We start from the raw sequence: 144,179 nt of genomic DNA on the forward strand, positions 1-144,179 counted from the left end.
TTAATAATACTATCAGTTTGAAGAAATATTCACAAATCATTCATGAACTGACATTATTGGTGAGAGAGCCCAGACCCAATATATTAACCCAGACTTGGGCAAGCATGCACCTGAAAAGCAAGATAAAAAGTCAGCCCCTTTACAAGCATCCCTTAATAATTTCACAGTTTACAAAAACTGAGTTCTTTTGTGGCATATTAGTCAAGAAATTATGGTGCAAGAAAAAAAAGGTAGAGATGTGGTTAACCGGTGAATGTTAGTGCATGCAAAGAATTCAATGTTGTACTCAATTAAACCAAATGGCATGCGGTCAAATGGCATCAATGGCTGCTTTGTTCCAGGGCGATCTTTCCCCAAACAGGCACAGAAATTGTAAACCAGATTGGGCTTTCCTTTGTCTTTAAGGCGCCTCATTGCCTCCAAAGACAGTGGCACAAAGTCTGCTGGATTTGTATCAGTGCGTATTTCAGTGGCTAGATTCATGTATATGGCATTCCAAGCAGCAACACGGCTATCCCTGTTTGTTAGCCACAGCAGTTCCAGGGCCAAAGAAAGCAATGCCTCTTTTGTCAGATGCTTCCCACATACTTCCTCAAGAAATGAGGTCCTTGCTTCCTGGGGCTGTTTTGCAAAGATCTTATGAAGAACATCCTTACTCTGCTGAAGAGTGAGATGCTCAATTGCCTCTGACAAGTCTGGGCAGTGAAGACTTGTGCCTGACGTAACTGCGGGTCGTTCATCTGCGAGATATGCCTCTACAGTGAGCCCCATCGCATCTTCAGCTTCGTCAACAGTGTCGTACACTTTGGCTAAAGTACATAACACTTGCTGTCTCACAGATAAGCCTGCAATAAATTTATTAACCATTAATTAATAAAATTATTGGACTAAAATACTAGGAGCTTGGGAACATGAGTCCCAAGCAATAAATACAGGTCGAATCATGACACAAATCGCGCCAAAAATACCTCACATTCAACTTTAAATTTTTTGTTGAAAACGTGGAGTCAATAGGAGTCGATCAGTGCCCAGTGAAACTTTGAAATATAAAAGCTAATATTTGAATATCATAATCCTATGGACTCGTCGTTTAAGTTCCGAAATAACGCATTCAAAATAGGTCATGCATATTCAATAACAACAGTCATGGTTGACAAGCTACGAACAATACGCAAAGTATTGCTGTTTTGAAGAATATCTCTCTCTGAAAAATATTCTTTTTTGAATGTTAATGTAATAAAAAAAGATAAATTACTCACCATGGATCATTTGTGATACGAAGAAATCCAGCTCAAACTTGGCCTCAAACATGCACATTCCTCTCACTGACCGGAAGCCATTTTACCGAAATTGGCGCAAGGTACGATGGGAAGATAGTAATATCCTCCTTTATTGCTCTCTGAACTTGAACAATGCATCGTTTAAGACGGTTGAACAAGGAGAAATGATTGAAGCAATCAGGTTCCAATATTTTCTGTCTGGTATAAAGGGTCTTTGTGGCTAGTGTCGATGCTGAATCCTTTCTGATTTCAATGTCTGATGGTAGTAGAGGACAAGGAGGCTGTGGGTGAAGTGGAAGTGGATCTCATTGCCATAGAAACTTTGGTCCGTCGAACCAGCGGTCGTTCTGAAGTAAGTCCTTTGGGGTTAAAGTGTGAGAAGCTTCATCGACTGGATTTTCCTTCCTGGGGACATGGAACCACTCTCTTGGGGAGCCTCAGTCTCTGATATGCTGTACGCGGTTGCCAACGTACACATGGAAGGGACGTGCGTCATTGTTGATGTATCCTATAACGATCTCAGAGTCGGTGTAGTAATAACGGATGTCTTCAATGTCACGTTCACTGTTGAGCATTGTAGCTACGTTGACTGAGATAATGGCTGCTGTTAGCTCTAAGCGTGGTATAGATATAGGCTTGAGTGGTGCGACTCTGGATTTCGCCATGAGGAAGCTAACATGAACCTCATTCTTCTGGTTGATTATGCGTAGATATGAGACTTGGCCCACACCGGTGTCGCTTGCATCTGAGAAGCTATGGATCTCGGCACGAACAGGTTGGCCAAAACCTGGCAGTTTAAGACAGCATGGGAACATGAGCGTCTGAAGGAGGGGCAGTTCTGTCCGCCATTTCTCCCATAGTGGTAGAATATTCTCTGGTACTGGCTCGTCCCAGTTGACGTTCTGATGACAGAGTGCTTGTAGTATCTGTTTGCTGACTAATATGACGGGCGATACAGCTCCCAGGGGGTCGTAAACTGAACTTATGGTAGACAGGATCCCACGTCGGGTTACAGGTTTGTCTCTCAATTCAGTACAAAATCCAAAGGTGTCTGATTCAATGCACCAGTACGTACTAAGACCTCTGGACTCGCATAGAGTCGTGTCTAAGGTCTATGTCGTTAAGATCTTTTGCGCGGTCATCAGCAGGTAGAGCCTCAAGAACTTCCTTGCGGTTACTTGCGAACTTGTGGAGGCGCAGATTGTCGCTTGCACACAAGGCTTGTGTATCTTTGATCAGACTTAGGGCTTGTTCTACTGTAGGTGCAGATTTAAGACCATCATCTACGTAGAAATCTCTGCGGAGAAAATCTGACGCCTGGTCTCCAAGCTCTTTCTTGTGAGTTTCCGCTGTTTGATGTAGACAGAAGTTTGCTACTCTGGGGGATGAGGCTGCACCGAAGAGGTTTACGTTCATTCGGTATTCAACGATTGCGCTTGAAAGGTCATTATTTTCAAACCACAGAAACCAGAGAAAGTCCTTATTGTCACAATTGACGTAGAAGCTGTGGAACATTTGTTCAATGTCACAGGTGAAGGCCACTTCTTCTTTACGGAATCGCGTTAGTACTCCAATAAGGGAGTTGAGTTGGTCTGGTCCTTGGAGAAGATGTTTGTTTAGCGACTCGTTTTCGAAGACAGCACTGCAGTCAAACACGACTCGAATTTGAAACGGCTTTCGCGGATGGTAAACATTGAAGTGAGGAAGGTACCAAACTTTACCTCCTGCTGTGTTCAGTTGATCTGCGGGGACTCGGCTAGCGTGACCATTTCCAAGTGTCTTCTTCATAAAGGCTAAGTAATCCGACTTTAACTTGACGTCGTTCAAGAGCTTTCTCTTGAGAGACAAGAGTCTTCTCAGACAGTGTTTACGGTTGTTTGGTAGGGTGATGGCATCTGTTTTGAAAGGTAGCGGTGCCTCTCAGTTTCCATTTGTATTCTTGTGTAGGCCTTTGGTAAGTATTTCTCTGAAGCGTTTGTCTTCTATAGACTGGGCTTGCTCAGTTGCACGAATCCAGGCTTTCACCTTGTTCCATAAACGGGTTTCCAAGTTCTTCATATGAAGATACAGTATTCAGAACGTTGTTGGAGAATGCATTCTGGACAGCTGGTTGCTGCTCATGATGGGTCACATTTTCCTCTGTCAAAGAGTTACTGCCTTCAAATTCTTGAACCATTCTGGATAGTTCAGGACCTGCCACCATCCATCTTCTTAGAGCCACTGGATTCTCAGTAATTCCAACTGCGCCTCCTCCTTTAACGACGGCATTAACCTGCTCATGACAATGATTTAGCGCTATGGACAAGAACAGTTTGGTGGTCTTGTGTACTACAAAAGAGCCATTACTGAAATCTTTGTACATACTTGGATGAGTGGATCAAAGGACACATGTGTCTGTAGTGCAAAAGCCACTTGGCATAGTTAGAACGGGCCATCACAAACATCCATGGCAGTATCTGTCATAAGGCATCGATGTACAAAGAAAAGTTACCTTCTCTGAGAGCTCTCATCAGCTGTAGACAGACCAGCTCCAGATTGAGCACTGGAGACCAGTAATAAAACTGCGGTGACTTTTTCGACATTTCATTTTTCCATTTTTCTTTTGACAACAGGTTTTTCTTGCTCAGTTTCTCTCGACTTGGCTTGATATTTACTGTAGGCTTTACTCATCAGAATATGCTGACTTGTAGCCGTCACCTGGTGTGCGCGTCGTGTACAGGTTACATGGCTTGCCGAAAGAAATGACTCTGCTATTCCTTGCGTTGCTACTTCGATGTTGCACATGACCTCTGCCCACCCGCTTCCACTCAGCCACTTACCAAACCTTTTGAAGGACACCATCTCTATGTGCAGTCCCCCAAGCATGATGGCAAATTCTGCTTTACTAAACTCGGGAAGTGTCCATTGAATTTGCTTTAATAAGGCAAACAGTGGCTGATCTAATGCGATGACTAGAGCCTGTAAGAGGTTGACATGCTGCAGAGCAGACTTGATCACACACATACTGTGCGCTATCATGGTCAAGGAATGAGCATTCTCTACAAACATCGACAGCAGAGAAATAATTGCAGGCTTATTGCTAGACAGTGAGGATTGAGAAGCTCTGTATGAGTCTTGTGGAGTAGTGTTTGTTCGAATCTTTTGTTTTCTTCTACTGGCAACTCACAGCTAGTCACATTAATTCCAAGCTTCTTGAATTCCTGGGTATTTCTAATAAAGGAAAGGTAACCAGCGCCAACATCTTTTCTTTTCGAGTTTGCTGGACACTGTAGGCTTTCCCCTGTGGTTTTCTGGCAGATAACGCATCGCCTCCAGTCCATGATTAGCTGAAAATTGAAATTCCTTTCTACTTTTCAATTTCAATACGAATAAAAAAACACGATGAAAGTATGAATTTTTGCGCCAACATCTTGTGCCTAGGGAAAAAAAAATCTTGTGCTTAGGGTAAAATAATCTATTTCTTACTGATAGTGCAAAAAAAACTAATATTGTACGTAGAAATCATAAATAGTTCTCGCCTGAAATCACTGTAAGTGAAGGTGGCTGTCATCTTGAAAACCGTGCAAGTCCTGGACTCTAGTGCTGAAACAAAACCTTACAACCTCTAAGCGGGATTCCTGCGGCCATGCTACTTTGTGTTGCTAGAATTTTTTTTTATTTTTTGACAACACCCCGTTATATTTTCCCAAGAAAACACTGGGAACATATATATTCTAACATTTCATGACAGGGTATCCAAATACTATGATCAATATAAAGGAAGATAGTCACGTGAACACAAACAAAGTTGGTGCCTTCCAAGGGGCGGACAATCGGAAATCAATGGGGCGGGACAACTCCCAAAAACTACTTCTGCAAGTAAAACAAAAACAAAAAACAGTTCTGCGCAAAATCGAACAGCCTAACGAGGTATTTAGCGTGGAATTGGGACTGTTGCTATGTTATTACAAATGGCTATGCAGTTCAAGGAAAATTCATTTCCTGAGAATATTGCACTCATCGCTATACCAGTTTTTCGCGTGAAACTTAACGTGGAATTTCCTTGTCAAGTAATGAATTTTCCTATAGAATTTAGGCTCTAAGCTGACTTGACTCTTATACCCTTACCTATGCACAGCTGTCCGACTGTTTGTTTTGAAATGCTCTAGCTTCCAAGGTAGAGCTGGTCATGCAACACATGCAGTTCTTACCTGATACGAGTTGGTGATAGTCCTTGCTGTCGCTATTAACCCCTCAAAATCTGAACACAATATTGCAAATAAATCAAATGACACATTCTTTTAGGGTTAAGGTTTAGCCTGAAATGTCTAAGCATCACTAACATAGGTTTCACCAAACGAGCAAAAACTACCTCAAAAGACTCCTAGGCATCACTAGACAGAAATCAGACCATTTCATCATATTGCCTGCATCCCCTTTGACCATGCTATTACAGCACTCAGCTACATTTTGAGTATAAAACTCTGGGGGTTGGTTCATCACTGTGCTGAGTTGATTCCAGTTTGCACCAATTGGAGTTAACATCCTGCAACATGGGGTTGAAGTCATCGGCACTACTGGCATCAGCAAGGTCTTTCTCCCGCGTATCTCCACTTCTCCCAAAAATTGGAGTTCAAGATGCCTTGCCTGTCATTCTTTTCAAAGGACAGTGTGCTTAATTTCCTCTCGATGTTGTCTGCTAGTTAGATCTTGCTCCTCAAGTGGACTGCTTCTGGAAGCTCGCATATGAATGCATTGGCGAGATTGATCTTGCCATCTGTTGCATCTTTTCTGTTTCATAAGTAATAGTTTATACGAAGGCGTGAAGCTTTAGCTTCTTTAACTCACCCTTGCATACTTTTCGATTTGTTAGTTTTCTGTGCAAATAGCGTTTTGAAATGTACTGGGTCATCAACCTGAAACTTTCCTCTACAGCGTGCATTATTTTGGTGCACAAGCCAGACAAATATGTCAGGTGGCCAATGCGCGCATGCATTCGCACAGGTAAGGTATAAAAGCCTTACACAGGACACTTGACTTAAGGAAGAGCTAGTGTGTCAGAAGTGAGCATTTGTGTATGTATGTATTTAACTCATAATGAACAGTCTGGGAATTTCTGTCATACATGTGGTTGTGAGTTTTTGGATAAAAAGAGAAAGAAGAATATTATTGGCAAATTTGCCAAGATTTTCGAGGCTGTATTCAATGAAAATGTGAGTGAAAATGATGCACTGCCTCGTGCAGTTTGTGATCCTGCAAATGCCAAATTGAAAAGGCATGACGACAGTCTGAACAAGCCAAAGAACACTTGTCAGTGTTAAAAAGAAAACACCCAGTGTCTCCTTTGACATCAAGTTGTGGCGATGACCAAACAGTGACTCGCACAGAATGTAAGAAGAAGGGTCAGAGACTAAAACCGAAGAAAGTGTTCCTGTGTATATTCTACCCAATTTACCCACACCATCTGCACTAATGGTTTCTGCCTGTGTCAGTGGAGTGTCATAAACCTTACCACAGGTCGGAAAAATGCACAATGTTGAAACGCAGACTGCAAAAGTACCACTATGGTACATGGACACCATTCAGTTTGAAGACTTTTTCTCAGCACCATTTGGGTAGTATGTTTTGTCCAACAAACTACTCATGAAAAAGTGGTAGAGCTCCACACAAGTTTTGTTATCACTTACATAAATAAGTGTTCGAGGGCATCCAATGCTCCTTTCCTTTAACTCCCTTGCAAGCCATGTAAAATTAACAGAAATGTCACTGGTCCCTTTTAAAACAAAAAGCTTGATATTCTTTCTGTCAGGACTAACTGTTATTTCTAAACATTTGTTTAAACTCAAACTTTAATAATATCATTTCTTATTGAAGACGAAGCAGTTGCTCTAAGGCATAAAAATGGAAGTTGCTTTGGCAATAAAGACCTGACCTCACCAACAAGACCACACCACTTCCTACATGGCTCATTTGCATCCTTCTCACCCCTAAAAAGACCAGACAAGTGAATTTGTGACAAAGGTTAAAGAATAACATTCTACGTATTTAGTATAACAAATACAGAAAATAACATGCTAGCATCATTGTATATAGTAAAAATAAATACAATTATGCCATAATACAAATTATTAAAAACTGAATCATTGTATAATGCAATTCCAGGGATTTGATTGGCTTAGTGGCCATGGTATAAGAGCCTTTATACCATGGCCGAGAAATGACGTCCATTAAATTTTCTGCTGGTTATTCTTGCAGAGCCAAATCAGTAAGATCTATAAATATTTATTGATTGTTTTTAATAAAACAATTATTCCACTTGCTCTTGTTGGACATGAGATGATTATAGCCAACTCGGCACTACCCGCCTCATTGGCTATCTATCATCTCATATCCTATGCATGCTGGTGGAATAATTGTTAAATACAAAAATAATTTTTTTTGTACGTTGTATCCTGGCTTTTCCTGACCACCTGAAAGAATTAAGTAATTGCAATATCTTCATTTAGCATAGAAAACCTTACCATCCCTAGTTTACTTGTACATTTAATAACAATGTCCTTGGACGTCAGCATACAGCCGAACACAAATTTCTGTCAGGGTTGTAATTCATTCACTAATGTCTTAAGCTATCTATTTTATTGTACAGCTGTTAAACGCTTAAGCTTAAGTTTCTTACCAGTGGATAACAGTGTGAACTTCATCACAGACAACAGCAACAACATTGTGCCTGTAATGCAGCTGTGAAAACGTTTCTCTGAACTTTGTGTCCCCAACAACTGATTCTGGACTTCCATATAAGAACTGCGATTTAACCTTTCCCTCAATTATGTCTTTGTCTTGTTTCTCACTTTCTCTAATGAAGGCAGCTTCAAAGCCAAGAGACGTCAAGTAACTGACCTGATCTTTAACAATCGAACTTAAAGGGGAAACCACAATTACCACTGTAGATGAAGGCCCATCGAAACCGTGGACTTATAAAGCTTTTTAAACGCTTGGTAAGAGCTGAAATCTCAGGCTTTTACTGAATCCAGTGGGTGGTGCCGCAAACACATCCTTTCTATAAGCCACATGCTCAACAATTATCTTCTGTTCAGGCTTTAGATAATCAACGTCTGGAATAGACTTGAGCCCTTTGGCAATTGCTTTTTTCATTACTGTGCTAGTCAGAGTTGTTCAGGCGATTTCCTGAACATAGAGTTCCATAAAGTCCCAGCTATCAGAATTTTAGTTCTGTAGTTCCTACACTGGGTGGAAAACACAAAAATTGAGGCGTTGTACATTAAGGGGTTAAATGGGAACTGTTTTTTTTTCCTCAGGGAAAATGGGATTCGGGTCACTGGAAGTTGTTATCACTGACAAAAACAATGAAAAATGGGAATGGGACTGGGATTTAGAGTAATATTAAACTCGAAAGATGGGATTTGGGCAAAATCTGGGCTAGGAACTGGGATTTAAAACCGAACCCCCCTTTACGACCCACTATACTCTCCAGTCTTTTGCATTCCATTACAGCCACCCTGATTGTGTAGCTGTGAATATTTTTAAAAAAGTAAACCTTTTATCCATAAAAAAAGTGCAATCCAAGTGACATCAAGATTTAATGTCGTGGTTACACACGGACAGGTCAAAAATACCATAAATGTGATTCGTAGCCCCCCTTTTTTAAACAGGTGAATTTTTATTTTCATGGCATTTGTAATATATTGTTCTCTGTTGGGCTGGTGTACAACCAGTGATGATTGTGTTTAACTGTGATACCTTTTTAACTGTGTTACACTGGGATGGGGGTGGGGGTGCTACTATATGGGTGTCAAACGGGGGCAATTGGCCTTATAACGAAGATTTCAATGTTTTAATATTATTCATTATATCTAGTTTGGCAAACTTACTTCTTCTACAACCCCACCGAAGGAAAGAAGTGTATCATGTAATGTGATGCCATGGTCGTCTCACTTATTACTCTAGGAATAGGAGCTGTTAATTGCTTCAGGGCGATGTCCAAACGGTGCCACAAGATATGCATATAAAGCGCTAACCTGATAGCATTCTTAGCTTTCCCATTGCATTCACGATTTTTGTTTTTTTTTTCCTTGAAGTATTTACAATACAACTTTCTTGCTCCAACACTTAATGTTTACTCGATGGCATTCTCTTGATGACGTTCAATGTATATCTGTTCACACAAAGTTCCCAAGCTCTTGACTGCACTTTCTTGCACGAGCTGTGTCGAGAACATTTCAATTTCTTCTATTTCCCTCTGCACCTGTTCTTGGCACAGGACGAGGATTCTGTCGGCTAGGCCATTTCTACAGGCAACGACTCTGGGCCGGATTTCTCTCAGAAAACCCAGTGGCATAGTATGCGTTGACATGCTCGTCCTTGCACTTTGCACCCTACCAGTTTTCCCTTACCCTTGACTGTGTACCAGTAGTCACTGTTGTACAAATTACACATTCGCTCCATAGTGAGAGTGGTTTGAGAGGCAGACTGGGAAGTACTGATCAGTTTCTGCAAAAAAATATAGCCTTTGTCAGTGCAGAGAAGGGGTACATGCGCTCTGTCAGTCCCTGTGTGACAGTTCAAAAAAATGGTTGAACAGACCATTTGAAGACGTCTTGTCAACTTTTTTTTTTATAAATAAAAAATAAAAAAAAATACTTACAAATGAACACCGCCTGCAAATAGCGAGACATACATAAACGAATTACTATTTGAAGGCGTTGAAAAAGTCAGTTTTGAATACATTATTTGTCAAAAGAGTAAAAAGTAATGTAAAGTGAAGAAAAAAATTATGATGTATGATTGAATTATAATTAAGATGACTTTCTTATTTGAGAAATAAGAGCGCTAATGTCAGCATAACTGTCTAGAGTTTCTAAATTTTTAATAGTAATGCTTGAATTTTCTTTTTGAATATGTGCTTTGGTAGTCTCCGATAGCTTTCGGGAATGCTATTCCAAATTTTAGCCCCAACGATGGAAAAAGAGTTTTTATGATGATTGAGCCTAGAATAATTAATATAGTAGTTACCAGAAGATGCTGAGCGAGTATTATACTGATGTATGTCTTGTGTAGAAGTAAAAAGATTGCAGATATTTTGAGGTGCAGAATTAGTAGTTATATCAAGCATTAAGGTTGATGAAAGTTTAAAGGAGAGCATTGTGATTGGCAGAATGTTAGAATGAGCAAAATATGGAATCGCATGCGTTCTTAAAGTCAGAGAATTGATCAAGCGAACAGCTCTCTTTTGGAGTATGAGAATTTTTTCTAGATGAGATTTGGAAGTTTGGCCCCAGGCAATGAGGCCGTAAGATATATAGGGAGAGATTAACGAGTTGTAAATACTTAGAAGCAACTTAAATGCTTCACTGGATGCACAGCTTCAAGTGAGAAGTGAGTGGGTTGACACAGGCGATATTACATGCTGGAGTTTTGCCCACTCCAGATGGAGCAAGGCCAACAAAAAACAAATTACCATTTTCTTTCCATCAATCGAAAAGTTTTAGCGTTGTGTCCCCAATAAGTACTCCAGTAGACTGCAACATTCCAGTAAGCAGCAAATCGCGGGTTGTGCCATGGGTTGTTTCACAACTTGATCCTCTTCAGAAATAGGCGCCCCAATCGCCGCAAGTTTATCAGTAATATCCTTCATGTGCTTTAACCCTTTCACTCCTGGGGGGCCTTAACACCTTAAATGCCTGTTATTCCTAGAGCTAATTAGAGCAGTCACAAATATTTACGAAAATCCAAAACATGCATGCTTAGTAGAATTTGGAGCGATTTTAGACCCCTCTATATAAAAGAAAATTATTTTGAAACATTGTTCTTTTTCATGGAAAGTTAAAATTTAGAACAAACAAAGTTGTTGAAGATCAGTTGCTACAAACTTCATGATCATAAAAAATTTTTAATTTTCCACCATTACCGCAGTCTGAGTTTTAAGTTCCCAATAGGTTGCAAGACCAAATTATTACAAGTTTATCACTTCAAATTGTACAATATAATCAAATAAATAACGTATTTAGTTTCTGCGGGTATATTAGAGTAATCTGCTTATTGAATAAGTAGGAAATTAAGAATTGTAAAGTCGATTTATATGTTCATAGCTGTGGTAGTCAGCAAAGCACCGCTCTTTGCATAACGCAACACCACACTGATTGCATTTGTTCTTCGTTTCGTGAATCTCCCCTACGCTTCCTAAATAAACAGAGAAATTGACAACATAGCCGTTTGAAGAATCAGCTGCCATCCACCCTTTAATTCCATATTTTGTAGGTTTAGCCGGTAAATATTGGCGAAATGATAATCTGCCTTTAAACGCTATCATTCCGTCGTCAACCGAAATGTTTTTAGTGGGTAATAGCAGCGCTGAGCGTCTCTTAGAATGGCGTTAAAGGCAGGACGACATTTGTAAAGCCTGTCAAAATTTGCTTCTCCTCGTGCGGGTTCCTGACTCGTATCATTGAAATGCAAAAATTGGCTGATTTCTTCGAATCGGTTCTTCGATATTACTTTCTTTATTCCTTCATTGCCCAGTAGTCGGCAACTTTGGGAAGAATATTTATGGCCATGATGGTACACATGCCAAAGTAAGATTTGACGTCTGGTTTGTGCCATCTACCAAGACGTTGCTCATTGTCGGCTAACTTTTGGCGAGCTTAGTATTTATTCTCCTCCACAATTTCATCAAAGAGACCCTCATCAAACAACAGCGTGAAAAAATCATATGCTCTAGGGTCGATTTCAACGTCCACAACGATTCCAGATCGAGCCGAAAAATCGTCAACAACAATGTTGCTGGGTTCAGCTGTCCATTGTTGTGGCCGTTGTTGTTGTTCTTCCTTGTTACCGTCAGTGTCTCCTTCGTTGCCACTTTTGTCGTTTTCTTCTTCATTGCTTTCCTCACGATTCTCTTCAATGCCTGAGAAATCTATATCGGAACTATCTCCCCCAATATCTTCAATGTCTTCTTCGTCTGAATTTCGAAAAATTGCCCTGTATTCGTCTAAACTAACATTTAAAGGATCGACTCACCTCGCCATTTCACTTAGGTTATGATAAATTTGGAGCTGATAAAGCAAATAGCTCTCACAAAGGAAGTTTCTCCGTTTTATCGAGTCCAAGTTAATCATAATCTAAGTGTTGCAACACGCTTGCAGGTGAAATTTCACAATCGTTTTTTTCCCAGAAACTGGTTGTGACTATCGCTATGTTTGTGAATGCGTTCATGATGCAAGACAAATTTCACATTCCTATATATCCTGCCCAAGAGGCCTTTGTTATGCGCAGTTACTGCAATCTGATTGGTCAATATCCTTATTACAATAGGCGAATGTTTATAAAGGATTTATTCACTGTTTGGGGAGGGGAGAGAAGTGAAAAACAATGACGGTCTTTTTGGCCGGTTTTTGAGGAAAACTCGGGCGTTTCAGATCGACCGGTTTTGGCCGGTCCAGGAGTTAAAGGGTTAAATGTTGATCAACCCATGTGCCTTCTTTCATCTTGGAGCAAAAATACTGTTTTTTTCAGAAGCAATTTGTTTGCGAGAGTCTCTCGCTTGAAGTGGTTTTTCAAGGCATTCAACGGTTTCTGTGATTCTTCGCACGAAGTAACCAAGTAAAGCTGAGCACTGTCAATCGCCAATACAATAATATTATTGTCGAGAACACTTTGTGTAACTGCGACTGGAAAAGTGCCGCCACCGCTGCTGACGCGTCACTTGCAAGGACTTCTGAACCATCTACAAGATTCCATAATTCTTTCGCCATAAGCAAATGTTTCATCTGAAATTTCCAAGTGTTCCAGTTATTCCCGTCATGTTTCTTGATCGACCAGTTCTCGTCCATGACTCACTCAAATGGCAAACTTGAAATCGAAGTTGTCATAAATTCAAAATCCTTCTTGTAAATAAAAAAAAAACTACAGGCGTTGTTCAGCTCAAGCACGACTTAACTAAACCAGTTGACAACATCGTCCTGGGCCCATGACCTATTAATTTTCGCTAAGGTAAACAACCCTTTTCGTCTATCACCAAGGGTTACAGTTACACACTAAACAAAAATACAACAGCATAAGCTATTTAAACTTAACTTCAAACGAAAATACAATAGTTTCAATAACAAAAGAAAATTCACCATCACCAATGGGAAGCTTAATTAAATATTCCTGAGAAGTAATGTCAGTGTGCATACATTAGAGTTCGAATTAACAACCGTCAAATCACGTTCATTTTCACAATAACAACAATTGCTTCAGATTTGTTCAGACGATCTGGGAATTGTGAGTTGTGTGGCTTGAGTACTTTTCCACTTTACTTTTCAGATACACTGTTAAGAGCGAATGCCCACAGGAATCAAACAAAATCGGAAAATAGCGGCAAAAGTGTAAAACCTCAAAATCGCTCAAACTTTGGCTATCAGTAGCCCACTTTGAGTTATTTATCGCAATGTAATTAATTTGTCAAATAACTTTGTTTTGGCGGAAAATGACTATAATAAATGTCGGTGCTAGCCACGAGAAATTTCGACTTGAAAATTAACGGTTTTTAAGCAAGTCGCTCGCCTTAACTGTAGAGCAAGAAGACATCCTCTTATTATCAGCTTATTCTACATCTCTTCCCGATTTGATTTTATTATTTCTATGAAGTTTGAAAAAAACCAAGACATCGAGAGGGACCTGAACGAAATCCCACTGTTACTCTATGGAAGTGACGAGCTAAATTTAAAAGATTATTTACTATACTACCTTTATCACGAATGAGGTGAAATTTCAAGAGTAAAGTAAGGAAGAAATGGGCTCTTAATTGATGTAACGTTTGTTCTGGGGAAATTAAATTGTTGTCTATAACAGAGCACTAAAAACCACTGAAATACAGTCAAATAAGAGATTGCGTGACAGATTGTGACAGAGGTTACAGTTGTGTTTTATGGATATTTAAGCCCGAACTCGATATTAATGCTGTTAAAAAACAACAGCATTCTCTTTTGAGAATGTAATGGTTTTCTCAAATTATATGAAACATCGTTCGTACCTTGTGTAAACAAATTCATAACTCTGACGAAAAAAAAGTTATGACATCGCGAGACATCGGGAGGTGTTCTTGTCTCCGACCCCTCAATCCTTTAACTGTAGTTTCCTTTCGAAGTTATCTATTTCTTTGTTGCGTATGAGATAATTTGTCTTTATTCTATTTGGTTGTGAGAACTACTAACTCGTTTCATTTAGCATGAGATCTAATCGTGACAATAAATGCTATTATTGCCGACTTCTGACATCATTGATTGGCAACAAAATTTCAGCTAGTTGTGTATAAATGCCGTATTTCCTCGAACAATAGCCGGGGCAATTTTTTTCCACACTAAAAGAAGGCAATTATTTGAGCGTCCAACTGGGACAAACTTTCCCGTTGTATTAACAATTCGTTCTGATACTACTTTGGAAATACCCCGATCTGCTTGTCTATTTATTCCATGTTTGGATAGGATTTGAGGTGCACAGCACTTAACGCCTGTGATATGGGCAAACGGTGTCCAATTTCCGTGCTGAAGTCTCTTTCTCCTTGAAAACACCCACTCTAGCAAGTAGCGGTTCCCTCTCCTTGTTTACCTGAAAATGACCAGTAAGAGCAATGATCCGTAATATTCTTGGAGCAATTGCGTAAAGTTATTATTTCAAGACTCCTTCTTTTATCTAACCTGTCATACGAGTAGGCTGTTTCAGTTATACTCTGAAAAGAGCACGAAAACTGCGAAAACGCCATTGCAGTGCTGCACAATACAAGAAAACTAGCTAGCTTTACAAAGCGCGTCACTCTGAGTAAGAAAGTTCTGTGGGAAAATTTCAAACCTTTTGCGTGGAACTAGTTTATAATTGGCTATCAGCATAGCAACTCGCTCAAATAGTCAATTTCAAGAGTCAACAAAATAATTCTTTCCAAGGGTCCGGACGCACAGGACTGACAAAATTTGTTTGGCCCTTCCAAAAATCTCAACAAAAGTTGTCTCTGCTAAATTTTCAATTTGTCAAGCGTGGGCGCACTGAGACTCAGCAAAATATTTGTTAACCACAAATGTCAATCACACGGAAATAAACAGCATCGCTTGCGCGCTGTGCGCGGGAAAGGTTACATGAGATCGCAGGAGTCATGGGCTTATGGTGATCTTTATCCGCTTCGATCGAATATGTTGCCTCAGCATATTATTGCTTGTATTCTAGTTTTTTTTCTTCCTTGAATTCGTTCAACTCCAGCAGAGGCATTTGCTACTTGTACTATGCCAGTAGAGGCTTCACCTTGTTCGACTGCAACTGGTTCAGTGATTTGTCCTTAGAAGCCAGCGAAAGCCTCATCCTTATTATTGGAACCTACCTAGGCCTTTGCAATTCTTGGTTTGAAATTCATTTTCATAGGCGTAATATCCCCGAAGAATTCTTTTAGTGATAATAATAGAAATGACAGGCCTGCAAGACTCACTGCGTTTTGTTGTGTACATTTTTTATGAACGCTGCCTTATATTTTTGCAATTTTTTATATTTTCTGAAATACTCCCACTAAAAATAGAGATCAAATTTTCTTGATTGACACTTTCCTTCAAATCATGGCGTGTAAATTAACAAATCTGTCAGATTTCACGCCTGACAAAAATTTGTCCTGCTCCGAGGCAGGATGACGGCGTCTTTGAAGTTTGGTAAGCCTTGACAAAATTTGGTAGATCTAAAAATCACCGGGCGCACTTGTCTCAGGGAATTGGTGACAGATTTTTTCGCAAAATTAACAAAAATTTGCCCAGTGCGTCCGGGCCCTTGCAAGTCTAATATTAAACAGAAACTAGGGACCTTAAATTTTGAAGTCTCTGTTTTGCCAGCTTTCTATAATTTGTGATCATCCGCATTCGTTTTTTTTTTTAAACTAGTAAAGAAACTCGTAATCATCCAAGTAAAGAGACAAGTATGTGCACTACTGGCTGCGTGAAAATTGGCGAGGGAGTGAGGGAAAGCTTGAATGATCAAACAAAATGATGAATAATAAAAATCAGCAACAATAACAAGGTCATCAATGTATTTTCATCCGGTTAGGTCTGAATGTTTCCCAAAATACGTTTGTAATATCTGTCACGGTGCGTCACGCAATCTCGGTTTGATTTTGCGATTTTGTCAGATTTTGAGCGGTCTTCCACAGAGCACAATTAAGTTTCCCCGGAAAATTTTTTATTTTAGTTGAAAGCCCATATCCTCCTTAATTCACTCTTACATTTTCATTTGATTTGTGATAAAGGTAGTAGGATAAATTATGTTTTCAATTTAGCAAGCGATTTCTATAGAGTAACGGGTCCCTTTTTTTCTGGTCGGTGTCAGTGATGGGAATTAAAAGATAAAACCCGAAAAGGTTGTAGAACAAGCTGATAACAGATAGATGTCTTCTAGCTTTATCAGTAGGGTAAGTGGGTTGCTTCAAAATGACTGATTTTTCAACCCGAATTTTCTCGTGTCTGGCTATGAAATCAATCCTCGTCATTTTCTGCCAAATCAAAAAGTTATTTCACAAATGAACCACACAGCAATGAATAACTTAATATGGACTACTAATAGCCAAAGTTTCAGCTATTTTCAAAATTTGAAAGTTTGCCGCACAATGTTCGATTTTTGTGTGCACGCGCTCTTAAGCTCTTCACTACTCAGGTTTAGAATAACGTTTCAGATTTCATCAACATGCCCTATTCAGAAAAAAAGAAAAGATTGCACTCAAAATGATACTAATAATAATTGAAAATTGTCGCTCCCTTTTTTCAGAAGATTGTTTTAAAATTCTCGACTTTGCTTCCACAGGCTTCCAATTGAAAATCAAGTAGGCCATGTACATTCTTTGGAAGCAGCCTTCTTTTAATTCCCAAGTCAAACTTCTTAATTTGTCTCTTTCATACTAATAATTATTAGTCTCCTTTCTTAGCTTAAATAGTTTACCCCTTTTTTTGGGTTGCGGCTTCATTCTTAATTATTAATTTTAATATCTCACTTTGCTATACTATTTATTGCATATTTTAATTTTATTTCTCACTGTACAACTGACGATCGATGATGTCTCATCTGAAACATGTATTGTCTTTATTATAAAAGAAATCAACCTCAAAAACAGTGTGGTTCATTGAAACGATATCTTTGTGCTGCTATGAAGCCTTAATAATAGTAATAATAATAATGATAATAATAATAATAATAATAATAATAATAATAATAACTTTATTAAAGTTTCTAACTTGAAGCTGTATATGGCTGGAAATTTTGCGTGGTGTTCTACCATTTCTAAATTTTTAATAACGTCTCTGGAGTTTGCATTTTTGTGGCAAACCTAAGCATTGATACTAAGAAACATTTTTTTTGTTCATATACCTCTTGTAATTGTTGTAATTGTTTATTTATATCCATACCAAGCACAAAATCTGTTCATTACATAAACAAAATTTGTTGAAGCCCAGTTGATTTTTTGCTCAATTCAGTTGTTACTGTACGTAATGAAATGGCTTACCATAGGTGGGCGAAACAGGAACTTCCTTCACAACTTCCTCACCAAGTTTAAACTTAAGGTTTGATACGTTAAAGTAGTCCTCTCTCTTGTCAGATTTTTTAGTTTGTGTCTGAAGATTCTCACATTAAAGTGCAGAGAAGCCAAAATATGCCTAACATATAAAGACGAAAAATAGCAATAAGCTGACTGTGCAATTGTCATAACTTTTCTCACAGTGTATCTCCTGCTGATTGACTTCTGTTTATCTTTACCTGCAGAACGTTCCCAACCAAGAGAAGCACACCATCTTTGGGTGCCGATGGTTAAGGGCAGAATGAAACCCCTCCAGGCAACTAGTTTGTCCTTCTGGAGAAAGCTTCTTTATGTCACTTATCAGCCTTGTACTCATTAGCAGCTTGTGTAACTTGTTGTATGCATTTATCCCTATCTAGAAAAAATCGCACTCAAAATGGTTGGCAAAGGAAAGGTACAATTTACAATGTAGCATAGTTTCCTGTGAATTAAGGTCGTGGAAAATCAACACAGTAATAGGTGGAAGGGTTTGGGGATTCATGTTTGCTTTTAGGAACATAGTGCAAACACCATATTTTGCTCTGTGGCCCATTGAATCGAACCTTCCATCCCCACTCCAGACTACATCCTTTAGGTCCTTGATCTTCTGAAGTAGTGCTGCCTGATAACCTTCCCAATAGTTAAGAACTGCTGGAAACAAGAAGTTCTTCTGATTTAAGAAAAGGGTCCTTGCAGTAAACACCGACAGACCAAAGTTTTTAAACACCAACAAGATTTTGCTTATGGATGCTCCAGCCATGAGTATACTGAAGCTGAGAAGGACATTCCCAGCTGCGTACCTTCCGTTGAACATCATGGGCTGAGACCTCCATGTGTTTGGCTCTTTGTTGCAGCTCTGGCAGTACTGCTTCACAATGACCGGTAATTTTGAAGAAGAGCTCCCTAAACCGACTGTCGACCGACAATCGGCCAACAGTCGGCCGACAAACGGCCAACAGGCGGCCGACAGTCAGCCGACAAACGGCTAACAGTCGGCCGACAGTTTATCAACCGACTGTTGGCCGTTTGTCGGCCGACTCTTGGTAATCTGTCGGTGAGTTGTCGGTAGGATTTAGGTTGAAAATGCATTAAAATAAATGCATTATCAAAGAAATAAAAGATTCGCTTAATTTACTTGTGTTTCTGCTTGTGTGTGATCATTGCTGGGACGCCATATTGTATTTTTGATGTAACTGTTTACTAATACCCAATCCCCCTCATTTGTCGTTATTAGTCATTTTATTGTTGGTCATTTACTTTCGCAAACTTGGTGACTCCTAAAAGAGCCGTTTTGTAGTTTTACTTGTAGAAACGCTCATCAATCTTTTTTTTATTTTTTTATTTTATTTTATTATTATTCCAAACAAAACACTACTTACAAACAAAGTACATTACTTTTAACATTAGTTACAAATCACTTACACTACAATACTCTTTTACTTTCACTTTTTTAACAGATGTAAGGGAAAAAAAAGAAAAGAGGCGAAAGTTTCATTAAAACAAAAACAAAGAACAATGTATTACTGGTCATTGAAAAAAAAAAGGTATATAAAAAACTTGAAAATGAGCATGAAATAAGACATAAATAAACAAGTGCGAAAAGGACAATTATTAAGTGTACTCTTATTTGATCTAGCTTGAGAAGGTCTCCGACGTTTTATTAGATTAGATTTGCAAAATAAGTAGCAAAAGACACGCACCTTACCCGTATTTAGAATTGTCATATATCTTAAGTTAAAGGTGATCAAGGAGAGGTTTCCATTTTTCAGGAGGGTCGTTGGAACCGTTTTTCTCAATTTCATAGGTTTTCTTTAGAAAACGTAGAAATTGTGGAAAGTTGGGAATTTCATTTTTCATTTTGCAAAGCCAAATGTGATATCTGCTCATCAAACAGCAAAAATTAATTTGGAGCTTAGCATCTGAGGTGTCAGGGCTAAGGCCTAAGGCAGTGATCATGTCAAGGTTTTCGTTCTGAATTAGTGAGCAAGCACGTAGCCAGTTGAATATACTTTTCCAAAAAAGAGAAGTTAACGTGCAATTCCAGAAAATATGAAGCAAAGTTTCGGTTTCTCCTCCACAGAAAGTGCAACGATCGTTATCTCTAGCTGAAATTTTAAATAGAAAGGAGTTTGTTGCAAGACGTCGATGGAGAAGTTTAAATTGGAAAATAATAATCTTGGTGCTTTTTGTGCACGTTCTTGCCAGTTGAAAAGTTTTTTTCCAATCAATTTCATCTTCTAGTTTACAATCGTTCTGCCATTTCGCTTGAGAACTTAGCGGCTTCTCACTCTTAAGTGCTACAAGGTTTCTATAAACTAAGTTGCTGGGTTTTTTCGTCACCGAGAATGATTTGTTGAAAGGCTTGATATCTTCTTTTTCAATATTGATTGTATTGTTTTTGAATCGTTCCCTCAGGGATTTCAGTGTTGAGATGATTCCGTTAAAAGCAAGAAAGCAGGGTTTAAGTGAATACTTAGTTTGGAACTCTTTATAGGAAAGGAATGTGGTTGGGTTTTTCTTAAGGTGCTCTATCGACAAAATTCCTTCCTTTAGCCATTGTCGAATAAAAGCAGGTTTGCGATCAATTCTAATCAGAGAATTATTCCAGAGAGGTTGCTCATTGTAATGTTGCAAGGAGAGTATATTGTCGGTATGATTAACCTCAGCCCAGATCTGCAATATCTCATTGATGAATGTATCGGAAGTTTGGAAAGAGCGCTTAGTATCTGTCTTGTCCAGCTTGCCTAGGAACACCGCCTCTCCACCATATCTACTGAGTTCCAAATCGAAGAAAAGTTTCCCTTTTCCTAAATTTGTTTTATCAAGATATTTTTTGATCCAAATAGTTTTCAAGGATTTATTAAACGAGAAAAGATCAATCATTTTCAGGCCGCCGTTATTGTACTCATTGATCATAATATTTCTTTTGATCTTATCTGGTTTCCCATCCCAGAGGAAAAGATAGAAAGCATTGTTTATTTTTCTAACAGCTTGGTCATTTGTTTGGAGGGGAGAAAGGATATGAACCAGCTGTGAAGCGATTAGACTTTTTAATATCGTGATTTTCCCGAGTAGGCTTAGTCTTCGGTATTGCCAGTTTCTTAGTAAATTCAGAACTTTTTCCGTTTTTTCTTGGAAATTCAAATTCGCAGTTTCTTCAGGGTCTATTGAAAGCCAAACTCCAAGTGCTTTGATTTTTATTTGCTGCCATTTAGAACCTTTCTCTGGACATAAAACCTCTGGACTTCTCGCCTTTGAACCTATCCATAACGCTTCAGTCTTTTTGCTATTGAGTTTAAGAGCAGATATTTTACTAAATTTTCCAATAACATCGAGTGAACTTTCTAGTGCACTCTTTGTGCCATCGAGAATTAGAGTGGTATCATCTGCATATTGGCTTAATTTGATTTCTTTTTGGCCGACTGACACGCCTTTTATATTCGGGTCTCTTCGGATTGCGCTAGCTAAAACTTCTATCGAAAGAAGAAATAAATATGGGGAGAGGGGGCAGCCTTGCCTTACGCCTCTTTCTATTTTAAAGCAGTTGCTCGTCCACCCGTTGTTTATTATGCAGCTTTCAATATCATTATAGAGAGTTTTAATCCATTTCTGGATTGAAGGACCAAAGCCATAGTGTTGTAAGGTTTTTTCAATGAAAGGCCATTCTAGTGTGTCAAATGCTTTTTCAAAATCTAAAAGCAAAATCAGACCAGGAATGTTTTTGTTTGCGGTGTAATTTATGACACTGTCAATCAGTCGTATGTTTTCACCAATGAACCTTCCTTTAATAAATCCTGTTTGATCGTTATTGACAAGTTTCGGAAGAATTGACTGGATTCTGTTTGCAATTGACTTCGCAGCTATTTTATAGTGGCAATTTAGTAAAGATAAAGGGCGCCAATTTTTAAGGGTTTTTAGGTCTGCTTCTTTCTTTGGGATAAATTTTATAATCCCTCGTCTCTGAGTAATTGCCAGGTGACCGTTCTCGTATGCGAAGTTAAGGGCAGTGATCCGAGCATCCGAAATATCATGCCAAAAAGTTTTGTAGAACTCCACCGGTAGCCCGTCTGTTCCGGGAGTTTTGCCGTTCACCATTTGCTTCAAGGACGAAAAGCATTCTTTCTCTGTTAGCAGTCCCTCGCACGAAAATTGTTCTTCCTGCGATAGGTGTACATTATTCTGTTTTGAAAAAAACTGGTTGGCTATGTGTGGATCCTGCACGCCAGTTAACTGCGTCGAGTACAAATTTTTATAAAAGGAGAAGCATTCATGTAAGATTTTATTGTCCGTTGTAATTACGTCGCCATTATCTGTTTTGAGCTGGTTTATTGTTCCTTGTTTATAGTGTCGTTTCTCAAGATTGAGAAAATATTTGTTATTTTTCTCACCCTCATTGTACCATCGGCACTGTGATCTTAAAATGGCGCCTTTTGTGCGATATTCTAAAAAATTTTTCTTGTTGCTCTTTTTTGATTTTCAGCATATCTAAGACCTTTCCTCGTTGTAATTCACTAATGTTTTCACCCTCCAGTTCCATTTCTAGCGAAGCTATATTCTTTTCAATTTTCTCTTCTTGATGGGTCCTTTCTTTTTTCCTTTGTCGTGCATAAATTAGTGATGTTTCTCTCACTTTTAATTTTATCATCTCCCATAGGAGAGAGGGACCAACATAAGGATCATTCGCATATTCATCTTTTGTTTGTTGAATAATATCCTTAATTTTGCTAACATAATTGTCTTCGGACAGGAAAGATGTGTTTAATTTCTAGAGACCTGGGCCCCTGGGGTTAAAATTGGTTTTGATTTCCATAGTTATCATTGAATGATCGGTTTTATATCCAGGGACAATGTCTGCAGTGTTGATAGTGCCCATTAAACTCTGGCTCGCTAGGAAAAAATCAAGCCTGCATTGAATATTAGGGTTCTTTTGACGCCAAGTGAATCTTCCTTCCTCTGGGTTTAGTGTTCTCCATATATCAATAACATCCCAGGTCTCGCAAATTTCTTTAACCTCTTTAAGAGAATTCTTATGTGTGGTGGGACGGCCTCCCCTCTTATCCTTCATAGTATCCAGTACTAAATTAAAATATCCGCCTATAATTATCTCGTCGCATTGAAACTCGCGTAGATAAGTAGATATATCTCTGAAGAAATCAGGTTTGTCGTCATTTGGTGCGTAAAGGTTACAAAGAGTGATCATTTTACCGTTTGCTTTGATGTCGCAGATAATGAAGCGCCCATTAGGATCTGAGCGTGTTTTCATGATTTCTAAATCAAAATTGTTATTAAAAAGGATGCATGCGCCTGCTTTGTTGCTTGTGCAACAGCTGAAAAGGGCTTTATATCCCCATTCAGCGGTCCACAAATGAATATTGTTTTCCGTGCAATGTACTTCTTGTAGCATACATATCGAGAGCTTTTTGCTTCAATGCCAGTTGAAAATTTCTTTTCGTTTCAAAACCTCTCCAAGACCCCTTACGTTTAAAGAGCTAAGTTTTAAAGCTTCCATTTAGTGCACAAATTTGGAGAAATGTAGTATAGATCAAGATGCGTGACCCATGCAAGAGACCAAGAGCTTAAATAAGCGCACAATTCAATATGCAAAATATCATGCGGAATAAATTTTCGAGACCAGTGGCTAAAATAAAAAATCACAGTCACATATAAACACACACAAAACAAAATAGTTTTTGCAGTGAGGCTTGGCGTTTTAGCTAAGAAAATCGACAAAAGAACGCCTTAAACAGAGAAAAAAAGAAAAACAACAACAACAAAGACTTATAGCTTACTAAAGTGCAATAAAACTTCGCTTTTAGGATGCGCGGCGTCGGTGCCTGTTGTTTATAATCAGGACGTCGTCCGCATAAGCCGTTATTAAAACTGAATATTTTGAAAGAAAACACGAAGCAATATAATAAAGAAAATTTATGCACTTAAAATAAACAAGTGTTTTCCTAAGTCGGCTGACATTGACCGAAATAACAATGCTTATTACTGATTACTTTAGAGTTCTAAGGCTTTTCCTACTGGCCACAGCTTACCTCTAACGAAAAGTTTATCTGGTTGCGCCTTACTGAAAGCCGCGGGAATTTTATTTTCCTTCGCTTTCTTGAAAATGGGCATTTGCTTTTTCCTCCTCTGGACGATTTCGCGTGGTAGGTCTTGGTACATCTTGTAGTTGCTGTCTTTCAGACGCCTTCCCAGTGATAGAATCTTTTCGCAGTCTTTGAACCTCAAAAATCTGGCAAGGATAGGTCTTGGCTCATTCTCTTTCTTTTTTCCCAGTCGGTGAACTCTTTGGAATTCCACTGTCATCGCGTCCATGTAACCCAACTCGGTATCCATAAAGTTACGGAGGACCTGCTCGGCGTCCTCTTTATCGCTGCCATCTTCGAATTCGTGAATGTTTTCAAACTTAATGTTCTCCCGCCGGGAGTACGCCTCAAGGTACAGGTTCTTGGTTTCCAGCTCTTTTATTGTACTGGTTAGCGTCTGGTTCTCTGTCTCCAGGTTTAGAAGCTTCGCGTATATGTTGTCGTACTGTTTATTGATGCCTTGGAGTTTTGTCTTGTACATTTCTTCGGCGAAATTCGTACTCTCTTTCAGGTCAGAGATATCTTTTGTAGCACCCGCTTGGAAACTTTCTAGAGCTTGGGTTCTCGTTTCTAGATTCAACAGAGTAGCTTGAAGATTTTTTACCGCCCGCTCAATGGTGTCGAGTTTCTCGAGCTTTTGAAGTATTTCTTGTAGCGTATCTTGAAACTTTTTCGCCATGCTTGGTGCCACTACGGTGAATTCGTCGATACCTCCGTCGTGATCTTCTTCGCTTCAGGGTTTCTTTGTATCTGGTGAATTGGTGGATGAATTGGAAGACCTATTTCTTCTCTTCTGTGTCAAAACCTCGGGTGATTCAGCCATAAAGTGTTCAGAAACTAAAGGCTTAGGCGGACAGTTTGTCCACGCTGTCTACTCGGCTGCCTCGTGCATGCTCTCCCCCTCATCAAACTTGAGTGGCAACAGCTTCCCCTCTCTCCGCATGTTGGCCATCACGGGTATGTACCGCCTGAGGCGCCTGCTGCAGACAGCTTCAAGGTCTTTAACTGACGTGGACTGGTCGCGGATGATGAGATCGTGTTCTCTAGAGTCGACGATCTTTAACTCTGCTATGGCCACAAAGTCTCGTAGGGTACTTCTGGGGGAGTCGGCTAGCCGAAAAGCATTCGCCATGCTGCAGTCATTTTCTTTTAGGATGTGCAGGACTTTCTGGTAGCGCTGATGGATTTCCGCGAGGCTGTGCGTACTGACTCGATTTGCACCCCTCTGTTGTTGCTGGTGCTGCGGTTGGTCCGTTTGGCTTCTGCGAAGCGTCTCCAGCTCTGTCTTCAGAGCGGCGATGGTCTTTTTGGCATCCGCCAACTTGTTTTGGAGGGTCTTTATTGCTTCCTCTCTCGTCCTCACCAGGTAAGCCAGCTCTTCAGCGTCAGCAGTAGACTCTTCTAACTCCCTCTCTTTGTCTGCCAGCTCGCCTGGGAGTTCTTGGTTCTGCTACTGCAGGTCCCTGAGGGACTCCCCTTGTTGTTCGTGTTTTTTTTTTCAACTTATCGTAGAGTCGCTGTAGCTCTTTGTTGGAGGCGGTCTGAGAGGACTGTGATGACTGCGCTGCTGATGTGGATGGCTCAAGTCCCTTGCACTGTGTTTCTCCTTTTCTTTTCTTTTTCTGTGGAGCCTGGGCAGTGCATAAACACTGGCGAACGTCACCATGGCATACACCGCACTTGTGATTGCAATGAAATATGGAGTAGTCACCACCACAGATAATATATTTTAGAACTCGCTGAGACATTATTTTCGGGTGGATTCTCGTGCTATGCCTTAACGACACTAATGAAATTTCGAGTTGTAATGCCTTTAAACACTTCGATGGATCGAAATCACAGAGATGTGATTGGTTAGTAGTTACAGAAAGGAATGCTAATGAATAATTGTGTCATTGTTTATTAGCCAAACCAATTACTTTTGGAAAAAATTTTGCATATGAATACTGTGCTATTACCATAACTTAGGTTCCATTGGTCGATTTCGATCTGACCGATGTTATAAAAGGATCACTCAAAATTGAATTTGACTGATTTCACTATGAATCATCACTAGCTACTCACCTTAATCCAGAGTTATCAGACTATTTTCACGTTCCTTGTCGATCGTGGCTTACTCGCTGCAAGGCGTGAATGTGATTGCGAACAAGAGATGGTGTTGAGAGAAAGGCCGTACACGCAAGATGAATACCACTGGGAATGTTTGGCGTGTCGATGTAGAAAACGGCGATCCATCAGAGCTGGTTCCTTTTTCGAAAATTCAAAGATCCCGCTGGCACATTGGCTGTATGTCATTTTCCTGTGGTCCATTGAAGTTCAAAGCAAAAAAGTGGTAATGCTGACAGGGTTATTACTGCGGACAGTAACAACAGCACTGCAGGCACTCAGAAACATCTGCTCCCTAAAGATCCTACACGGTCACATTAAGTTAGGCGTGCACGGAGAGACAGTGGAGATCGATGAATCGATGTTCGGCCACAAACGGAAATACAATAGGGGGCGCATTTCCAAAGGCACCTGGGTGTTCGGTTCGGTTTGGGGAGCTCTTCAAAATTACCCAATTACCATTGATCCTCTCCTGGTCATGGTCACTCTCGGATTGCTTTTTACACTTGAAGCAGAACATGGAAGAGAGTCCAAGGAGATTTGTGAAAAACAATAAATTTGAGTTCCCCATAACACAAGGTACCAGGATCAACGCTGAAATATATATCGTACATAATTTGTCATTTTAATTTAATATAACATTATTACCTGTTCTTCTTACTGTTTAGACCAAATGTAAACCATTTATGCGAACTCAAAACTGTTACGCAATGAGAAGGAACTTACAACAAGTGATCCATACACTGTAGCAGTTTCCCTAATATATCACTAAAATCTCTGGAATGACTTATTTGGATTGTTTCAAAATATATTTGTACTTATCTTTGCCCCTAAGAGGCAAAAAATACATGAATGCCTTCTGACAAATGTATAGTTCACGTCATATTATTTCACCCATACACCTTAAAAAAGAAAAAGCTTCCGAAGCATCTACCTGGGTATATAATTGATTGCCGCACCTTACAGTGTTGCTTGAATCAATGCCATCACACTCTTCCCCACTTTGTGAAGAATAATCTTCTGTTGATGGTGCACTGTCTTCATGTGGGGCCCAGTCAGTCTCCTCTGTTTCCACCACATCATCCTTGAGATAGCGACATAGCGTGCGATTCTGTGACAATGACGTGATCGAGAGTTTCACGGTAACTCTGATCTAAATTGGACATTGCCTTGAATTCAGTTGCACAGGAATTTTTACCTGTTTCAGAAAAAAAGGTATCCCATGTAAAAAACAACCCATATAGAAAGGAACTTTAATAATCTCACAGGCAAGCTTACATTTAATGCTTATGCCTGGTTTCCTTTGTTCACTATTATTGCTGCGATCGCCGAAAAAACGTGTTCAGCAATTGCAGTGATCATAATAGTTTAAGACCCAAATCATAGCAATCGCTTGTCCCTTTTTTGCACGTTCGCAGAAACTGTAGCGATCTTTAATGTCACAGCAATCATAAGGAAACCAAACATTAAGCTTATATGCATGATGAATTGCACTTACTCTTCGTCACTTTCTATCAGTTAGGGAAGACGTGTATGACACCAGTGTATCTTGGATGGTATAGAGGTTCTGATGAATTCGTTGTTCATTTCAATCGCACTGTCACCATCCTTTGTGACAAGGGGCTTGTTTATAAAACAGCTCTCATCAAAATGAGCCAAACACAAACATGAGGACTTCTTCAGAATGAAATATTTCCAATGAATGTGCACAAAACGTGTCCACTTTGCAAGTAATTTCTCGTCCTACGGAAAGTAATGCATGGTGATGTTTGTTTGTTGGGGTGCCCAGGGGGCAAAAACAACTGAAGCGAAACATATATATCTTGGTTGTTGCACAGTTTATCATGGACGCTTTTCGCAGCAAGTTCTCATAAATTCGCAGCAATAGATATTCAAATGGGGAAAGGAGATCGTTGTACTGTATTTGGGTGTAATAACGATTGTTGATATCCCGAAAATTATGTGATGAAAGACCATACGAGTTTCTTCGGAGGAAAACCATAAATACGTTTCTGGTCCTGCAAGGACCAGACGACTAAACAGGAAAAGTTTTAAGGTGAACAAACACAGTAAAGTTTGCCTTAATCATTTTGAACTTGGAAGACCAATAGACAGTCATCTGAATCCAACACTTTTTTTTTTAAAGGGCTACGATCACAGCGATCAGGTTGAATCTAAGAGAAAGGCTCCTTTGGTAAGGTCACCAGAAGAGCCAAAGGGTAAGAAGAAGAGACAACCATCTGATGAAAACAACAAAGTGGGAAATGTTAAAACCAATTTTTTGGACACTGAACAAGAAGTGGAAAATAGTATTGTTGATATTTCAGACAATGAAACAATCAACACTGCTAAACAGGAACCACTGAAATATGAAGGGAACGATAAAGAAGATAAAGAAGGAAAATGTTCAAATGGGATAGAAGGCTCACAGACTAATTGGGAAGCTAAACGAAGCCCTCAGTCTACTAAGAAAGCTTACCCTGCATTTAACATAGAGAAAATTAAGCATTCAAACAACCTTATGAAACTCTATTCTGGTTGTCCTAACTACGAGATATTTTCATTTATTTTTAACAAAGTAAAACCTAAAGTTGCAAAGCTACAGTTCCACAAAAGGGAAGGTTACAAAAGAGGACTTAAAAACAACAAAAAATTACCAGAAAAGCCCCTCCAAACCTGGTAGTAGAGGTAAAGCTGGGCCACGTAGTGAACTGGAACCTGAAAATCAGTTGCTGATGACGATTGGATTTACATATTGAGGATTTAGCTTTTAGGTTTGGTGTTAGTGCAGCATCTGTTTCCCGTACTATTTCAACCTGGATGGAATTTCTTGGTAGGGAACTTAAACCCCTTATTTACTGGCCTACTGTGGAAGAAACACTTTCTTACAATCCATAGTGTTTTCTGTGAAATTTGAAAAAAAGTTGTAGGTATCATTGACTGCACAGAGCAACATATTGCAAAGCCCTCAAATGCAAAACTACAATATCAGACTTACAGCCAATACAGAAGTACAAATACACTTAAATAATAAATTGTTTGCACTAAGTCTGGCTCAATAAGTTATATATCAGATGCATATGGAGTGGAAACTTCAGATCGTTTTATTACAGAAGATTGTGGTGTAGTAAGCAAATTCAACAGGGGAATGGTAGCTTAAGGATCTATTTTTTCAAGGAACATGTAACAGTGGCTATGCCTCCCTTTACAAAGGGCAGAAAACAGTTTACAAAACTGCAAGTTGAAGGGCAAAAACAATTTCAAGGGCAGGCATTCACATTTAGAGGGCCATTGGTTGCGTTAAAGAGTTTGAGTTATTAAAACATGAGCTTCCGTTGAACATGCTGGACTTAGCTGACAACATCTGGGTGATTGCAGGAGCTATTACAAACCTGCAGCCACTCCTTGTCACTGAATGAGTGGAACAGTCTTTTATTCTGAATGCCACGTTGAATGACCTTGTCTTGTCAACAATGATTTCTCACTGAATGTAAATGTGAGTTAAAAAGAACAAGTGGAAGCATCAACTATGTCCTTAAGAATTGATCTAGCAATTACTGTGGACAATATCTTCTTTGTGAAAAGCTCTGGACGTATGTAGTTTTTGAAGAAATGTTCAAAGTTTTCAACATGCCGTGTAGTTTGGATTAAAGGTAATATTTTCTGTGAATGCGTCCTTTGTTGTATACACATAGAAGTACTCTTCTTGTTTTTCACATACAAACATCTGATGTTGCACCTGTGTGAAATATCTATGTTTATTATTGATAGATAAGTTAATCGTTTGTCTCACGATTGAGTCACAAAGATGTGGATCGCGACGTTTCGACCACTATACTGCTGGTCTTCATCAGGCGATGGTGTCGACTGATTGCGTGACAGTATAAGTAGCACCTTGGTTTTTGTTGATTGGTGCGTTTAAATCCTCTTTTAGGCTGTTGTTGATTGGAGGATTTCGATCCTCGTCGTTCAGACTAGAAATTGTTCCCTCGGCTGTCCGCCTTGGTACCGATCGGCTGCTGTGTTGTTTGATCGTGGGCATCCACGCTTCCGGAATTTCAATTCCATTATCCCTATTGATGTTGTCAGGGTGAAGTCTTATGTGAATAGCCTCTTGAACCCTACGGGTGTACTAATGTGGGTCTTGGTCAATAAACTTAACCTCATCCCAGAGCGGATAGTGGCCCGTCGCATTGCTGTGTCCTGAAACGGCGGAGGATTGGGTTCGAGCAAGCCGTATGTCTCTATCGTGTTCCTTAACCCTTTGCTGCATAGATCTTCCCGTCTCTCCAATATAAACCTTGCCACACTCACAGGGAATCTTGTAGACTACTCCGTCTTGTTTTGCAGGGTCGACAGTGTCCTTAGGTTGGACCCCTGTAAGACTTGTTTCCTGTCCCTTGTCACTGGAACTAACTAAGCAGCTCCCTTTTTCCTGGGCATACTCTGACGCTTACTTGCCTCTGTGTGTCCAGGGGCATTTGCACTCAAAGAGGGTGTCTGGGCAGCAATCACATTTGCAGTCACCGTCAGGATTTGCTGCTATGTGAGGGTGTTTCACTGAGATTACTAGCCCTGACTCTGTGCAACTAAAGTTTTTGAGTTTTTTTTTTTTTCATTTGTTTGTGTGCCCCACTGGACTGATTTGCTCTTCACCTCCGGAAGATAGCCATAGATCTCAGGACAAAGATTTTCTGCAGCAGTTTCATTTTTCCCTGTCATGTCCAAGTCATACTACACAATTTCATCATGTGCTTTTGAGGCTGTAATTCTCCCAACTCTATATTCCTTCCATTTTGAGTCCTTAGATTGCTCTCTTGTTGACTTGTTAACAAGAGCTGCCTCCTCTATTGTTATTTTCATTGCCTCTTTCAGAGCAATAGATTTCTCCTGAAGACTGCCAAATGGATTCTTCCTATTTATCTCATCAACCATTTCTGGAATTGTTGGTGGCAAACTGACAGATCAAGCAGACTTTGCAACTTGCATTTTATGGTCTACATAATCAGTTTTGATGAAGCAAAGCAATGCAGATGTACCACTCGAAGCCACAGCTATTTTCTCCCAGTCCTCATTTTTAAAGTTTGAAAACCTGTCAGCAGGTGCTCTTGGGTCAAATACACTTCTGGCTAGACACTCCTCGTCTTCTGGACTGTGGAGCCCGGATTTGGTCTTCTTAATTTTCATATTTTTAGTCTTATCAGGTGAATTTTTTCGTTTGTTACTTGTCTTTTTCCTCCATTGCTGTGGAATGAAAGTACAGGTCTTCTTGTTTCCCACTCTTAGTTCATATTCTATGTAATGTAATAACGCAGATACATATTTACAGCTCTCTCCATACCTAGCGATGCACCCACACTCCCCCATAAGAATGTCTCCATTCCCGGTACTTTGGCAGACCCACAGATTCTCGTTTGCGGGACAACTTTTCCACGTACATAACAAAACTTAAGACAGTCTGATATGTTATTGTACTCAACCTCAGTGACATGTCCTCTTTCATATAGATTTTTTCCCTCCTTCGCGGATTTCCTGTTATTGTTTTTCGACAAGTATGCTGCCATGTCACTCATCATCATGTCAGGAAAATGATAGCTTCTCTTCAGCCAATTGTCCAGTTTCTCTGGGAAAGGAAGCGAAATTCCATCAATAAAGAGCTTTTCCTTTCTTCTTGCTGAAATTTGGACATCGTCTTGTTCTTTAGTGCTACACAATGGCAAATGTAGCCGAGAAGCATGGTAAACTTTCAACAACAAGTTGGGCTTACGAGTATCATTTGCGATAGCAATGCCACAATTTCTCAAATATTTTCGCAGTTTCTCGACATTCCATACATTTACCTCTTCCATACTGAACTCTTTCGTGTTTTTATTCGGTTGATCAGCCATGACTAAACGGTGATTAGAAAGTACAAACAGCACTGTCAAATGACAACAATAAGCGCGTTCAGTCATGCAAGCATTCTTTGCCCCCTGGGCATCCCATAAGATACTGTTAAATTAAGTTATTCAAAATGGCTGCAGTATCGATAAAAAGATTTGTAGTTCTTTCCCCCTTTCTTTGCCTTCTTCTCCACCATAAAACTCGTGCTTTCTAACTTCTTTTTTATTTTATATGCACTTTAAAGCCATGACAATGAGAATAGATCCCTCAGACACATGTTTAAAATTTGGTACTTTCATGGTACCGTATCACCTATAATTGTCTGTACTCTATCAATAAGACTTAAAATAAAATAAAATTAGATAAATTGGTAGGATTGTTCTTAGTTAGTTTACACCGCTTTGGTGCTGGGCTAGAATCATGCTGGTTTTCGATTTCAGATGTTGGTTTTTGGCTTTGCTCAGTTTCCACATTCATATCTTTATTGGCTTTGACAACCTTGATAACATCAGGGACAGGTCATTTCTTTGGTTTCTCTTGCGTTTTGCCAGTTTCCTCCTCCAGGCTTCGTTCCTCCTCCAATGCAGGTTTAATCTGCAAATTCCAATACAGAAAGTGGAATGCCTTGATGGAATCTGTGTCCAGTGATCTTCGTTTGTTGTCACGCATTACATTGTATGCGGAAAATGAGCTCTCCAGGTCGTAGGAGCCGATGGTAGTGGTGCAGTAGCACGAGGATTTCCCAAAAGAGCTTTAAGTCCATTTTGTCACCATCTCTTAAATTTTTCACAGCTTGAGGGCCTGTCTGCTTGATGTAAAGTTCCCACTTGTCCTTTGAGATGGATTTGATTCCTGGAATGCTGTTGATACTGTTATAGTTGCAATTGTAGTCAGTAAGCTTAGTAAGGTAGGAGCCTTAACTTTCGCCAATTTCAGTTGAGCGTGTATCTTTGTAACAAGCTCTTGACCGGAGTACATCTCTTCTAGGCTGAGGAGGGAGTTGCTGGCAGTGTTGCGCCCATGCCTGACTTCTTCTTTAATAAAATCACTAAGCACAAAAAAATTCTGCATAGTAAATCGTGGAGTGGAACCACATACTCCAGCTTTTTGTGGTGGGGTTCGGTGGCGCTCTCGCTTTTTTTCCAGTTGGGCTTTCCAGAAAGTTCAAGAGCCTACTTTTCCTTCCACTTGGAACATAAAGTAAGTTGTGGAAACATTTCATGAACTCACTGAGCTCGACCAAGCTTTTCTTAAAGTCCCAGGCAACAAGATTAATAATGTGACTGTTGCATGGGATGAAAACAGCTAATGGAAAAAGATAAGATAACGTGTTGTTAAATGCTTGCTTCACATAGGAAACATTCCTTTATTATACTTGTTCGTTTATCTTTCTGTATCATGTAATAGGCGAAGCTAATAAAATAAAATAAATAAATACACATCGTCGCTATGAAGACGTGAACACTGTCAAAATATATGTTAAACCCATGGATGATTTGCACTACTGTCTGAGAAACTGTTTCTTTGTTTTTTTTTGTTTTTTTCGCTCAAAAAAGATGTGTCAAGCAGATATGTGACAGATGTTCCACTCTGGGATAAATGATCAAAGCTTTGAGAAACAAGAGAGCTTTTTCGGGAGCTTTACAGGTCACTTCTCGGGCCAAGGAGTTTTCCAATTTTGAGACTTTTGACAAATGCATGCCTGGTTTACCGAGGATGCCGAGCACGCAAGAGAACACAGATCCTAGGCTAAGAAATAAATTCTAAATTATTATGCATGCGGCTTGAGTATCACAGTAGACTTAATATTCACTTGATTACAAAAAACGGCGCAAGGTCTTATTTTGCTTGCATTATGTTTGCCCCTTGTCTAGCCTTTGTAATCATGCGAAAATATTATTCCTTTGTCGGATACTGGATGAATAGCATAGATCTCTCTATTGATGTAATAATTTTGTCTGGAAATCACGTCACATTTCGTCTCCTCAACTTAACTACAAAGAATTGTTATTCTTTTGCCTGAAGGTGTGGGGCAAACATATTTGTAGAACTGATTGTAAAGATAAGTTTTAGTTTTGCATTCTATTTTCGCGAGGGACGTTTGTGTAAGGTACAAAACCTTCGGCAATTACTGTAGTTTACCGATCCGTTCATTTTTTAGCTCCGAGACTTAGACCAGTCGAGATACAACAATCAATCAGTTCCTAACAGGTCCAGGTCCAGAAGATGAATCAAGAACAATCAACAACTGATCATATCGAATCGTTACATGGAGTGAAAAGCCGTGAACATGAACGCTTTGCTAAACAACAAACATCGCAGCCATTACAAATGTACAAGAAGTCACGTGATCCAAAATGGCGAGAAAACAAACACATGGAACCCAGCCGCAACACCCCACCCCATGCGCCACTTAGTGAAGCATTACGACAGTGACTAGGCATGGGTTCCTGTACAGCTTGGTTATGCAATTAATTGTCAATATCAATGTCAATAGTGTTCACAGAGTGTCTCAATCATGACTGAGGTTTCCTGCCTCCTCCAATAGGCATAGCTTCTGAACAGGCCACACTAACGACGTGGTTGGTCCGGTCTTCGCATCGACAGTCCGCACTAGTTCGTCTCGTCCAGGAGTGGCCTTGATTACTCGGCCCAAGCGCCACCATCCTCTGGGCGCACTTTCATCCACAAAGAGTACAAGGTCTCCGACTTCTGCATTTTGACAGGGTTCGTATCATTTCTGTCTCTCCTGTAAGGCTGGGATGTACTCTTAAAGCCACCGCTTCCAGAAATGATCTGCCAAAATCTGGGTTTGCCTCCACTTCCTTTTAAACATGTCTTCCTTCACAAACGATCCAGGTGACAGGGCGTGGGCCATTCTCTGCAGCAACAAATGATTAGGTGTTAACGGTTCCCAATCATTAGGGTCATCAGAAGCAGCACAAAGTGGTCTGGAGTTTAGGATAGCCTCTACTTCAGTGAAGACGGTCGCTACAACTTCCTCCTCAACTAGGCTTTCCCGCCCGGAGTATTGCATTCAGAGCTGCATGGATGCTGCGTATTAGTCTCTCTTAGACTCCACTAGCATGCGAAGCTTTCGGCGGTTGGAAAACCCACTGGCATCCCTTCTGCAGGACTTCATCCTGAATTTGCTACTGGTTCCAGCCCTCAATGGCCTCTCTAATCTCTCTCTCAGCACCAACAAAGTTTGTTCCGTTGTCAGAGTAGATGGACTTGGTTGGGCCTCTTCGGTTCGTAAACCTTCTCAGAACGTTGATGAATCAATCAGATTCCAGAGAACTGGCCAACTCCAGTGTACTGCTCTAGAGTTCAGGCAGGTAAATATTGCACTCCATGGCTCTTCCCCTTTTGACGTTTAAAGGGCCGAATTTGGCTCCAAATGCAACCGGTGCTTCAGAAATGCGCCCTCCGATTCTCATCACTCCATCAATCAACACTGGTCGGAGCTTAGCAATCTTGCTCAAGGGTTTGACATTCCCATGATTCTCCAAATTTTTGATCTCTACGGCATACACTTCTCTTTGCACCAGTTTCACTATGGCGATATTCGCCTTTTCCAAATTTGCTGTCATTAGGTACTTGTGGCTGGTGGCGCTGACTGTGCCCTTCTGTTTAAGATGCTGCAGGTACACTTTGAATTTCAACAGCCATGCTATCTTTCTTTGTAGCACGTTCTGGGAAGAGTACTTCTTGAGTAATTCATGCAACTTGTCTGGAACTGTCAATGTAAATATAGCCTCATTCTTCACCCCCGGGTCCTCTTCTCGCAGTGCGGCAATTTCAATATGTGGCCAATCCTCCTCAGGCTTTGACAGAAAGGCTGGGCCCTTGAACCATCTTTCATTGTGCAGGAGGTGGTTTACTGAAAGTCCACGCGATGCATCATCGGCTGGGTTGAGGGTCCCTGGACAGTGTCTCCACTCGCACTGCAATAATAGCAGCTTCCGACTCAAGTCTTGGCACAGAGACATACTGGAGAGGAGCGGTGTAGCTCTTGGCCATGACGAATGAACAATCTACAGTTCCATTCTTTGCATCCTTCCTCAAAAGCGAGACAGTTCCGTAACCAAATTTTGATGCATCACTGAAGTGGTGAAGTTAAAATGTTGCATCAGTGCAACATCCGCCTGGGAAATAACATCGAAGGATGCTTACATTGTTGAGGAGGGTCAAATCTTCCTTCCATTTCTTCCAGCCATTCAACAGGTCTTCAGGCAATGTCTCATCTCAATGAAGCTTTAATTGCCATGTCTTCTGCATGACCCTCTTTGCTGTCAGCAGGACTGGATCAACCATTCTGATTGGATCAAATGTGGAGCTTATCATTGACAAACATCCCTGCCTCGTATTGTCATCAAGCTTTTTCGGTGTAAGCGATACTTTCACTCCAAAGGTGTCTGTTTCAGTGCACTCCTAGCGCTCTCTCAATGGGAAGTTTATCAAAGTCGAGATTCTTAATTGGTCTTTTTTCTGCTGGGATGGCAGCCAGCACTTTCTTGTCGTTAGAAAGAGACTTGGTAAGATGTAAGTTCCCTTTGCGCAATAACTGAACCAAATGTAATGCTGCCTTAATTGCCCGTTCAGTAGCAGGCACTGAGAACAGGCAATCGTCCATGTAAAAATTTTTGCGAATGATTTCTCTCACTTGTTCCTCACAGGCATTGTCACTGTCAGTTGCTGTTCGTTTCAATGCATAGGCGGCAATACAAGTTGAATCCGCCTTTCCGAACAAGTGAAGAGTCATCTTGTGATCACTTGGTGGTTCATTCATGCCTTCACTCCATTACTGGAACCAGAGCGCATCCATATCCTCCCCCAAGAAAGCTACCCTGTGAAACTTACTCTCGATATCAAAAGCCACTGCTACTTGATCCTTTTTGAACTGGAACAGTACTCCAATGAGTGAGTTGTTGAGTTGCATTCCTTGCAACAGTTCCTTATTAAGTGACATTCCACCCTATTCTGCAGCAGCATCATAAACAACTTAAACTTTAGGTTTGTTCAAGTTGACTAGTCCGTGATGTGGGAGATACCACGTGCGGTTAGATGTACGAGCTGCTTCCTCTTCAGACAATTTGACAGCATATTCTCTTGTCGATGTGGTCATTCATCACTGCTTTGTACTGTTCTGCAAATGCAGGGTCACGTTGGAAACCCTTCTTGAGTTGCTGCAATCTTTTCTCAGCTTATGCCCGATTGTTTGGAAGTATGGGGTCTTCGTTTCGCCACAACAGGCTAACTTTGTATCTTCCATTCTTTAGTCTGGTCATGCCTTCCAAGATTTCTAGTGCTGTTTCATCTTTAACACTGTTAGAGCTGTCGCCTGTGTTGCCAAAACCAATGTCATTCCGAAGCCCAGAACTTCTCAACTTGTTGGTGTAGTTTCAGGGACGACTTGTCTTCGGCCCAATCAAATTCGAAGACAGAAAGCGCAACTGGTTTACTTTCATCCTCCATCATGTTTGTTGGCCCAGCTACACACCAACCAAATGGGCTCTTCATTGCATACAGCTGATTCTGCAGACTGTCCCCCCAACGATAGTTGAACACCATATGTGCCTGAGGTACACCTTGAACAATGAGGACAGAGACTTTATTCACGTCCACAGCAACATCAGGCAACTCTAAATTCTTTAGGTGTGGCCATTCAGACAAATCCAGCTGGCTTGGGCAATACCTGTCAGACACATTTAGGCTTTCAATTGCTAAACCATGAGAAACTGCAAAACGTGGACCATCCTGGCTTGTTGGGCTGACAAGGAATATCACCTTGGACAGCTCACAGTCATGATTCCTACTGGTTACAGTGTTAATGCTAACTTTCTCTAGAACTCCTTGAAGTTGCAGTCTTTTGGCAAGGTGAGAAGTAATCATGGAAATAAAAGCGGCTGAGTCAAGCCAGCCATATGTGGTAACAGCTGCTCCATTGTCCGCGATCACACACAAAGGCACCACCCTTAGCAGTACAAAACTTCTTTTCTAATTCCCCGTAGTTGCACTGTTCACAGTTAGGTCCGTCACCAGAGGAATGCTTGGATTAGCATCCTGACTGTCGCTATTGTCAACCTCAGCAGTCGTTGACACATGTAACAAAGAATGATGATTCAAAGGGTGAGCACAGTCCCTTTCCATACAACTGTTACTTTCTGGACACCCCCTCTGCAAATGTGACTCTGAAAGACACCGGTAACGCAGCTTGTTGAACCCTGCAACTCGTCTCCGCCAAGCCACACTCTTAGACAAGAAGACTGGACACTTTAGAACCATGTGCGTTCCCTTGCAGACCTTACAAACATCAGATCGACGGCCAACACTTCTGCTACCTCGGTCTTCTCTTCCAGGTGAGGTCTTTCCTGATCATCGATCAGCTTCGTTTCACAGGACTTCTGTTGCTATTGTAGTAATTCTTGCACCAGAAGTGGGTCTAGAAGTAAAGACTGATTTCTTGGGGCTGTTCACACTGTTAAATTTAACGGAGGTGCTGTTGGCTCTTCCATAGACAGGATCAGTCTCAGTTCGCGACTCTGCGGTGATAAACTTAGATAGCTCTTTCAGAGTTGGCTTTCTTCCATCTGTCTTCTCGCCATACAACTTGGCTGTCTTTCTCCATTTCGCTTGTAAATGGTCTGGTAATGATCATAGATTTGTCTCAAGTTAGTGGTACAATCAAGTTCATTTGATTGCAGTTCAAACATTGCCCAGCAACAGTTCTCAACTTTCTCAGATAGAGCAAGCAGGGATGCACTGTCTCCAGCTCTAATCCATGGACTACCAACAACTGAAGATTTAAGAGCCTGCACAATCATAGCATTTTGTCCAAATCTTTGCTTCACCACACTCAGAGCTAGTTCACAACCATTTGGTAGACCTTGATAGTTCTCGGTTACCTTCTTTGCCCTTCCAGTCGTGTATGAGATCAAATAACTCATCTTCTTACTGTCCGTCAATGATGCTTTGTTTTCTACTTCATCTTTAAAATTTGCTTGAAATCTTAGGTACCTAGCTGGATCACCATCAAACGGAGTAGGTTCAGGCGGTGGCTGCGACATTCTTAGCTCCATCTTTTTCCAAAAGGGTGCCTGAGGTTTATGCTCAGTCCTTGTCACAGTACTTTCTTTACTCAGCAGATTCATGATTCATGGTATCTCCACCACTATTAACACTGTGCATCTTCAAACGTGCGGTCGGCAAGGCAAATTCCTTTGCATCACGGTTCAAGGTACCCTGCGGCCTCTCAGCTGCTAGATTGGTTGATTGTTTCAATTCTACATCAGCCACTCTTGAACTGCTAAGCTCCCTTTCCTCAATGAATGACTCTGGAAGGCTGTTTTTCTGTCACTGCCTCTTTATACTGGTCGAGGGATGTGCACCTATGCCATCATCATCTGGTCATCCGAGCCCAGATGTATGGAAGTTAGGTCATGCCACCTGTTCTGGTTGCAACATTCATCAAAATTTTCCACAAAAATTGAGTCACTTTTTATTTCATCTTGGAAGTTGCCCTTAGGTTAAGAGTTTTGCGGGTATTAGACACTTCATTTGTGTGTGCCAGGTTTTTAAAATGTTTCAATGTTGACTGATAAATGGGTATTTTCACAAGTGTTGAGTCCCTTGGAAGTAAGCTATTATTTTAAAAGACCCATGCATAGAAATGGAGTGTCTAATAGTTGCAAAGTCGTTGGAAAGTAGAGGCAGTTTGCAAGGGGAATAAAAAGTAGTGCCATTTTGGCTGCGGAAATCTTTAGTGGAATGTTAGGGCTGTAACAGTTTATGTGACCTAATGGACATATTTCTCATATTTTAATATGTTGACATTTGTAAGCATGTTCTGCCGCAAGACTCTCACAAGGTAAGAGCTAACTGTTCAGAAAAGAGACTACGTTTTTCAGTAAATAACTATAGGGTCTTGCGTTAATTTTCATGAGTCGAATATGACTGAGATGTAAATGTTATTTTTCTTTGTCTGCAATCAGCTATTTGTTGTAATATTGAAAAAGAAACTTTAAACAACAGTTTGTGCGCGAAATAATTCCAAATGTTAACAAGTCTAGATGTAAATGATATAACCTTTGGAATAAATAGTGAATAAAATATATTGATAGTTTGAATGATCTGTTTGTAGCAGAGAAGCCAGTTGTTTAAAGGGCTATTAAGTTGATCGTGGGTTAAGCTGAATTGGGTTGATCAAATTTTTGGGAAAAGAGATTTTTTATCCTTGAGTTTTGAGTTAGTCTTTGTTTGCAATGATCTGAAATTAGGTTTTAAAGGTATTTTTGGGGAGGAGAATGAAATGCTTGTTATATTTTGAGCAGGGTTTTGAACATTTTAACAAGAATTCAATAGTTGCAAAAAAAACGACGCCTATAGTTGCAACTTGAATAAGGGTGGTGGTAAAAAACAACTCAAATGATATGATGCAAAATTAACTTTAATAATATAATGGGCAAAAAACAACTTGAATAATACAGTGGTCAAAATCAACTTGATTAATAGTGCAAAAAACAACTTAAATAATAAAGTACGAAAGTAACTGCGAAGAATATCCTGCAGTACACAATATTTAAGTCAACAACCAGGAAGTAGATTTATAGAAATGTAATATTTCGGTTTAAAGTGCCCCTAACCCTTCAGTTTGTTTTCTTTTGGTAGATTTCCATACCTGTGAGGAACTCATTTTCGAAATTTTTTTTTAGAAATATTGAATCCTTTCTATTTTACGAGGGCTTAAAGTTACTGAAATTTTTAAAAATGCCCGCTTTAAGCCCCGCTGGACAAATTTTTGTCTCGTGGGTTCATTAGGAACGAGCCAATGAGAAGCGTCCGATATTTGACACTTTCTTAGCTGTGACGTAAGAAAAGGACACCATTCCAAAGCACGAAGGAAGGAAGGACAGAAGGAAGAAATCTTATGCATGCTGATTCCTTTCTCTACATTTCGAGAGTTGCTGCATTCAAAAGCCACACATTTTTCAACCATCTTCATCGAATCTTCGGATATTTTTGCACGATGTCCTTTTCTTACGTCACGCTCCATATTTGGCCTAGTGGGGGACTAATGCGAACGATAGGTGAAAATATCGACAAGACTGCCTTCACCTCTAGCGCTCGTAAAAAAAAAGGATTCAATATTTCTCAAAAATTTTTTCGAAAATGAGTTCTTGAAAGATATGGAAATCTACCAAAAGAAAACAAAATGAAGGGTTAGGGGCACTTTAATTCAAACCCATTATCAAACGATGGATAATTTTACAAACACGCGTAGCTTATGTATATATTACTAGAATATACAAATATCTCACATAATTTTGTAAAGAAATAAACAAAGCAAAGAATCCTAACAAAGTTCTATGCAAACAATGCCAATTCCCTAGTGGCTTTGATCCTGGTGTTCAGGCAGGGTTTTTCAGTATTAATATAAAGGGATTTCAAGAAAAAGACCTGATAGAAATCACCGTTGGTACCCCTCTATATTAACTCATTTCTTACGGGGCAATTTGAGAGAAAAATGCGTTTTTTAGACTGCCGTTAATTAGAGGTCGTTTCCTTGAAAAGCACTACTGCAAAGCATACAAACCTACACATATTCTGAAACCTTATTAAATTTTCTTGCTCATGAGGTTAATAATTAATTTATCTGCATCAATTATTTCAGTAATAATTCACTTAAAATAGATAAAATTCATAAATTTTGACATTTTTGCAATTTGAAAGACCTTATTACAAAAATACAAATAGCACTTACTTCAAAACGGTAGCATAAAACTTGAATGACTATTATGCAACATATGAACATGAAAAAATATTCCTGCTGTGTTATTTGCACAATTTGAAAGCATCATTTTAGAAGCTGCATAAATTAGCATTAATCTGCATATTGTACCATTAGTAAGTAATAAGCTTACTTTGAACCTTTTCTCTACCAATTCTTTGTCATCTATCAGAAGCTTCGGCTGTAAATGTAATTGCTAAGTATTTTAAATATATATAACAGCTTTCTGTGAGCAAAACAGAGACAATGATTACTTCTAGTTGTCTTTTCTTCATAATGTATATGAAAATGAAGAGGTGAGTATTATATTTTACTGTACTGGATAGCATAGCAAAGTCCACATTGTTCAGCAAATTTCGTATCAAAAACTGTATTGAACAAAAACTCCATTTCAGCAATTAAATATTACTCTTGGTGTGCCAGAATAGCCAGCAATTACTGTTGGAATTGAGACAGAGATGGACATTACACTGTTCACAGATTACTGTTGAGCGTGGTGGTCTGGGTCGTTTTGCTGGTCCTTCATTTGCTCTTTGTGCTGCTTTGTGCTGGGCTGAATAAACATGGGAACAGAGGGCACATACTCTGGGGGGACCAATGAGAGGCATATGTGATCCAACATTTTGAAGCCTTGGAACAACTTCAGCCTGTGCTTTGTCTGTGCACAGTGGGAACCTCCCTAGAGAAGCTTGACATCAGTTGTGTTGCCAAAGTCATCCTGTACTCTCTTGATTTCAGCCTGTTCAATGGTGAATAAGCTCTGTATATAAGAAATGAGTTATTGATGGAAGTTTCTAACTGGTGAAAAGCAATTCTGATAGGCCACTGCTTACAGTTTCTCCCTGAGCTATAATATGTGACCTTCTTTGGGAAAACGGACACTAACGCTTTTCCGTTTAAATGGCAAAACCGTTTACCATCCGTTTATATCCGTTTAAACGGTTCATTGAAGCGTTTAAACGGTTTGCTCATCCGTTTAAAAAAAATTCTATCCGTTTAACGCTTTTCCGAAAACGTTTAAACGGTTACAGGTTCTCCCTGAGCTATAATATGTGACCTTCTTTGGGAAAACAGACACTAACGCTTTTCCGTTTAAATGGCAAAACCGTTTACCATCCGTTTATATCCGTTTAAACGGTTTGCTCATCCGTTTAAAAAAAATTCTATTCGTTTAACGCTTTTCCGAAAACGTTTAAACGGTTACAGTTTCTCCCTGAGCTATAATATGTGACCTTCTTTGGGAAAACGGACACTAACGCTTTTCCGTTTAAATGGCAAAACCGTTTACCATCCGTTTATATCCGTTTAAACGGTTCATTGAAGCGTTTAAACGGTTTGCTCATCCGTTTAAAAAAAATTCCATCCGTTTAACGCTTTTCCGAAAACATTTAAACGGTTACAGGTTCTCCCTGAGCTATAATATGTGACCTTCTTTGGGAAAACGGACACTAACGCTTTTCCGTTTAAATGGCAAAACCGTTTACCATCCGTTTATATCCGTTTAAACGGTTTGCTCATCCGTTTAAAAAAAATTCTATCCGTTTAACGCTTTTCCGAAAACGTTTAAACGGTTTGCTCATCCGTTTTAAAAAATTTGCATCCGTTTTACACTCTAAGAAAAACGTTTAAACGAATTGCTTATCCGTTTAAAAAAATTTCCATCCGTTTAACGTTCTAGGGAAAACGGTTTGCTTATCCGTTTAAAAAGAAAGCCAGCAGCTGTTTAAACTTAACCCTGGAGCAGAACTATCAAGCTAACAATCGCTCGATACTCGCCGGAACGTGCACTGCAGAACAATGATTTTTTGTCCGTGTTTATTGAAAGCGAGTAGCCGAGAAATCGTCGCATCCCTTGGACAAACGACAAAATAATTAAAGTATCGGTTTGGATAAACATATAGCATCGAGAGCCGATGAAGCCATTCATTCGGCGACCGTGATTCTGCTATTGAGAAAATTGAATGACTTGAAGAACGAAAAAAAATACGCCGAGGCAACATTTTCACATGTAAACTTGCTTTCCCGCGAACGGAAGCTAAAGGAAGGTGTTCGATTTTAATGTGATTGACACTGTGTAATTATCAAATATTTTGATGTTTTCAAGTGCGTAGGCGATTACCAAATTCAAAATTTAGTGGAGACAAAATTTGTCGAGATTTTTGGCAGAGCCAAACAAATTTTGTCAACCTAGTGCGTACGGTACCTTACGGGAAATGCCCTTTGAAGGTGGCATGCTATTTTTAGATTTCTATGGGAAATGGAATTTTTTCTGAGAATAGTCGCAAGGACGCCGATGCTGCCGTCAAGTTTTCATTGTAGCGCATTATCTTTCAATAGTGATGGGACACGAAGCTATGTTTTGAAACAAAAAGGTCCGAAATGTGTAATCTTGAAACTCAAACTTCTTTAGAAAGCGAATCACTTCTGGCGTTATTTGACCCAGACGAGTCGGCTTCTGACAAGGTCATGTTCATTGCAAATGCAAAGTTGTTTCCTGCAACTTCAAAACAAAACAACAATAAACAAAGAAGAAGATGATGGATAATTTGCGATGGCTATGGTTTCTTGACAGTGTAAAGAGTTTTAGTTGCGCTTGTTGTACTCGTGTATTGAAAAATTTCTTGTCATCGTATAATTATTCACTGGTTGTTTGTTTCCAGAGGTTACGGCTTTTGTAATTGAAGCGTTTCTTGCAGTAGCTGTTCAGGTTGAGATATCGGCAGCGAAACTGTCCTTTATAAACTGTGCTTATTTCAACAAACTGCAGGGAAGAGAATAAACGTAATGTCACACGAAAATAGCAATAGTTTACCCAGAAATAGAATACAAAGCGCACAAATAAATTTTGAAGAAACCCAACTAAAGTTCGTCAAATGCGACAGTACTTTTTTCGTTCGCAGAATGTATCAGTTATTATCTACCAAGTTATTATGCTCCATGCTTACGCTCAAAGATATCTGTAAACATTGTAGGACTGTTAATTTTTTCCTCAAGCGATCTTGGCGAGTCAATCGTTTAACGGTTCAAGCTGTCCGTTTTTATAGACTTCGATCAACTGTTTAACGGTGTGAGCTATCCGTTTTTGGACTTTGGTCAACCGTTTAACGTTTCAAGCTAACCGTTTATTTTTTTTGCTGTACCGTTTAACGCTTTAAGCTATCCGTTTTTGGACTTTGGTCAACCGTTTAAATTTTTTGCTATCTGTTTAAACGGTTATGGAAACCGTTTAAATGCTTGAGTTAACTGTTTAGTATCCATTTACAACCGTTTATCTTGACCGTTTAACGGAAAAGCGTTGGTGTCCGTTTTTCCAAAGAGGGTCACATATCGATTATTTTGGTCTGCCCTGTCAATGCCGCACATATCTTTGTTATAATCCTCTAGTAAAGGTGGGCAGGAAACCTGAATAGTTCCCTCCTCACTCCTTCTTCTCACTTCCCTTTTTTCTTGTGGTGCATCTGCATGATGGGTGGGTTGATGCACTGTGCTCAAAAAGTAAACTGCCTTGTTGTCAAACCAGGAAACAGCAAGAATTTTCCCACAATTTCTCCAAGAGCCAGATCCTCTAGCAGGTTTTGGCTTTTGAGGGAATACCAGTTCTTTTGGGAAACCTCTGGTGTTCCCTTTCACTGTGCCCAGGCATTCTATGCCCCTATTTTGCAGTTTTTGTGCTAGAATAGGGCTTGTGTAAAAGTTGTCAATCACAACAATATGACCCTTCTGGTCATACCCCTGGGTGAGGTCAAGGACCACCCTAGTACCTAAGCCCACCTCAGGGTTTGTTTGTTCAAATGTTTTGCCAGTGTATATTTTTTCTTGCAGGATGTAGCCATTTGTTGCATCCGCGATGGCCCACACCTTTATACCAAATCTATGTGAAAACCCACGCGTCCCCAGAAATCAATCTCAGGAATTTTTAATATTCCCATGGCAACACAAACACCAAAGAATGTTTTCAGTTCAGCAATGTTCTCTATGGCTTTCCAGTCCAGCTTGTGTTTGTCTGGATTTGCTGCTCTCTTCAAATTTGCATTTTTGTTTGTCATTGTTTTTATGAATTCAAATAATTCGTCATCCCAGAAGAGCTGAAAAAACGATAAGGGCTCACACTTACCTCCCCAAACACGAACTGGCCCAGGTATCGCTGTAAAATCAGGGATTGTGTTATTCAACAACTCCTGTCTCGAAACAAACTGCGCCTGCTGTCTTGCTGGTTGCCGTGAGTTAGATGACACCGCCACTCGAGCACGCTTGGCTTGTTTTGGCGGCGCCCCTGTTCTGTCTCGTTCTTCTGCGGTGTTTACTTTGTTGATTCTGTTGAACTCGCGTCCTACGTTTACAACAATATTTTCCTCGTTCAGAAAAGTCAAAGTTGCAGAATCGGAAACAGTAAGGCCTTGATTGTTAATCGAATCAGTAGAATTGTTTACAAATGTTTCCACGGCTTCGTCCTCTGAATCCTGTGAAATCTCACTGAAACCTCTTCCACGGCTATCATGTGGATACCCATAAACATTGTCATCGTCTGCTTCGCTTTCACCCGAGTCAGAATCGTCTGAACTGCTTATACCTGCATCATTTTCCTCCAAAACCCGATCAGGTAATTCCTCCACAGGCAAACTGTCAGCCATTTTTAAAAAGATGCAAAATTGCGGCGTAAATTCTGAAGTAAAATCCCTCAAAAACCATAAAATTTCGTAATTTTTCCGAGCAAGTTGATTAGAAACACTTTTCGTTGTGTTTATATGAAGTATTTAGAACCTATTCCCTTTGGAGAGTTATTTTGCCGAGCTAAAACTAGGAAAGACTAGACCGAGGTTGAAGGAGCCACTATTTTGGCTTCTCGTAAGAAATGAAATGTCAAAACTGCAAACAAAAGACCTAAAATGGCGATCGAATCATTCAGTTGTATCTATCCACATGCTACAAGCTACACCTGCTAAAGCATCCGTGAAAACTATGTGTATGGTGCATTAGAATAATAATATTAACAAGAAAACCTGTTTAATACTATGGATAGCAAGCTATCACCAAATCACACGTATGGAGGGGCGTTTACGAGCCGCAAATTTGACAAAATCAAAAGACTCTGTGAAATTTAACTTGCTCCCCTGACTGCCGTGCTCTACTATCTAAACGTCTGGAACAGGCTACTTTTTAGCAAACCTGGTGATTAAAAATTTTCCCACTTATTTAAAATGGCTGAAAAGGTTCTGAAAGCCAAAAAAAAAAAACTTTCAAACAACATATAGAAAATACATGAAAACTACAACTATATCTTCATGAAGATTGTCACTAGCTCTCACGGGGGGTTTCTTTTATGTCCGTTTTCCATTCTATCATCAGATCAAATCAAATTATTAAATTTGGCTGGATTTTTAATAATTTTCTTTCACTACTTCGCAAGGCACCACCATTTTATTAGTCAACAAACCTAGTAAACACTTCTTTTTACAGAAAAATAACCACAACCAAAAACAGTTGTATTACCCTGATTTTTTTCTTGTTTCTTGCCTGATATTGTATTTGATTTGTCGAGGTGCAACAAATTGTCTGGAATTAATTTTTTTAGTGTTCATGGAGTTTGTTGGTTCTCTGTCCATTAAACTGAGCTGACACATTGAAACTTGAAGAAATGGTAACGTTCACAATAAAACTATTCTGCAGTAAGCTAAGGTATCTACAGATTGTAAAATAGATTTATAAAATTACCCTGCCACCAAGGCATTTTTCTATGATATCTTTTGACTACAACTCCCATAAATCAATTGTTGTAGCAACAAGACAGCATGAGAATGACCTATTGGTCAAGAATTATAATAAAAATTCTCGTCCAGACAATTCTGTAAATCACAAGTGAATGAGGTTGAAAAAAGTCATGAAGTGGAGTTTTTAGGGTTGTAAGGACAATCTTTATGTGATCTTTGGCTGTGGGTTTTGCTACCACACCACTTGCACGCTTTCCCACTGATGGATACAATTGCATTTTTAGGGGCAGCAACTACTTCTATTGGAATGTTAGGTATTTCTGTGGGTGTCTCCATTCTGAATAGCCCTTTCTGCATGTCACATTGCCTCCTCCTCGAGCATCTCAGTTTCATCCTCTCCTCCATTGGTGTGCCATATTCTTAGGCTCTTCACATACCTTTTTCTATTTGCAAAGATAATAACCAAAGAACATTTCACACACCAACTTCCGCATCTGGGTTCATGTCCAGTACAGTAACATACTGGTACTTTCCAGTATGAGTGAGTATACGATTGGGTATGGGTATGTCCATGTGTAGCTGTGAAAAATATATTCCTGACTTTTTACCATTTTTTTCAGACTTTTCTTATCCAGGTTTTTTCCAGGTCTGGAGAAATTGCTTTTTCAAGAATTCAGGACTCTGTACAAATCCTGGAATAATTGTTTTTTACAGATTTTACCATAGATGGGAGAATCTTGCTAGCAAAAGACGGTACCTTAATTCTTGCTCTTCAGCTCGACTGACATTCCTTTTCACCCGCTTTTTCTTGGCATCATCTGTTTGGTGCCTTTTGAGTCCCTTCATTCGTTCTTCATTATCATGTCTGCACTTAAAAAACAAGGAGAGAGAGTGAGAAACATATTAGTTTTATGGAGCACAAAGAGGAAACTATGAAAAGCTGTAGTTAAAGGGGAAGTATCATGGGGTTTTTGACCTCTTTTGTTAAAAATGGTGAAATAAGACTTTCACTTTCCTACAAAATAATTCAAGAACAATGAGAGGAGAGAAATCAACTTAATTCCTGACAGGAACAACACGTACTCTGTTCTAGCGCATTTTGGAAACAAAAATACGAAAACTTGAAAAACGTTAGCCTAATATTTTTCAAGTTTCAATCCATACCGGCCTACTCTGTCTCTGGCCAGAGGCACTAATCGACACTTTTATTGCACTGTTGTGATAATTTATAACAAAACTAGACAATAATTTTTTGTTTTTGTTCTCAGACAAACATTCCTGGGTTTTGAAATGACATCAAATTTTTGTGATACTTTCCCTTTAAGGCATGCCTTTTCTATAAAAGAATAAATAAAGAAAAACTGTGAAAACAATATACACGTCTTTGGAATGTAAAATTTTAACGGGCAAAACAAATGAAAAACAGTATCTTTTTCTCTGAAATTACAAAGGAAACCTTTATCCTCGCACCCTCACAACAACAAACAACAGCATTCATATCAAAAACATTTTTACGCCACTAACATTATTTTTATCACACAAAGACATACCATCTCTTGGATTCCGTCAAATATTCGAAGGCCCATCTTTAAATAGAGTTTAATGATCCAGTGATAATGTGGTCCTTTATTCTTGAAGCACCACGTCATGCTTGCTTGGAGAAGGCCAAGATTTGTGGATGCCTGATATTGCTTTTGATGCAAGTTGGTGTCCTTGGCCCGAAATTCAGTTAGGACACTGAATGTTGATTCAGGAAGATTTGAATGACCCTTTCCTAACTCAGGATCTATTACTTTTTCTGCATTTTTTGCCCTCTCAGCACATTCTATGCCATCTGCAAGTCCATGAAGTTCACATTTTCGAGGCATGAGTAGAGTGATATGGCTGGCTTTGGCATTTCAGGTCTGGGTAAAAGCCATTTTCATCTGCCTTGCACTCAGTGTGACTTTCCAAACTTGTCGAGCAGCGGGAAATTAGACAAGACGTTCAATCAAGGGACGATTCACAAACAAAGTCCTTCCTTTCTGAAGAAAACAGCACGACGTTTCAACTCGTCGAGCGGCGGGAAATTAATACGACGTTCAGTCGAGCAATCACAAGCAAACAAAGTCTTTCCTCCTTGAGGAAAACGGCACGACGTTCCAAATTCGTTGAGCGGCGACAAACAATACAAACAGAAGAAAATTTTCCTTTGAGGAAACAGCACAAAGTTCCAATTCATCTAGCGGCGGGAAGTCAAACAAGACGTCCAGTTGAGCAATATAAACAAACAAAGCTTTCCTCCCTAAGGAAAACGGCATGATGTTCCAAATTCGTCGAGCGGCGACAAACAATACAAACAGAAGACTTTCTCCCTGAGGAAAACAGCGCAACGTTCCAATTCGTTGAGCGGCAGCGAACAATACAAATATAAGACTTTCCTCCATGAGGAAAACAGCGATGCAACTTCTCCAAGCGAAGTGATCCAAATTCCAACACCGGCAAATCAACAGTCAATGTTCTCCCTGAGAACCAAATGCTCCAAATCGTTGATTGAAAAAAAGCACAAATAAAAGATTATTATTATTATGATTATTATGATTATTATTATTATTATTATTATTATTATTATTATTATTATTATTATTATTGAGCTGAGGAAAACTTTCGTAAACAGTTCTTTAACTGTAGGTTTATAGCTCATTTTTTTATCAAAACGTGTGTTAAGCACGTTAAAGAACTGTTTAGACTCTAACTGTTTGGGAATACAAACCTAAACTACCAAAAGCCCGCTCACAAGCCCAATCTTGGAGTAAATCTCAAGCATGTGACATGACGTCACGTGATACACAAAACAAAACCGGAATTGAAACTAACGGAAATAAAACAGTAGCCACAGTTGGGTATGACCAGGGGTGTACTGGACGTCTATGTCGTAGGCCAGGCTTCTGAGGAGCATACCTTGTAGGCGTTTTGGTGCCCGATCAAGTGGTTTCTTGGCAATACACTCTAGAGGCTTGTGGTCTGTTTTGATGACAGCGTGACGCTTATAGACAAACTGATGCCATTTCTCCAGTGCAAAGACAGTTGCTAACATTTCTTTTGCGATGGTTGCATAACGGGTGTCTGGATCCGTTAAAGCTCTACTAGCATAAGCAAGGAGACAACCTTCTTGCATAAGGACCGCACCAAGTCCTAGGCTACTGGCATCGCAGTGTATGACAAGTTTCTTGTCTGGGCTGTAGTAAGCAAGAACTGGAGCTTGAGTGACTAGTTGCTTCACCTCATCAAAAGCTTTGTCTTCCGAATATCCCCAGTACCACTCAACTCCTGACTGGGTCAGTTTCCTAAGTGGCTCCAAGACTTGGGAAAGTCTTCGCAAGAATTTAGCAAGGTAGTTAACAGTGCCATTCAGTCTCTCAATTTCTTCCTTGGTCCCAGGCGTTTCTAGTTTCAAGATGGCTTCCACTTTGTTTGGGTCAGGTTTCAAACCCTGTGCAGTCGGCAGATGTCCCATGAAATCCACCTGTTGTACCCTCAGCACCACTTTGTTCCTGTTGAGCTTGATGGACTTCTGCTGGCAAAGTTCCAATAGCAATGAGAGATTCTTATCATGATCGTGCCTGGCTTCATCAAGAGTGTCGCCAACACCATAAATTAAAATTTCATCTGCTATGCAGGCAACACCCACAAGTCCTTCCAGAGTTTGGACCAGACGTTTCTGGTATATTTCCATGCTTACACAAAGTCCAAAGGGTAGGCGTGTCCACCTATACCTCCCAAAAGGGGTCGAAAATGTGGGTAGGCATGCTAGAGTCTTCTTGTAAAGTACAGTGCCAATATCCATGACTAATGTTAACTTTGCTGAAGGTTTTGGCCTTAGCATGGTCAGGAAGGATGTCATCAAGCACTAGTAGTTGATAGTGTTCCCGCTTTAGCGCGAGGTTCAAAGAACGTGGGTCTATGCTGGCAGATACGTAGGCTTCCGTTCTTTGTGGTGGCAATTGCCGTCTGATTCACCCAGTCAGTGGGTTCATCCACTGGAGTGAGAACTCCTGCAGTGACTAGCCTGTCAAGTTCTAGTTTCACTGATTCTTTTAACTCAATAGGCAGTCTCTTTGGTGGGCAAAGTATCAGTTCCACATCAGAGTTCAGTGTGAGACGCACAGAGCCAGGCAGGGTTCCAATGTCCCCGTTGAAAATGTCAGGAAATTCATCTAAGATATCTGTGCTATCTACTACTCCATTGACGTGCTCAAACTGGTCATAGTTGACTGTGATGAGGTTCATCTTTTCAGCAGCCTTGCGGCTAAGCTGGGGGGTGAGCTGTTCATCAACAACGGCAAACTTTACCATGTACTTCATCAGTGTTTTTTGGTTTTCAACGAGCAGCTTGCAGGTTCCAAATGCTTTCATCTTCACTTTGTTCCACATTTCCAGGGAGACATTGGAAGGTTTAATAGGGCTGTTACCGGTGTGGCTTTTAGGGATGATACAGACAGTAGCTTCACAGTCCACTTGCAGACTGACTGGCTTGGTGTTAATGAGCATTTCACAATGAATGGGCTTGTCTTGTTTGGATCGAACACCATAACAACGACATTAAGAGTCTTAACTGAAGTGACGTCCAAATCAGAGTCAGAACGGTCAGAGTCTTGACTTACCGAGCAAACTTTGTCTTTTCGCTCACAGGGCAACAATCTTTTGCTTTTAGAGGAGCCAAACTCTGGAAAATTGTGGAATAATAATATTAAGTCCTTAAAATGCCCCAAGAATTTTAGCCGTCATTTCGCAAATGTTTTATTAGGTTAACCGCTTCACTGCCAGCCCCCAAGTATTGCCCAGTGCCACGGGAGAGTTAATTATTTTTGTGGTAATTTGACAGAATGGTAGAAAAACAATAATAATGCTAAAACCTGGAGATATAACAAAAAGCAAATACACATGGTTTGAAAGTGCAATTGAAATATTTACTTAGAGCTCATTTTGACATTGTTACCTTCACATTTGATGCCAGAAACAGAAATTGGACATGATACATTGCTTCAAAAAGCACGACACGAACGCTCAGTCTTCTCAACATTTTTCCCAAAGTCGCCAACACTGAATGATTCTTCTCCTCTACGACAAATCTATTTCATGTCCTTTACCTTCTCTGTATTACAACCTCTTACTTTTGGCATGATTATTCCATGTAGAAGAAGGAATTTTCCGACCCGTGAAGAACCCAAGATGGCCGACACATTATTTGTGAACATTATGAGAAAACTGAGCAGACACCTGTTAGAGACTGAAACCTAGTTGGTACCAGGCTCCGGAAGGATTTTCTGGGTCAAATATGCCAGGTGCTTTTGTATTTTAGGTGCCAGGGTTCCAACGGAGGTGTTCATTTTCTTGAAGTACTCAGTACGTCATAAAGGCACACGAAGTAAGAAAAATATGACGTACTCAGTACGTCATACAGGCACTAAAGGGGTTAATATATACTTGTAATACTCTTGATACATTTATTACTTAATTTAGATTTTTAACTGTAATTGTATTGAGCTGAAAATCCACTTAGGGAGCATCAATAAAGTTTGTATGTAGTTTAGTTTTGTATGTATATGTCCAGCTTGGTTTGAAGCCGTTGTGTGTACAGAAACGGTTGCGGAGGTTCCAGAGGAAGATTCCTCGTCGCTCATCATTGAAACAGTGAACAGACTAAAAATCCCACCGCTGCCATCACATATCAAGACGTCCTCTCGAAAATACAGAGTAAAAGAATGCAGAGTTCACAACAACAAGCTACATATTTTTTAATGGTGAGCACGTGCTCTCGCTTCATTTTACATACGAGAAATCAGTGACTGACGTAATACATGTCACACCACATGTCACATTATTGATCTAATGAATGTATCTCTAACACATCAACATCATTGGCAAATGAAGCCTAATCATTTCCTAGTGTAACAGAGTGTTTATTTTAGAGACTGATGATGTTGATATTGCAAATTAAGTGTTCTGGTAAGTTGAAGATTTGTGTGCTTTTCTGTTCCTGGGTAAATAAATAAAATTATGTAATAGTCTTTGAAAGGCCCCCTGCCTCTTACCGAAAAAGAAATATATATATATATTTATTTGTCATAATGAAAATGAACCATCTTTCATTTCAAGGAAATGTGGGGTTTTTTTAACTGCCATCAATAGCATCACATTCTAATTTAGAGATAAGAGATGCAACAGGATCAGAAATTGATGACATCAATCAGGAAGATGAATTCTTGCAGATTATGCAAAGCTATGGACAGAGTAGACTGTTGACAGTAAGTGACAGAAATGACTTCGAAAATGTCTATTTCTTAGATTTGGGGTTGTACACTCATTTTATGTAAACTGAACATGTGTTCATACTTATTGTTATGCTGTTTGCCAGGAAGGTTTTGTTGGGTCTTTTTTTTTTTAGAAATTGGCATTTTTTTTTGATGATTTCCAACGAATAAATCCCCAGATTACTGCATTGAGAGGCTAGTTGACTTTTCCTTATCCAATCTAGAAATAAAATACGAATGTTCCTAAACATTTCTTGTAGAACTGAAGCACAGGCTAGGCCTCTCTCGATCACCAAAGTAATGACTTGTTGAAGAGCAAGAACGGCCGACTCAAGGCAAATGTTTTCTTGTACCATACTATCTGACGAGTCACAAAAACGTTGACAATCACCCATTAAGTTCATTAATTCCTCAAAGGAATTCTCCCATTCTGTCGTTGTTGTTGACGCCATGATGGTAGCCATCTTGTTTCTTTTGTCGGGAAATAGTCATTCAGTGCATTATGGGGTATGATGCTTATTGACAGCGTTCAGAGTAGTTGTTGACAACGCATCTCGTTTGTTGATTTAATTTGGATTTATTGAGCGTGGCTGCGAGGCTTGATCTTGCCAGGGCAAGGTGTGGGTTTGATGTTGAATAAAAATTTGCTTGGTGATTAATTTGCAATGTCTTGACCCTGAATTTATTTTGTTGAGCTTGAAGTTATACCTCTTGAGGTTGAAGGGAATTTGTTTGAATCTGAGTTAATTTCAGTTGTTGAGCTTGACTCAACTATCTCTTGACCTTGGAAGGAAATTTGTTGAGGGTGAATTAATTTTGTTAAGCTTGATTAGAAAAATCTTGACCTTTTCAGATAACGTGTTGAAGGTGACTTAATTTTGTTGAGCTTGGTCGAAATATTTCTTGACCTTGACAGGAAGTTTGTTGAACTTGAAGCCATTTTTGTTTCTAGAATTTTGCACCATTCGGCTTTCCATAACCCAGTGCCTTATCACCTCTGTTTCTTTTGGGATGGGTGTAAACTGCAGAAAGGTGAGGAGAATTTATCACATAGGTCCTGCAAAAAAAATATTGAATGCTATGTCCAAGGGAGTGGAAGAGGAGGAAGGGATGGTTTACCAGCTGTCTTTGTTCTTCTGCACAATGGCATACCAGCTAACCACTGTGTGCAAGACATCAGAGACCACTGTAAGACAGAAATGTGCGGAAGAGAGATATTGTTTGCACCATTTGATGGACAGCTGATACAAGTTACTCCAAAGCATGACTGTTGCGATAACTGTGCAGTGAATTGCTCCTGTGGTTTGGGTGATTGTGAAGGTTCATTTAGCTTGAATATGTCAGATGCAGCAGAACTACCTTGTTATTTCCATTTCAAAGAGAGATAAGTGCACTCAAAACAAAGTCTTTTTTTAAATAGTGCTTTAAAACAGTACAGGAAAGATGGGATTTCACAAGCAAATGAACAAACTGGAAGAGTTGGTTAGTTGTCCAAATGTTCTGCTTGAGCTTGGTGACTTTTATAGATCAAGTGTCAAACAACTGCTATAATATTTTTGATTTACAAGATGTGTTTAATAATGTTGAAGTGTGGCGCAAAGAGCATGCAATTGCTATTGTTAACATTAGTCAATGTTTTGGTGTCATTGAGAAGGTGGCACAACTTGATATTGGACTATTTGATGACCTTGATGTTGATTTTGACTGGGAAGAAGTCAGGCATGATTCCTTGTTAATGGACATGGTTCAAAGTCTTGAAGAAGACAGTTTTTTACTGATTTTGATGACACACTTACAGCAGCTACAAGTCTAAACAGTACTAGTTTTCGGGGGAGTATAATTTACCCTAATCCATGTATTGTAACTGTAAGACAGTAAACTGACGTTGAAATCAAGCATAAAAATCTGTCAAAAGGAGGTAGACTCTAAACTGCTTCATTTACCCTTGATTGGATAGTTCGCTGTTACGTGCAAAGTGCAACTGCAATCATTTGCACTCACATTACACTGTGACCTGAAAAAGCCTTAATTTATTTTAGAAGTAATAAATCAAAAACGAGTGCGAGTGTTTGACCAAGGTTTCCAGACACAGAGAAACAAATGAAATTGGCGAGTGCTTTTATTGTTTCGAGATGAGTTTTTGATGTGGCTTCTAAAACTATTCACACTTCTTTAGTAATTAGGGGGTATTGTTTCAGTGTTTTAATTTCCCATGAGATTATGTATTTTAGTAATAATCAAAACGTGGGAATTTTGTTGTTGTTCGTTGTAAGTCATGTGGTGGTGAAAATGGCAGTCTTTTGCAGCGAATACCGAAAGCCGTTTTCGTTTTCCAAAAACTGGGGAAGAAGAATCAAAGTTGCTGCCCTAAGTCAACTGCCTACAGAACCAAATGGGCGATAAAAATTTTTCGCTAATGGCAGATAAATAGAAAAGTTCAAGTTCCTGTACTTGATGCTGGTGGCACTTTTAAAGATAGCCGTTTTCGTTTTCCAAAAACTGGGGAAGAAGAATCAAAGTTGCTGCCCTAAGTCAACTGCCTACAAAACCAAATGTGCAATAAAAATTTTTCGCTAATGGCAGATAAATAGAAAAGTTAAAGTTCCTGTACTTGATGCTGGTGGCACTTTTAAAGATAGCCCTTTTCGTTTTCCAAAAACTGGGGAAGAAGAATCAAAGTTGCTGCCCTAAGTCAACTGCCTACAAAACCAAATGGGCGATAAAAATTTTTCGCTAATGGCAGATAAATAGAAAAGTTAAAGTTCCTGTACTTGATGCTGGTGGCACTTTTAAAGATAGCCTGCGAGCAAGCTCTCTTAGGCGCGAGAGGGGAAAAGAGGAGAGAGCTTGCAACAATGTCTCAGGAATTTCAATCCCGCTCCCGATACTCCCCGCAGCTCCCTGCTGTCCAAGCTGTCAGAATTTGGCCAATCAGCGCAAACCGGAAACGATAGTGAATGTAAACAAACATTTGAAAGGTACAATGTTATCAGATACACTTCTAAAGACTGCAATCCTTGCTGACAAAAACTATAGTTTCTCTCATCGAGTATGCCTACCGAATGCCACAAAAATCAGAAAATTTAGTGAAGGATTTTACTTAATTGTGAGCACATTGATAACCGATTGACGAAAAAGGTTGAGGTCACAAATGTCATCCCAAGGGTCAAGCGAATCTTGCCGACTGCAGTGTCAACGCCACACAACTACTGGACATAAAAAATGTCGAAAACTAGCCACAGTCCGGCCAGGGAAAAAAGAAAGAGTGCAAGGAAATCGGAAGGATCTCAATTTTGCAGCCGGTTCTCCAAGAATGAGAATGCAATTCTCATTGTCGACAATGAGGTTTCATTGGAACACTTAACTCGTGTGAAATTTGTGATGTTGTGAACGAGTAGCAATGCAGATGTGAGAGTGCCAGATCAAAAGGAAATCATTGCGCTTCTAAAAAGCGTTGCCTTAAAAAGCCGGCAGTTCACTGCCAACGCCGTACCGAAGCACTCGGAATTGAGTCATTATATTCAGAAAGCTTTAATTTGTGCTGTAAGCTGAAAGATGTTCATGTTTTTTTCGGCTGAGCCAAACACCAAACAAAAGCTTAAATTTGGCCGACCTTGACTCCCCATCTGAAATGTCGGCAATCGAAGTGGCAGGCATCCCCATTCTTCTTGCTTCTTCAATCAAGTAATCGATAATGATACTTTGCAATGGGCAAACAACTAACATTGTTTGATGTTAGACTTTAGACTTTCAATTGCTGCAAAAGGTTGAAATATCAAATTTGTCCCAAATCTCGTAGGTAAAACTGCAAGAACATCGCTACTTTGAAGTAAAGCATTGGCAGATTAACTTTGGTCAGGTTTTAATCTCAGAGTAATGACGTAAGCACCAAATTCAATATCCACCAATTAGCAGTTGCAAGCTCTCTCCTCTTTCCCCCTTCTGCCCCCCATCCTCAAGAGAGCTTGCTCGCAGGCTATTTTAAAGATTATGGAGATTTGTCCAAAATTCAGTCGTTGATTACAGATTTGGCAAATATGGATGCCAACTCTTTAAACTTCTGGCTGAGTAAATTTGTCCAGGAGGTTGCGAATAGTGAAGGGAAGGTGTATCCAGCAAGGACCTTTTATGGAATTATCTATGGTATCCAAAGGCATTTAGATGAAACTGTGGGAAGCGAAGCATTAAATCCTTTAGATGCTTCAGATAAAAGGCAGAAGAGGATATAGAATTAATGTTCAATGCAAGATACTCTTTTCATCGAAGAGTACAGTTAGAATATAGATTGACCTTTTTTAAACTTTCTATATTTTATTGCAGATTTGCTATTTTCCATCGTTGTCGTGATGCCAAGATGAAGGATAACATGCAGCAAGGTGTGTGTTTGCAAACAAAGAACTGACAGTGTGGCTGATTAATTATGATTATTAATTAAACTGAAGTATTCTTTTTGTGTTCAATTTGTTTCGTTTTGATCCATAAATCTTGATGTCCAATGAGAAGACCGATGAAAACCAAGCGTGGTTTTGATATGTGATCCAAAGTACGTGTGGTTTTCATCTGTGTTTTCATTGGGTATCAAAACTCATGCACGTGACGAATTTAGCCATTTTTTATTGGCTGTCAAACTTATGACTTATTAACGAGTTTTAGAAGATATTTTCAAGAACCTTGAACTTAAATTTCTCTCCTGAAAATTCTAATTATTGCGTTCGACAAAGGAAGAACGCTTCCTAATCTTTTGGGTACCCTGTGCACACAAGCGAAAGCTGACCCGTGTTTTTTCGTTCCATGGTTCACCTTTTTGGCACCATTTTAAATGATGTCACAATTTGGTTGCGCAAAGCATTGTGCCTCGTGCTTCGCTGGAGTTTGTGTAAAGCGGCCCGCAGACTGTGTTCGTCTCACAACTCAAGTTTAGAGATTTTGTTTCTTTCACTCTTCAATGAACAAGGACATATACGGGATTATTTGCGATGAACAATACGGTGGCACACAGTTTTTCTCTCTCTGAATTCATGAGGTTTCTATAATAATTTCTTATGCTCGTACAAGGCTTTCAATATGCTGTTTAAATCGGAACATTCAAAAGGTTTAATCGCCTCATAGCGGTGGGATTTTCGCATAGAGTAAGCTTACATCCAAAATGTTTATTGCTTCATAGCAGAGAAATTTTCGTGTAGAGTATCAAAAATATCTTTCTTGTTGCAAGTAAAGAGTAGTAGCAAGTAAAAGCAAATAGTGTACTTTCTCAGTAACATTTTCATCTCTCTGAATTCTTGAGGTTTCGAGCAATAGATTTTTATAGTTGTGTCTGAGATCAAGACTGTCAATATGCTAATTAGACCCCTACCTGAAAAATGTTTATCGCTTCCTAGAGGCAGAAATTTTGCGTAAAGTATAAAAAATACCTTTCTAGTTGCTAATAAATAGTAAAATTTAGTAGCAAATGGAAATATATAGTCGATCGCCTGCGGTAGTATTTTTATTTCTGTTAGATTTTTATGCTTGTACACGCGCATTTGGTTATCTGAGATCAAGACTTTCATATGCTAATTAGATCTCAACATTCAAAATGTTTATCGCTTCTTAGCAGCAGGATTCTTGCGTAGCGTATAAGAAAAATGCAAATGCAAATGTCGTGCAACCTTAATTGTAATTTTTCCCTGTCAGATCTGTCACGTACTTGGGTTTGCCCCTAATCTCAAAGCCTCAGGGTGAAAGAGTGAAATAGCCCCTCATGCTCCAGATGTTTCTTCACCCTCAAAGTTAAGATTTTTATTTGCCCATTAACTTTGCTTTATTCAGGCTGGGTAACCAGCAGTAAAACTGTGGTTATTAATTTGGAAAGGAAACTTCAAATATTCTGTGAAGATGATGGTTATAGCAATAAAGAAAAGTTGTATAAAGAGTGAAACGAACGAAATAAGTCAAATTAAAACGAACAGGAAAGCGCCCACCGTACCTAACTTTTGTCCTATGTAAGGAATTGAACGCACTCCAATAATCTGTGATTACTACTAGTTAATATTGGTTAACTGATCTCCACAAATTGTGCTTTCATTGCACTTCATGCTGAGTATTGGTATTATTTTTAGAACATAATTTGAAGTTGGTATATTTTATGCTATCTTGTATGGCAAAAACGAGGTGTGTTTCATCAGATATCCAAATACTGAGAAGTAGGTTGAAAAAATAAGGCGCTTTTTTAAAATGACTTTGAGGTGTTACGATATCTGATGAAACACACGTTCAATTGTTTGATATGACTTCTCAAATGATCAATAATTCTTGCAGAAATTCAGGCAAAATTTGGCAAAAGTTTATGCTAATTAGGAACATATATCCAAATCATGATCATGGTAGTTGTGGTGATGGCCCATCATCAATGAAGATAAACACGGATAACTTAAGAGCTTTTTTATTCACACGACAGCAAGCACGCCATTTTACAAGACCATAATTCCTAGTGAACCTAACCATCATATAATAAATACGAAATGTCTCAACACTGCATGTAAACATCACATTCCCTTTTGTGAAAAAGCTAACTTACATGTGCAACTAGCAAATAAAGAAATTTCAAAATAAAGGAATTTCAAAATTTAAGTCTCTCAGCAAGTAAACAATCTTAACACTCTAACATTGAATTGTCTTTTGAAACTGATCACTAATCCAGAACAAAGTCTTTAAACCTAGCTGGCATCCGTACAGATCGGGAAGGTCTGCTCCTTGTCTCCATACTAACTGTTGCATCTGCAGCAGTAGCCGATACTACTGGATCTCCTGAGGTTTCAGCTGTGGTGGAGCTTTCAGGCTCTTCTGGAGTTCTGTACGGTTTGACAAATGAACTGTTTCTTCATTGCACTACACCATCGGACGATTTGAGGGTTAATTCTTTCCCTTCCTTTGTCTGAACAATGTTAGGCTTGGGCTCAAACTTGGGAGCTAACTCTCCAGCTAGCTTGGTGTTCTTGACCAGAACTGTCTCCAGGAGCCACTGGGTTGTCAGCAGCATGACGTCGCCCTTCAGCATACATTTTGCCTGTAAGCTTCCGACTCCAGTCACGGTCTCTAATGCATTCTTCCGGAATACTTTTGTTGGGACGTAGTCAGGTAGCTTGGTCCTCAGTTCTCTTCCAAACATCATAAACGCTGGGGTTACTCCTGTGCTACTGTGAGGAGTTGTCCTATATGCCAACAAGAATTTGATTTTAGCAATGTTCTGTTCTGTTGTTCCACTTCTTCATTAGCTTGAGGCCAGACAGGTAGAGATGTTCGGTGTTGGACCCCATGACTAGCTAGGAAACTTTCAAATTCCTCTGATACAAACTGAGATGCTTTGTCCGACTTAGACTGAATGGGTAACCATACGGTGTAAAGATTGGCATTAGCGCTTCAATCATCTTCTGAGACGTGGTTGAATGCATGATAACTACTTCAAAGAATCGGCTGTAGTAATCCACTACTACCAGTAAGTTCTCTCCAGAGAGAAGTGGTCCTAGGACATCAATAGCCACATCATGCCAAGGTACTGATGGTGGTTCTACTCGTTGCATGACCTCAGGTGCAAGAAATTCTCCCACCACTTGACATCCATGGCAATTTTTGCAAAGTTGTTCAGCATCACGGTCGATTTTGGGCCACCAGATTTTTCATCTTCACAACTCCTTGATGGTCTTCATGAGCTAAGCGCAGCACTCTACTTCTAAGGCATTGGGGAATAACCATTCTCATTCCCATGTCACTAACTTTCTCAGTATGCAAAGTTCATTTTTCACACTAGTGTAATGAGGCATTTTGCACTGTGACCAATCTCCGGTTTGTGTGTAGTGTCTAACACTACACAGTTCAGGTTACCCTATACCTTCAGAGGTGTCTCGTGTTTAAGCGATGTAGCACGTCCAGCTTAAACTGTAGATACGTAAACCCCTATATCAAATTAAAGCTTATAGAGCTGGCTATCAAACTATACCAAGAATTTTGAAATGAAATGATTTGCCGAATTTTTCACGACCTGTAAATGCGAGCGTCCAAGCTACCTATTTAAAGCTATAAGTCAAAGCGAATTTTGTTTTTTGCGCATTTAATTTGCTCTCCACAAAAGCGCTAAAAAACGTGTTTGCGTTTTGCCATATTTAATTGCAATGAAAAGTTATAGAGCATTTTCGAAATAGGATGAAAAAAATGTGGAGTGATCGTACAAAAATCTCTCAGAGAAAAAATATTTCGAAAGAAAAAATTCGCAGACAAGTTTTTATTTTTTATATGTTAAACTAGCTACTGTCCATATTTGAAGGCAAACGAACAAATTCCTTTTGAGTTTTAGCTCTTTGAAGTGGCTCCTCCAAGTGAAAAAATTGATTCGAGAAAACAGCGCTAAAAAATCGGCAATTCATTTTATTTCAAAATTCTTGGTATAGCCAAAATTCTTGATAGCCAGCTCTATAAGCTTTAATTCGATGAAGGGGTTCAGGTACCTACAGTTTAAACCAGACGCGGTACATTGCTTGGACGCGAGACACCTCTGAAGACACCTCTGTAGGTATAAGGTAACCTTCAGGATCATTTTCAGATTCCCTTTCCACTTCCTTGGCAGTCATAGCTTCTGGTGTGCTTTCTTGCGCTACATTTTTAACAAAGTCAGCTTCCTCGCCACTGGAATCTTTCTGATCCATAGAGTTCAATCTCAATTCAATTCAATTCAATTCAATTTATTAAAGCACATTTTTCACGAAGGTAAGGCAAGAATGCACTAGCCCGCAAATAGCATAGGCTAATCTAGGCGGGTGGTGCAGTTGATTAGTATATATTTACAGAATATAATTTAAAGATATACCAATAATTAATGTGTAATAAGTTAAGTAAAAAATAATGACTGTCTAAATTAAAATTAAGAAAGTTTCATATTAGCTAATCATACCACTGATATTTGAAGTTTTTAATCAGAGTGTTGACGTCAACATAAATATCCTCTTGATCAAGAAGTTTTAGTAATCTGGTCTGAAGGCATTTCTTAAAGGAGGCTTTAGTTTTTGCACGGAAAGATTCCGGTAATTCATTCCAGATTTTACAACCTAATCTCGAAGATGAGTGGCTCAGTTGTGTCAGCTTTAAGCATTTTATATGAAATTTGCCCGTGGATGCAGACCTGGTTCTATACGAGTGCACAGAATCTACTCGATCAAAAAGATTTATTAGGTTCAGGGGAGCACTTTGGTTATTGATATCATGCATAAGACTGGCTATAGATTTGAAATAAAGCATGTCAACTGGAAGGATATTAGAACATACGAATAACGGGATGGCATGCTCTCTGTTATTGCGGAAATAAATTAGACGTAAGGCTCTTTTTTGGAGGATTAAGATTTTCTCCAGATTTGATTTTGAAGTTTGGCCCCATACTGAAAGACCGTAAGAAACGTAAGGATGGATTAGAGAACGGTAAATATGAAGAAGAATAGAAGTGGGTAGAACGTATCTCAACCGTGATATAATACCAATTGTTTTACTTATCTTAAGCGAAATATAATTAATGTGATATTGCCAAGAGAGGTTGCTGTCGATCAACACACCCAGATACTTAACACAATCTTTTTGTTCAAGGTGTTCGAACACATTGTGTTCGCAGTCGAATACTTTTATGTGAAGGCGATTTGCTGTCGCTCTTTGGCGAGGGTGAAATAATACGTAATTAGATTTTTTAGTATTTAAAGTCAACTTGTTAGCTAGTAACCAATCACAAACATTTTCCAATTCTTTGTTTATTATAAGCTCCAGGGTCTTTAAGCATTTGTCAGCAAATAGCAGATTCGTGTCATCAGCGAATAAAAAGAAATCTTAAAAGGGCATCTGCAATATTTGTCTTGCCAAGCTTGCAGGCGAAGGACCGATCGCTCCACTCTAGGAGAAGGTTTAGAGGACTTGTTGTAGATGTACTGTAGAGATTTATGGTCAGTTTCCAACTCAAACTCTCGGCCAAAAACATGCAGCTGGAATCTCTCGCAAGCCAATGTAAGACTTTCTTTCTCTGTTTGTGAATATCTTCTTTTCACATCAGTAAAATTCCTTGACGCCTATGAAACAACTCTCCACATGCCATCTTGCAGCTGAGTTAGGACAGCTCCTATACTGGTGGGACCAGCATCAGCAACGATCTGTGTTCTGCATTCATTTCTGAAGTTAGCAAGTGTTTCTGTTCGGATTAGTAGATCTTTCAATTTCTGAAAAGACTTCTGCTGGACATCTCCCCAGACAAACTGCTGATCCTTTCTTGTAAGCTCAGCAACGTGGGCAAAATCTGGTAAAAACATGGCACAATACTGCACTAGCCCCAGGAAAGATCTAACTTCTGTGGTAGTTTGTGGAACCTTGGCATTTTGAATTGCAGCTACCTTCTCTTCATTGGGTGAAATTCCTTTACTGTTTAGATCATGCAGGGCACGAAATTAATTTTTTTCTTAAGGAGACATTTGGCTCCTAAATATTCCAAAGTGGTCGCCAAGTCCAAAAAGTTAGTAGCCATTTTTTTCCGAAACGAAAACAAAAAATATTGAAAATGCGTTATCATGGATGACAATATCAAATCGTAAGCTTTCCTAGCATTAGGAATGCGTTGACGGTTTTCTTGATGTCTAAAGAATAGCAAACAACAATTCTGGTCACAGTAAAAAATGAAGATCACCAACATTTCATCACATGGTAAGTTTTTTTTATTTTTGGAAATTATTCAAAATTCACAGTTCAAAATGAGCTGAACAACCACGAGCAAACGCAAGACTCATTTTCGTCTCATCGCCTACCAAAACCAACGAAACAACATTGAAAAGACAGTTTCCATCAGCAGAAGTGATAGTGGCTGCTATTTCTTGTCGTAAAGGAATATCCTCTAGTACCAGGGACATTGCCAATTTGTCTTTCGGTAATCCCACGTGGCCATGGAGCGGCAACGTGCGAAAAAACTTCTTGTCGGCATATTTTTCTTCCACGACCCATGCGAATTCCAAAACCTCATCCTTGGTCCCGGTTGTACGCGCACCAATATTTGAAATAAATTTTCCTAATCCTCGTCAACGCTCATTTTAAATTTAAATCACTCGGTGACATGAATATTAATGAAAGTCCGAGTAACGGAATCCGCCATCTTGGATTTTCAGAGGTCTCATGTGGTCATGTTCTGAGCCCGCAATATGTACTGGTAGCAAAAGGGACATTTGACTGCACAATATACAACGTAGCATCTAAATTCTCCAAGATGGCAGATGTTGACGGAGAGTTCGTGATGGTTTTGCTACAAATAAACCTCGCCATTCGCACCGATTTTTTTTCAAGCTTTATTTTATTGCACAATACATAAAAGTAGGATAAAGCAAAGGGCTCTGGTCGCCAATGTGGCGACTAACTTTCAAATCTTGGTCGCCAACACCGATAACTCAGGTGCATTGGCGACTGTATCAGGCGCAATTTCATGCCCTGTCATGTTCAAAGAATGTTAACCTTGGAAGCCTAAACGACACTTCTTCTCATTCAGGGTCAAGCCACATTCCATGAGATAGTGAAGGACAGCTTTACAGATTCTCGTCATGCTCCTGAATGCTACATCCATGGATTGCTAGATCATCTGCAATATTTGCAACTCCCTTACAGCCCACCAGTGTGTCCTTGACAATCTTCTGGTACTTATCCGTAGCCGAGGTAATTCCAAACATTAACCTCTTATATTGATAAAGACCTCTGTGAGTAATGAACGTAGTAATTTGACGTGATTCTGCATCAACTTCTACCTGGAAGGGAAGCCCCACTTCGAATGTAATTTATTGCACACCATAGAACCATTCAATTCGTGCAGAACTTCTTCAACCGTGGGGATCGGGTGCCATTCTCTTTCAGTTGCTTCATTGGCTTTTCTCATGTCCACGCAGATGCGGATACCTCTGTCTGGCTTTGGTACTACCACAAGTGGTGAGACCCACTGGGTTGGACCACTCGGTACCTTGTTAATGATGTCCTCTTTTACAAGTTCAACCAGCTTCTTGTCGACTTTATTCCTCAAACCAAAGGGTAGTCTTCTGACTGGTTGTGCGACAGGCTTAACATCTTTATTCATATGCAGTTTCAACTGATGATCTTTTAATTTATCCACTCCAGTAAACACATAGCAAACTTCTTGACAATGTCCACAGAATTCCCTTCACTTGTGATTGAGTATGCCTCAGGCAAGTTTGGCGGTCCAGCCCTTAACACGAGCAGTTTTTCAGCTGCGTCCTTTCCCAGCAGAGCTTTACCTTGACCTTCAACAACAGTAAACTCCTCCACACAAGTTTCTCCAGACTCCTCACAATAAATTTCACTTTGAAATGTTTTAACCACTTCCATTGGTTCTGTTTGGCCATATGCAAACAGCTTCCTTTCACATTTTCGGGACTGGCACTGCACCCTTTTTGCTTCAAAATCTCCCATTGAGCACGATCCACAATGTTACATGTTGCACCAGAGTCAATAAGAACATTGAACGCTTTTTGGACTTCCTTGGACTTAAAACAAACAGCAAAATGACCGAGAAAACCACACATACGGTTACCTTATACCTTTAGAGGTTTCTTCACAGGTGTCTCGCGTTCAGGCGATGTAGCGCATCCGGTTTAAACTGTAGATACCTACACCCTTATATCAAATTAAAGCTTATAGAGCTGGCTATCAAACTAAACCAAGAATTTTGAAATAAAATGAAATATCGAATTTTTCACGACCTCTAAATTCACATGATATAGCCTTCTGATGCAAACGGCAAACAAACTGATCGATAGTCTCGCCATCCAGTCGTTGCATTTGACGAAATTGATGACGCTCAAAAGGAACATTGACTTTAGGCATGAAATAACCATCAAGGGCTGTTAAACAATCATTGAAAGTGGTTCCTTGGTCTTCAGGTACCAAAGTGTAGAAGACTTCTTGTAATGCCATATCTCCTGAGTGTGACAACAATGCCACTTTCTCTCTATCGTTTGTCATGCCTTTCAATGCCACGTAGAGGTTGAAAACTCGCTTCCATCGAACTGAAAGTGAATTTGGCTCACCTTTGGGGTCGAAGCAAGTTAGGCCACAGACTTCTAACACTTGTTTCACAGTCGCCCCACCGGGTGTTAGTGGACGATGTGTTCAACTCACTCGCTTGCTCCTTAGTCACTGACATTTAGATTATCTTGGCAAAACTTCTTTACGTATCTAATCATACACCACTTTGGAATATTATTCTCGTCGCCAAATGTGGTGATGGCCCATTATCAATGAAGATAAACACGGATAAACTGAAGAGCTTGTTTAATCACATTACAGCAAGCACGCCATGTTACAAGACCATAATTCCTAGCAAGCCCAAACCGTCATATCATAAACATGAAATGTCTCTTAACACAAACTACAGGAAATTCATTTTTCTGCTCTAACTATTTGGCAATGGTCACAACTATGAGTAAATCCTTTGAATTATCCTTTTTTGGGTCTTAAGATGCAATGTTGTATGTCACCTAAACACAAGTCTGCAAGCAATAGTAAAACATCTTTTCTGCACTAAGCCCTTCTTTCAGAACACCATACTAAAGTGGATGCAATAAGTAGGGCTGGCTTAATTACCCAGCAACCATCTAACTCTTTTAGGACTGGTAAAAGCAGTGAGGGTGGCTGGCTACTAACAAAATAAATAAAAAGAGTCTGAACACATGTGGATATCGGGTATGTAACCATAAACTTTACTTGGTTGCTACAAGGCTTAATAACAAGTGATTTCGAGAATGCACTAACGTGCCCTTCTTTTTACTTCAATGTACTCTTTATGGTTATCAATCCATCTGTGCATGTCTTGGATTTCAAAATTTGACAGGAAAGATGACTTCATGCCACCATAGTGTCGATACACTCTGCCAGGTGTGTACCGCATGGCTTTGTGTTCTACAAGATCCTGAACTATCTTCTTGAGATGTTCATCTCCAGACTTTGCCAAATGCCTACCAGAGCGCGGTAGAATGTGCAATTCTGTATCAAACTATGAGTTCCTTTGTTATGGTGATGGTCTCTCAAATTCTTTCTATGGACTTCTGAGAGGCATTTGGCCCAAGTTTCGTAACTGCATCCTTGAACAGTTGAACATTCGACTTTTCCTATCATTTCTGAGGTGAAGGAGGAAAAATTTCCAGCGGCGATCTCATTCGCCATCTCTTTTTTGGTAAGACGGTATGTAATCAGATTCATTTGAATTGCTAGATTCTCAACTGACCCCTTGCACCCCCACAATCTTGTCTGCAAGTTCTTAATTTTTGGAAATGTACAGCATATAATTATTGACAAGTTGGACTGCCAATTTGTCAAGGTATTCCTTTTTGGAAGTCTTGGAAGCATCTGGCTTTGGGACATCCTCACAAACATGATCAACCGATTTAAGCTTCATAATTTCCAAAGCAGCAGCAACAACTCTTGCTTTTAGGCACAGGTAAAAAAACTGAGCAGGTTTGACTGCAGCGTCAACACAGGCCTTCACATTCTTTCTGTTGATTAAGTTCTGGTCGCTGTACAGTGTGCATTTGTCCCTTGAAAAAGCAGTAGAGTATAAGCGATCAAAAGCAACCTACAAAACAAACTGAAGTAAAATGTGTGATTATTAATTTACGTAATTTGTTTTCCGTTGTCTCCAGCACAGCATAAAAACAACAGAGACCAGTCTTGGAGAAATAGGCATTTTGCAGGCATTTAAAACGAAACAAAAAATATTTTACTTCAAGACAAAAGAATCAGGCACTTTCTCGGCAACCTCAGAGCACCAAGAAACCAGTGCTCAGAGGCAAAATGAAGAGCACAAAATATGGGTACAGCCTATGGCTACATGAAGGCTACCCCTCCCCCCCTCCCACAAAAATATTTTTAATAGTCAAACTTCTCCTTGAAATGCAGATAATTTTGATGTCTCCTAACCTATACTGATAGGCTACAGGCTAAAATCCTGAAAGTGAAGACCTAGTGAAATGACAATAGATGACAAACATTTCTTATAAACAACTTCTGAAAAACACCTTGGTATGTGAACACACTAGACTGAGATTATTATTATTATTATTATTATTATTATTATTATTATTATTAAAAACAGTACAGAGAATGTGGATAGTGAGGCTTCTAGACGATTAAGATACATAGATACATACATACATACATACATACATACATACATACATACGTTTATTGAAGCTCCCTTTACAGGGCTTTTCAGCCACAATATATTAAAATTACAAGATAAGGCGAAAGAATAAAATGTAATAACTAATGAAATTAACTACTAAGGGAAACAGCATATTTACAAGTCTCTTCTTAAAAGTACCAGAGTTCACTACTTCTTTGAGGTTTGTTCCAGCAAGTAGCCCCTCTATAAGCAAAGGATCGCTGCCCAGTTTTTAATCTGCATCTCGGCAGACTTAAATCTTTGTTATATCGTGTATTTCTGTCATGAAGTTCTGATCTTCGTGTAAATTTGTTAATAAGATAGCCAGGGGCTCTTCCATTCATGCACTTATGGACCATAATAGAATCATACATGAATAATTTATCAGAAACAGAAAGCCATTTAAGTGACTTTAAGCCTTCAGAAATGTGATCATACTTTCTAAGACCAAGAACTATCCTGCCAGCAAAGTTCCGAACCAATTGTAGCTTTTTCACATTAGTTTTAGAAGTGTTACTCCAAACAGTCGAACATTAAAACAATTTACTGAAAACTGAAAGCTTCGAGAAGAGTCAATCATTACACCCAGATCCTTGGCCACAGTAACAGGTTTAATTTCTTTCCCCAAGAAATGAATTGGCGAAATTGATGGCAAGGGTCTCATTAGGTGCGGGACTCTGATGACAAAGAGCTTGGTCTTATCAGGATTGATGAGAAGGGAGTTCATACAACACCATCTTGCTATGTCCGAAAGATCCTTATTTAATGCAGTCACTGCATCTGCAATTTGACTATGGGGGAGGCCGAGAAAAATTTTAGTTTCATCTGCATACCCCATGGCTTGGCAGTGTCTAGGTACAGACAAGAGATCATTTACATATAGTGTAAATAAAACTGGTCCAAGTATTGAACCTTGCGGTGAACCAACAGACAGGGGAAGGGGATCAGAGATACAGTTGGCTATGTTGACAACTTGATTTCGTTGTGAAAGGTAGCTTCTAAACCAGTTACACGCAGGATTGGACACACCAATGCTACGAAGTTCTGACAGCATCAGATCGTAACGTATGCTCTCAAACGCTTTAGACATGTCTAGAAGAATGATCACAGATACCTTTTTGTCGTCCATATTCTTAAGAATTTCATCAGTGAAATAAAGTAGAGCTGTTTCAGTTGAATGAAATTTCCTATTTCCATTTTGTTGTTTGGAAATTTTATCATTTTGATCCAAAAAGCTAACAAACTGCGAATGCGCTGCCCTTTCGCAGACTTTGGACATAATAGGAAGAAGAGATCTTGGACCTGTGTTGGAAGGTTCGTCAGCATCACCTGATTTAACAAGAGGAATAACTTCAGCCAATTTCCAGACTTGTGCAAATGTGTTTGAAGAAAAAGAGGTATTAACAAGGTTTGTAATCGCAGAGAGTATTGTTGGTAAGCTTTCTTTCAGTACTCTTGCTGTGACTTTATGCAGGCCGGGAGCTTTGTTTGACGGTAAAGATCTGATTATCTTTCCAACTTCTTCGGTAACTGATTGAAATTCAAATAATGGGCACTGGACATCCTGAAGGCTGCCATTTATTGGACAACAGTTTGATTCTTGATTGAAGGGGTGAAAGCTGTGTTCTTCCGCAACAGTTTTCGCCCTTGACGCCGCAGTTAGGCTGACAGAGGTGCAAAACTTATTAAATTTGTTCGCTTGAGAAAACGGGTCTTCTGTTGTACTTAATGGTTGATCTTTTCTGAGAAGACAACGATTTAACACTTTTCAAATGGAGTTTGAATTTTCATTGCTGTTCTCAAGTTCAGTGCGGACGTGCTCCACTTCGGCAAGTCTAATTTCCCTCTTGACTTCTCGACGAAAGAAACGATAGGTGTTCCAGTGAAGCCGATCTTTTGTTTTAATTGCCATTTTGTGCCAATTATCTCGAGTTCTCATGAGCTGTCAAATCTCTGGGGTAATAAATGGGTTGGGTCTTGATTTTATTTTTACACGCTTGACAGGTGCGTGATCGTTGAGTACATCCAGAAATAAAGAATTGAACACATAAACGTGGTCATCCAAGTCATCAAAAATGTTAGCTGTATAAAACGGAACACTAGGCAAGTCCTCAATGAATTTAGTATGAGTATAATTCTTATAGCTTCTTACGGTGATATATGTGCAATGCGGCTTGGGTGCTTTCAATTTAAGTGTTACACAAACCAGGCTGTGATCGCTGATTGTTGATGACATTACCTGGCAGGCATTTACGATGTTCTCATTCGTAGTTAAGACTACATCAATAAGCGGCAAATTTTTAAATCTTGCATACTCAGAGATGCATTCTGGTTGTGATATCCGCCTTTTCATCTGTGATAGCAATATGACTGTCTTGAAGGAAGTGATGTACGAACTCAAATGTACGGACTGCACTCGCAAGTGCCACGGATACAATTCGCCTACCAGCAAGATGAGAAGGCTAAAAGCGGGCGTCAAATGACAGAAACTTCGCGGAACCTCAAATACTTTCTGGTTCATGTTAAATGTCGTTGAAACAACCCAAAGACAACGCTGGATAGTAGTTAATGAACATGAAGAACATGTATATAACTATTAATTATAACAATTGGAATTAAAATCTGGGCAAAAATATCCACGTCCTTAATCAGCTACGTTTTTGACATAAATTCATACTTTGGAGACAAAAAGTACCCGGCACAAACGCTAAAAGTAGCCGGTGACTTGCGTCGGGTGTCGGGTGCTTTTGAAAACCCTGTATGAGGTCCAGGCTGGGGATGGACATCACCACATTGCAGAATTGTATCCACTCTTTGTCGCTTGGTTAATCTCCGGTAAAGCGATGACTATACAACCATGTTTAGACCACTTCACAATTGAGAACCTCACTCAATTGGCGCAAGATTGGCCTTTAATGGCCCAAGAACAGCACTATATGAGCATTAGCTTTGGAGTGACTTTGATTTTTATCAATGCCTCCGGAACCCAGCACGAACATAGAGAAAACCATACGAAACAGGAGCCGTACTTGAACATGACCGCCCGCCATCATGCATAAATTAGATACTGGTTTACCTGAAGAAATTTATTGCTGGGATGCTAATCAGTTATTTTAAAGTTAAGGCCATCTAAATGCTCTTCAGGTGTAAACCCATTACTGAGATGCATGGCCATTCACTGCTCACTCTACTGTCAATTGCTCACCAAAGGCTCCTTGGTCAGAATATGTCCTCTGCTCATCTTCACCAGTGAAAGGTACATACTTGTGTAGCTATTTCAGAATTTCTAGAATCCCATCGGCGCTATTTTCATTGTGGTAAAGGACACCAAGAAAAGTCTGCGAAAAATACTAAGAACAGTATTCAGTAAATCTTATAGTGGGTCGATTATTATGTAACGTTATCAAATGAATAACTAGTAAAAGAATTTTTAATAATCTTGCTAGAGAATTTGTCAAGTACAGAAGTATCCCACTGTTTTATTTCTGGACATCAAGTTTGGAGAATTTGTACACACAAGAAAAAATGATAATAGCACACACCCTGTCAGTTGCTTGAGTTGTTCCGTTTTGGTAGGGGTGTGGGATGTGCTTGGTTACCACTTCCTCAAGATGTTTAAGACAATGGATATTTGCCGTAATGATTCTTGACACCAACACAACATAATTTTCTTTCTGTTTTTGGTGTTTTGCATGGTTTAGTACACACTTTTCATTCTCTAAAGCTGCAATGTCACCAACAGGCCCATCTTGCCTGAGATGTGTTCCAGTTATCCTGTTCTCTGTTCTCATGACCGTCACATAGTGTTTTGATTTTGTTCAGTCATGTGGTAGACTGGGACAACTTGCAAAAGTAAACTTCTCTCGGCAAATTCAAGGAAAAGTTGGTAAACACACTTTTTTAGGTAAAAATTATGCGTAGAAAACCAATATTTTGTTTACCAAGTTGAATTTGGCCATTTTGAACTTCAAATCAGTCATTTTCATTAGCATATAGGCAATTAAGACATGAAAGCAAGGCCACTTGTTGTATCTCCTTACAAACACTTTAAAACGGTTAAAATTTCACACAAATCACCAGAGGATATGTACAATATGTTTTTAGAAAGATTTTGTGTTTACGACACGCAGTTCACATGGTCTTCTTCGTCTTGCGCACGCTTCATTGCAGCTGTCTGCGTCAGTTACACTATACATTCTACAAAGGAACTTCTCAACGGACTTCACTGTTGAATAATCCAGATTACCATTTCCTAGGTTTGTCGACAGCCTGTGGTGTTCTGTGAATGTATGTCGTCTTCAAGATCATCAAACGTGTTGCACTCCGAAGGTTTTCCTAGAGTCATAACTAATGCTTGTCCATCTACTACTAATGTCGATTGTCCTGCGATTGGTGTGACCCAAGCACGTTCCGTCCCACTCGACAGCAGCTCTATCATCACTGACTTATTTCCAGTGCGTAGCTGACCATTGGTATCCTCGATAGCAAGAGAAACTGCCATCTATTCATGGCTGAGGATTCGAGGTAAATCTACAGTTCTACCAGCATCAAACGCTGTAATGATCCATTGAAGGATATTTCTATCGGCTTTGATGGTGGCAGACTTCTCACTCTCTTTCTTTTCGACTTCATGAAAAGAGAAGAAGATGTTGGAGCTTTATTTTTGTGTAGAGGATCCCTAAGCTTCTTGTGTTGTCCATAAGCCTTTCCTTCACAAAGTTCACCAGTTTCTTTTTTTCAAGGCTGTTTGCTTTAAGTAGGGACTCTTCTATACTTGTTGCCACGTATTTGGTGATAATGTTTTGCAACCTTTCAGGTACTGTTGGCTGTTGTTTGATATTGAAAACGTTTGCTAGATGTAACAACTCGACCACTTTCTTCTCATCGACATGATCAGGGCAGTTTCCTTGATGGGTTAGACTCATTGCATGTTATCTCGTCATCATCTTTAATGTGGTACGTCTTCCTTATTAATGCAGCAATATGCGCGCAAAAGGTTAAATGACAGAGTCCATCTACACAGTGCGGCTGTCGTCCTTGTAATGCCAATTATCCCTTTGCCTCTCTTTCCTGTACCATTGAGCCACTCCTGACTTTGATTGGGATCGACCTGATTAAATCGTCGAGAGGAACCTTCCACGATCCTGTTGCCCTTGTCAAACTAGGTTTGTACCTCTTGTGGGAGCTGCTTCATTTAAGCAAGGTGCACAGGACCCCATCGTGCGTAATCTGTGTGATCATAATGATGGAAAAATGGCAGCATCTTGCAAAAGGCATACAGATGTAGGTCCCAAATTCCCTCTCTTTGAGCTCTGATAAACAGCAGAAGGATACAGACCATGTCCGTGTACTGCAACCAGCACTGGAGATTAGGATTCTTTTCCTTCTTCACTGCGATCAATGATACTAGTAGTTTGCGGTATCTACCAGTTGACAGAAGGTCAAGAACTTTTAAAAAACTCTCCTTCCGAAATGTCTGAAGAGACTTCTGAAGACTTTGTAGATCGTTATCTTGCTGTTCTATATGGGCCAAAAGTTGCGACAGAAGCAATTGCCTTGTCTACCGGCTATTTGTTTTTGTGTTCAACAAAACATTTTCGCTGTCTAGATCACCCTCTGCTTAATAGTCACCATCACTGTCATCATCATCATAATCACGACCAATGATGTCACTGTTGTCTACCTTGTCATCGTCATCACAATCACTCAGCCCATTCTCAAGGAGAGACTTTCTCCTAATCACAAGCCTTCTGAACATGTACAAACTGCCATAGCATTTTCCTTAAGATGTTCAGGCCTTGGTGCAAAGGCTTCGCTAATATATCAGAGCGAAGCTTCACTGCCATATGTACCATCGAGAGAAAATCATCTCTTTCATCAAGTGGATAGACGGGGATGACAGGCTGTGACCAAGTTGTTGATTCAAAACTTCTGAGACAGGAATATGGCTAAATTTAATAGGCACTAACACTGTTTGGGGCTTCTGTGTTGGCAGTGTCCCTCACTTTTCGTTTTCCTCGGATGATCCTTTTAGCGAACACAAACCTTACACTGTTGCGCTGAACAGGATATCCTTTTTTGCATCCTTTCAGATAATACATTCACTTAAGCAAATAACAGACGCAGATCATTTTAAACTTGCCCCAACCACAATCATATTATATTATAGAGAATTAGACAAGTGTAGTATTGCTCTTTTGGAAAAAAAATCGATTACAAACAAGCTTTTAAAAAAGGGAAACAATTTTGCCTCGTTTCCATGACCGGTATTTGGTTCCGTTTTTAAAAAGCCAGATTTCGAGAGTAAAAACTCACAATCCAGCTTGGTAAACAATTTTTTCATATTCAGCACCTAATTATGACTTTAAAAACTGTATTTAACAACTTTTCCTCGAGTTTTCCGGTAGAATTTTTAAAAACAGCCTTTTTCAGAATTTATCCCAGTCCATGGTGCACTTTTTGATGAAAGTCAAAATTATCAAATGCTATCTTGCGTCCTTTATCAGGTTGGAGCACAATTAGAATGTTATGGTGATCTGAAGAAGTACAAGTGGTAGTGCTTTGTTCCGCAGAAGTCCCCATTGGGGTGTGGAGCCCTGAACTTTGCTCTTTAGAAGACCCTGAATAAGTCATGGTGTGGTGCCCTGGACGTTGCTCTAAGGAAGCCCCATTTGTGATGTGGAATATGGCACTTTGCTCTGCAGAAGTCCCAATTGTGGTGAGATTCCCAATGCTTTGCTCTGCATAAACCCCAGTTGTGGTGTGGTGCGTGATATTTTGCCCTGAAGAAGTGCAAGTGGCAGTGCTTTGCTCCACAGACATCCCCATTGGGGTGTGGTGCCCTGCACTTTGCGTTATAGAAGGTTCTATATCTCGCTCTTAAGAAGGACAAGTGGCAGTGTGGTGTGTGATACCTTGCTCTGCAATCGCAGTGTAGTGCCCTAGACTCTACTCTGAAGTTGTAGTTTTATGCTGGGATAACACATCAAGATACATGAACTCATTGCTCACTCGCTTCTTTATTGCTGCATTGAAATCCTTCTTTTTTGTTTTAGAAACCAATCCATACAGTCATCGTCAACGAGAATCAGTCCCCAATTGATTGATGTCAATAATGATAATAGGAAAATTTATTGATCTCACAGACAAAATTAGGATAGATGGTATAAACCATTTCCGAGTTGTTTTGAACCTCATTATGAAAGTGAGGCTAAGTGCAAAGTTTTTTTTATGAAAATGCATTCAAATACAAACAAAATTAATTTTCAAATGAAACGTTTTGCACCTAGCATCACTTTCATAGTGAGGTCCACAGCATCTTGATTGGAAAGAAAAATAAAATATACATTAAGCATTCAATAGTAATGTTAATCAATGATTGTTGGTTTCCATTGATCAATAATCAATATCAATCGCACTTAAAACTTCTTTTCTTCATCGATTTCTATTGACTGTCCATAGATATCAATATTATTTTTATTTTCACCGATTACTAACGATATTATTATTATTTATCTATCAAAAATGCCTGGTGTATCATGGGGCCAGTATTATTTAAATAGGAGACAAGTAGCTCCACGTTGAGATAAGAAATTTATGGAAACAATTTAGAAAAAAAGATAATGATCAAAACATCAAACGTACCATCCAATTGGAGTGATATCCAAATATGCTAATAAGTAGCTGCACACCATTCATGAACTGCGAGCGATTTCTAAGTCATATAGCTGCTGCCATCCTAACTGCCTGTTTCCATACACTGTTCTTAATTCGCCTGTTGTTAATACAATAACACGAAGGACACCATGAAAAAATGGAGCTTTAGAAGCCGACTAATCATTAAATTTGTCAAATGTAAAATTCAACAGTTTCTCCTTATCTGGCGACCTCACACAACTTGGCTCCTTCTTGGAGCCACACACCATCGCAGGAAAAAATAATTTTTTCACATAAATTACTCTGACGTCACATAACAAAGTTTTTCTTCGGGGGGGGTGGATAAATATCATTATTATTACTATTATTATTATTATTATTATTATTATTATTATTACTATTATTATTATTATTGCAACCAACCTCTGAACTCGATAACCTAAATTACCTGATTGTGGTTGACTATTTCTCTCGCTTTGTAGAAGTAGCTGCATCAAAGAAAACCACACAATCTCACGAAGTCATGTGAGCGCTAAAGGGTATCTTTGCTAGCAGCCCACATCTAGCCGTACCCAGGGAGCCCACTCGCCTTGGCAGTTTTCAGTGGGGCCCTGCAAATTAAAAATACAATAACAAATAAAATTATATAAAAAATTATTCACAATATCAAATGATCACTTGCCATAGGTGTTCACGAAAGGGTGTCGGGATGAGTGGCTCTGTCCTTTGCTGTCGATGTTTGGCACAGATTTTACAGTTCTTGACCGTGTCCTGGATTTTGCAGCTGAGACCAGGCCACCATACCAAAGTCTTTGCATCCTCTTGTGACCTGACTATATCCTGGTTTCCTTCATGTACCTTGTCTAGGACTTGTAGTCTCATTGTTGGCAGTAGCACGATTCTTGGTCCCTTCAGCAACACTCCATGGACTACACTGAGCTCTCCTCTGACTGCCCAATAAGGTTTGATTGCATCATGGAGGTGAAACTTGTCTGGCCAGCCTTCCGTGGTGTAAATCTTTATTTTTTTGCAGACAGGATCTTCATCCTGAGCCTCTTTGATCTCCATCAGCTTGACATCCGACACTAGTAAAGAGTTCAGTACACTATCAACATAGATATTCATTTCTTCTTCTGGAACAGTCGCCCGAGTATTTGGGTTATCTGCTTGCATTCTTGATAATCCATCGGCAATGTATACTTCCATCCCAGGTAAATAATTTACCTCTTTAAAGTGCAACCACACGAGGCACATTCTTAGTCACTGTTCTTTTTGTGGATCTTCATCCTGGGTATGTGGTGAGAAGTGGCACCAAGGGCTTATGGTCTGTTTCAGCAATGATGGATTCTCCCACTATGTAATCACTGCACTGCTCACACAACCAGGTGAGGGCTACCGCCTGTATATCTGCATTCCACTGGGGTGAGTGCTCGGGATATGAATGTGACGGCTCTCCAGGTGTGGTCATCTTGCTTCTGCAGTAGCACTTCCAATCCGAATGAGGATGCATCGGCTGAGATCTTGGTCTACCTGTTAGGATCATAGAGAGAAAGCACTGGTGCCGTTGTCAAGATTGACTTGATTTCTTCAAAGGCTGTTTGCTGAGGTGGTCCTCAGACCCACTGTCGGTCCTTCTGCATCAAATCTCGAATAGGCTTTGATTTATCGGTTAGGTGCTCTGCAAACTTGCCCATGTGGCTTACCATTCCTAAGAACACACGGACCTCATGGTCATTCTTGGGTGTTGATAAGTTTCAAACTGCAACTTCTTTGTCAGGATCCACCTTAATGCCATTTGCACTTACAATGTTGTCCAAGAACTTAATTTTGTCTCTGGGTTTTTGGTGTTTCTTCTTGTGAGGTTTTCCTTTCGCAATGCTATCTACTTTTGCTGATTTGAATTGAAACCCTCCAAGAAGAATGCCTTGTTGTTGTTTCTCCTTGCCGTGCTAGATTCATAGCCTTTTATAGGGTCAGTTTTGGGTCGAGTTGCAATTTTTCTGAGAGGTCATGGTTTCGTAGGCCTACGACGATGCCGTTCAGAATCAGTATCTTTGAACGTTCCGAAATTACAGTATCTTGCGAGGCCATACAGGTCTGTGATAAAACTATCCACAGATTTACCCTCTTGCTGGTTTTTCGAATTGAATTTCGGTCGTTATGTAGTGTTTTTCAAATTTCAGTTTTACCTCTTCTTAGTTCTTTTCTTCTTCCGTGGTGAGATCAAACAACATGAATACATCATCTGCTTTCTCGTCCAGTACCATTGCTTTACAACAAACATTTACTCAGCCATGATTTCAGTTTGGCTCAACCTCTGAAACAGAGTCTTATTGGCACATTAATGCCCCAGTTTATTGTTAGTTTTTTCTGAGTTAAGCTAATCCAAAGACACAAGAGACATTTTCTTCCAGCTAGTTATCTGTAGCATCAGTTGTTTCCTGTACAGTCGCATGTCCTTGTACTTCCAGGAGAGGTTGTTGACAGTATTTGAACTTTGATCAATTAAGTCTTCAGCAGCAATAATAACACCAACACCACAGCTCCCTGATCCTTGGCCATACACCGTGGCTGCAACAGTCTGGTTATCCATACCAAATCCCAAAGCACTTGTCGTGTTTGTCCAGAAAAAACTATGTAGGGATGGCTGCAGAGGGAACATCTTACACAAGCAATCCAGAATCTTTTTTGCACCCTCATCAACAAACATTTCTGGTCTGCTGTTATAACCATCATTAAAGCAGAATTGTCTTTCCTATTTTCAATGCATGTTTCTCCTTTGAAGTGAGCAGCCATCTTGTTGCTAAGCTGATCACAGCTTAACTTTTGAAGTCAATTCCATACTTCAAATGGCCAAAAAACAAGGTCCCTGAAACATCCCATTCACGTGCAAGAGCAACATACTTCATGATACAGACATCCATTGTCATGTTGTCAAGATATCTCTCTCCAATCAAATTGGTTAAAGCCTCCGCATCAATCATCTTGATTCCCTCCTTACCAATCACCTCATTTGGAGGTTTGTGCCAAAGAAACCTGGCTATCTGACTTATCTCAGTGTCTGAAAAGCCATCAACTTGGTCCAACCAATGAATCTCCTTTCTGATGTCATGTTTCAATGCAGATATGCTGCAAAACTTCCTGAGGTAGTAAAGCCCTTCTTCACTGAAGACACTAAGACCTTCAATCTCAACACCAGCTGGTTGTTGGCCTTGGGGTCCAATAGCATTTATGCAAGCTTCTGCTTCTATTACTGTGGTTTTGGAAGGCCTTTTATGAAGTGAAAAGGGGTCAGAAAGTGATTCCTTTGCCGGGCACTTGAAGAGAGGCTGAATAGTGGGTACACTGTTCATCACAGGAGGTGTGCAGAGGGCTACACGTTCACTTCGACTGGTATTGAAATTTAGAAGTTGACTTGTGGGTTCTATGGATGATGAAAGATTTGGTCGAACCGCATGGTAATCAGTGGATGGTTGATTCTGTTCCACTTCATTTGCCTGACTTTCATTGCTGTCAACTTCAATGGCGGGGTGAGATACACATTCTTCTACTTTCAGAGAATCTTCCTCCAAGGGCAAAATGTCTTCAAGAAGGTCAGTGCAAGAAGGACTATCCTTCCTTGCAGGCTGGTTACTGCTAACCCGCTTGAGCCATTTTGATAGTGTTACTGACAAAGCAGATTGGCAAGTCTCTTCATAAGAAGCCTCCCAGGCATGGTCATAACTGAAGGACTTCCTAGGGTCTGTAGTATCGGATACTGTTGTTCCATGGTCAGGGCTGTATTGGTAGTCAAGGTAGCCCAAATAGTTTGGTGAAGAGATCTACCATAACATTAATCCAGACACTCTCCTCTTGCAACCAAGGGATAGTCTTTGCTTTTCAGCCACACCCTCAAAAATGAAAATTTCTTCCGCCTTTCAAAAATAGTCAAAATTAAATAAATATTGTTGATTAGTGTTGAATACATGTATTTACTTGGAGTGTTAAAATTTACTTGGAGCCATTTAATATCATAAACCAAGAAGTGAATCTCACAAAATGTCATTGCATTGCAACACTGATTTGCTTGCACAAATTGGTGTCTAATCCAAAAAGCCTCTCAGAATGCCTGTGTGTAAGGATTTGAATATGTAAGGGCAAAACAAAATTGCTATTAGTGAATAAAATCAGTGTACAATTAAAATAGAGGGCAGAATGTTCAACTGAACGATGAAAGAATATTGGTAACATAAAAAAGGCAAGATAAAAAGCAACTGCATTATTTGGAATGACGTCTCAGCTAATCAGCTTCAACTGGCTGGAGAAAAAGAACCATAAATTTCACTTCTTTTGAAGCATGCAATCTAATCATACTCGCCCTAACACAGACAAGTTCCAAATTGACACAGTGGCATGCACGGGAGAGACATGAGAGACATGCGCGGGCCTGAACGGGGTGGAAGTGTGTTTTAAGGGGAGCGCTTCTACCCTTCCTCTTTCGGTGGTTATCGATCAAATAAGAGGGAATTTCGCATCTCAAAATCAGTGTTCGGATGTCACCTGGTAGGAAAAACAAAAGGGGTGACCGTGGATCTACTGAAGAGTCCCATGAAAAATCGACTGCCAAGAGATACAACATGGCAGATAAAGGTGCCATTGAAGAAAAGAACTCAGATGACACCTCTTCAAGCGAACAAAAAGAGCCAAACCTACAGGAAATCAAAGCAATGTTAGTCGACATTCAGACTTCACTATCTTCCATACTGCTCGAGAACAAACAGTTCAAGAAAGAATTAGATGAACTGAAAGCTTCCCTTCAACTCAGCGGTAAAGAGCTCCGTGACACGAAGACCAAACTTGACGAAGCAGCCAAAGTTAACATCAAATTAGAAAAAGCATTGCATGTAATGGCGACTTCGCTTCAGTCTGCCAGGAAGGATTTACAACAACAGACCGAAGAGGTAAATTATTTAAACGAGTCTGTGGATAATCTCGAACAGTACACTCGTAAAAACAGCCTCGAATTTCATGGAGTCCCCGAAAACTCGTATGATTCAACAGAAGAAGCCATCCTAAAGATCGCAGCTGCTCTTGAAGTCCAAGTTACCCCAAGCGACATCGAAATTTCACGCAAACTGAAACGTAAGAACGACAGCTGCGTCATAATTGCAAAATTTTGTAGCCATTAAGTGAAAACCAGCTTTTACAAAGCACGGATAAAACTTAAAAACATCAAAACAACCGATTTGTTCCCGTGTCAGTTTGCTTCGGCTGTAGGATCGAAAGACCGGCTATTCATCAACGAGAATTTAACCAAGTATAGGAAAAGTCTGGTCAACTCAGCAAACCAAAGATGAAGAGACGGATGCATAACAAGTGTGTGGACAATGGACGGTAAAGTTTATGTTAAGACTTCCCCGGACGGGAATCCTATCAGAATCCATTCAGAAAGGGTAAAAGAGGGTAAAAATGAATTCACAAGAGGCCTAGGCTTATGGAAATTTAACAACACCTTACTAGAAGATGAAAGTTATAAAGATCTCATTGAGTTTTACTATCCACAAATTCTGAATAAATACTCCGAAGTTACAGATAAACAACTCCTGTGGGAATTACTAAAAATGGAGTTACGTGGCAAAACTAATAAATTCTCAAAACAAAAGAGATTTAGATCATAAAATTTGTAATAGCGATGCTTTTGATCAGGAGATCTTGGAAAAATATGAAGCTGCTAAAGAAGAACTCAAACATATACATGAAGTTAGGGGAAAAGAAGCTATGTTCAGATCAAAGATGAAATGGTTCTAGCTAGGTGAAAAGCCAACTAAGTACTTCTTTAATCTGGAAAAAAATAACTACGAGAAAAAATTAATCCGAGAAGTTGAATTCTAAAACGGCGAGATAATTTCAGACCCCGTACAAGTTTTTTATCAGAATATGTACACTTATAAAACTAATGGCAATAACAACACCTCCGCATATGAACACAATCAAAAGATTGACGGCTTTACGGAGGGTTTAAACATTCCACAATTAAAGGAGGATGAACAGGAATCCTTAGAAAAGGATTTGACCTTGGAAGAACTAAAAAATGCTCTAGCATCTTTTGCAGACAATAAATCTCCAGGAGAAGATGGATTCACAAAAGAATTTTACCTTGTCTTACTTGTCACACTACGTGAGTGGTGTGACGGAAGTTGAGGAGCTAGTGCATTCGTCTGCGCCACAAATCCCACCGACAATAGTAAAAAACGAACAAGACATCGTTGTTCTGTATGTCTGTGAACTTGCCCAACAATAAACTCTGGTTTTAATGCCTCAGAGATATGGATAAGTAGAATTGTTTATTTAGAGAACGATGCAATATTTGATTTTCGTGGGAACAGTTAAGGCCGATTGGCTATCGAAGGATGATAAAGCTTCTCTTCCTTAATATAGTTAATTTTAATTGTTCCAGGTAGTATTACTATCAAGTTATTTTCTATTTCTTCAGCAACTTAACCGGGAAATCTGTCACGTCGTTAAGTAAGATATTTTAAAGTATGACTTATTTTAAATCAAGGGATGTAAATATCTGTTTGTTATTGTGGCTGTCGCTCGTGCGTGACATTGCAGATCAGGGAGCAAGTGAGATTTAATTTTATCTCGTGGTAATTTTGGTGTTTGTCTGTTTGTTGTACCTGTGTAGACAATATTTAACATCAATATATTTTTTTAAAACGTTTTAAGCGTTGAAAATAGTTTAAAGCCTTTTTTATACAAACTTTGGCCAAGGAGTTAATTTATTCTATTATGCCTTGTTATGTAGAGTTGTAGATTTCAATGGCGCTGAATTGTAATTTTGTCAAACTTTGATCGGCGTGCATGCAAAAGTTCAGCTAGATCCTAAAGATTTGAAGCCGCACTTCTAAAAATCAATGACTGAACTCTCTTTTTTCAAAGTTTCAGAGGATTTGAGTCACTACCGGTCAGCTGAATTTGGATTATTTTAGACTTTTACATGATAGAGAAAAGTGTGTCTACTTCATCCGAGCTCAGTTCACTCACAAACGAGCAGACATGAAAATAATTGCTATATTTTGACTGAGGAAGAATCATTGTGTTAAATTATAGTGAAGAAAGTTTTGCAGCTATGTAAATGTCTGTTTAGGGAGAAGCTGAAAAGTGTAAAAATTCGAGTTCTGGGGTGGTGAAATCCGAGCTTCGGGTTGGGTGATCGTTTTTCATGGTAAAAACTTGTAAAGCTAACAGATTTGAAAAAGGCGGAGCTATGAGGGTTATGAATTATACACTTTCAATTAATTTTACAAAGTCAAAATGGGTACTGGTAGCTGACTGATTGTGATTTTCTTGGACAGGACTGTCTTCACTAGAATAATGGGTAGCAGAGGCACGAACACTGATGAGAAAGGAAATCAGCTCCAAATTTATGAAGATGACATTAACACTTAAGGATGGTGTCTACAATTGTTACTGCCCATATGTTCTGCGCATCTCGAGATACTCGGGTTTCCTATGGGTGGTGCCTGCTAATTCCTCGCGAAGTGAGGGCCGAAGGCCTGAGCGTAGCGAGGTTAATAAATTTGTCGGGCCGAGCCGGCCCAAGCGGAGCTAAGCCGCGCAAATTCGAGTGAAAAATATATTTATATATATATGTATGTTTATATATATCTTTGAAGGTGTCCGCACTGTCGCCTGGCACCAGTGAAAAACAAAGTATGAATGACATCAGACTGTCTGGCGTCGTCTGGAGCAAAATTTGCATACATCGGAAAAAATATGCGTGCATGATCAAATTTCAACTGCAATGTTCATCAATATTCACTGGATACAAACCATCTCTCCAGAATCTTTGCCCTTTCTTTTAGAAATCTTTTTTGTGAAATATTGCATTGAAGAAGTTACATGTTTTGTGGAAGGGGTAAAATAATTTTCTGTGGGAAATAAATTCATCGAACACGACAGCGCTGCATGCCCGTTGTACATTACGTCCAGCGTCAGAAATAGATTTTCAACCGCAAACTAGCCTGTGGGACTACGAAAAGACCATGCTCATCCAAAAAAAAAATCTTATACCCCTTTTTATCTCCTCATTTGATGCTACAATACGAGTAAAGAGGGCTTTCCATCCAGCCCCAGCAGTTTTGCGAGTCACGTATTTCTAGTACAGGAATATTTTTGTGCGGTTTAAACCTATACGGAGAAAACAAAACGTAGCATGTGCTCTTGGGATCCCAAAAGAAAATTGGGAATAACCATGCATTTTTCAGAGATAATTAAGCTTCAATTTAGAAAAAATTCCATCCATTGCTTTATATTTTGGCACTTTTTAGAAATATTGTTGCTTAATTATCTCTGAAAAATGGGTGGTTACCCTCAAGTTTATTTTTGGATTCCAATAGGCCTTGCTAAGATCTTCTGTTACTGAACAGTCATAGACCGCACAAAAATACATTATCGTTAGGCACCGCCCTTAACTGATATGAAAATGCAAACATTTCCAGATTACCTGCTTGATGATAACTGTAGCCGACTAGGATTGTCTTCATCATGGGAATGGCTAGCAGAAAGACTAAAGAGAAAGGAAATAACATAACACTCAACAAACTGGTCAACATATAAATAAAAGAAACTCCTCTCAAAAACAAATGAAAATACTAGTTAACTAATGTTACAAGTATTGCAAAAAAATGCCTGACAATATACCTGGTTGAAGGTAACTGTTGCTGCACAAAATAGTTGCAGGCTTGGTTAGGCAAATGGATGACTATTAGCAGAGAAAGGAAACAAACTCCAATCAAAAGAGATGATAATACTCATTAATTAACTAATATTGCGTGTAATTACGACAAAATACCAAAGTACGTATAACCTAGTCAATGATGGTGATTGTTGCTGCACAACACGTAGCTGATTGACTTGAATAGAGAAATGGCTGTCACTGAAGAATGGGAAAATAGTTGGCATTATCAAACAAAGTTACAGGCATTGATGACTCATGTAATTATACTACAATAACTCAGAACTTGGGTAATAATAAAATAGTACCAGTCTACATATATTAACATTAATTTTTTGAAATAGGGAATACTATGTGAAATTATTCACTTCAGTCGCTGGCCACAACATAGCAAGAAAAGGATTTTAGTAAGTTTTGTATTTTCAAAGTTAGAATGACCAGAATCAGTTATTGCCAAGTCTACGTGGACCTTGGAAAAGAATATGAATTTCTTTCTATCTTAACCATTTCTGATTCAAATCACTCATCGACAGGCTCTGTGCACTAAAGTGGTCATATAAAATAAACTTTCCTCAGTATGTTGGTGTCTCACCCAGTCTCTTTAATGCCATTATTTTGTTTTGCAATTTTGGACCCACAGTATTTAGGCTTCAAAATAATAGGTGTGTGAAGTGGTCCTTATTCTATAGCCCATTAATTTTTAGTAAATGTACAATCCGTAATTTTAAAGCAGAATACTAGCATTGAGTCTCGTTCAGGTTGACTTTCTGGGAATATGTTTCCTCCATCAGCAAACCATCCACACAAGTCTGCACTTGTGTCTACTGCTTGTCCAAACCCACAAAATTCAATTTAATCAGAAGTCAACAGCGATGGGGTTCCTTCTGGAGACTCAATCATAGTCAATGTATTCTTGTCATGCAATTCACTGCTTGGAGGTAGCACAGTCCCTAGTGGATCATTTAATGTGAAGTGTTCTGGTTCGGTACTTAAAGATCCAGCCCAGTCATAAACGGAGTACATCAAGGTATGGATCGGAAATTTTCTTGACTGTAGACCCAGTGATGGGTGTTTAATCTTCACAGTTACAAAACTGCTGTTGGGTTCACGCAGTACCCTCTGAATTCTTGCTCTTTGAAGTCTTTCTTTACGCTTTTCCTCCTGACTCTTAAATTCTAGCTCAGCTTTTTTCTTCCGATCCATTTGCAAAGAGATTTCATATGCCTCATCCTGTTTTTGTAGGAGAGCCTTTCTATCTTCTGATGAATCAATTAATGAGATGGCATGTCATCATCAATGATAAAGGCTGATTGATTTAGTTCAACATCACTGTCATGATCTGTGAATAGTCTCTTGGATTGCAAGTAAAGTCTTACTGTCTTTATCTTGTGTGCTTCCATGTAGTTGTTCATATTAAAAGGTACTACACAGTCCCCAACAGTGATTGTTTCACCAAACTTTTCATCTTTAAAGTTGGTCAACTTCATGACCATGTCATCAGCTTTTCCAAACAATGATTCTCCATTAGGGAAGAAACGATTTTTGCAAGTTAGATACAAGTCAACTTTACTTGAGGTAACGGGCACATCAACTGTTCGAACGGCCTCCTCCCTTTGATAAGGGGACAAGGAAATATGCATCATCTTCTTCGCTAAAGTGCTTCCAGCCAAGGTGTACTACTTATCACGGTGACATTCCTGAAACTCCTTTCAAGTTCTTCCCACAACTCTTTTAGTAACGCAACGGGTTCGCGCATTTGCCGCTTCCGGTAGTTATCAACGAGGCGTTGTGGCCTTCCGCTAGTAAAGCTTCTTAAATAGTTTATCTCCTGAGTTGGGGATATATCAGCGTCTAACAGCATAGCTTTGAAGGCGATTTTCCAGGGATGGAAGAGGATAAGGTCCCCAGAGAATATGTCGGGCTGGCATTTTGGGAGATTATGTCTCGCTAGCCTGGCAACTATCTTTTGATTTGCGACTGCAAGCGAATCTATCAGCTGACTTCCGGTGATATCTTTCAAAGGGGTCGAAGATATAAGTGGTTGCCGATTAAAAATGGTATTTTGTAGCACTGCACGATTCTCATCTGTGGATTGCTGCTGAGGTAGATCCAGGTTTAGGACGTGAAATTCAGGGAGGAGGTCCGTTTTCTGATTTTCTTTCTTTGGGGGTGGGGTGCAATGGAAGCTTTATTTGTTGTGGCGTGCCTAGCGGCTCGTGATTTCGCTCGAAACATGATACCTTTCCCGTGGGTAGTGGGTTGGAATGTACCCACTGGGAAGTCCTCTCCTCTGCTTTAATTTTGGGAACTTCTAACTAATAGTTATAACAATCTTTTAATAGGATGCTCCATCACAAGAGTGGTTTACATAGAGGTCCTATTACTAGTTGTATATTATATGATGCAATTAAAATATAAAAAATTTAAGCTAAAATCGACATATATGATACAATTAAAATATAAAAAATTTAAGCTAAAATTGAGATATAAAAATAATTACAACATACACACTGCAAGGATTAAAAACAAATACTTAATTATAAAAAGCAGAAAAAAGAGACTTCTTAAAAATTGGAAAACTTGCCGAGTTTCTTATCACGGTGACGCTCCTGAAACTCCTTTCTAGTTCTTCCCACAACTCTTTTAAGAACGCAACGGGGTCGGGCATTTGCCGCTTCCGGTAGTTATCAACGAGGCGTTGTGGCCTTCTGCTAGTAAAGCTTCTTAAATAGTTTATCTCCTGAGTTGGGGATACATCAGCGTCTAACAGCATAGCTTTGAAGGCGTTCTGGTTAATTCAAAATCTTTTTCAAGTTCTTCTTCTAGAAGAGCTTCCTCGAAAACGTTAACTTAAGCGTTCACCATCGCAGTCTTTTTGTCTGCTCCTAGAATCGTGATCTCCTTTTCAAACTGCGCTATCTCCTGTTGTCGAATTTTCTGCGCTTCTGCTTTGCGTGTCCTGCGCTCAAGTTCTTTAGCCGCATGTATTGAGCTTCTTCTCTTGCCGCTTTAGCTTCGGCTAGCGCTTGCAATCTAGCGGTAGTGCTGCTAGTTTTGGAGGCTGATGAATGGCGCGAGGAATGACGAGAACACACAGATCTTGTCTCCAACAATTTGTTGGATTGTCTAGTAATTCTATTCTTTAGACTGTCTAAAAGTAAAGGAGCTTGCTTAAGGGTCTCGTTCTCTTCACTAAGTTGAGCCTCTTCTAAGTAATCGCCACGTGAATCTTGTTCGTACAAGCCAATTAGCTCCTGCAACAATCTTCCGAACTCCTCCCAGGCAAGCCTAAGGTCACGCGCTACAGTATCAATATGGCTGTCATCACTTAGCCCTTCTACTTATTGCATAACACTAAGGAGCCTTTTACGCGATCTAAGAATTTGCCTCCGTTTAAGTTCTACAGCGCTTTGTAGAGCCTTTTGTGTGTGTCTCATCTGCCTTTTCCTCCTGACTCCGCTCTCCATTGCTCCTTCTTTGTTAAGCCATTCTTTTCCTGGGCTCGTCATTCTCGATGGCTCCGGGTTTAAAGTATGATACCGCTTACCTCCATTCGTTGACTTTTTACTGTTGCGTACCCAGTGCAGCGCAGACGGGGTGTTGTGCACTGGAGATCGGGAAGTGTCAACCACAGCATAAAATTCAACAGCACAAGTTGACTCAACGGCATTTAAGGTGGCTTACTACAGTTTTCTGAGGTGAAAGAAGGCCTTAAATCAAACTTAAGAAAAACGCTAACAAGAGTTTTTTTGGAGGCTTTTTTAGTAAAATAAATACAATAGATATAATTTTGAATCAGAAATGGTGTTTGAAATGCCCAAAAAGTGTCACATATAGTAGAATGAGTCTCTAGCAGGGGCCTGGGAACTACACCTTTTAGAGCTGTCTGGCTCTAAATCTAGCCGTACGACCGCACTTCAAAATTTCAGGATTTGGAAAGTGGGCAAAAATAAGTATTTATAGGCAACAACACGAAATTCTGTCAGGTAGAAATTTGGCAAATGAGGAAATTGGGACATTTTGTCTTATTTGAAAATTCCTGGAAAAAATGGTTAACGCGACCTACGGTGAGAAAGCCATTGTGCATGCTCGTTTCAGGGAAAACGCGGGTTCCGGCGCGCGTACTCCAACTGATGAGTGAGGAGTGCGTCCTGCCTTCGTGTTCATTCCGATGTTTGTTTGACAATATGGCCATATTTACTGACCGCCCAGAAAGGTAATGATGCCGGAGTGAATGTGATTTTCACTGTTATTTTATTTGATAACTTTTCTACGAGACACGTTTGTTTTCACTTTGTTGTGCAAGAGAAATAGCCCTTGTTGACTTTTTCATTCACAAAACAGCTCATCACAGAACACTGTGAAGCCCATTCAAGTTACGTCGTTTTGGAGGCGTTTTGTTCGAATGCTTTCAATTCACTTCTGATTTGAGAAAGTTTACAATTTTCTGCAAAGTGATTGAGCACTTTGTCCCTCGTGGGGACTTTCTTTGAGAAGAAGAGGGTGGATTTGCTAACAGCGCGGTGACTCCTCGTGGTCCTAATGACGCGTGCAAATTCCTCAAGGCATCGAGCGTCAAACCACCATCAGCGAGCTTCTTTTCGAGTGTTTTCTTGATGATGGAGCGATCACTGTCATTAAACAACCTGTTTTTAAAGGTCAGGAGCCTATCATAGGAATTGTCAAGGTACTGTGTGTCGACCAAGGCGGTAGAGAAATTAATCATTTGACTGTTGTTTATCATGTCCTCTGTGGTTAGTGCAAGCTTTGATTGAAATAGAATCTTATGTGATCTCCGTTCTGGTTTATACTTCTGATAAGCAGTGGCGTATCAAAAACGTTTGCGTTGTTGCCTATAAGAACAGTTTTCACTGGTTTGAGAAGTGTGCGTTTCCAGTTTTCATGGCAGAGGTTTTCAAGAAATCAGTAAAGGATCTCAAACATTCAATCAGAGACATTGTCTCCAGTTGGTTGCCATTTCTGTAAAGAATGCGTTCTTTGCCAAATGCTGTTATGTGGAATCAGTTAACTCTGCTTGCATGTTCATTGATATCCCAATTTGGCAAGACCAATTTCGTAAACTTTTCACCAGTGTTTTGACAAATTGCTGCTAATTCCACAACCTCAGCTTTCTTTCCACCACAATTTGTTTCTGTATCAAATATGACAAAATTATGTGTGAAATTTGCATTAAACTTTTCAAATATTTTTTTTTGGCCTGCTGCAAAGTGGAGGGACATGATTTTCAATGTGGCACAGTTCAGCTTTTGAAATGTTATATGCATTTAAAACTTCTGGTTCTATAGAGAGAGCACTGCAAAATTCATAAACAGTTCCCTCTCTAGATTCTGAAAGTCCATTCTTGCTCGAGCAGATTTTGGCCAGCTGTCTCCTTCTTTTAAAAGCTGTTGTTTGTTTGCGTACTTTGTCTTGCTTTCTTTCATAGTCAATTTTCTCAATTTGCCTGTCCATGATGGACCCAGGTGTAATATCTGCAGTTTCCAACACTTATTTGAGGTATTTCTTGCCAATATTCTTTTGTGCTACAGCACATGCCACCCGCTGGTCGGCACTTTCGCTCCCACCATAAAAACGAATTTTGGGGTTTTTTGAACCAATAGTACTGTTAAGGCTTTCATTTCTTTGAGAAGATGCATTTTGTGCAATCTTTCTCACAACATTTTGATTGGAATAAATAGAAAAAAACCCCTTCTAGTGCTTTTTTCAGGTTTTCTCCAAAAAGGTCTTTCCCATAAGCCAAGTCTTTGTGCTTGTAATTTTCAGGGTTGTTTTTGTATCCACACCATTCTTTGCAGTTTTCATGATTGCCAAAAGCATGAGGAGTAATGAGTGCTATTGCCTGTTGAAGACCATCCACAACTCCAGCATTTTGGGCCACTGCATAGCTAAAACATTTTCCAAAATATTCGATTACCTTGTTTGACAACACTGACTCACCACATGAAAATGATTTTCCGATTTAAGTTTATACAATTGATTTACCAAAGTGCGCTTGGCATGAACATTTGTCTGACCATTTTTCTACTTGGTAGGCAACCTCTTCTCTAATTCGGGAAATTGTTGAGCAATCATCATCACCAATAAAAACAGCATACTTTACAGGGACACTTCCTTGAACTGGTGCTCGACTAAACAGTTCTACAGCACTTTCGGGTTCCATTGACTTTGAGGACATTTTATGGTTCAATCTGCAGTCATGGGTTAGGACTACAACTACCTTTTTTGGCTGAAGAACATGTTCTACATAATTTATTTCTGGTAACATAGTCTTAAGTGTTTTGCCAGTCAACGAACCCATCACTGCTCCATGACCTGTTAAAAAGTTGTGTGCACGACCACGCTTGGACCACCCCATGTCAAATGACACAGACAGTGGTAGAAGTCCATCACCCCCGACAACTGCTCCATTCTTCTTTGCTAATGTACACTCTTGGTCCAACATCTCTTTACATGAACCCTTAGCCACCCCTTCTGCTATCTTTCCAACCTCATGCTCCCGGATCTTGTAAGTCTTTCTTGTCATAGATGGGATGTCAAGGGTAGTCAAGATTGAGTTAACATGTGAAAAGCCGAGACCATTATCAATTGCAGCCAAGGCTACCTTTGCATCATAAGCTTTTGGGCCCCGTTGTCCTGAACTGTGCTGTTCACTGGTCGAAATGTTGTTGATTTTGCTGCAGACGTTACACGGACAGAGAGGCAACTAGAAATTCCAGGGGGGAGGGGGTTATTGTGGAGTGAGTGTCGAAACTGTAACCTTATTTGCACTTCATGTAGCTCAATTCAACTTCTAGTAACTCCACTGACCCTATTACTTGCTGGCCCCACCTCTTCCGGAAAATAATGGTTTATATGGATGTGGTTATGATTCTCCTATTCCGGTGACCAAGTTACACAATAGCCAGACTCTTAATTTGAAACAAGTCCTCTCGTGTGGACACTCAAGTGATTCATCATCAAGGAACCACAACAATATTACTACCATAGTGCTTAACATATTGAAGTCTTTGTAACTGGGTAGGGGACCGAAAAATAAATGTTTGACGTCTTTCTATTTTAAATTTTCATAAATTATTTATAATTTTTGATAGATTAATTTTTTCAGTCAGACTGACACAGGTCACTGATTAAAACAAAATCATCTATCATTAATTCACCAGGCTTAACACATAACATCACATTTCTTTCACAACATAATTTTTATTAGAGGGCAAGTCATCGGGTTGTACCTTGACCACAGAAGAGACATTTATTAACGTCCTTCTGGAGTTTTCCAATGTCAACAATTCTGTAGCCTGTGAAAGGCAAAGCAGTTGAGTGAGACTCTTCACTGGCTGGCTCCATTGCAGACTGCCTCATCATGCTCCTGGTTATGGTACTCTGAAGCAGTAATTGACATTTATTCATTTTTTTGGTTTGCAACGTGGATACCAGAAATATTTGCCATTTTTCGTCCGAACTTATTTTTTGCCACTGCTCTGTAGAACAGTGAGTGACATTGTCCTGTTCCTTGAGTATACTTTTGGATAGGGCTTTTTCATGTCAAATCAGGTTATTTATGAAAGGTACTTTAGTTCACATGTTGGTAATTTTATGTTCTTTTTGTCATTTTTTCCCTGAGAACAAGTTTGGCCATTGTCAAGTATTTAGAAAGTTTGAATACACATACTCTTTAACACAGTAGTAATAATTTCTTCCATTTTTGTTCAAGTTTCTGTCTTTGGTGTAGATTCTATTTTACTTGAACTGACCCGCTAATTTGACTCACATAACCTATTGGGCAAGACAGAACCACCCAAAATTCTGTTTTTCAAAAAAAATTTCACAAGTGGTGGTCTTGATCAATAAGTTCTGCGTGTGAAATTGTCTGCTTTCTTTGTCCTTGAAGTTGGGCAATTATAATATTTACTGTGAAAAAACAGTTGTGTTTTCCAAAATAATTATAATACTGACAGTTCTAATCGGATAATAAAATCCATATTCCATTTATTATTTTTGTAATCACTTGCGTTGTAACTCCAGGTACTAGACTATTCGAATATTATTAACGAGCACTCAATGCGGACACATTTTTTTATCTGCAAGGGCAAGTCGGGGGAAAGCCCCTTGTGTTTGAAACAACATCAAAACATTGGGGAAATTGGCAAAAAAATTATTACTGTGTTATCCCAGATCCAATTTTGTTGTTGAAAACAATGAATAATCCTTAAAAAATTGTTCACCGCATGAAATATAATGGATAACAAGTTAACTGGTTGCTGTGTGGGAAATTAAAACAAGCGAGGGAAGTCACGAGTACGAGCGAAATTGCACAAACTCAGACGCGTTTCTCGTATGTAGAGCGGTCGTGTTTAAAACTTTTCATAATTTTGTTCTAGGAATAATAATCAACAAAAGCAGTAGCTCCATATTTCTTGGCTCTTACCTGATTGTTTTCTTGATCTTCCGTGCATGTTTCGATGTCACAGCCTTGCAATTGTGTACATGTATCTTGTTTATTCAGTTTCTTTGCTCGTATTGCACCTATTTGATTGTCGATTTTCCACTTTCTTTTCAGCCGCATTTCAGTTAGTTTTCCCTGCGATTCCTCCCAGGCTGCTTGAACGACTGACTCACTTAAAAACACACAGGTAAAAGCGGTAGCGGAACAAACTGCGGTAAAAATATTAAGAAACCGGCCCGTTTTCCTTTCGTGACTCTCTTCCTTTGTCAACAAAAACACAGGTGTCACGCTCGCACGAGGACTGGCCTTTGGCACAAAATCACAACTCTGCAAAGGCTTCAAAGCTGTAAAGGGCCGGCAACCATTAGATAACGCCTGTTTTTCAAATTTCGAGCCCAAACACAATCTAGCTACTTTAAGCACACTGCTGGAGCACACCCGGAATACAGGGAAATTTTTTCCTCGTGCCGCCATTTTGTTTTTATGCTCGCGTGCTCACGGGGTTTCCTCAGCTGGCTCACGTGACTTTGCACGCGTGTGATTGCTTTCGTGACTTGGGGAGCGCGCATAGTACAAAAACTGTAGTAAGCCACCTTAATACGATCAGCAATTCGTCTGAATTATTGTACACATGTGGTGAAAACCAAAAGGGGAAATTACAATGTACAAGATCAAAAAGGGGGCCGAGACTAATTACAAAAGAAGCAAAATTGAAAGGAAAACGAAAACTGAATACAATAAGCTGAAACTTACATCTGATCCTGACTAAAGGGCTAGAGAAACTCCAACGTTACGTAACCCCAAAAAAGATAAAACTGCTCTGAAACTTCGATGTTGCGTAGATCTCCTAACTCCAACTCCACAAAAACTTATGGGGCGTTCTCTGATAAGGGTACAATTGACATGTACAGGTGTAAAATCAGTTAGAAAACAGGAATGGCTAGCAACGTAATTGATTGAAACTGTGAACAATGGTACATAAAAATAGGGGCGTAAAAACTCGATAAATGAAACAGAACAGAAACGTATCTTATATAAATCAAAACAAAACCAAGCTTAATTACGTAATCAAGTTCTCTTTGATTAAATGTTCATTGTTCATCAAACTGTGAGATGTTGGCTGTTGTTGCACTTTAAAATATTCACTGGTGAACTTGCGAGCCTTACGGTGTCTACCTTCTAATGCTGCGATTGCAGGTGGCGTAGAATTGATAATATAGTTTGCCCGCAATGCACGATGGGAAGCATGTAAATCCCCCCTTGTCACTCCTGAATATATGTAATTGTCGCAAATTGACACAAATGGTAAAAAATTAACATTTTACATTTAGTTCAAATCAAGTAACCTGAAACAGTAACAACAAAACAGACTGAAGCACCACTATTCACTGTACTTCTGAAGTTCACAAAATGTCTAACACCCTGCAGAAATCATTTCAAACTAGCTTCCTGCCAATATACTCATAAGCTCTGTGGGTTTCAAGTTAGTTATTAATAAGTTCCTTTACTGTACAAACACATTTTACATGTAGTGCAAATCAAATAGCTTGAAACAGCAACAACACAACAGACTGATCATGAATCACCACTACATACTGTACTTCTGAGGTTCACAAAATGTCTAAAAGGCCATTTCTTTAAGTACAGTAATTTTGTTATATCCTCGTGTATGTTTTTCACCACTTCTTTGACCCTGCAGTAGTTATTTCATACTAGCTTCCTCGCCAATATACTCATGAGCTCTGTGGGTTTCAAATTAGTTGAGTTCCTTTGCTGTACAAAAAACTTTTTCTTAAGGATGTCAACAATATTGTGTCTGTTTAAAATACGCCAAAAGATACCCTTTACAATTGCTTGATTGACTACCAGGGGCCAAGCTGACATGCCTTCACCCACTACTGATGGAATTTGAGAGCAAGGTGGTGATTCACTGATACTGGAGTCATCATTGTTATCGATAACCTCATCAGCAGTTTCTGTATCACCACCCTCAGATGGAGGAGAACGTTATTTTTCTGATCCAGATGCAGGTGAACTTCCACTTACAGACAATTCTCCACTGGACAACTGCCAAACAAAACATTGTTTAGCAAATCTCTATCGACAGAAACCAATCAAAAATTGTTTGCCCCTCTAACTTTTGTAACTGACATTCTTGTCAATCCCAAAACTTAAACAATTACATGGAGGAAGAGCAGTGGTTGGAGTTCCCAGTTGCTTTTTTAAGTTAGTATGCAGGTAACCACGGACTTATTATATTTATAACCAAAGTATTACATAAGAGAATTAGAGATACCTACGTGTTTGACTTTATGCTTCTTCCTACTTTTTTCTTCCTTCGGTTCACGATCAGTTTCACTCTGAAAATGTTTCAAATGGAAAAAAATAATGTAAGAAGTATGTTTAGCGTAATTGAGATAAATATCCCATAACAACAATGATAACAAATAAATAAATGTTTCATAACACGAAACAATCAGAAAGCTGTTCAAAAGAAGCATTAACGAGGATTTTCGAAGGACACATTTATGAGCACCTTGACAAAATCATGTGGAGGTAGAATAACAAACCTTGCAGGATGTTGTTTTAATCCTTCGGTATCGTTGCTGTTCACTGAAGAAATTCTGAATGTCTGACAATGCCATCAGCATTGAAGTTGAGTTCTGGTATCCCACACTCTGGAGTAATTCTAGTGGCAAATTCTGTCAACTGTTGTTTTGTATCTGGACTGTTGAACATGGGCAAGCTGTCCCCCCATCTTTGTGTTGCTAAAAGCCCAAAGTTGTATAAAGTTGTAGATAAAATGTTAGCTGAAATATGCACCTTATGACAAATGAGATTTACTGAGCTGTGCTGTTACCTTCGCAATTTATGACATTAGCACCCTGAACATATCACCATGCAGATAAATATCCAAACATTGCACATAATCTGTATCAAGTCTGTAGACCAGGTTCAATAATAAACGATTTTCAGACACACCATCACGGTTTTCGACGCCATTTTGACGAGTAGGCAAACAGGCTTGAAATAACAGTGTTTGTATGGAAATCCGATGTCAGATAATTTTCCTTAAAACATTGCTTCTGCAAAATTCATGAATTGGAAACTTTTGGCACTAGGAAAAGGATTTTAAGAAAAAAATTGGAGGAATGTGGCCGTGCCAGAAAGTGTCCAGTCGTGTTTTGAACTTTGAGACATTTCCCTGTATTTTTTTTTTTTCGCACACTATTTTTAGTAGCAGTTCACAGCTGGTTCGGTATACAGACAAATGTATGGAAAGTTCAAAACATGACTGAACGCTTTCTGGCACAGCTACATCCCTCCAATTTTTTTTCTTAAAATCCTTTTCCTAGTGCCAAAAGCTCCCCATTCATGAATTTTTCAGAAGCGATGTTTTTTTTATAATTATTTGACATCGGATTTCCATACAAACACTATTATTTCAAGCCTGTTTGCGAACTCGTCAAAATGGCGTCGAAAACCGTGATACACCTATTATTAAAAGTGAGAGTAAGTTACTTTTTTATTTATGATCATTAAAACAGAAACAACCAAATAATTGCACAACTTACTTGGACAAATAAAGTTGTCTTATCTCTTGCAATATAGATGACATATCTGCCATAGTTGGCTTGTAAGCAGGCGCAGCCGGGGAAGATGGCCCTTGCACGTTGGATTTGAAATTCTTTCGTAAACCAAACAGCTTTACCATAGGTGAAGCCTAATGTGATGAAAATTGGCGCATCAGATTCTCTCGCTGCCAAGTCTGCTATTAAATGGGAGTCATTGATTTCCTCTTCTGCAAAGTGAAACACAAAAATCAGGTTAACCGTAATCTTCAAATGCAGAGCTTACAAAAATAATCATGTTAGCTTTCATTCGCAGCTGCAAAGTATTTTTTACTTTTTAGGGCTTCATAAATCGCTTCTCCGAATAGGGACTATACTTTGGCTTAAGTATGAGCATCAGTCTTTCCATTTTCATCGGTAGAACTGCCACAGGTACCACTGTTTTCGCTTGCATTCACCTCACTTGCCATTGCTGTTCTGAAAGAGGGAAGATTAGGCTTTTTGGCGAGTAAAGTACGCATTTGCCATCCTCTTTTGAGTGTTTTTATTTGTCATTGTTTCTCGCCGCTTTCGCGGCATTATTTTAACATTTCTCATTGGTCCGCGTGCTGTCCACATGCCAGTCCGCCGTCACCTGTGAGTGTTTTTATTGGCCATTGTTTTTCGCCGCTTTTGCGGCATTATTTTAACATTTGTTATTGGTCCACGTGCCAATCCGCAGATCAGCAGGACAACTTTTTCAAGAAACTGCAGAGCTCTGGGGACTAGAATGAGTCAATAAAAGGGCAGAGAAAACGGAAAATTTCGTGGAAAGATGTTACTGAGACCCTTTACAGCTGGAGTAGAGATGAAGTTTCCTCTTGTAGTTGTTCGGAGAAGTCGTGTAGACATGTACACTGCTGATGCTTGCGTTGTCAAGGAAAAGCAACTACAAGAAGCACAGAATTGCGGCACTGGTCAGTGGCTCAACTGTGTGAACGTGCTTCAACTATTGACGCTAGTTCTGATTCAAGTGATCAGTCAGATAACGAGCCTACAACCATGGATTTTGACGCCGAAGAAAATACCTCAGAAGAGCCAGCAGGAGCAGCTGTCCTGGAAGAACAAGGACAGGTTTTCGAGCTTGAAGCCATGGATGTTGTCCCTCCTGACGACGAACCAGTCGATGACCACAGCTCATGGAAAATAGGAGTGAAGGAAGACAATGTCAATCCTTTAAGACAAATTATTGTGAAGGCTGTGCTTGATGCAATGAATATTATGGGAGATAGTGGAACTTCCGTGAAAACATTTTATATTATGGTAAAAAGATGCTGTTTACGTCTGTTGGAGAGGACATTGATGTTGACATACTATCTACTCTGTGGCCAAAAAACTGGAATGCAGCCCAGTTGCTTTTTCTGATGCTAAAGAATATTACATATGTATTTGTAGGGAGAGCAAAGAAATGACATGAAATGAAAAGACAACCACCAAGTATCAGTACAGCCGTAGTTGGAGTGTACTGGAAAGCAAGTCTGACTTATGTCCTCAGTGTGGTAAGCCTGGATACCTAAAGTACTATTACCTTGGTTTAAATGACAAAGTGAAGAACTGGTTTCGTAATGAGGCTATGTGTAAAAGAAATGCTATCACACTGGCAGGAAAAAGATCACTGGCTTGGGAGAACTTTGAGTTGACCAGTGAAAAAAGAAATCTGGGATGGGCAAAGATGGGTGGACCTTGAATGGTTTTAGAATCCAAACAAAATCTAGCCGCTTCCGACAACATGTGTAAATTGTAAAGCCATTATCTCAACCAAAACTCTTCATTCCTGCACTAAGGATGACGATGGCATTGGTGAACTGTCCAGAATGTTTTGAGACATTTCTTTTTTTAAATAAAAACAACCTGTGGTTCTCCTTTGAATCTGGCATTGATTGGCCACTGGGATGCTTGGGAGCCTTTCCAAATAAGCTTTAGGAGTTGTGGCTCTATTGAAATTTTTATAGCTTATATGTACAAGGCAGATCGCGCCCATGTGGAAGATGTCTATGTTGTGGGTTTTGTGCCATGTACATCTGTGCCTAATGATGTCCCTGAATCTTTTGATGCATTTTTAGAACCGCTAATGAAAGATCTTGTTACTGGTTTTATTGATGGATTTAAAGTCCCCTATCCTTCAGAAGTTTCCATTGACAACTTTCAGGCAGATGAAATGCCAATTGTAAGAGTTTTATTACTGTGTTGGGCTGAAGATCATCCTGGTCAATGCGAAATTGGAAAGTTCCTAAATCAAGGTAAATGTGGTTGCAGAAGGTGTAAAATGATTGGAAAGCAAGGCGACTACTCCCACCATTATTATTATTATGGGGACAACCGTTTCCATTGTCGCTATCCCTGGGAAATCAGAGACATCCAACTTGAACAGGAAAATCTATATGACCTTGATAATGAAACAAGGATAACTGTGAGAAAAAAAAAACAATCATCTGAGAGAGGATTTACAGGAACAAGCTTGCTTCATAAGTATTTGTATCCACTTTATGGATTTGATATTCTTCAACATATGGTCATTGATGTCTTTCACACTGTCCCACTAAACCTTTGTAAGAATCAAGTCCAGAGATTGCTAGAATAAGAGTTAATTGACAAAACCTACCTGGATGAGCAGATCAAGGTCTTCCCATGGACGACTGAACTTAAAGCTGGAAGGCTTCCTGTTGTAGTTGGAAAGGATGGTAAAGGACTTGCTTTCTGGAAAGCAGAGGGTTTTCAAAAGTTTGCCTATCCCATGCTTGAAACTGTTTTGGAGGGAAAGCTGCAGAACTTGAATGAAGTTGACATTTTATCTTCAGTCGCAAGATTCACTGAACTGCATTTTAAATGTGGAAGAGATGGGTGGAATGTTGATATGATTGAACTTCATGAAAAGTTGGCTAAACGAAAAAATTGAAGAAACACAAGGCCTTGAAATGTGTTCAATATCAGTTCACAGCATGCTTCATGTGCACGAAGACATCCTGAACGTTTCTGCAACCGACAATTACTGGTGTGCAGTCTTTGAGAGGGCAGTAAAAGATTATTTCAAAAGATCTCACAATTGCAAAGGATTGGAAGGGACTTTTGCCAGTTCAGAATCTCGCAGAGAATACTTGAAAGGTCTTCAACCAGAACTTGTGACTGATTACTACACTAAGCAGGTAGGCGACATTCTTTCAAGCAATGAGTCTAATTTATCATAATTCCCCGATCCGATTAATCCGTGCAATAAGGATTGTAGGCCGTTTCTAGCTTTTTACAAGGAGGCAGAATTTATCACTATTTTGTTTTTATTACTGAGAAACAAAAACTAAACTCACACATTTTCGTAACCTAATAGTATATAAACCCTTAAACTTAATCTCTGATAGAATCGGTTCGGTACAATTCATCAATTTACAATTATCCTCCCTAACTTTAACTAACTCGCTAACTACAAGCATATCTCTCAATTTTCGAATCCGTGTTGGGTTTACTCTACAAAATCTATTGCACTCTTTCTTACAAGAACGTCTAATTTGTGAACGAGGCTGAAACGAAACTGGATTTCCTTGTCTCCAAGCCTGAAACGTTCGTAGCATGTTCTTAATCCAGGGAACGTTGTGTAGCTACTTATAAAAACTGACTTGAATGGAATGGGAATCCAAAAAAAAAATCGTTGTGCGCTGTATCATATCAAATTCTTTTGTTCCATGTACTGAAAACGGATGGAAAACTGAAGAAAACGCTTCTAGTCCTCAGTCCCATCTTGGATACGTTCTTAGCATCGGTGTTTTTGGAATCTGCGTGAACTTCATCCTCAACGTTTTTATTGAAGAAAGGGTGTAGTATATTCTGAAAAATATACAGGTTCGTCAGATGGCTTAAATTGTGATCTGGCATCGCAATACCTTAACTTCAATTTCGGAAATCTTCTGTGTGAAAACCTTAAAGCTTGGTCTTTCTGAAGGCTTTTCTTTGGTCATCTCTTTTATCAATTCTTGGACTCTCTGATAAAACCACACCAGACACGATACAGCCTTAAGCATTCGTCCTAATGAGTATGTCACTTGCAATGCTGTAACGTCGTTCGTGTAAAACCTCTGGTGCCAAATAGCTTTTCTCATGGCATTTAAAAGCCTTATGATTTTTGTACAATTGAAGTGACAATGCTTAGTGCTTTTCCCAAAATCAATGATGGCCGGGGCTGAGGCTGAGGCTCGTTCAAGAACTACATTGTTTGCTTTGAGATCATTGTGGAGGTAGCCTTTTAAATGCACATGACCTAAAGCAGAACATATCTTACGAAAGACAGAAATACAGTCTGCTGGGGTAAGCATGTTGGCATTAGCCGGTTGATGGAGAGTTACACTCTCTTCCTTAACACCGAGAAATTTCGTCAGTAGGCATAACGGAAAACTTTTTGTAACCACACCAAAAAACATAGGCAGAGTTAGATGGTCACCCAATGCAGAAATCACACTTGCTTCGTGGCATAAATCTACTTAATGCTTAAGAGAGTTATATGTACTATAACTTTTTCGAAACCAGATGAACACTCTGAGCCTCTTTTCAAGGAACTAAAGATTCTTAAATTAACTGATCTTGTTACCCTTCACAATGCACTCCTCATGTATCACTGTTACAATAATCTTCTTCCATCTTCCTTTGAAAATTTTTTTCAAACAGTAGCATCCATACACTCATACAATACCAGGCTTGCTTCTAAATCAACCTATTGCAAAAACACCATCAAAACAAACTATGGTAAACTCAACATTCGCTTTGCAGTTGAAAAAGTGTGGAATCACCTTGACGAAAGCATTCAGGGCGTTACAAATCGATATTCTCAATAATCAATAACAATCGATATTAATCGATTTTTGTCAATACTAATTAACTAATTATTATCGAAAATCGATAAAAATCGATAACAAAAACTGGTGTGATTATCGATTTTGATCGATTATGTAATTAAACTTAGATTTTTATCGATTTCTATTCATTTGTATTGAAAACGCACGTCGTTCCTACTCGCGACTACCAGCTTGCATTTGACAGCTGCAAAGCCCCCAGAAAAGGAGTTTTAAGAATTTAGTAGTCGCAGAAAAAATCAAGATGCAAATAAGTATGTTAAGAGAAAGATAATGGTAGGTAGGTAGGTAGACTTTACACAGCCACTTTGTTTAGTATGGTTTATTGGCGTAAAAGTTACATCCGCTTGTTGTTTTCCTTCTTAGTGTAGGAAAGAACTTGGAAAACAAACAGAAACCTTTTCCCGTACGTTATTTACTTTTTTCCATTCAAAGACTGGAACATCGGATTAGAACGTAGTGCTACAAACCAAGCGCAAGACTAGTCCACACCTCAAACCAAGACATGTAATGAAACATTGGCATAAAATCAGCAAGAATTACACCGATGAAATAGAACTCACCAGAGGCGTATGAGCCCATGTGTAATACTGGAGATAGCGCGTTCTGCGTGGCCCTTTCTCTCGCTTTTTGCTCCGCTCCACGCTATCTTTAAGATTTCTTACAAAGATATCACCATCGTACCTAAATAACAATAAAAATGCGATTTTCTTTCATTATACATTTCCTTCGATATGAAATAAATAATCGCCTTAGCTTAAATTACATTACGTAAATTACATTACACGCACTCAAAACGAACAACCTACCCATTAGATTTCATCTCTGATATCAGTGCACTCCTCAAACTCTCCAAAGACGCGCTTTTGGTCTCGTTACCCTTGGTTTTTTCCCGTTTTCTGGTTGATTTTTACATTTTCGTTTCACCACTTTCCCCATCTCGCTCGATCACAACAGCGGAGTCTAAAACGTGTCTGCAATGCGATACTTTTGCCGCGAAATTCTGTGCCATTGTTGTTGACAACATGGGGTCCTGTTTCTCGATTGGCTCGCCACGTAATGGGGTGCATAATATCCTGGAGAGGCTTGTTTTTCTTGCAAACCTTTATCGAGCGAAAACTCGCACTTGAATTTTGGCAGAGTGTGTCGACTTTGAACAAATTAATAGGGTATGTAGTTTTGACGGATTCTCGTGAAATTTGGCCAGAAGATTCGAGGGATAATAAAAAACAAAAAAGTGTCAGGGAATTTTGATTTTTAAAATATTTTTCCCGTGGTGACTGTTTACCCAACACGCCTCAAATATTTTTTGCTACTCAAACTTTAGAGGAGGATATCTAAATAACTAATCAGAATTTCGTAAAAGCCTGACACCTTTTTGTTGATTGATGCCTTGTCAATAACATTGTGCAACGGTTTCGTTCTTCGCGCTGCGTTCGATAACCGATTAATTCAATGGAACGACCATCGGTCGATTAGAGGTTCTACTGGCTCCTGGCACTTAGAAAAGGATAAGATCGCTAAATTATATTTTTTATAGGAAACTACATTTATTAAGCTTTATAATGATATATAGTTTGTTAGAGGTTTTTTAAAACTTGCACGCGTACGAATTTTTTTCCAAAGGACACCCGCGAACCCAGGAAGTATCCTTAAATTGCTCTAAGTCTCTTATTCTTCCATGCAACTCGCAAACAAATGCATACATTTCTGTTTGTAAATCTGTAGAAAATTTAAGATTTAGGCAGGACTCATGAAACCAGTTGTCACAGGATAATCACAACCTATCCAATGAGTTGTCTTGGGGGCTTTTAAACTGGGATTTGTATATTTGCACGTGCCCATGTGAAAGAAGTTACAATGTCTCGGGTCATCATCATCTTCATCTTCTTCATGCAACTCGTTTGTTGCTGTAGATCTAACGCTAGTTTGGACGGTGGACGCTGCAAGTTCTGAAAGGGCGTAGGAGTAGCACTGCTTATTTGTCTCAGCAGCACAACAAAGAATTTCGTTATCAAAATCAAGCAAATCATCAATGGTGATAGTCTCACTTTCGTCAGGCTCGTAGCTCACATCAGCTAAGTTTTCCTCCATTCCCGGATTGATGTACAAAATTTCCCCTGAATCATCCAATCTTAAGATGTTGGTAGCAGCTAGAAGTCGTTGTATGGTTTTAAGAACCTCTTTCTCTGCTTCTTTGATGCTGCTCAAAAGTTCCTCTTCTAGTAACTCTGGCCAGGCTTTGGTTGAATCATCTGGGACATTCTTAAGTTTCAGTTCATCAAGTTTTGCAATTCTCCCACAAATGTCGAGCATTTCAAGCATACATGTACCAAAATTTGTTTTTTCCTTACAAAATCCACGACAGCGTGCAAACAGCCTCTCACCTGCCAGAAGCAAAAGTAGATGGATGAAAAGGTTGATTGGGAAAGTATTTAGAATACAATTTCATCAACGATATAAGCGAGTGTCCTGCAATAACTATATCATTATATGTTTGCATGAATATAAAAGAAGATTCTATCGGATGAGACGACATCTCAATCCAAGATTTCCACAGCCTAACAAAACACACCGATGACCATGCAAGCTTTGCAAGTTCTTTCACAGATAACTTTTCCTCTGTATAAGCTCTCATCATGTTATATCTTGCCTTTACGTAAACACGAATTGCCTGGGTGCCATCATTATTCCATTCGCACAAGCATTCTCGGACTTGGAGCTGCAAAATTCTAAGTGCGCATCCACATTATGTTTGTCACGAGCAAAAATGTAACTCTTCCATAATCCACTTCTTAGTTTTTTTGATTCAAACAATCGCATCAAGTCCTCGATCATGATGAAAAAATCTCCTAGCACCAAGACTCTTCGCACGTTCAAAAGTTGGTTACTCCATTTTTTAATTAGATGCCTCCAATCAGGAAATGCCAGAGTAGGAATTTTCAATTCATTAACATTCTTGACGATAGAAACCAAATTGAACCCCTTGTGAGAGACTTCAATCATCTCACCCAACATCCCGGGCCTTTTAAGAAACACGTTGAGGAAAAACTTTCTAAATTTTGAGTCTCCATCTGTGCCAATCCCAAGTATTTCAAAGTATGTTGAGCTCCCCAGTTTAAGGCCTTCATGAACCAATCCATCGCTGTAACAGAGTCCTGGCCTTTAACTACAGGTGAAATTGCAAGTGTAAAACTTGGCACGTGCTTTTGCAGGGGTGTCAAAACAAACGAATTGGCTAGTTGCGCCTTCTCTCTACTTCTGTCGTGTGTCACGTCAATGATGTCTTGTGCTGTACGTACAAAAATATCCTCTTCAGAAGCAACTCCAATGATTTTGTTTCCTCTTATTCTTAGGCCAGGCAAAATTGCAGTAGCATCAACAGCCAGGGCAAATGGTCCCTTGTAGCCAATGGGATCATAAAATGACGCTGCTATTGTGAACTGACCTTCTGCTAGCTTAGTAGGAATCGGAACTTTACTTAAAGCTGTTGCATAGGTTGTTTGAAGACTTGGCCCGCCAATTTTTAGCAACACTGGGCCACCATAATCAAGAATTATTGCGAACAAAGACTTGGTGTCATCATTCCAGTGCTTTTGCCCGTTAATGTTATGCGTGATGAGATCAGAAACAATCGATATTAGTTTGCTGCTTTTTTCAACTTTATTTCGTACTTCTTCAGCCAGCTGAAGCGCAATTTCTGGTAACTGTTGCTTTATGCACTTTCTGTTGAGATCTTGCTGCAGTTCTTGAATCGCACCTTCTTTGTCAGTTAGTTAAATCTGAATTTCCACAATCCTCTTCCGATACATTTCTGATAATGATATTTGCTCCACCATATCGTGGATGAGCGGGGTGACTATATCCTTAATACTGTCTCTGGTACCATCCTCTGACGGACCTAAAAGGCACTGGAACCTAAAAGAGTCACTTATTCTCCTTGGAACGCCTCTATTTTGAATCAGTATATTTGAGATTTCCTTCTCAATCTGTGAAGTTTTATAGACTCGTGACAAGGCTGAACTAAGTAAAGATTTTTCAGTTACTTTCCTAGCCTGTGAAAGATGCTCCACATAGGCCAGTTTTTCATTGCCTACAATCTCTTTAACTGGAACATGTCACCATTTCACCCAGCCTTTGCCCGAATGCCCTGTTCATTTCTTGGCGCATGTTTGCCACTGCCTGTGAAAGAAAGTATGGGAGTGTCTTCCTCACAGCGACCAGGTTTTAATAAAGAGAGCCGGTATCAAGACGGTAGGAAAACGTCAATTGGCAAAAACCCAAGCTATACATTATAAAATGTTGCCTTACCTTTTCAGTTTGTACCACCGACACCATCCCTTCATCCACTTCTGGGCTGGAAAATATGTACATTCGTATTCAATCAACTGACAGTTATATGAAACGGAAAGTCTGTCTGTATGTTTTTCACTGCTTATTTGTATGCCTTTTAAAAATTATTTTACAAGGACAAATCACGATTTTAATACTAAGAACAGATTTTCATCAGTTCAATTCCGAAGATGAAACTGGAGTTTGGTCGGCAAAATTTCTATTTTTTAGGTGCTCTTATTTACAATAGTTTACCGTTGGAGATCCGTAAACTAAACTCCAGAGTCTTATTTAGGCAAAAAGTCAATGAACATTTTTATTTGTAATTTTTTATAGTATCGCTTTTTACCTCTGTATTTTCTGCTTGCATACTTTACATTTTTAGTTTTTTACAGGACCCCTTTGATAACAGTACTGTTTGTACTGATGGGTTTATCCTGTTTAAATATTCGTTTATTATTATTATATTATTATTATATAGCTTTTCTGGTAGTTGTTGCAGTGTAGTCACTTCGTGCGTTTCGTGAAGTTGATTGGCTCACAGAGGCCCTTTGTTTGGGGTTTTCGAAAAAACTGGAGAGCAGTTTCTTTCCTGTGGGAAACGATGTGCCTGTTAATTGTATTATGTACTAAAGCTAAAATAGACAATGTCCACCCGTTTTCTTTGTCATATCTTTAAATCTTTCAAACGAAAACCTTTCTAATTTTTGTCTTATGAAACAATAGTATCACTAAAACACAAACTGTTACTGATTCCGGATATCTGTGAGTAAATTACAAAAATTGAAAGAAAAAATAGTGGATTTCCTCTTTTATGGGCTAGAATTGCATGGCCGTGTGTACGTGTGTCTCTCTCTCATGGTTGCATATTGCAACACATTACTGCTTGGTTGCAAAGCGCGCCGGAAATCCTGGCAAAATTCATTCGGCCTGCTACCATTTGACAGTATTTGCGTTGGTGTACACGGGTTTACGGTTCTTCAATCGACTTTGGACACAAGATAAACAAGATACTTGGAAATAAGTGATGGCAGATAACTTCATAGAATCAGTAGCAGAAGTACGTGGCTTGGAACTCGACGAAGATGGTAAGAACGCCAGATTCACACACTGATTTCCTGACATCAAAAGATGCCCTCTCAGGTACTTAAACATTGTTGAAGTTCATCAGTGGCTGGACAAACATAAACAAGAACTCTGAAACAGAAACTAGAGTTACAACTTACAGAAATACTTAGCACTTTAAATTTTCATATATTATTCACAGCGCTGGAAGTAGCAACATGCTTTTGTCAATGTGGTTCAAATGTCTGTGGTAATAGCTAAAAAGATACAAGCAACTGTCTCCATTTGGTGCGGAAATATGCTCGGATATTTCTCCACGGACATTGTATTAGCTCAACCATGTGCAAGCGAAAATATTTGATGATTATAAATATTAATATTAAATGCCAGTGGAAATTAAAAATTATTATCAGTTGTAAAGATATGAGCCAAGTGCTAATGTCAGAGTTATTGTAATGAAGTGTGGCTTTAGATGGGACTCCTGTTCTTCCAGCACGTCCAGTCTCCTGCACATAAGACTCAATGTTGCTTGGTGGTGTGATGTGTACAACATGTTCCACATGAGGTACATTAACTCCCATTCCAAGCGCTGAAGTTGCCAATAACACCCTTACCCTTGAATTTACCTTTTTCTTTTCTGCGATAAGACTCTTTTTCATTCGTCTTGTTTGAGGAGCATGGAACTGAGCAAACAGCCTTGCAGCTGGATCTTTTGTGTCACCCACAAATTGTTTATCCTGTAAGATTTGTTCAAACAAGCTATACACATAACCACAGTACTTACGTTTCAAGTAAATAATGGTCATGGGATACTTTTCCCTGTGCAGAGCCAATTCATTTGCAATTGGGATGACAATTGTGTCATAGCTTTCATAACGGAGCTCCGCACGCCAGAGCGGGGCGCGCAGAGCCCCATTGATAAGGGATTTTGGTAAACCCATGTATGCGAAAAAATTTGGTTATGACGTCACTGTCTGTCCGGCAACGTATGTACGCCGTACGTATGTCCGCCCCTCTATGTAAGCCATCGTTGAAATGTCACACAACCTGTGCGGCAACCCGCGTTCTTTCGGCAGGAAGTGGGATGGCTTTATACTTCTTTTAGAAAACAAACGAGAATTTTGAAGAACACTAATTTCTTGTATTCGTTGAATATGTTGTCAAACTACATATGTCAAGAAAGTAGGCGACTAATAAGCAAATTTGAACCCCGAGAGTGACGAACAAACAGGCGAGATGTCAGTTGAAAACAAACATGTGGTGAGCTGGGTGAGTAAGCAAGTCGCATAGAAATTAAATGCATTTTTGCAGGCAACTGTCAGTAATTTTCCATATTTAACATACTTCAAATTATATGCAATTACTTAAATCGTTGCCATACGACAAATATTCGTGGATAAATTAATTTTGAACATTCACAGAGCTATTCACAGAGTTATGTTTTGTGTTGGACTTGTGTAATTCATTCGCAGGGTACATTTGTAAACACGCAGTAAATGTTTAAATATTTCGGACCACAACCAAACATTATTTTTCCTTTATTCTCCTTTTGTTAATGTTTACTTATAGACTTGAATTATTTCTGTAGGAGAAATATTCACAGAGTTATGTGTCGTTTTGAGCATTTTGTGTCGGGCTTCTCTAATTCATACGCCATTCGCAACGCACAAGTTTTGTGTTTTATTTCTTTAGGAGAAATATTCCTAGAGTCATTAATTGTTTTGAACATTTTGTACTTGTCATTCGCAGTGCATATTTGTGAACAGCACGCCCTAATTTTAAAGTAAACGTTCAAATATTTCGAACCATAACCAAACATTATTTTTTCCTTTATTTCTTTTCTTGTAACGTTTATTATGAGACTATAAATATTTCTGTACGAGGAATATTTACAAAGTAATAAATTTTGAAACAAATATTTTATTTTTATCCGAGAGGCCAAATTGCAGGCGTGAAAACATTACGTGGTAGCCAAATTTTCTTTATTGTACGCATTTCAAACTTTACACAAATGCATTAATAGTTCCCACACTAGAAATATTTTAGAGAGAGCGTAATTTTTTCATCCACAAGTGTTTTATGCTCTCGAAGGTCATTGGAATTCAGCAGTGTGATCTCCCATGATCAACAAGAACAGCTTATGGCTTAAAACATTTCCCGCTGACGCGCAAAAAGTTTGCTTTGTATGCACTTAAGATATCTATAACTCAAGAGAGGATGAAGAATTTGTAAGGTTATTGCGTTCATACAATAAGCAGAGTAGCATGTATATAAATGCTTTTAAAAAGGAATTGTGGAGCTCCGCTGTTAGGCGTGGCTAAATATATATATTATCCATGGTGACTACTCATCCTCACCTTCTTGTCACAATAAATGTTTGACCGGTTTGGGTTTGCAGCAACAACTTTACAACCTTCATACAATGACAAACTCTGCTTTAAATTTGTGAGCAAATGTGGTGGTGCAGTTTTAATTTATTATTATTTTGAAAAACACAATACTTACAATACAATATGAGCACCACTTACACCTATTACAATGCTTATTTACATTACTCTACTTACGGTCAGTAATAATTGCACTGCTTACAGTATCCAACTCTACTAACAACACTAACAGCTAATTATACTAATAGATACAAAAAGTACTATCTGCCTGGAGTAAAGATAGTATATTTAAAAGTATAACAATAAACGCAATCAAGTCAAGTAGTCAGTTTAGCTGGTGTTGGCATTTTCAGCTTGCCGGTAGAAGGACTTAAGTTTTGACTCACCATTCAGCTTAAAAATGATCCTGGCCGGTACGCTCCAAGGAATATAGGCAAATTGGACATCTTCTCGACTACGGATTTCATTTAGGTGTCTCTCTTTAAGCTTTTTACGCTGCTCCCTCGCAGATTTTGATACATCGTCTGAAATGTATAGATTTGCTTCATGGAAAGGATTCTCTTTTAATTTAGAGGCAGCATTACGCAAGATGTATTTCTTGGCGGTACATCTTAGTAAATATACATGGACTCGCCTTGGTAGACCAGCCCCGCCTGTAGCACTTTGCCGTTGTTTCATATTGGTGCGGTGGGCCCACATTACTTCTATCTCCTCTAAGCCCATATGTTTCGTCAGGATCGAAGTTACCAGCGGTAAGCAAGACGAGTCCTTTTCGACACCTTCTGGAATGTTCCAGATCATAATATTATTTCTCTTAGAGCGGTTGTCAATTTCTTCTAGTTTCTTCTCGAGTAGTTCTACTTGTACTACATTAGCTTTCTTTACCAAAGTTTCTTTTACTGTTTCCATTTCTTGATTCATCGCTTCTAAACCTGCGGATACTTTGCTCGTTGTAGTTTCAAGAGTTGTCAGCTTCGTTAGAATAGTATCATGCCGACTTTAGCTAGAAGCTTCCAACTTATCGATTTTTTCTGCAAGACTTTTCACAAGATGACTCAGCTCTGCAATGTTTTCTGCCGACATATTAGACTAAACTGTAAGCTTCTTTCCTGAGCGCAGAATACTCATAATAACAACATTGAATAAAGCCATTTTAGATACTTTTCGAGCAGAGCACATAATTGGCACGTCTTACTACCTCGAAGCCATGCCCAGGTGGTGCAGTTGCAGTAAGGGCCATGATTGCTACAGTAGGGAAAAAGGCCTTTAAAGCAGATAAATCTTTAAAATCTGTTCTAAATTCTTCACCCTTATGAACAAAAAATATAGATAATGTAAGAAAAGAGTCATAGTGCCATTTATATTGTCAGGGGACAAAAAAAATTGGTGTCCAATAGCCTAGAACTAAAAAATACCAGCCAGACTATATTATTATAATAATAATTTAATGCTGAATGCCAGATAGTCAAGCAAAGTTTTAGTATTGTTTAGTTTTGGCACTACCTGTTTGGAAGAAGCGGACTTAAATTTACTAATCTTTTTCACACTAAATGCAAAGACATTGTAATTTTAATCATAATTGCAGATGTTGGGGAGTGTTAGTACAATTAGTATTTGTATTATAAAGGCTGCTTTCTCTCTTATAATTGAATAGAGATACGATTATAAAAATACTCTAAACGTAACCAACAAAAACATAAGTTAATGATCAGATTAGAGAATTCCGTTTTATATAATTGAATAAGGGACTTGTTTTTTTTTTTACAGGAAGGTAACAAGAGGCTGTTCTTTTTGTTACCTGGAGTCAGCATCAATGTACATTCCATAGACAGGACTCTCAGACTGGAATTGTGCACGAAGGTGTTTCTGTACCATTTGTCTACTGAAACCATAGACTTTCTGTTCTAGTTCCCTCTCATGCCAAGGTAATAAAGCAATCAGACGGCCTTCGTGCTGTATCCATTCAGGATATCCTCCTTGTCACAACTGGCCAATATTAACAATGGAACTCTGACAAGACAACGTCATAAGTTGTATCAACATCAATTCCAATCAAATGGTTTATGGTGAAACTGCAGTTCAGAGGCCCAATGTGCTGCTCTCTTGCTATCCTCTGAAGGGCTAGCACGGGATTATCATAGCAGAACCTTATGAAGGCATGGCAATGTAGCGCCAGTAATGCATTCAGACTGAGATGGAATGGTCATCCCTCTTTTGCAATCTTGGGATCAAAAGGGGACATTAAAACCAACTTCTCCACACAGGTGCAGAAAATAGCATCTAGATTCTGAGCTCTCTCTCTGAAGGACATGTGGAGAACATAAACCAGAATTCTTTCAAGGGTCTTCCGTAATGGTCTGTAGGCTCGTTTCTTCCACCTCTGGAAGCTGGTAACAAAACTGTGCTTTTTCTTTATGAACAAATGAATCAAGGAAAAAGTGCACTGCCAGCATGGACCAGTGGCCTTTAAATAGCTTGAGAATATTGCCTGTGTCGTCATTCCTGGCATAGTGAACAGCACAGAGTTCAGGCGCATCCACACGATTTAATATTGTGTACAATGCGTTTTCCAAGGGTGTATCACTGGCTGGGTTTCCTCCAAGAATTATGCCATCACTGTCGTTTACCACAACTGTGTCGAGGTATGCAAAACATCCAAACGACCCCTTTCTGGAACAGAGGCTTGATAAGCACTTTGATCCAAGTATGGCTGGTGAAGCTCATCTCCAACTTTACACTCTGTGTAGTATGTCTGGAACAGCTTGTAACGCATTTTTCACTTTCCTGTTGGTTAAGTGACTGAGCGGCTCATTACTAAACTCCAAAATCGGGAACTGTTGGACATTCTTATGCACCTTCATAGCATCACCCAGGGCCGAGGCAGGGCTTCCAATGTCAATCTTCTCGTATAGAACTACAGCTATTCGAGGCCGCCTTGCTCATTGAGAAGCTGTTTTTTGCGATTCTGGTGCATCTTCTGGTTCGCCTGGCAAGGCCTTCATGGCTGTGCTAATCAGCTTGCCAACCTCACACGTTAGCTGAATGTTGAGTTAAAATTTCTGCTGTATGGCCAGGCATAATTTATTTAGAACCTACACAAAAAAATGTACAACTTACTCACCCATGGCTAGAGCTGTGTTTATTACCATAATGGTTATCATCATCATCGTGTCTTTTATTTAAACACAATAAAATTCGCGTCAAAAATTATATTCTCTTACTTCTTAGCCCTATAAAAAGAAAACTGTTTTTGTCTTGGAAATACAACGCTGTACCTCGTTCCTGTACTTTGCAACAAGAAAGCCCATTTCTGAGACTTTTTAGTTTAAATCGGTTAAAATAATAACATTATTTCATTTTGAGTCACATCAATTTAAGACATTTGTTTTCTTTATCTGCTGAGCAACAACAATGGTTGAGGCATTTGTTGCACTTACTATGCGACAACTTACTAAGATGGAGAGTGCGTGTATTGCCTCATGCCTTATTTGCATCCTGCAATGTTGCTGGGAAATTTTCCGGAGCTCTTTTGATGGTGCTCAACTGGTCGTCAGAGAAAAGTGTTTTCCAGTGTCTTCCGTCTTCTGTGTAGCAAACAAGAAGTTCTTCATTTGCACGGATATTTCGCTTTGATTTGTTTCAAAGGAAACCCTTTCGCTTGGGAAACTGGCAGTTACCACGTTCAGCTATCAGCCTAGAGAACTTGGATCCTGCCAAGGAAAAAGGAAACAATCCGTCATTGCAATTTTTCCCCAACCCTGTTTCGTACTCCTTTTCTGTGCTGTCAGTGTCCACGGAAAATCCCTTTTTTTTGGACAGTCACAAGGTAATCCCCAGATCTATTCGGATCATGCCAGCCTACAGTAGCTGTTGGTGCATAGGCAGAAACAAATGTGTCGGTAGGTATTGCTCAAACAGTAAAGAGCCCAGTGCCTGTACTTGCACCACCGATACCAATGCAAGTACTTTCACGAACCTGCAAGTGGTCCTCTGCTGTAGAAACAGGGGAATAATGGTGTCGCTCGCAATTTCTAAAATGGAAAAAATGAATAAATGAAGAATGATGTAATTAATAGTAAAGTAGAAAACTTGACTATTAATTTTGACAATTTTCCTGTCACCTGTCCTTTTTCTGGGAGCTTAACGAGACGTGCTGTCCAAATGCAAACATAGCATAAACTACGACGTCTTTTGATCTAGTTCAAATAAAATGCTTTTGTAAGATGTTTTGGCACTACCTGTTTGGAAGAAGCGGAGTAAAATTTACTTATCTTTTTCACAGTAAATGCAAAGACATCGTAATTGTAATCGTAATTGCAGATGTTGGGGAGTGTTAGTACAATTAGTATTTGTATTATAAAGGCTGCTTTCTCTCTTATAATTGAATAGAGATACGATTATAAAAATACTCTAAACTTAACCAACAAAAGCATAAGTTAATGATCAGATTAGAGATTTCCGTTTTATATAATTGAATAAGGGACTTGTTGTTTTTTTTTTACAGGAAGGTAACAAGAGGCTGTTCTTTTTGTTGCCTGGAGTCAGCATCAATGTACATTCCATAGACAGGACTCTCAGACTGGAATTGTGCACGAAGGTGTTTCTGTACCATTTGTCTACTGAAACCATAGACTTTCTGTTCTAGTTCCCTCTCATGCCAAGGTAATAAAGCAATCAGACGGCCTTCGTGCTGTATCCATTCAGGATATCCTCCTTGTCACAACTGGCCAATATTAACAATGGAACTCTGACAAGACAACGTCATAAGTTGTATCAACATCAATTCCAATCAAATGGTTTATGGTGAAACTGCAGTTCAGAGGCCCAATGTGCTGCTCTCTTGCTATCCTCTGAAGGGCTAGCACGGGATTATCATAGCAGAACCTTATGAAGGCATGGCAATGTAGCGCCAGTAATGCATTCAGACTGAGATGGAATGGTCATCCCTCTTTTGCAATCTTGGGATCAAAAGGGGACATTAAAACCAACTTCTCCACACAGGTGCAGAAAATAGCATCTAGATTCTGAGCTCTCTCTCTGAAGGACATGTGGAGAACATAAACCAGAATTCTTTCAAGGGTCTTCCGTAATGGTCTGTAGGCTCGTTTCTTCCACCTCTGGAAGCTGGTAACAAAACTGTGCTTTTTCTTTATGAACAAATGAATCAAGGAAAAAGTGCACTGCCAGCATGGACCAGTGGCCTTTAAATAGCTTGAGAACATTGCCTGTGTCGTCATTCCTGGCATAGTGAACAGCACAGAGTTCAGGCGCATCCACACGATTTAATATTGTGTACAATGCGTTTTCCAAGGGTGTATCACTGGCTGGGTTTCCTCCAAGAATTATGCCATCACTGTCGTTTACCACAACTGTGTCGAGGTATGCAAAACATCCAAACGACCCCTTTCTGGAACAGAGGCTTGATAAGCACTTTGATCCAAGTATGGCTGGTGAAGCTCATCTCCAACTTTACACTCTGTGTAGTATGTCTGGAACAGCTTGTAACGCATTTTTCACTTTCCTGTTGGTTAAGTGACTGAGCGGCTCATTACTAAACTCCAAAATCGGGAACTGTTGGACATTCTTATGCACCTTCATAGCATCACCCAGGGCCGAGGCAGGGCTTCCAATGTCAATCTTCTCGTATAGAACTACAGCTATTCGAGGCCGCCTTGCTCATTGAGAAGCTGTTTTTTGCGATTCTGGTGCATCTTCTGGTTCGCCTGGCAAGGCCTTCATGGCTGTGCTAATCAGCTTGCCAACCTCACACGTTAGCTGAATGTTGAGTTAAAATTTCTGCTGTATGGCCAGGCATAATTTATTTAGAACCTAAACAAAAAAATGTACAACTTACTCACCCATGGCTAGAGCTGTGTTTATTACCATAATGGTTATCATCATCATCGTGTCTTTTATTTAAACACAATAAAATTCGCGTCAAAAATTATATTCTCTTACTTCTTAGCCCTATAAAAAGAAAACTGTTTTTGTCTTGGAAATACAACGCTGTACCTCGTTCCTGTACTTTGCAACAAGAAAGCCCGTTTCTGGGACTTTTTAGTTTAAATCGGTTAAAATAATAACATTATTTCATTTTGAGTCACATCAATTTAAGACATTTGTTTTCTTTATCTGCTGAGCAACAACAATGGTTGAGGCATTTGTTGCACTTACTATGCGACAACTTACTAAGATGGAGAGTGCGTGTATTGCCTCATGCCTTATTTGCATCCTGCAATGTTGCTGGGAAATTTTCCGGAGCTCTTTTGATGGTGCTCAACTGGTCGTCAGAGAAAAGTGTTTTCCAGTGTCTTCCGTCTTCTGTGTAGCAAACAAGAAGTTCTTCATTTGCACGGATATTTCGCTTTGATTTGTTTCAAAGGAAACCCTTTCGCTTGGGAAACTGGCAGTTACCACGTTCAGCTATCAGCCTAGAGAACTTGGATCCTGCCAAGGAAAAAGGAAACAATCCGTCATTGCAATTTTTCCCCAACCCTGTTTCGTACTCCTTTTCTGTGCTGTCAGTGTCCACGGAAAATCCCTTTTTTTTGGACAGTCACAAGGTAATCCCCAGATCTATTCGGATCATGCCAGCCTACAGTAGCTGTTGGTGCATAGGCAGAAACAAATGTGTCGGTAGGTATTGCTCAAACAGTAAAGAGCCCAGTGCCTGTACTTGCACCACCGATACCAATGCAAGTACTTTCACGAACCTGCAAGTGGTCCTCTGCTGTAGAAACAGGGGAATAATGGTGTCGCTCGCAATTTCTAAAATGGAAAAAATGAATAAATGAAGAATGATGTAATTAATAGTAAAGTAGAAAACTTGACTATTAATTTTGACAATTTTCCTGTCACCTGTCCTTTTTCTGGGAGCTTAACGAGACGTGCTGTCCAAATGCAAACATAGCATAAACTACGACGTCTTTTGATCTAGTTCAAATAAAATGCTTTTGTAAGATGTTTTGGCACTACCTGTTTGAAAGAAGCGGAGTAAAATTTACTTATCTTTTTCACAGTAAATGCAAAGACATCGTAATTGTAATCGTAATTACAGATGTTGGGGAGTGTTAGTACAATTAGTATTTGTATTATAAAGGCTGCTTTCTCTCTTATAATTGAATAGAGATACGATTATAAAAATACTCTAAACTTAACCAACAAAAGCATAAGTTAATGATCAGATTAGAGATTTCCGTTTTATATAATTGAATAAGGGACTTGTTGTTTTTTTTTTACAGGAAGGTAACAAGAGGCTGTTCTTTTTGTTGCCTGGAGTCAGCATCAATGTACATTCCATAGACAGGACTCTCAGACTGGAATTGTGCACGAAGGTGTTTCTGTACCATTTGTCTACTGAAACCATAGACTTTCTGTTCTAGTTCCCTCTCATGCCAAGGTAATAAAGCAATCAGACGGCCTTCGTGCTGTATCCATTCAGGATATCCTCCTTGTCACAACTGGCCAATATTAACAATGGAACTCTGACAAGACAACGTCATAAGTTGTATCAACATCAATTCCAATCAAATGGTTTATGGTGAAACTGCAGTTCAGAGGCCCAATGTGCTGCTCTCTTGCTATCCTCTGAAGGGCTAGCACGGGATTATCATAGCAGAACCTTATGAAGGCATGGCAATGTAGCGCCAGTAATGCATTCAGACTGAGATGGAATGGTCATCCCTCTTTTGCAATCTTGGGATCAAAAGGGGACATTAAAACCAACTTCTCCACACAGGTGCAGAAAATAGCATCTAGATTCTGAGCTCTCTCTCTGAAGGACATGTGGAGAACATAAACCAGAATTCTTTCAAGGGTCTTCCGTAATGGTCTGTAGGCTCGTTTCTTCCACCTCTGGAAGCTGGTAACAAAACTGTGCTTTTTCTTTATGAACAAATGAATCAAGGAAAAAGTGCACTGCCAGCATGGACCAGTGGCCTTTAAATAGCTTGAGAACATTGCCTGTGTCGTCATTCCTGGCATAGTGAACAGCACAGAGTTCAGGCGCATCCACACGATTTAATATTGTGTACAATGCGTTTTCCAAGGGTGTATCACTGGCTGGGTTTCCTCCCAGAATTATGCCATCACTGTCGTTTACCACAACTGTGTCGAGGTATGCAAAACATCCAAACGACCCCTTTCTGGAACAGAGGCTTGATAAGCACTTTGATCCAAGTATGGCTGGTGAAGCTCATCTCCAACTTTACACTCTGTGTAGTATGTCTGGAACAGCTTGTAACGCATTTTTCACTTTCCTGTTGGTTAAGTGACTGAGCGGCTCATTACTAAACTCCAAAATCGGGAACTGTTGGACATTCTTATGCACCTTCATAGCATCACCCAGGGCCGAGGCAGGGCTTCCAATGTCAATCTTCTCGTATAGAACTACAGCTATTCGAGGCCGCCTTGCTCATTGAGAAGCTGTTTTTTGCGATTCTGGTGCATCTTCTGGTTCGCCTGGCAAGGCCTTCATGGCTGTGCTAATCAGCTTGCCAACCTCACACGTTAGCTGAATGTTGAGTTAAAATTTCTGCTGTATGGCCAGGCATAATTTATTTAGAACCTAAACAAAAAAATGTACAACTTACTCACCCATGGCTAGAGCTGTGTTTATTACCATAATGGTTATCATCATCATCGTGTCTTTTATTTAAACACAATAAAATTCGCGTCAAAAATTATATTCTCTTACTTCTTAGCCCTATAAAAAGAAAACTGTTTTTGTCTTGGAAATACAACGCTGTACCTCGTTCCTGTACTTTGCAACAAGAAAGCCCGTTTCTGGGACTTTTTAGTTTAAATCGGTTAAAATAATAACATTATTTCATTTTGAGTCACATCAATTTAAGACATTTGTTTTCTTTATCTGCTGAGCAACAACAATGGTTGAGGCATTTGTTGCACTTACTATGCGACAACTTACTAAGATGGAGAGTGCGTGTATTGCCTCATGCCTTATTTGCATCCTGCAATGTTGCTGGGAAATTTTCCGGAGCTCTTTTGATGGTGCTCAACTGGTCGTCAGAGAAAAGTGTTTTCCAGTGTCTTCCGTCTTCTGTGTAGCAAACAAGAAGTTCTTCATTTGCACGGATATTTCGCTTTGATTTGTTTCAAAGGAAACCCTTTCGCTTGGGAAACTGGCAGTTACCACGTTCAGCTATCAGCCTAGAGAACTTGGATCCTGCCAAGGAAAAAGGAAACAATCCGTCATTGCAATTTTTCCCCAACCCTGTTTCGTACTCCTTTTCTGTGCTGTCAGTGTCCACGGAAAATCCCTTTTTTTTGGACAGTCACAAGGTAATCCCCAGATCTATTCGGATCATGCCAGCCTACAGTAGCTGTTGGTGCATAGGCAGAAACAAATGTGTCGGTAGGTATTGCTCAAACAGTAAAGAGCCCAGTGCCTGTACTTGCACCACCGATACCAATGCAAGTACTTTCACGAACCTGCAAGTGGTCCTCTGCTGTAGAAACAGGGGAATAATGGTGTCGCTCGCAATTTCTAAAATGGAAAAAATGAATAAATGAAGAATGATGTAATTAATAGTAAAGTAGAAAACTTGACTATTAATTTTGACAATTTTCCTGTCACCTGTCCTTTTTCTGGGAGCTTAACGAGACGTGCTGTCCAAATGCAAACATAGCATAAACTACGACGTCTTTTGATCTAGTTCAAATAAAATGCTTTTGTAAGATGTTTTGGCACTACCTGTTTGGAAGAAGCGGAGTAAAATTTACTTATCTTTTTCACAGTAAATGCAAAGACATCGTAATTGTAATCGTAATTACAGATGTTGGGGAGTGTTAGTACAATTAGTATTTGTATTATAAAGGCTGCTTTCTCTCTTATACTTGAATAGAGATACGATTATAAAAATACTCTAAACTTAACCAACAAAAGCATAAGTTAATGATCAGATTAGAGATTTCCGTTTTATATAATTGAATAAGGGACTTGTTGTTTTTTTTTTACAGGAAGGTAACAAGAGGCTGTTCTTTTTGTTGCCTGGAGTCAGCATCAATGTACATTCCATAGACAGGACTCTCAGACTGGAATTGTGCACGAAGGTGTTTCTGTACCATTTGTCTACTGAAACCATAGACTTTCTGTTCTAGTTCCCTCTCATGCCAAGGTAATAAAGCAATCAGACGGCCTTCGTGCTGTATCCATTCAGGATATCCTCCTTGTCACAACTGGCCAATATTAACAATGGAACTCTGACAAGACAACGTCATAAGTTGTATCAACATCAATTCCAATCAAATGGTTTATGGTGAAACTGCAGTTCAGAGGCCCAATGTGCTGCTCTCTTGCTATCCTCTGAAGGGCTAGCACGGGATTATCATAGCAGAACCTTATGAAGGCATGGCAATGTAGCGCCAGTAATGCATTCAGACTGAGATGGAATGGTCATCCCTCTTTTGCAATCTTGGGATCAAAAGGGGACATTAAAACCAACTTCTCCACACAGGTGCAGAAAATAGCATCTAGATTCTGAGCTCTCTCTCTGAAGGACATGTGGAGAACATAAACCAGAATTCTTTCAAGGGTCTTCCGTAATGGTCTGTAGGCTCGTTTCTTCCACCTCTGGAAGCTGGTAACAAAACTGTGCTTTTTCTTTATGAACAAATGAATCAAGGAAAAAGTGCACTGCCAGCATGGACCAGTGGCCTTTAAATAGCTTGAGAACATTGCCTGTGTCGTCATTCCTGGCATAGTGAACAGCACAGAGTTCAGGCGCATCCACACGATTTAATATTGTGTACAATGCGTTTTCCAAGGGTGTATCACTGGCTGGGTTTCCTCCAAGAATTATGCCATCACTGTCGTTTACCACAACTGTGTCGAGGTATGCAAAACATCCAAACGACCCCTTTCTGGAACAGAGGCTTGATAAGCACTTTGATCCAAGTATGGCTGGTGAAGCTCATCTCCAACTTTACACTCTGTGTAGTATGTCTGGAACAGCTTGTAACGCATTTTTCACTTTCCTGTTGGTTAAGTGACTGAGCGGCTCATTACTAAACTCCAAAATCGGGAACTGTTGGACATTCTTATGCACCTTCATAGCATCACCCAGGGCCGAGGCAGGGCTTCCAATGTCAATCTTCTCGTATAGAACTACAGCTATTCGAGGCCGCCTTGCTCATTGAGAAGCTGTTTTTTGCGATTCTGGTGCATCTTCTGGTTCGCCTGGCAAGGCCTTCATGGCTGTGCTAATCAGCTTGCCAACCTCACACGTTAGCTGAATGTTGAGTTAAAATTTCTGCTGTATGGCCAGGCATAATTTATTTAGAACCTAAACAAAAAAATGTACAACTTACTCACCCATGGCTAGAGCTGTGTTTATTACCATAATGGTTATCATCATCATCGTGTCTTTTATTTAAACACAATAAAATTCGCGTCAAAAATTATATTCTCTTACTTCTTAGCCCTATAAAAAGAAAACTGTTTTTGTCTTGGAAATACAACGCTGTACCTCGTTCCTGTACTTTGCAACAAGAAAGCCCGTTTCTGGGACTTTTTAGTTTAAATCGGTTAAAATAATAACATTATTTCATTTTGAGTCACATCAATTTAAGACATTTGTTTTCTTTATCTGCTGAGCAACAACAATGGTTGAGGCATTTGTTGCACTTACTATGCGACAACTTACTAAGATGGAGAGTGCGTGTATTGCCTCATGCCTTATTTGCATCCTGCAATGTTGCTGGGAAATTTTCCGGAGCTCTTTTGATGGTGCTCAACTGGTCGTCAGAGAAAAGTGTTTTCCAGTGTCTTCCGTCTTCTGTGTAGCAAACAAGAAGTTCTTCATTTGCACGGATATTTCGCTTTGACTTGTTTCAAAGGAAACCCTTTCGCTTGGGAAACTGGCAGTTACCACGTTCAGCTATAAGCCTAGAGAACTTGGATCCTGCCAAGGAAAAAGGAAACAATCCGTCATTGCAATTTTTCCCCAACCCTGTCTCGTACTCCTTTTCTGTGCTGTCAGTGTCCACGGAAAATCCCTTTTTTTTGGACAGTCACAAGGTAATCCCCAGATCTATTCGGATCATGCCAGCCTACAGTAGCTGTTGGTGCATAGGCAGAAACAAATGTGTCGGTAGGTATTGCTCAAACAGTAAAGAGCCCAGTGCCTGTACTTGCACCACCGATACCAATGCAAGTACTTTCACGAACCTGCAAGTGGTCCTCTGCTGTAGAAACAGGGGAATAATGGTGTCGCTCGCAATTTCTAAAATGGAAAAAATGAATAAATGAAGAATGATGTAATTAATAGTAAAGTAGAAAACTTGACTATTAATTTTGACAATTTTCCTGTCACCTGTCCTTTTTCTGGGAGCTTAACGAGACGTGCTGTCCAAATGCAAACATAGCATAAACTACGACGTCTTTTGATCTAGTTCAAATAAAATGCTTTTGTAAGATGTTTTGGCACTACCTGTTTGGAAGAAGCGGAGTAAAATTTACTTATCTTTTTCACAGTAAATGCAAAGACATCGTAATTGTAATCGTAATTACAGATGTTGGGGAGTGTTAGTACAATTAGTATTTGTATTATAAAGGCTGCTTTCTCTCTTATACTTGAATAGAGATACGATTATAAAAATACTCTAAACTTAACCAACAAAAGCATAAGTTAATGATCAGATTAGAGATTTCCGTTTTATATAATTGAATAAGGGACTTGTTGTTTTTTTTTTACAGGAAGGTAACAAGAGGCTGTTCTTTTTGTTGCCTGGAGTCAGCATCAATGTACATTCCATAGACAGGACTCTCAGACTGGAATTGTGCACGAAGGTGTTTCTGTACCATTTGTCTACTGAAACCATAGACTTTCTGTTCTAGTTCCCTCTCATGCCAAGGTAATAAAGCAATCAGACGGCCTTCGTGCTGTATCCATTCAGGATATCCTCCTTGTCACAACTGGCCAATATTAACAATGGAACTCTGACAAGACAACGTCATAAGTTGTATCAACATCAATTCCAATCAAATGGTTTATGGTGAAACTGCAGTTCAGAGGCCCAATGTGCTGCTCTCTTGCTATCCTCTGAAGGGCTAGCACGGGATTATCATAGCAGAACCTTATGAAGGCATGGCAATGTAGCGCCAGTAATGCATTCAGACTGAGATGGAATGGTCATCCCTCTTTTGCAATCTTGGGATCAAAAGGGGACATTAAAACCAACTTCTCCACACAGGTGCAGAAAATAGCATCTAGATTCTGAGCTCTCTCTCTGAAGGACATGTGGAGAACATAAACCAGAATTCTTTCAAGGGTCTTCCGTAATGGTCTGTAGGCTCGTTTCTTCCACCTCTGGAAGCTGGTAACAAAACTGTGCTTTTTCTTTATGAACAAATGAATCAAGGAAAAAGTGCACTGCCAGCATGGACCAGTGGCCTTTAAATAGCTTGAGAACATTGCCTGTGTCGTCATTCCTGGCATAGTGAACAGCACAGAGTTCAGGCGCATCCACACGATTTAATATTGTGTACAATGCGTTTTCCAAGGGTGTATCACTGGCTGGGTTTCCTCCAAGAATTATGCCATCACTGTCGTTTACCACAACTGTGTCGAGGTATGCAAAACATCCAAACGACCCCTTTCTGGAACAGAGGCTTGATAAGCACTTTGATCCAAGTATGGCTGGTGAAGCTCATCTCCAACTTTACACTCTGTGTAGTATGTCTGGAACAGCTTGTAACGCATTTTTCACTTTCCTGTTGGTTAAGTGACTGAGCGGCTCATTACTAAACTCCAAAATCGGGAACTGTTGGACATTCTTATGCACCTTCATAGCATCACCCAGGGCCGAGGCAGGGCTTCCAATGTCAATCTTCTCGTATAGAACTACAGCTATTCGAGGCCGCCTTGCTCATTGAGAAGCTGTTTTTTGCGATTCTGGTGCATCTTCTGGTTCGCCTGGCAAGGCCTTCATGGCTGTGCTAATCAGCTTGCCAACCTCACACGTTAGCTGAATGTTGAGTTAAAATTTCTGCTGTATGGCCAGGCATAATTTATTTAGAACCTAAACAAAAAAATGTACAACTTACTCACCCATGGCTAGAGCTGTGTTTATTACCATAATGGTTATCATCATCATCGTGTCTTTTATTTAAACACAATAAAATTCGCGTCAAAAATTATATTCTCTTACTTCTTAGCCCTATAAAAAGAAAACTGTTTTTGTCTTGGAAATACAACGCTGTACCTCGTTCCTGTACTTTGCAACAAGAAAGCCCGTTTCTGGGACTTTTTAGTTTAAATCGGTTAAAATAATAACATTATTTCATTTTGAGTCACATCAATTTAAGACATTTGTTTTCTTTATCTGCTGAGCAACAACAATGGTTGAGGCATTTGTTGCACTTACTATGCGACAACTTACTAAGATGGAGAGTGCGTGTATTGCCTCATGCCTTATTTGCATCCTGCAATGTTGCTGGGAAATTTTCCGGAGCTCTTTTGATGGTGCTCAACTGGTCGTCAGAGAAAAGTGTTTTCCAGTGTCTTCCGTCTTCTGTGTAGCAAACAAGAAGTTCTTCATTTGCACGGATATTTCGCTTTGATTTGTTTCAAAGGAAACCCTTTCGCTTGGGAAACTGGCAGTTACCACGTTCAGCTATCAGCCTAGAGAACTTGGATCCTGCCAAGGAAAAAGGAAACAATCCGTCATTGCAATTTTTCCCCAACCCTGTTTCGTACTCCTTTTCTGTGCTGTCAGTGTCCACGGAAAATCCCTTTTTTTTGGACAGTCACAAGGTAATCCCCAGATCTATTCGGATCATGCCAGCCTACAGTAGCTGTTGGTGCATAGGCAGAAACAAATGTGTCGGTAGGTATTGCTCAAACAGTAAAGAGCCCAGTGCCTGTACTTGCACCACCGATACCAATGCAAGTACTTTCACGAACCTGCAAGTGGTCCTCTGCTGTAGAAACAGGGGAATAATGGTGTCGCTCGCAATTTCTAAAATGGAAAAAATGAATAAATGAAGAATGATGTAATTAATAGTAAAGTAGAAAACTTGACTATTAATTTTGACAATTTTCCTGTCACCTGTCCTTTTTCTGGGAGCTTAACGAGACGTGCTGTCCAAATGCAAACATAGCATAAACTACGACGTCTTTTGATCTAGTTCAAATAAAATGCTTTTGTAAGATGTTTTGGCACTACCTGTTTGGAAGAAGCGGAGTAAAATTTACTTATCTTTTTCACAGTAAATGCAAAGACATCGTAATTGTAATCGTAATTACAGATGTTGGGGAGTGTTAGTACAATTAGTATTTGTATTATAAAGGCTGCTTTCTCTCTTATACTTGAATAGAGATACGATTATAAAAATACTCTAAACTTAACCAACAAAAGCATAAGTTAATGATCAGATTAGAGATTTCCGTTTTATATAATTGAATAAGGGACTTGTTGTTTTTTTTTTACAGGAAGGTAACAAGAGGCTGTTCTTTTTGTTGCCCGGAGTCAGCATCAATGTACATTCCATAGACAGGACTCTCAGACTGGAATTGTGCACGAAGGTGTTTCTGTACCATTTGTCTACTGAAACCATAGACTTTCTGTTCTAGTTCCCTCTCATGCCAAGGTAATAAAGCAATCAGACGGCCTTCGTGCTGTATCCATTCAGGATATCCTCCTTGTCACAACTGGCCAATATTAACAATGGAACTCTGACAAGACAACGTCATAAGTTGTATCAACATCAATTCCAATCAAATGGTTTATGGTGAAACTGCAGTTCAGAGGCCCAATGTGCTGCTCTCTTGCTATCCTCTGAAGGGCTAGCACGGGATTATCATAGCAGAACCTTATGAAGGCATGGCAATGTAGCGCCAGTAATGCATTCAGACTGAGATGGAATGGTCATCCCTCTTTTGCAATCTTGGGATCAAAAGGGGACATTAAAACCAACTTCTCCACACAGGTGCAGAAAATAGCATCTAGATTCTGAGCTCTCTCTCTGAAGGACATGTGGAGAACATAAACCAGAATTCTTTCAAGGGTCTTCCGTAATGGTCTGTAGGCTCGTTTCTTCCACCTCTGGAAGCTGGTAACAAAACTGTGCTTTTTCTTTATGAACAAATGAATCAAGGAAAAAGTGCACTGCCAGCATGGACCAGTGGCCTTTAAATAGCTTGAGAACATTGCCTGTGTCGTCATTCCTGGCATAGTGAACAGCACAGAGTTCAGGCGCATCCACACGATTTAATATTGTGTACAATGCGTTTTCCAAGGGTGTATCACTGGCTGGGTTTCCTCCAAGAATTATGCCATCACTGTCGTTTACCACAACTGTGTCGAGGTATGCAAAACATCCAAACGACCCCTTTCTGGAACAGAGGCTTGATAAGCACTTTGATCCAAGTATGGCTGGTGAAGCTCATCTCCAACTTTACACTCTGTGTAGTATGTCTGGAACAGCTTGTAACGCATTTTTCACTTTCCTGTTGGTTAAGTGACTGAGCGGCTCATTACTAAACTCCAAAATCGGGAACTGTTGGACATTCTTATGCACCTTCATAGCATCACCCAGGGCCGAGGCAGGGCTTCCAATGTCAATCTTCTCGTATAGAACTACAGCTATTCGAGGCCGCCTTGCTCATTGAGAAGCTGTTTTTTGCGATTCTGGTGCATCTTCTGGTTCGCCTGGCAAGGCCTTCATGGCTGTGCTAATCAGCTTGCCAACCTCACACGTTAGCTGAATGTTGAGTTAAAATTTCTGCTGTATGGCCAGGCATAATTTATTTAGAACCTAAACAAAAAAATGTACAACTTACTCACCCATGGCTAGAGCTGTGTTTATTACCATAATGGTTATCATCATCATCGTGTCTTTTATTTAAACACAATAAAATTCGCGTCAAAAATTATATTCTCTTACTTCTTAGCCCTATAAAAAGAAAACTGTTTTTGTCTTGGAAATACAACGCTGTACCTCGTTCCTGTACTTTGCAACAAGAAAGCCCGTTTCTGGGACTTTTTAGTTTAAATCGGTTAAAATAATAACATTATTTCATTTTGAGTCACATCAATTTAAGACATTTGTTTTCTTATCTGCTGAGCAACAACAATGGTTGAGGCATTTGTTGCACTTACTATGCGACAACTTACTAAGATGGAGAGTGCGTGTATTGCCTCATGCCTTATTTGCATCCTGCAATGTTGCTGGGAAATTTTCCGGAGCTCTTTTGATGGTGCTCAACTGGTCGTCAGAGAAAAGTGTTTTCCAGTGTCTTCCGTCTTCTGTGTAGCAAACAAGAAGTTCTTCATTTGCACGGATATTTCGCTTTGACTTGTTTCAAAGGAAACCCTTTCGCTTGGGAAACTGGCAGTTACCACGTTCAGCTATAAGCCTAGAGAACTTGGATCCTGCCAAGGAAAAAGGAAACAATCCGTCATTGCAATTTTTCCCCAACCCTGTCTCGTACTCCTTTTCTGTGCTGTCAGTGTCCACGGAAAATCCCTTTTTTTTGGACAGTCACAAGGTAATCCCCAGATCTATTCGGATCATGCCAGCCTACAGTAGCTGTTGGTGCATAGGCAGAAACAAATGTGTCGGTAGGTATTGCTCAAACAGTAAAGAGCCCAGTGCCTGTACTTGCACCACCGATACCAATGCAAGTACTTTCACGAACCTGCAAGTGGTCCTCTGCTGTAGAAACAGGGGAATAATGGTGTCGCTCGCAATTTCTAAAATGGAAAAAATGAATAAATGAAGAATGATGTAATTAATAGTAAAGTAGAAAACTTGACTATTAATTTTGACAATTTTCCTGTCACCTGTCCTTTTTCTGGGAGCTTAACGAGACGTGCTGTCCAAATGCAAACATAGCATAAACTACGACGTCTTTTGATCTAGTTCAAATAAAATGCTTTTGTAAGATGTTTTGGCACTACCTGTTTGGAAGAAGCGGAGTAAAATTTACTTATCTTTTTCACAGTAAATGCAAAGACATCGTAATTGTAATCGTAATTACAGATGTTGGGGAGTGTTAGTACAATTAGTATTTGTATTATAAAGGCTGCTTTCTCTCTTATACTTGAATAGAGATACGATTATAAAAATACTCTAAACTTAACCAACAAAAGCATAAGTTAATGATCAGATTAGAGATTTCCGTTTTATATAATTGAATAAGGGACTTGTTGTTTTTTTTTTACAGGAAGGTAACAAGAGGCTGTTCTTTTTGTTGCCTGGAGTCAGCATCAATGTACATTCCATAGACAGGACTCTCAGACTGGAATTGTGCACGAAGGTGTTTCTGTACCATTTGTCTACTGAAACCATAGACTTTCTGTTCTAGTTCCCTCTCATGCCAAGGTAATAAAGCAATCAGACGGCCTTCGTGCTGTATCCATTCAGGATATCCTCCTTGTCACAACTGGCCAATATTAACAATGGAACTCTGACAAGACAACGTCATAAGTTGTATCAACATCAATTCCAATCAAATGGTTTATGGTGAAACTGCAGTTCAGAGGCCCAATGTGCTGCTCTCTTGCTATCCTCTGAAGGGCTAGCACGGGATTATCATAGCAGAACCTTATGAAGGCATGGCAATGTAGCGCCAGTAATGCATTCAGACTGAGATGGAATGGTCATCCCTCTTTTGCAATCTTGGGATCAAAAGGGGACATTAAAACCAACTTCTCCACACAGGTGCAGAAAATAGCATCTAGATTCTGAGCTCTCTCTCTGAAGGACATGTGGAGAACATAAACCAGAATTCTTTCAAGGGTCTTCCGTAATGGTCTGTAGGCTCGTTTCTTCCACCTCTGGAAGCTGGTAACAAAACTGTGCTTTTTCTTTATGAACAAATGAATCAAGGAAAAAGTGCACTGCCAGCATGGACCAGTGGCCTTTAAATAGCTTGAGAACATTGCCTGTGTCGTCATTCCTGGCATAGTGAACAGCACAGAGTTCAGGCGCATCCACACGATTTAATATTGTGTACAATGCGTTTTCCAAGGGTGTATCACTGGCTGGGTTTCCTCCAAGAATTATGCCATCACTGTCGTTTACCACAACTGTGTCGAGGTATGCAAAACATCCAAACGACCCCTTTCTGGAACAGAGGCTTGATAAGCACTTTGATCCAAGTATGGCTGGTGAAGCTCATCTCCAACTTTACACTCTGTGTAGTATGTCTGGAACAGCTTGTAACGCATTTTTCACTTTCCTGTTGGTTAAGTGACTGAGCGGCTCATTACTAAACTCCAAAATCGGGAACTGTTGGACATTCTTATGCACCTTCATAGCATCACCCAGGGCCGAGGCAGGGCTTCCAATGTCAATCTTCTCGTATAGAACTACAGCTATTCGAGGCCGCCTTGCTCATTGAGAAGCTGTTTTTTGCGATTCTGGTGCATCTTCTGGTTCGCCTGGCAAGGCCTTCATGGCTGTGCTAATCAGCTTGCCAACCTCACACGTTAGCTGAATGTTGAGTTAAAATTTCTGCTGTATGGCCAGGCATAATTTATTTAGAACCTAAACAAAAAAATGTACAACTTACTCACCCATGGCTAGAGCTGTGTTTATTACCATAATGGTTATCATCATCATCGTGTCTTTTATTTAAACACAATAAAATTCGCGTCAAAAATTATATTCTCTTACTTCTTAGCCCTATAAAAAGAAAACTGTTTTTGTCTTGGAAATACAACGCTGTACCTCGTTCCTGTACTTTGCAACAAGAAAGCCCGTTTCTGGGACTTTTTAGTTTAAATCGGTTAAAATAATAACATTATTTCATTTTGAGTCACATCAATTTAAGACATTTGTTTTCTTTATCTGCTGAGCAACAACAATGGTTGAGGCATTTGTTGCACTTACTATGCGACAACTTACTAAGATGGAGAGTGCGTGTATTGCCTCATGCCTTATTTGCATCCTGCAATGTTGCTGGGAAATTTTCCGGAGCTCTTTTGATGGTGCTCAACTGGTCGTCAGAGAAAAGTGTTTTCCAGTGTCTTCCGTCTTCTGTGTAGCAAACAAGAAGTTCTTCATTTGCACGGATATTTCGCTTTGATTTGTTTCAAAGGAAACCCTTTCGCTTGGGAAACTGGCAGTTACCACGTTCAGCTATCAGCCTAGAGAACTTGGATCCTGCCAAGGAAAAAGGAAACAATCCGTCATTGCAATTTTTCCCCAACCCTGTTTCGTACTCCTTTTCTGTGCTGTCAGTGTCCACGGAAAATCCCTTTTTTTTGGACAGTCACAAGGTAATCCCCAGATCTATTCGGATCATGCCAGCCTACAGTAGCTGTTGGTGCATAGGCAGAAACAAATGTGTCGGTAGGTATTGCTCAAACAGTAAAGAGCCCAGTGCCTGTACTTGCACCACCGATACCAATGCAAGTACTTTCACGAACCTGCAAGTGGTCCTCTGCTGTAGAAACAGGGGAATAATGGTGTCGCTCGCAATTTCTAAAATGGAAAAAATGAATAAATGAAGAATGATGTAATTAATAGTAAAGTAGAAAACTTGACTATTAATTTTGACAATTTTCCTGTCACCTGTCCTTTTTCTGGGAGCTTAACGAGACGTGCTGTCCAAATGCAAACATAGCATAAACTACGACGTCTTTTGATCTAGTTCAAATAAAATGCTTTTGTAAGATGTTTTGGCACTACCTGTTTGGAAGAAGCGGAGTAAAATTTACTTATCTTTTTCACAGTAAATGCAAAGACATCGTAATTGTAATCGTAATTACAGATGTTGGGGAGTGTTAGTACAATTAGTATTTGTATTATAAAGGCTGCTTTCTCTCTTATACTTGAATAGAGATACGATTATAAAAATACTCTAAACTTAACCAACAAAAGCATAAGTTAATGATCAGATTAGAGATTTCCGTTTTATATAATTGAATAAGGGACTTGTTGTTTTTTTTTTACAGGAAGGTAACAAGAGGCTGTTCTTTTTGTTGCCCGGAGTCAGCATCAATGTACATTCCATAGACAGGACTCTCAGACTGGAATTGTGCACGAAGGTGTTTCTGTACCATTTGTCTACTGAAACCATAGACTTTCTGTTCTAGTTCCCTCTCATGCCAAGGTAATAAAGCAATCAGACGGCCTTCGTGCTGTATCCATTCAGGATATCCTCCTTGTCACAACTGGCCAATATTAACAATGGAACTCTGACAAGACAACGTCATAAGTTGTATCAACATCAATTCCAATCAAATGGTTTATGGTGAAACTGCAGTTCAGAGGCCCAATGTGCTGCTCTCTTGCTATCCTCTGAAGGGCTAGCACGGGATTATCATAGCAGAACCTTATGAAGGCATGGCAATGTAGCGCCAGTAATGCATTCAGACTGAGATGGAATGGTCATCCCTCTTTTGCAATCTTGGGATCAAAAGGGGACATTAAAACCAACTTCTCCACACAGGTGCAGAAAATAGCATCTAGATTCTGAGCTCTCTCTCTGAAGGACATGTGGAGAACATAAACCAGAATTCTTTCAAGGGTCTTCCGTAATGGTCTGTAGGCTCGTTTCTTCCACCTCTGGAAGCTGGTAACAAAACTGTGCTTTTTCTTTATGAACAAATGAATCAAGGAAAAAGTGCACTGCCAGCATGGACCAGTGGCCTTTAAATAGCTTGAGAACATTGCCTGTGTCGTCATTCCTGGCATAGTGAACAGCACAGAGTTCAGGCGCATCCACACGATTTAATATTGTGTACAATGCGTTTTCCAAGGGTGTATCACTGGCTGGGTTTCCTCCAAGAATTATGCCATCACTGTCGTTTACCACAACTGTGTCGAGGTATGCAAAACATCCAAACGACCCCTTTCTGGAACAGAGGCTTGATAAGCACTTTGATCCAAGTATGGCTGGTGAAGCTCATCTCCAACTTTACACTCTGTGTAGTATGTCTGGAACAGCTTGTAACGCATTTTTCACTTTCCTGTTGGTTAAGTGACTGAGCGGCTCATTACTAAACTCCAAAATCGGGAACTGTTGGACATTCTTATGCACCTTCATAGCATCACCCAGGGCCGAGGCAGGGCTTCCAATGTCAATCTTCTCGTATAGAACTACAGCTATTCGAGGCCGCCTTGCTCATTGAGAAGCTGTTTTTTGCGATTCTGGTGCATCTTCTGGTTCGCCTGGCAAGGCCTTCATGGCTGTGCTAATCAGCTTGCCAACCTCACACGTTAGCTGAATGTTGAGTTAAAATTTCTGCTGTATGGCCAGGCATAATTTATTTAGAACCTAAACAAAAAAATGTACAACTTACTCACCCATGGCTAGAGCTGTGTTTATTACCATAATGGTTATCATCATCATCGTGTCTTTTATTTAAACACAATAAAATTCGCGTCAAAAATTATATTCTCTTACTTCTTAGCCCTATAAAAAGAAAACTGTTTTTGTCTTGGAAATACAACGCTGTACCTCGTTCCTGTACTTTGCAACAAGAAAGCCCGTTTCTGGGACTTTTTAGTTTAAATCGGTTAAAATAATAACATTATTTCATTTTGAGTCACATCAATTTAAGACATTTGTTTTCTTTATCTGCTGAGCAACAACAATGGTTGAGGCATTTGTTGCACTTACTATGCGACAACTTACTAAGATGGAGAGTGCGTGTATTGCCTCATGCCTTATTTGCATCCTGCAATGTTGCTGGGAAATTTTCCGGAGCTCTTTTGATGGTGCTCAACTGGTCGTCAGAGAAAAGTGTTTTCCAGTGTCTTCCGTCTTCTGTGTAGCAAACAAGAAGTTCTTCATTTGCACGGATATTTCGCTTTGACTTGTTTCAAAGGAAACCCTTTCGCTTGGGAAACTGGCAGTTACCACGTTCAGCTATAAGCCTAGAGAACTTGGATCCTGCCAAGGAAAAAGGAAACAATCCGTCATTGCAATTTTTCCCCAACCCTGTCTCGTACTCCTTTTCTGTGCTGTCAGTGTCCACGGAAAATCCCTTTTTTTTGGACAGTCACAAGGTAATCCCCAGATCTATTCGGATCATGCCAGCCTACAGTAGCTGTTGGTGCATAGGCAGAAACAAATGTGTCGGTAGGTATTGCTCAAACAGTAAAGAGCCCAGTGCCTGTACTTGCACCACCGATACCAATGCAAGTACTTTCACGAACCTGCAAGTGGTCCTCTGCTGTAGAAACAGGGGAATAATGGTGTCGCTCGCAATTTCTAAAATGGAAAAAATGAATAAATGAAGAATGATGTAATTAATAGTAAAGTAGAAAACTTGACTATTAATTTTGACAATTTTCCTGTCACCTGTCCTTTTTCTGGGAGCTTAACGAGACGTGCTGTCCAAATGCAAACATAGCATAAACTACGACGTCTTTTGATCTAGTTCAAATAAAATGCTTTTGTAAGATGTTTTGGCACTACCTGTTTGGAAGAAGCGGAGTAAAATTTACTTATCTTTTTCACAGTAAATGCAAAGACATCGTAATTGTAATCGTAATTACAGATGTTGGGGAGTGTTAGTACAATTAGTATTTGTATTATAAAGGCTGCTTTCTCTCTTATACTTGAATAGAGATACGATTATAAAAATACTCTAAACTTAACCAACAAAAGCATAAGTTAATGATCAGATTAGAGATTTCCGTTTTATATAATTGAATAAGGGACTTGTTGTTTTTTTTTTACAGGAAGGTAACAAGAGGCTGTTCTTTTTGTTGCCCGGAGTCAGCATCAATGTACATTCCATAGACAGGACTCTCAGACTGGAATTGTGCACGAAGGTGTTTCTGTACCATTTGTCTACTGAAACCATAGACTTTCTGTTCTAGTTCCCTCTCATGCCAAGGTAATAAAGCAATCAGACGGCCTTCGTGCTGTATCCATTCAGGATATCCTCCTTGTCACAACTGGCCAATATTAACAATGGAACTCTGACAAGACAACGTCATAAGTTGTATCAACATCAATTCCAATCAAATGGTTTATGGTGAAACTGCAGTTCAGAGGCCCAATGTGCTGCTCTCTTGCTATCCTCTGAAGGGCTAGCACGGGATTATCATAGCAGAACCTTATGAAGGCATGGCAATGTAGCGCCAGTAATGCATTCAGACTGAGATGGAATGGTCATCCCTCTTTTGCAATCTTGGGATCAAAAGGGGACATTAAAACCAACTTCTCCACACAGGTGCAGAAAATAGCATCTAGATTCTGAGCTCTCTCTCTGAAGGACATGTGGAGAACATAAACCAGAATTCTTTCAAGGGTCTTCCGTAATGGTCTGTAGGCTCGTTTCTTCCACCTCTGGAAGCTGGTAACAAAACTGTGCTTTTTCTTTATGAACAAATGAATCAAGGAAAAAGTGCACTGCCAGCATGGACCAGTGGCCTTTAAATAGCTTGAGAACATTGCCTGTGTCGTCATTCCTGGCATAGTGAACAGCACAGAGTTCAGGCGCATCCACACGATTTAATATTGTGTACAATGCGTTTTCCAAGGGTGTATCACTGGCTGGGTTTCCTCCAAGAATTATGCCATCACTGTCGTTTACCACAACTGTGTCGAGGTATGCAAAACATCCAAACGACCCCTTTCTGGAACAGAGGCTTGATAAGCACTTTGATCCAAGTATGGCTGGTGAAGCTCATCTCCAACTTTACACTCTGTGTAGTATGTCTGGAACAGCTTGTAACGCATTTTTCACTTTCCTGTTGGTTAAGTGACTGAGCGGCTCATTACTAAACTCCAAAATCGGGAACTGTTGGACATTCTTATGCACCTTCATAGCATCACCCAGGGCCGAGGCAGGGCTTCCAATGTCAATCTTCTCGTATAGAACTACAGCTATTCGAGGCCGCCTTGCTCATTGAGAAGCTGTTTTTTGCGATTCTGGTGCATCTTCTGGTTCGCCTGGCAAGGCCTTCATGGCTGTGCTAATCAGCTTGCCAACCTCACACGTTAGCTGAATGTTGAGTTAAAATTTCTGCTGTATGGCCAGGCATAATTTATTTAGAACCTAAACAAAAAAATGTACAACTTACTCACCCATGGCTAGAGCTGTGTTTATTACCATAATGGTTATCATCATCATCGTGTCTTTTATTTAAACACAATAAAATTCGCGTCAAAAATTATATTCTCTTACTTCTTAGCCCTATAAAAAGAAAACTGTTTTTGTCTTGGAAATACAACGCTGTACCTCGTTCCTGTACTTTGCAACAAGAAAGCCCGTTTCTGGGACTTTTTAGTTTAAATCGGTTAAAATAATAACATTATTTCATTTTGAGTCACATCAATTTAAGACATTTGTTTTCTTTATCTGCTGAGCAACAACAATGGTTGAGGCATTTGTTGCACTTACTATGCGACAACTTACTAAGATGGAGAGTGCGTGTATTGCCTCATGCCTTATTTGCATCCTGCAATGTTGCTGGGAAATTTTCCGGAGCTCTTTTGATGGTGCTCAACTGGTCGTCAGAGAAAAGTGTTTTCCAGTGTCTTCCGTCTTCTGTGTAGCAAACAAGAAGTTCTTCATTTGCACGGATATTTCGCTTTGACTTGTTTCAAAGGAAACCCTTTCGCTTGGGAAACTGGCAGTTACCACGTTCAGCTATAAGCCTAGAGAACTTGGATCCTGCCAAGGAAAAAGGAAACAATCCGTCATTGCAATTTTTCCCCAACCCTGTCTCGTACTCCTTTTCTGTGCTGTCAGTGTCCACGGAAAATCCCTTTTTTTTGGACAGTCACAAGGTAATCCCCAGATCTATTCGGATCATGCCAGCCTACAGTAGCTGTTGGTGCATAGGCAGAAACAAATGTGTCGGTAGGTATTGCTCAAACAGTAAAGAGCCCAGTGCCTGTACTTGCACCACCGATACCAATGCAAGTACTTTCACGAACCTGCAAGTGGTCCTCTGCTGTAGAAACAGGGGAATAATGGTGTCGCTCGCAATTTCTAAAATGGAAAAAATGAATAAATGAAGAATGATGTAATTAATAGTAAAGTAGAAAACTTGACTATTAATTTTGACAATTTTCCTGTCACCTGTCCTTTTTCTGGGAGCTTAACGAGACGTGCTGTCCAAATGCAAACATAGCATAAACTACGACGTCTTTTGATCTAGTTCAAATAAAATGCTTTTGTAAGATGTTTTGGCACTACCTGTTTGGAAGAAGCGGAGTAAAATTTACTTATCTTTTTCACAGTAAATGCAAAGACATCGTAATTGTAATCGTAATTACAGATGTTGGGGAGTGTTAGTACAATTAGTATTTGTATTATAAAGGCTGCTTTCTCTCTTATACTTGAATAGAGATACGATTATAAAAATACTCTAAACTTAACCAACAAAAGCATAAGTTAATGATCAGATTAGAGATTTCCGTTTTATATAATTGAATAAGGGACTTGTTGTTTTTTTTTTACAGGAAGGTAACAAGAGGCTGTTCTTTTTGTTGCCCGGAGTCAGCATCAATGTACATTCCATAGACAGGACTCTCAGACTGGAATTGTGCACGAAGGTGTTTCTGTACCATTTGTCTACTGAAACCATAGACTTTCTGTTCTAGTTCCCTCTCATGCCAAGGTAATAAAGCAATCAGACGGCCTTCGTGCTGTATCCATTCAGGATATCCTCCTTGTCACAACTGGCCAATATTAACAATGGAACTCTGACAAGACAACGTCATAAGTTGTATCAACATCAATTCCAATCAAATGGTTTATGGTGAAACTGCAGTTCAGAGGCCCAATGTGCTGCTCTCTTGCTATCCTCTGAAGGGCTAGCACGGGATTATCATAGCAGAACCTTATGAAGGCATGGCAATGTAGCGCCAGTAATGCATTCAGACTGAGATGGAATGGTCATCCCTCTTTTGCAATCTTGGGATCAAAAGGGGACATTAAAACCAACTTCTCCACACAGGTGCAGAAAATAGCATCTAGATTCTGAGCTCTCTCTCTGAAGGACATGTGGAGAACATAAACCAGAATTCTTTCAAGGGTCTTCCGTAATGGTCTGTAGGCTCGTTTCTTCCACCTCTGGAAGCTGGTAACAAAACTGTGCTTTTTCTTTATGAACAAATGAATCAAGGAAAAAGTGCACTGCCAGCATGGACCAGTGGCCTTTAAATAGCTTGAGAACATTGCCTGTGTCGTCATTCCTGGCATAGTGAACAGCACAGAGTTCAGGCGCATCCACACGATTTAATATTGTGTACAATGCGTTTTCCAAGGGTGTATCACTGGCTGGGTTTCCTCCAAGAATTATGCCATCACTGTCGTTTACCACAACTGTGTCGAGGTATGCAAAACATCCAAACGACCCCTTTCTGGAACAGAGGCTTGATAAGCACTTTGATCCAAGTATGGCTGGTGAAGCTCATCTCCAACTTTACACTCTGTGTAGTATGTCTGGAACAGCTTGTAACGCATTTTTCACTTTCCTGTTGGTTAAGTGACTGAGCGGCTCATTACTAAACTCCAAAATCGGGAACTGTTGGACATTCTTATGCACCTTCATAGCATCACCCAGGGCCGAGGCAGGGCTTCCAATGTCAATCTTCTCGTATAGAACTACAGCTATTCGAGGCCGCCTTGCTCATTGAGAAGCTGTTTTTTGCGATTCTGGTGCATCTTCTGGTTCGCCTGGCAAGGCCTTCATGGCTGTGCTAATCAGCTTGCCAACCTCACACGTTAGCTGAATGTTGAGTTAAAATTTCTGCTGTATGGCCAGGCATAATTTATTTAGAACCTAAACAAAAAAATGTACAACTTACTCACCCATGGCTAGAGCTGTGTTTATTACCATAATGGTTATCATCATCATCGTGTCTTTTATTTAAACACAATAAAATTCGCGTCAAAAATTATATTCTCTTACTTCTTAGCCCTATAAAAAGAAAACTGTTTTTGTCTTGGAAATACAACGCTGTACCTCGTTCCTGTACTTTGCAACAAGAAAGCCCGTTTCTGGGACTTTTTAGTTTAAATCGGTTAAAATAATAACATTATTTCATTTTGAGTCACATCAATTTAAGACATTTGTTTTCTTTATCTGCTGAGCAACAACAATGGTTGAGGCATTTGTTGCACTTACTATGCGACAACTTACTAAGATGGAGAGTGCGTGTATTGCCTCATGCCTTATTTGCATCCTGCAATGTTGCTGGGAAATTTTCCGGAGCTCTTTTGATGGTGCTCAACTGGTCGTCAGAGAAAAGTGTTTTCCAGTGTCTTCCGTCTTCTGTGTAGCAAACAAGAAGTTCTTCATTTGCACGGATATTTCGCTTTGACTTGTTTCAAAGGAAACCCTTTCGCTTGGGAAACTGGCAGTTACCACGTTCAGCTATCAGCCTAGAGAACTTGGATCCTGCCAAGGAAAAAGGAAACAATCCGTCATTGCAATTTTTCCCCAACCCTGTCTCGTACTCCTTTTCTGTGCTGTCAGTGTCCACGGAAAATCCCTTTTTTTTGGACAGTCACAAGGTAATCCCCAGATCTATTCGGATCATGCCAGCCTACAGTAGCTGTTGGTGCATAGGCAGAAACAAATGTGTCGGTAGGTATTGCTCAAACAGTAAAGAGCCCAGTGCCTGTACTTGCACCACCGATACCAATGCAAGTACTTTCACGAACCTGCAAGTGGTCCTCTGCTGTAGAAACAGGGGAATAATGGTGTCGCTCGCAATTTCTAAAATGGAAAAAATGAATAAATGAAGAATGATGTAATTAATAGTAAAGTAGAAAACTTGACTATTAATTTTGACAATTTTCCTGTCACCTGTCCTTTTTCTGGGAGCTTAACGAGACGTGCTGTCCAAATGCAAACATAGCATAAACTACGACGTCTTTTGATCTAGTTCAAATAAAATGCTTTTGTAAGATGTTTTGGCACTACCTGTTTGGAAGAAGCGGAGTAAAATTTACTTATCTTTTTCACAGTAAATGCAAAGACATCGTAATTGTAATCGTAATTACAGATGTTGGGGAGTGTTAGTACAATTAGTATTTGTATTATAAAGGCTGCTTTCTCTCTTATACTTGAATAGAGATACGATTATAAAAATACTCTAAACTTAACCAACAAAAGCATAAGTTAATGATCAGATTAGAGATTTCCGTTTTATATAATTGAATAAGGGACTTGTTGTTTTTTTTTTACAGGAAGGTAACAAGAGGCTGTTCTTTTTGTTGCCTGGAGTCAGCATCAATGTACATTCCATAGACAGGACTCTCAGACTGGAATTGTGCACGAAGGTGTTTCTGTACCATTTGTCTACTGAAACCATAGACTTTCTGTTCTAGTTCCCTCTCATGCCAAGGTAATAAAGCAATCAGACGGCCTTCGTGCTGTATCCATTCAGGATATCCTCCTTGTCACAACTGGCCAATATTAACAATGGAACTCTGACAAGACAACGTCATAAGTTGTATCAACATCAATTCCAATCAAATGGTTTATGGTGAAACTGCAGTTCAGAGGCCCAATGTGCTGCTCTCTTGCTATCCTCTGAAGGGCTAGCACGGGATTATCATAGCAGAACCTTATGAAGGCATGGCAATGTAGCGCCAGTAATGCATTCAGACTGAGATGGAATGGTCATCCCTCTTTTGCAATCTTGGGATCAAAAGGGGACATTAAAACCAACTTCTCCACACAGGTGCAGAAAATAGCATCTAGATTCTGAGCTCTCTCTCTGAAGGACATGTGGAGAACATAAACCAGAATTCTTTCAAGGGTCTTCCGTAATGGTCTGTAGGCTCGTTTCTTCCACCTCTGGAAGCTGGTAACAAAACTGTGCTTTTTCTTTATGAACAAATGAATCAAGGAAAAAGTGCACTGCCAGCATGGACCAGTGGCCTTTAAATAGCTTGAGAACATTGCCTGTGTCGTCATTCCTGGCATAGTGAACAGCACAGAGTTCAGGCGCATCCACACGATTTAATATTGTGTACAATGCGTTTTCCAAGGGTGTATCACTGGCTGGGTTTCCTCCAAGAATTATGCCATCACTGTCGTTTACCACAACTGTGTCGAGGTATGCAAAACATCCAAACGACCCCTTTCTGGAACAGAGGCTTGATAAGCACTTTGATCCAAGTATGGCTGGTGAAGCTCATCTCCAACTTTACACTCTGTGTAGTATGTCTGGAACAGCTTGTAACGCATTTTTCACTTTCCTGTTGGTTAAGTGACTGAGCGGCTCATTACTAAACTCCAAAATCGGGAACTGTTGGACATTCTTATGCACCTTCATAGCATCACCCAGGGCCGAGGCAGGGCTTCCAATGTCAATCTTCTCGTATAGAACTACAGCTATTCGAGGCCGCCTTGCTCATTGAGAAGCTGTTTTTTGCGATTCTGGTGCATCTTCTGGTTCGCCTGGCAAGGCCTTCATGGCTGTGCTAATCAGCTTGCCAACCTCACACGTTAGCTGAATGTTGAGTTAAAATTTCTGCTGTATGGCCAGGCATAATTTATTTAGAACCTAAACAAAAAAATGTACAACTTACTCACCCATGGCTAGAGCTGTGTTTATTACCATAATGGTTATCATCATCATCGTGTCTTTTATTTAAACACAATAAAATTCGCGTCAAAAATTATATTCTCTTACTTCTTAGCCCTATAAAAAGAAAACTGTTTTTGTCTTGGAAATACAACGCTGTACCTCGTTCCTGTACTTTGCAACAAGAAAGCCCGTTTCTGGGACTTTTTAGTTTAAATCGGTTAAAATAATAACATTATTTCATTTTGAGTCACATCAATTTAAGACATTTGTTTTCTTTATCTGCTGAGCAACAACAATGGTTGAGGCATTTGTTGCACTTACTATGCGACAACTTACTAAGATGGAGAGTGCGTGTATTGCCTCATGCCTTATTTGCATCCTGCAATGTTGCTGGGAAATTTTCCGGAGCTCTTTTGATGGTGCTCAACTGGTCGTCAGAGAAAAGTGTTTTCCAGTGTCTTCCGTCTTCTGTGTAGCAAACAAGAAGTTCTTCATTTGCACGGATATTTCGCTTTGATTTGTTTCAAAGGAAACCCTTTCGCTTGGGAAACTGGCAGTTACCACGTTCAGCTATCAGCCTAGAGAACTTGGATCCTGCCAAGGAAAAAGGAAACAATCCGTCATTGCAATTTTTCCCCAACCCTGTTTCGTACTCCTTTTCTGTGCTGTCAGTGTCCACGGAAAATCCCTTTTTTTTGGACAGTCACAAGGTAATCCCCAGATCTATTCGGATCATGCCAGCCTACAGTAGCTGTTGGTGCATAGGCAGAAACAAATGTGTCGGTAGGTATTGCTCAAACAGTAAAGAGCCCAGTGCCTGTACTTGCACCACCGATACCAATGCAAGTACTTTCACGAACCTGCAAGTGGTCCTCTGCTGTAGAAACAGGGGAATAATGGTGTCGCTCGCAATTTCTAAAATGGAAAAAATGAATAAATGAAGAATGATGTAATTAATAGTAAAGTAGAAAACTTGACTATTAATTTTGACAATTTTCCTGTCACCTGTCCTTTTTCTGGGAGCTTAACGAGACGTGCTGTCCAAATGCAAACATAGCATAAACTACGACGTCTTTTGATCTAGTTCAAATAAAATGCTTTTGTAAGATGTTTTGGCACTACCTGTTTGGAAGAAGCGGAGTAAAATTTACTTATCTTTTTCACAGTAAATGCAAAGACATCGTAATTGTAATCGTAATTACAGATGTTGGGGAGTGTTAGTACAATTAGTATTTGTATTATAAAGGCTGCTTTCTCTCTTATACTTGAATAGAGATACGATTATAAAAATACTCTAAACTTAACCAACAAAAGCATAAGTTAATGATCAGATTAGAGATTTCCGTTTTATATAATTGAATAAGGGACTTGTTGTTTTTTTTTTACAGGAAGGTAACAAGAGGCTGTTCTTTTTGTTGCCCGGAGTCAGCATCAATGTACATTCCATAGACAGGACTCTCAGACTGGAATTGTGCACGAAGGTGTTTCTGTACCATTTGTCTACTGAAACCATAGACTTTCTGTTCTAGTTCCCTCTCATGCCAAGGTAATAAAGCAATCAGACGGCCTTCGTGCTGTATCCATTCAGGATATCCTCCTTGTCACAACTGGCCAATATTAACAATGGAACTCTGACAAGACAACGTCATAAGTTGTATCAACATCAATTCCAATCAAATGGTTTATGGTGAAACTGCAGTTCAGAGGCCCAATGTGCTGCTCTCTTGCTATCCTCTGAAGGGCTAGCACGGGATTATCATAGCAGAACCTTATGAAGGCATGGCAATGTAGCGCCAGTAATGCATTCAGACTGAGATGGAATGGTCATCCCTCTTTTGCAATCTTGGGATCAAAAGGGGACATTAAAACCAACTTCTCCACACAGGTGCAGAAAATAGCATCTAGATTCTGAGCTCTCTCTCTGAAGGACATGTGGAGAACATAAACCAGAATTCTTTCAAGGGTCTTCCGTAATGGTCTGTAGGCTCGTTTCTTCCACCTCTGGAAGCTGGTAACAAAACTGTGCTTTTTCTTTATGAACAAATGAATCAAGGAAAAAGTGCACTGCCAGCATGGACCAGTGGCCTTTAAATAGCTTGAGAACATTGCCTGTGTCGTCATTCCTGGCATAGTGAACAGCACAGAGTTCAGGCGCATCCACACGATTTAATATTGTGTACAATGCGTTTTCCAAGGGTGTATCACTGGCTGGGTTTCCTCCAAGAATTATGCCATCACTGTCGTTTACCACAACTGTGTCGAGGTATGCAAAACATCCAAACGACCCCTTTCTGGAACAGAGGCTTGATAAGCACTTTGATCCAAGTATGGCTGGTGAAGCTCATCTCCAACTTTACACTCTGTGTAGTATGTCTGGAACAGCTTGTAACGCATTTTTCACTTTCCTGTTGGTTAAGTGACTGAGCGGCTCATTACTAAACTCCAAAATCGGGAACTGTTGGACATTCTTATGCACCTTCATAGCATCACCCAGGGCCGAGGCAGGGCTTCCAATGTCAATCTTCTCGTATAGAACTACAGCTATTCGAGGCCGCCTTGCTCATTGAGAAGCTGTTTTTTGCGATTCTGGTGCATCTTCTGGTTCGCCTGGCAAGGCCTTCATGGCTGTGCTAATCAGCTTGCCAACCTCACACGTTAGCTGAATGTTGAGTTAAAATTTCTGCTGTATGGCCAGGCATAATTTATTTAGAACCTAAACAAAAAAATGTACAACTTACTCACCCATGGCTAGAGCTGTGTTTATTACCATAATGGTTATCATCATCATCGTGTCTTTTATTTAAACACAATAAAATTCGCGTCAAAAATTATATTCTCTTACTTCTTAGCCCTATAAAAAGAAAACTGTTTTTGTCTTGGAAATACAACGCTGTACCTCGTTCCTGTACTTTGCAACAAGAAAGCCCGTTTCTGGGACTTTTTAGTTTAAATCGGTTAAAATAATAACATTATTTCATTTTGAGTCACATCAATTTAAGACATTTGTTTTCTTATCTGCTGAGCAACAACAATGGTTGAGGCATTTGTTGCACTTACTATGCGACAACTTACTAAGATGGAGAGTGCGTGTATTGCCTCATGCCTTATTTGCATCCTGCAATGTTGCTGGGAAATTTTCCGGAGCTCTTTTGATGGTGCTCAACTGGTCGTCAGAGAAAAGTGTTTTCCAGTGTCTTCCGTCTTCTGTGTAGCAAACAAGAAGTTCTTCATTTGCACGGATATTTCGCTTTGACTTGTTTCAAAGGAAACCCTTTCGCTTGGGAAACTGGCAGTTACCACGTTCAGCTATAAGCCTAGAGAACTTGGATCCTGCCAAGGAAAAAGGAAACAATCCGTCATTGCAATTTTTCCCCAACCCTGTCTCGTACTCCTTTTCTGTGCTGTCAGTGTCCACGGAAAATCCCTTTTTTTTGGACAGTCACAAGGTAATCCCCAGATCTATTCGGATCATGCCAGCCTACAGTAGCTGTTGGTGCATAGGCAGAAACAAATGTGTCGGTAGGTATTGCTCAAACAGTAAAGAGCCCAGTGCCTGTACTTGCACCACCGATACCAATGCAAGTACTTTCACGAACCTGCAAGTGGTCCTCTGCTGTAGAAACAGGGGAATAATGGTGTCGCTCGCAATTTCTAAAATGGAAAAAATGAATAAATGAAGAATGATGTAATTAATAGTAAAGTAGAAAACTTGA

General features: G+C 39.7%; 2 protein-coding genes and 9 pseudogenes across 4 annotated transcripts; 2 read left to right on the top strand and 9 right to left on the bottom strand.

Annotated features, from left to right (window-relative positions):
- Window positions 1-3,863: 3,863 nt before the first annotated feature.
- Window positions 3,864-11,151, bottom strand: LOC146468793 (uncharacterized; annotated as a pseudogene).
- A 6,509-nt stretch (window positions 11,152-17,660) lies between these two features.
- Window positions 17,661-30,752, bottom strand: LOC146468794 (uncharacterized; annotated as a pseudogene).
- On the bottom strand, window positions 24,796-26,110 carry LOC146468795 (uncharacterized; annotated as a pseudogene).
- Window positions 30,753-41,410: 10,658 nt separating the features above from the next.
- Window positions 41,411-46,553, bottom strand: LOC146468796 (uncharacterized). Its single transcript, XM_085124151.1, has 2 exons — window positions 45,818-46,553; window positions 41,411-42,442 (listed from the first exon to the last, which is right to left on the bottom strand). Exons 1-2 carry the CDS (start codon window positions 46,332-46,334, stop codon window positions 42,438-42,440), a joined length of 522 nt encoding a protein of 173 aa, XP_084980277.1. The 5' UTR covers window positions 46,335-46,553; the 3' UTR covers window positions 41,411-42,437.
- A 9,371-nt stretch (window positions 46,554-55,924) lies between these two features.
- Window positions 55,925-59,619, top strand: LOC146468797 (uncharacterized; annotated as a pseudogene).
- A 7,624-nt stretch (window positions 59,620-67,243) lies between these two features.
- Window positions 67,244-72,841, bottom strand: LOC146468798 (uncharacterized). Its single transcript, XM_085124162.1, has 3 exons — window positions 72,455-72,841; window positions 71,989-72,250; window positions 67,244-68,324 (listed from the first exon to the last, which is right to left on the bottom strand). Exons 1-2 carry the CDS (start codon window positions 72,701-72,703, stop codon window positions 72,185-72,187), a joined length of 315 nt encoding a protein of 104 aa, XP_084980288.1. The 5' UTR covers window positions 72,704-72,841; the 3' UTR covers window positions 67,244-68,324; window positions 71,989-72,184.
- On the bottom strand, window positions 67,500-71,433 carry LOC146468799 (uncharacterized; annotated as a pseudogene).
- A 13,139-nt stretch (window positions 72,842-85,980) lies between the features above and the next one.
- Window positions 85,981-86,780, bottom strand: LOC146468800 (uncharacterized; annotated as a pseudogene).
- A 2,555-nt stretch (window positions 86,781-89,335) lies between these two features.
- Window positions 89,336-93,871, bottom strand: LOC146468801 (uncharacterized; annotated as a pseudogene).
- Window positions 93,872-95,326: 1,455 nt separating this feature from the next.
- On the bottom strand, window positions 95,327-97,793 carry LOC146468802 (uncharacterized; annotated as a pseudogene). Its single transcript, XR_014867407.1, has 6 exons — window positions 97,787-97,793; window positions 97,658-97,705; window positions 97,327-97,553; window positions 96,322-96,599; window positions 96,048-96,111; window positions 95,327-95,818 (listed from the first exon to the last, which is right to left on the bottom strand). The product of XR_014867407.1 is annotated as an uncharacterized LOC146468802 (transcript).
- Window positions 97,794-98,040: 247 nt separating this feature from the next.
- Window positions 98,041-100,547, top strand: LOC146468803 (uncharacterized; annotated as a pseudogene). The gene has a single exon (XR_014867408.1). The product of XR_014867408.1 is annotated as an uncharacterized LOC146468803 (transcript).
- Window positions 100,548-144,179: the final 43,632 nt, after the last annotated feature.

This window comes from Pavona decussata, unplaced genomic scaffold (genome assembly GCF_977016875.1).
Source record: "Pavona decussata unplaced genomic scaffold, jaPavDecu1.1 SCAFFOLD_129, whole genome shotgun sequence".
Classification (NCBI taxonomy): domain Eukaryota; kingdom Metazoa; phylum Cnidaria; class Anthozoa; order Scleractinia; family Agariciidae; genus Pavona; species Pavona decussata.

What these genes read in the sequence shown, in the direction of transcription:
- LOC146468796 (XM_085124151.1), bottom strand. Translation starts at nt 46,334, where the DNA reads ATGGCTGACAGTTTGCCTGTGGAGGAATTACCTGATCGGGTTTTGGAG.
- LOC146468798 (XM_085124162.1), bottom strand. Translation starts at nt 72,703, where the DNA reads ATGAGAACAGAGAACAGGATAACTGGAACACATCTCAGGCAAGATGGG. An exon ending in CAACTCAAGCAACTGACAGG is followed by an intron (nt 72,251 to 72,454) that starts GTGTGTGCTATT and finishes TATTTTTCGCAG; the next exon opens with ACTTTTCTTGGTGTCCTTTA.